This window comes from Salvia splendens, chromosome 12, assembly GCF_004379255.2.
Source record: "Salvia splendens isolate huo1 chromosome 12, SspV2, whole genome shotgun sequence".
Lineage (NCBI taxonomy): Eukaryota > Viridiplantae > Streptophyta > Magnoliopsida > Lamiales > Lamiaceae > Salvia > Salvia splendens.
Genome location: NC_056043.1, coordinates 28,506,220 through 28,610,926, shown reverse-complemented (window position 1 = coordinate 28,610,926; position 104,707 = coordinate 28,506,220). Strand labels below are relative to the sequence as shown.

At 36.9% G+C, this 104,707-nt stretch overlaps 10 protein-coding genes, 2 non-coding genes and 1 pseudogene across 18 annotated transcripts; 4 read left to right on the top strand and 9 right to left on the bottom strand.

Moving 5' to 3' along the window:
- Positions 1–2,868: 2,868 nt before the first annotated feature.
- On the bottom strand, positions 2,869–3,883 carry LOC121758836. The gene has a single exon (XM_042154248.1). It carries the CDS (start codon positions 3,773–3,775, stop codon positions 3,101–3,103), a length of 675 nt encoding a protein of 224 aa, XP_042010182.1. The 5' UTR covers positions 3,776–3,883; the 3' UTR covers positions 2,869–3,100.
- Positions 3,884–7,261: 3,378 nt separating this feature from the next.
- On the top strand, positions 7,262–9,759 carry LOC121758830 (DAR GTPase 2, mitochondrial). Its single transcript, XM_042154242.1, has 8 exons — positions 7,262–7,525; positions 7,667–7,768; positions 7,932–8,009; positions 8,248–8,398; positions 8,496–8,566; positions 8,866–8,962; positions 9,167–9,357; positions 9,457–9,759. The coding sequence occupies exons 1-8, from the start codon at positions 7,358–7,360 to the stop codon at positions 9,700–9,702; spliced, it is 1,104 nt and encodes a 367-aa protein (XP_042010176.1). The 5' UTR covers positions 7,262–7,357; the 3' UTR covers positions 9,703–9,759.
- A 693-nt stretch (positions 9,760–10,452) lies between these two features.
- Positions 10,453–16,461, bottom strand: LOC121758820 (auxilin-like protein 1). Of its 3 annotated transcripts, none has more exons than XM_042154229.1 (7): positions 15,970–16,453; positions 11,694–15,342; positions 11,524–11,613; positions 11,366–11,431; positions 11,176–11,265; positions 10,852–11,028; positions 10,453–10,680 (listed from the first exon to the last, which is right to left on the bottom strand). In XM_042154229.1, exons 1-7 carry the CDS (start codon positions 16,272–16,274, stop codon positions 10,645–10,647), a joined length of 4,413 nt encoding a protein of 1,470 aa, XP_042010163.1. In that variant the 5' UTR covers positions 16,275–16,453; the 3' UTR covers positions 10,453–10,644. The 3 variants fall into 3 exon arrangements, 2 of the variants coding, with proteins under 2 accessions (XP_042010163.1, XP_042010164.1); XM_042154230.1 differs by having other exon boundaries at positions 11,694–15,289; positions 15,970–16,142; XR_006041563.1 differs by lacking the exons at positions 10,453–10,680; positions 10,852–11,028 and having other exon boundaries at positions 11,190–11,265; positions 11,746–15,342; positions 15,970–16,461.
- A 12,135-nt stretch (positions 16,462–28,596) lies between these two features.
- Positions 28,597–29,683, bottom strand: LOC121758842. The gene is made up of 4 exons (XM_042154252.1): positions 29,560–29,683; positions 29,317–29,435; positions 29,033–29,121; positions 28,597–28,916 (listed from the first exon to the last, which is right to left on the bottom strand). Exons 1-4 carry the CDS (start codon positions 29,609–29,611, stop codon positions 28,778–28,780), a joined length of 399 nt encoding a protein of 132 aa, XP_042010186.1. The 5' UTR covers positions 29,612–29,683; the 3' UTR covers positions 28,597–28,777.
- Positions 29,684–36,040: 6,357 nt separating this feature from the next.
- LOC121758845 (protein RADIALIS-like 3) lies at positions 36,041–37,046 on the top strand. The gene is made up of 2 exons (XM_042154255.1): positions 36,041–36,287; positions 36,852–37,046. The coding sequence occupies exons 1-2, from the start codon at positions 36,070–36,072 to the stop codon at positions 36,877–36,879; spliced, it is 246 nt and encodes an 81-aa protein (XP_042010189.1). The 5' UTR covers positions 36,041–36,069; the 3' UTR covers positions 36,880–37,046.
- Positions 37,047–52,273: 15,227 nt separating this feature from the next.
- LOC121758844 (protein RADIALIS-like 3) lies at positions 52,274–53,225 on the top strand. Its single transcript, XM_042154254.1, has 2 exons — positions 52,274–52,637; positions 53,009–53,225. The coding sequence occupies exons 1-2, from the start codon at positions 52,378–52,380 to the stop codon at positions 53,037–53,039; spliced, it is 291 nt and encodes a 96-aa protein (XP_042010188.1). The 5' UTR covers positions 52,274–52,377; the 3' UTR covers positions 53,040–53,225.
- A 202-nt stretch (positions 53,226–53,427) lies between these two features.
- LOC121757830 lies at positions 53,428–54,508 on the bottom strand. The gene is made up of 3 exons (XM_042153301.1): positions 54,265–54,508; positions 53,870–54,019; positions 53,428–53,712 (listed from the first exon to the last, which is right to left on the bottom strand). Exons 1-3 carry the CDS (start codon positions 54,499–54,501, stop codon positions 53,428–53,430), a joined length of 672 nt encoding a protein of 223 aa, XP_042009235.1. The 5' UTR covers positions 54,502–54,508.
- Positions 54,509–56,557: 2,049 nt separating this feature from the next.
- On the bottom strand, positions 56,558–56,630 carry TRNAA-AGC. The gene has a single exon. It is a non-coding gene; the product is annotated as a tRNA-Ala (tRNA).
- Positions 56,631–57,627: 997 nt separating this feature from the next.
- On the bottom strand, positions 57,628–57,700 carry TRNAA-AGC. Its single transcript has one exon. It is a non-coding gene; the product is annotated as a tRNA-Ala (tRNA).
- A 2,426-nt stretch (positions 57,701–60,126) lies between these two features.
- Positions 60,127–61,096, bottom strand: LOC121758837 (zinc-finger homeodomain protein 5-like). Its single transcript, XM_042154249.1, has one exon. It carries the CDS (start codon positions 60,865–60,867, stop codon positions 60,196–60,198), a length of 672 nt encoding a protein of 223 aa, XP_042010183.1. The 5' UTR covers positions 60,868–61,096; the 3' UTR covers positions 60,127–60,195.
- A 3,337-nt stretch (positions 61,097–64,433) lies between these two features.
- Positions 64,434–73,140, bottom strand: LOC121757829 (annotated as a pseudogene).
- Positions 73,141–79,841: 6,701 nt separating this feature from the next.
- Positions 79,842–84,298, top strand: LOC121757014 (7-methyl-GTP pyrophosphatase-like). 3 transcript variants are annotated; one of them, XR_006041152.1, is made up of 10 exons: positions 79,842–80,003; positions 80,091–80,162; positions 80,232–80,306; positions 80,529–80,612; positions 80,820–80,891; positions 81,638–81,707; positions 81,798–81,889; positions 83,752–83,793; positions 83,873–83,949; positions 84,029–84,298. XR_006041152.1 is itself a non-coding variant. In XM_042152472.1 (10 exons), the coding sequence occupies exons 1-10, from the start codon at positions 79,971–79,973 to the stop codon at positions 84,098–84,100; spliced, it is 693 nt and encodes a 230-aa protein (XP_042008406.1). In that variant the 5' UTR covers positions 79,846–79,970; the 3' UTR covers positions 84,101–84,298. The 3 variants fall into 3 exon arrangements, 2 of the variants coding, with proteins under 2 accessions (XP_042008407.1, XP_042008406.1); XM_042152472.1 differs by having other exon boundaries at positions 79,846–80,003; positions 83,869–83,949; XM_042152473.1 differs by lacking the exon at positions 80,820–80,891 and having other exon boundaries at positions 79,844–80,003; positions 83,869–83,949.
- A 5,087-nt stretch (positions 84,299–89,385) lies between these two features.
- On the bottom strand, positions 89,386–96,643 carry LOC121758523 (PH, RCC1 and FYVE domains-containing protein 1-like). Of its 3 annotated transcripts, XM_042153908.1 has the most exons (8): positions 96,319–96,643; positions 95,533–95,589; positions 95,273–95,357; positions 92,668–94,671; positions 92,436–92,582; positions 91,479–91,840; positions 89,790–89,967; positions 89,386–89,663 (listed from the first exon to the last, which is right to left on the bottom strand). In XM_042153908.1, the coding sequence occupies exons 4-7, from the start codon at positions 94,534–94,536 to the stop codon at positions 89,793–89,795; spliced, it is 2,553 nt and encodes an 850-aa protein (XP_042009842.1). In that variant the 5' UTR covers positions 94,537–94,671; positions 95,273–95,357; positions 95,533–95,589; positions 96,319–96,643; the 3' UTR covers positions 89,386–89,663; positions 89,790–89,792. The 3 variants fall into 3 exon arrangements, 2 of the variants coding, with proteins under 2 accessions (XP_042009842.1, XP_042009841.1); XM_042153907.1 differs by lacking the exon at positions 95,273–95,357; XR_006041498.1 differs by lacking the exons at positions 89,386–89,663; positions 95,273–95,357 and having other exon boundaries at positions 89,835–89,967; positions 91,479–91,634; positions 91,726–91,840.
- Positions 96,644–104,707: the final 8,064 nt, after the last annotated feature.

Below are 104,707 nucleotides of genomic sequence, written 5' to 3'. Positions count from 1 at the left end.
CTAAAATAGAACCTTTTGACTGTATAAAAAATAGACTGTTTTTTACAGTATTACTAACATTTAATCTCTATACAGATAATAATATATACGCACCTATTTTAAAGTAAACATAACATATCGTATTCAGTTAATATTCTTAAAATCCAATATAGTATAAGATAAATTAATAGGTGAACTAAATTTAGTAAACAAAACTGATTTATAGTACAACTTTAAAGTAACCATATAACACTCAATATAACGTTAAATGGAAATTCCAATTTGGAAGCCCTTAGGCCACCCGCAGCGCGTTACGCGGGTGGCCCGTGTTTCGTTCCGCAGTGACGGAACCGGGACGGGACGCGTTGCAGCGTCTCGTCCCGTCCCCAGCACGTCCCGCAGTGACCAATTTCGTGACGTCTCGCCACGCGCCGGCCCACGAGTGTGATTCGTCACCCTGATGCAATAATTCATTTTTTTTTAAAATCGAAAAAAAAATAAATTGTGAAAACGGTAATGTTACCGTTTTTTATAACCGTTTCCATTTTTTTTACTCTATAAATACTCATAATTCATCATCATTTCACACACAACTACACATCCATTCTTCCCAAATCATCTCCATTTCCTCTCCAATTTTCATCTCAAATCATCTCTCTTTTATGCTTCCCCCAAATTTAATCGATCTCATGGATCCATATGAGCAAATGAATCAAATAATGGAAGAATCACTTGAAGAAGATCGACGCCAGGAAGCGGAGGAAGCCGCGCCGCCCCAAAGACCCTCCCGGACTTACATTCATCGTAACCGGGAGGAAGCCGCCGCAAGGTTAGTCCGCGACTACTTTTGCGATAATCCGGTGTGGGGAGATACCTACTTCCGTCGCCGTTTCCGCATGCGGCGACCGCTATTTCTCCACATCGCAAATACATTGGCGGGCCGGGAAGAGTTCTTCCACGAAAGGTTCGACGCTGCAGAAATGTACTGCAGTAATCCGTCAGCTTGCGACTGGACAAACGACGGATGTGTTCGACGAATACCTCCACATTGGAGACAACACTGGGAGAATGTACTTGCTCCAATTCTGCAAAGGTGTCCGGGCAGCCTTCACCTACGAATTTCTCCGGAATCCAAGCACGACAGATTGCCAGTTCCTGCTCCGTTTTCACGAACAAGTGCATGGCTTCCCCGAGATGCTTGGCAGCGTCGACTGCATGCACTGGCAATGGAAGAATTACCCGGTGGCGTGGATGGGGTCGTACACGAGTGGCCACAAAGGCACCCACCCCACCGTTATACTCGAGGTCGTCGCCGACTTCCGGCTATGGATCTGGCATGCGTACTTCGGGGTCCCCGGCTCGAACAACGACATAAACGTGCTCAGCAATCCGACCTCTTCGCTGAAGTTTTGGATGGTAAAGCGCCGGCCATCAACTTCACCGCTAACAACCGGCGTTATAGAATGAGGTACTATCTTGCCGACGGCATCTACCCGAAGTGGCCAACCTTCGTGAAGACGTGCGCTAGGCCTGTGAACGCAAAGCAGACGCTTTTTGCGCAGAAGCAGGAGGCTGCTCGGAAGGATGTGGAGCGGGCGTTCGGGGTTCTCTAAGCGCGCTTCAACATTATCAAAGCCCCGGCTCGTTCGTGGTTCATGGAGAACATGGTTGACATCATGTATAGGTGCATAATCTTGCATAACATGATTGTCCAAGACGAAGGACCTAAGGCGGGAAATTGGTTCGACCCCGAAGCCCCCGGAAGCTCAACCGCCAGTAGTCCGCCTCGAAGTGGAGTGCATCCGTCTATACAAGAACGGTTGTCTATTCGGGCAAGGACACGTGACTCTTCCGCCCACGCCCAACTCCAAGATGATCTCATGGAGAACATTTGGGCAAACTTTGGTGGAGGAAATTAAATTATGTATTGTTAATTTTTTAAGGATTTTTAATTATGTTTTTTTTAATTTTTTTACATTTTTATGTTGTAATGTTATTTTATTTTTAATGAAGTGTGTTTTTATTAATTGAATTTGGTGAAAAAAAAAATGAAATTGAATGAATAGTAATTTAAGGGACGGTTAAGGGACGAAGGGTTGCAGGTTCCGTCCCTTAGTTAAGGGATGAAGTAAAAAAGTACAGTGGGGCCTGCAAATAGTGTTTTAAGGGACGGTATAGTGACAGCGTTGTGGATGGCCTTAGAGCATCCACAATGGCGCCCGTCCTGGCGGACGTCCGGCCGGCGTGCCAGAGATCCGCGACCCCTCGAGACGTCTGCCATTGCACAGCGGTGACGCGGATACAGACGTCCGCTGCGGACACCGGAGTTCCGCGGCGTTCCCGGGACGTCCGTTGCGACGTCCGCCATTGCGTTGACCCCACGGACGTTCAAGCGGACGTCCTGATTATTTTATATTTTTTTTCGAAAATTCTATAAATACGGGTCGTTGAACTTCATTTCATTCGCACCACTTGTATTAGTTTTTTTTGTTGAAATATACCTTTCTTTTTTTATTTAATGAAAATTTTATTCCTTAATCGTGGCGAAATTTTAATTCCATAAATTATTTAATTTGGTAAATTTGTGAATTTTTATTATTGTGAGAAGTCCGTCGAGATGTCTTTGGGGATGTCCGCCACTGTGCAGTTGGAAATCCTTATGAGTTGGCAGTGCAGTGGAAAGTCCTTATAACGTGGCAGGAGGTTTTTTTAGATGTCTGCGAAAATGTTCGCCGGGACATCGGCACACCACCGTCAGATGCTCTTATATTCTTGGGAATAAGTCTAACTATCACATCATCTACTAGTAATTTTTTTCATAAATGCCCAACACAAAAAAAGAGCTACTCCATAAGAATCAAGATTTAAATAAGATTATCCACTCAAAAATATATTTTCACAATCCACACGCATCATGTAATTCCATAATTGCCCTCAAACAACGACTTAGAGAGGCATAAAATTCCGGAAAATAACTCATCAGGAATTGACAACTGCAAAAGTAGGAGTTTAATAAATTTGGTTGTAGATTAATATTGCACTAATTCCATTTCGAAAAAAAAAACAATAGAATTGTTAATCCTGTACTTAAACAAAAAGACAAATTTAACCCTCGAAATCCTTATGCCATACTGCGTCTTTCCAATTTAGGTGTCGTTTTGATCCAATGCTTATCGATGAATGCATCAACTCTCCGCTGGAATTCTTCGCTGCTCAGATTCTCAATCTCCGCCGCCTCCGTATTCACCGTATTCCGGCGATTCTCCGTCTCCGATCTCCGGAGCTCCGGCCGTACCACAACCTCGCACCTCAGCGTCATCTCCGATCGATTCCTCTGGAACTTCTTCATCTGCCTCGCCGCTTTCTCAATCACCTTCGTCACGTCATCACATTCATCCACAACAATCTGCTTTTGACAGTCGCCGTCGCCGATTTCCGCCTCCGCCACTTCCTCGCTCTGCTCCGGCGGGGGCGGAGCGCGAGCGGCCTCGCTGTACCTGACAAAATCGTCGTAGAGATCTGCGGCGGAAGCGCCGCCGTCGCTGTGGCGGCAGAGCACGAACAGCAGCACTACGATCGCGTTTCCGACGAGAAACGCGATAACGTGGTGGTTGAAGAGGCGCGTGGCGAAGTCGAGCGCCGGCGCGCGCGCCGAGCACCACGAGACGGCGACGAAGACGGAGGCGACTTCGACGATCTGGCGCAGCCTCGTCATTCTACGGAGGCGATTGAAGCGCGCAACAGCCTTTTCCTTCTCGAACTTGACGTCGTCGAACATTTCGGTGGAGGATTCCATGATTATAACGAAATAAGTGGATGCGGTTAGGTTTTGGTTGAATGGGAAGGAAGCAAAGGCGAAAAGGGGAGAAAAATCAGAGAGAAAGAAAGGGAACTTTTAGGGAGAGTGAAGTGAGAGATAGATAGGGAGAGTCGAGGTCGAGGCGGTTTTATTTTATACTCACACAGAAACCCACCACGAGGTGGGTGACTCTCTAATTCTAATCTAAAAATCATTTGCTTTTACTTTTACACAACTCCATTTATTTTATTATAAAATCAATTGCTTTTACCACAAAAATTCATACCAAAACAAAAGTGAATCAAGCAAGTAAAAAAACATGAGAGACAGTTAGTTAGCCTCTGCTATTGCAACATTTTGTACTGCTTTTCTGATCTGGTAACACTGCACACAATTAGGGCAGCTCAAATAGTTTTAATTTCCACAACTATTCTTGCCTTGAAATGGTCTTCTCTTCTCATTTGAATATTTCTTATTTAAAAATTAAACAGAATTGAAGCTTGAAATTCTATAAGACTTCATCTATGCAATTTTAATAACCAAAAGAGGCAACCTACATCGATTTTTTTAACTTCCATAACGAGTAATACAAAAGGAAAGAAAATTAGACCTGTGGTAAAGCAAAAAAGGGACAAAACAATTACTGGGTTTTGTAGGTTCAGTTAAAAAAGTGGCATGCATGTCAAAAATCTTCCCCAAAAAGACAAGCAAATCACACATCGTATAATAGTAGTATCAATTTACAGTTGAGAGGCAATATGAACATATATAGATACATAGTTTGGAAATTCTACTTTAAATCAAATAAAGTGATAAGTATTACTCATATAAATATTCAACAATTTTCATGTAATAATACTCCCTCCGTCCCGTGTTACTCGCACTTTTCATTTTAGGCCGTAAATTTGGGATTGATTTTTTAGTGTAATTAAATTAGAATTTTGAGGGTAATGAAATATCACTTAATAAAGGAGCTTTTAACTTAATCTAACATATTAATTAAATACATTATGATTTTTAAAATATTAAAATTCTAAAAAAATTACATCATGAAGAGCAAGTATTAAAATAAAAAATTATAAAATATCAATATATATATCGGGTATTTTCGGGACTATCGGGATTACCCGGTCGGGTATCGGGATACCCGATACCAGCAAAACCCAAAATTATTATACCCGACCCCGCCTCGTTTCCCGATTCCGTCGGGTAACGGGTCGGGTTCGGGATTACCCGTTACCCGCTACCCATTTCGACACCCCTACGTCTCACATTCCACTAACTTTATTTCACTCACATTTCCATATAAAACTAATATATAAAAGTATGACTCACCTTCCATTAACATTTTCCACTCGGGTTCGGGATTACCCATTACCCGCTATCCGTTTCGACACCCCTACGTCTCACATTCCACTAACTTTATTTCACTCACATTTCAATATAAAATTAATATATAAAAGTATGACTCACATTCCATTAACATTTTCCACTCATATTCTATTACATTTCTTAATTTCTTAAAACCCGAGTCCGGTCAAAATTGGTCCTGTATTGGTGGACAAAGGAGGTAATAAATAGGGCTAGTAGCTAAAAAATACATTAACTTTTGATCAATTCAAATCTTTACCACAAAATTTAAATATGGTGAAAAGTACACAACTTGGAGTATTATTGCAAAAAGCACAAAATGCCTTATATCACAATTATGAAATAACCCTAGATTTTCACATGATATTCCCATCAATTATCAGTATAGAAAGGTTAAGAAAAGCAACAAGAAAGAGAATTAGTTAGGAGATTGATATAATTGACCATACTACGTAGCTACATTAGGAAAATTAAAAGGGACAAATAATTTGGCTCCAGATTGGATATTAAGTTTTAATCGATTCTCTTAAATGTTTGGTGCATAAAATTGAGGTGTAGAACCATTTCTTTAGTTACATAGTTGGCTCCAAATAGTACAAGAAATAGGATTTGTGGTTTCTTCTATCGAAGACATTGACTTAGATATTTAAATTTTATGGGAGTTGGCCTCTCTAGCGTCTGAATCAGTGACTTATTTATAGTAAATATAAATATATTTTTGTACTTATATGCTCATTTTATTATTTATTTATATTACATCACATAAGATACAAGTTTATTTAATTAATTAATTAATCGTAATCTCAGTTTATAAATGTTGTATACACGAGAGATTATGGATAGTAAAACTAAGACAAAAACCTCGAATAAGTACAAGTTCATAGTTTGCGAGGATTGAGTCCGATCTGACCTCGCCCAAATCCCACTTCATACCTTATCCAAATCCGACCACAACTCATTCCATGATCTAAACACACAGTAACTCATTTTATAAAAATAATAGTACTAGTAGTATATCTTTTTTTAATATAATACTTGTAATAAATATAAATGACTGTTGTATGGTTAAAGGATATTATGAATAAAAATGATTTTTTAGACGTAAAATTTATTATACTTGCATATAAAAGTGACTATTCTTGTAGATTATGATTTATTTTCGTAAAAGAGTGAAAGGAATGAGAAATCATCTTTTTTTATGATGACTTGGTTAAGAACACTCTATCTGAATTATTGCATACACAATCTAATATAGATCTCTTGCTTTTACTATTTTCATTATTTTAAATCAGTTGTTTAATCATTATAGTACTTCAGATAGAAGTATACTTTATTTTATCTATTAATGCTGTTATTAAGCGTTATGTATAAATCTTTTTTGTGTACAATAATATCCTTTCGCTACTAAGAAGCCACGCCCACATTTTACTTTCGTGTGGTTTGGTTTCAAATAAAAAGTCTTACTACAAATATTCTACTACTATTTGTTGTTACTGAAATGAATTTAATGTTATGCTTCCAATTTTTCTGCTGGTGTCACATCTTAAGTCCCAAAATCAACTACGTGTATTAGACACGGTCATGGAAAATGATTACTTTGATAAGAGCAAGTTTTTAACAGAGGAAAAGTTGCACAAAATGTGTTTTTTTTAGACCTTTAGGTACTATATTTAATTTGTATAGAAATTAACATATAAAATTAGTTGTAGCAAATGACGCTTGTTTATGGATTGTTTAGTGATGCAGTAAATATTTCCGATGCCACATTTATTGTGTTTGAATTTCATCAAAGCGATATAGTAATTAATTACACCTAAATGTTTATTAAGTGCGAACAAAAAGTAGTTATAAAATAAATGTGACGTTTAAACACACATACGCATCGTTGTAAATTCCCCCAAATTCGAATATTTGTCGCAATTGAATTTGACACAATAGTTGTGTATTTGGTACCGTATATATGTGAAATGAATACACATCTCATTTAAATTAGAAAAAATGAACACACTACAAAAAAAAAACTTACTAAGGATACGTGTATATTAAATTACTAAATATCCTTCAAAATTTTTTAAACAAATATAAGCAAGTAAGAGAATGCATAATAATAAAAAGAGTAAATAAATGTCGATTTCACACCATCTGAAATTAAAGACATTTGCTAGTATAAAGATATTTAAATTTGAAATATAAAAAAAGCAGGCAAACATGGCGGCAAGAGAGAGTGTGATTCGAGCCATCGGAAAAGCAGTGAAGGCGGTGGCAAAGAGCCGAGGCTCCGAGTGGTGGTACACTCCTCACATGGCTGCCGCTTCCCGCGCCATAGACGAGCGCCTACCACTCGTCGATCTTGTTCTCGAAGTCAGAGACGCCCGGGTACATTTCATGCCTGTCACTTGTTTGTCCAAATGCCTCAACCATCCTTTCTTATTCATCAAAATTCTTTTACTGCTGATTATGCCGGAGACGTCTCTGTATATTTAATTTTGCTTATATCTCCTTTTTTTCTTCTTTTAGATTCCGTTATCATCGGAATGTTTGCAATTGAGGAACACTCCTTCCGTTTCCCGGATTATTGTACTGAATAAGGCGGACCTTGCTGATCGCTCCCAAACAAAGGTTTTATTTATTTATTTTATCTCCTTTTTGGCTTTGCTCTGGGAAAATAACATGTTTTCCATGGTTTATGAAGTAGTATGTTGTTTTAGTATGGGGAAGAAGTTAAATTTATGCTATCCGTAAATTATGTTCTTTTTTTTTTGTTTTGGAATCACTTTTGCAGGAATGGTTGAGCTTTTTTGAGAAACAAAAATGTATGGCTTTTGGAGTAAATTCACATAACAGGGACAATATCAGGGAGGTAAATATACAATATTTATGCACTGGAGATTTGCTTACTTGCGATGTTTCTATTAGATTACATGGAGTTTTTGTAGGTTTGGATCATACTATGTTTGAATAGGACTTTCATTAGCCTATATTTCTATTAGTTGATGACATAATCTCCATCGATTTTTTTTATTGATGGTTAATGTTCAATGTTCAAAAGACAACTTTCGGTGATCTGGTTTCATAAATATAATTTTGATAAACTGCAGTTTCTGACCTTCCTCCAAGCTAAAGTCAGAGAATTAAAGAAGAAGGACGATCGTGCGCATGCAATAACCTTCATGCTAGTTGGTATTCCCAATGTGGGAAAATCTGCATTAGCCAACTCTTTGCATCAGGTCGGAAGGATTTCTGCAGCAGGTGCTTATTTCTTGGTTACACTTGCTACTGAATTGAATTTCGACTTTGCTTTATCAAAGAGGTCTCGTAAAGATATGTGATTTTCATTTATTTGAAGAGAAAGGGAGGCTAAAACACTCTTCAGTGACTCCACAGCCTGGGGAGACAAAAAGTATAACCAGTTTAAAGGTGCACCTCCTATCCCGTTACATTTTTATGCTGTTTCCATTAACTTATTCCACCCAATTTACTTCACATTTCTTAAAGCCTTCACCAAGTTAAAAATGGAACATTATATTGTGGACGGAGGAAGTATTTGCCTAATCTGACCTGTTGATAGGAACCATATAGTCAGATATCTAGTAGGAGTAGACGAGTAGTTTTCTTCCATCCTGTACAATCCTTTTTGCCTGCAATGTCATGTGTAGGTCAAATATGCACGTTACCATTATCTTTTGAGATTTGATGATCCAAATTCTCCATTGCAGATCGCTAGCCATCCTAATATATTTGTTCTCGACACCCCAAGTGTATTGATTCCTCACTTGATTGATGATGAGATCTGTTCTAAGCTTGCTCTGACAGGTATGATCTGATTCTTTTCGAAGTTAGAGAAGAAGCTTAAAAATGCAATTGTTTGCTCATTCCTAGATAGAGACTGAGAGAGGCATACGAACTGCCTGCTTGAACGCAAAAGAAAAAATATGTTCATAAACTATGGAAAGAAATATAATGAAGCTCATTACCGTTCCTCGGAGAATTTTGCTCATTTTGATTACCAAACTACAGGAGCAATCAAAGACAGTGTGGCTGGTGAAATAAACATCGCAGAGTATTTTCTTTCCATCCTTAACCTCGGTGAGGAGTACAAGAAATGGGCAAAGCTATCAAGCTCTGAAACTGGAGCAGTATCGACTAGTGAAGGCAGCTCGAGTCTGGGGAAAAAGCAGAAGAGGCAGTATCCTACTGATCACACTCAGGTACACATTAATATACATACCAAAACAAGGGCAACACTGCACGTTGGCTGCTCTCTTGGTGATGAAGTTTTGATGAAATTCTTTACCATTTCAACACAGGATTTCATTGTCAACAACGTACGGCGCACACTCTTTGACATGGTTTCATCCTTTTCTGGTTGTACGGGCAATGGAGAAGACCTAGCACGTCTAATTCAAGAAGAGTTTGAAGTTCTGCAGAATGTATTTCATCTGCCTTTAGAAGCAAAAGAATGTAATTTTGATCGAGTAGCTATGAAGTTACTTAATCTGTACCGAACCGGAAGGCTGGGTCATTATACATTAGATCATGTTCCATGTGATTAATGGTCAAGTCATTTCAACACATATCATGTCAATTTACTTGAGATGGCTTCTTGTACTTATATTTGAGTTATCCAGTTAGACTATTTGATACGAAGGGTAAGGTTGCAAATCGCTTTTGAAACAAAAATTAAGTACTATAACTCATTTTGAAATAAAAATTACTCCACGAGTCATGTATTCTTGGGGAACATGTACGAATTAATTCTTTTGAATTTTAGTCAGTCAGAAGATTGTAGCTCTAAAACATTGTGTATGGCGGTTTTGTCGTGGATGAATTATTCTATAGTAGTATTTGATATTTGTGATTAGATCAATTGTGTCAGTTTAGACTTTTTATTTTGTTTTTTTTGGTCGCTCTGGTCATATTTATTGTTGGGTTACAAGAAGCATCGCATGGACTTGTTTCTAGAGTCAATCCACTCTCTTTCAATGTCGTTGTATGTGCCTCAAAACACATTCTCCCTCCACAAATTCTCATGCCATTTTTTCCGGCCCTATTTCTCTCCAGCATACTTCCATCCACTCGCTATTGAGCCATACCCGTTCGTGACACGCAACAATGGCACGTTGAAGCTTGTTGGAGGGAGGAAGAAGAAAAAGCTGAGTTAAACTGGGGGCTGAATTGGTTTCTCTTTTGTACAGAAGTGTACTCTCCAAATCTTATTTGCATTCAAAATCCAGCTACCTTAGCAGCTTCAGTATTTTTTTGGGGGGGAGGAATTTATTACTATGTAAAGTGGCTAGTTCATCTTTATATGTAAAACCTGAGGATATTACTATCAAATATACATACATTCGTGCTCATCAGCAGTCAAAGGTCATTCAACTACATCAAGCTATCAAAAGATGGAAGTCATTGTCACCAACCTATTTCTAGGAAAAAAATAATGAAATCAAAGGTAAAGGTGCACCTTTTAAAATAATAGTCGCTCCTTTTCCTGGTTAATTTTCCTCTGAATTGAACTTGTTCCATGCAACCTGTGGTTGATAGAGCAGCAGTACATTACCAGACAAGAAACATAGACTGTTTGATTAAGAATCAGTGAAAGTAGAAACGAATGATCATGCAAGAAAATCAGTAGTTTTCCAAGCACCAACATATTCCATTCATCACGTGTTATTGTTTCCGAAAGATATCTGGCAACATACCTTCAGAAGATCAAAAATCTTTTCACATATGTATTTTTGTTGAATGCTAGCTCCTCGTTGCTGTAATTTGTCCGGATGTACGCAAAGAGTTGCTTTCCTGTATGTTTTCTTTACAGCAGCAGCAGTAACAATGTCTGTCAGTGAGACAGGATGCCAGGCACTATCAGGTCCAAGAATCTGCAGGTGAAGGTAAATCAACATCAATAGAGGTTCGTTCAGTAGATAGGAATGAGTTTTCTCTGTTGATGCAAATAATGGAACTTAATGGAATGCAAACTATTGTGATAGTTTATTCAGTTCTGGATGTGGAGACCTAGCACATACATATTGTAGAGTCGAGAGTAGTGCACGCAAATTCCCCTCTTTTCCTGTGGCCCATCTCTTTATATCAGCATCAAGAGATTTAGCTAATCTCTGCAATAAGAAGAAACATTTTAGTACGATATATTCGAAAGTCAATAAGCAATAAACTGAACTTCTGCTTTGTTGTAAACTTATCGAATTAGAACATTACACTTCTCTCATCCTGCTCTTTCTGGGCAAGAAGATCATATGTATTCTTCTCAGCAAGGGCCTTTGCCTGGCAAGACAATTCACAGACATTAAGCTATTTTTTCGGGGGGGAGGGGGTGTTAGCTTTTAGTTACAAGAATCAAAGGAAGATGTCTTTACCGCTCGCTCCATTATCCTCTGGTGTCTCTCTAAACTAGCTTTACATCTCTTTGCTGATTCACTGGTAGTTCCATCAGATTTCTCCAAATCCTACAAGACAATAACTAGTTAGTCTTCCGTATTTAATCAAAGTATTTGTCACAAGCAAAACACACAAAACTGATACTCACATAGAATGAGAAACTATGCTTCAATCCATTATTGCTGGAAGAACTTGAAGACCTTTCTGCATTATATTTTGTAGCCTGTCCTCTAGAGCCCATGGAATTTTTTTGAGACATTGCTTTCTCTAGAGCACGTTCACGTGCTTCTGCGGTTGCTCTTTCTACAGCAGCACGTTCGACTCTGATCTTGGCTTCAGTGGATGCCTTATCAACTGATGGCCTAGTCCCTACGGATGCCTTCACAGTCTTTTCCCGCACCTCCCCATTAACTCTCCGATGAGCTTCAGCTGCTGCAGCTCGTTCTGCCCTTTCTCGAGCTTCAGCAAAAGCTCTCTCACGTGCTTCTCGGATCGCTCTCTCAACAGCTATTCTATCCTTTTCCCGTTCTCTCTCAGCAGCCATTCTACCTTTTTCCCGTTCTCTTCCCCTCCTAATGGCTTCAATCCTTTGCCAAGAATCCATCTCATCCTGCTCATTTCCTTTGGCATCTTTATTTTCTGAGAGTGAGGTTCTGCCACGATTCTGGATATTTTCTTCCATGTGTTGACCTGTTTTTATTTCTCTTTCAGCTTCCGAAGATTTGTCCATCTCTTTAGGTTCAGAATTTGTTTGAGAGAGGTGAGTTTGGTCTTTGGAGTTCAGACATCCACTTTGTTTTGCAGCATTTACTCTTTCATCAGACTTCATATCAAGATCAACTTTTTCTTCTTCCATGTATGAGGATATGTCTTTTGCATTATCTCTACAAGCTGGAGACTCATCAGCTGATACCTCATCTACACTTTCAACATCTGAGGTTGATTGAGATTCCTCACTGTTCTCTGAGTTTTGCTGCATATCTGGCATTACATTTGTGGTATCAATTCTTTCCAACTGGTTATCAGTAGAAACATGTTGCTCAGAAAAATTTTGCATATTGGTGTTCGCAGCATTATGAATCTCAGTAGCTGTCTTGAACATATCTGAGGTTGATTGAGATTCCTCACTGTTCTCTGAGTTTTGCTGCATATCTGGCATTACATTTGTGGTATCAATTCTTTCCAACTGGTTATCAGTAGAAACATGTTGCTCAGAAAAATTTTGCATATTGGTGTTCGCAGCATTATGAATCTCAGTGGCTGTCTTGAACATATCCTCATTGTTTGGCAGTGTTTTCTCTTGATCCACATTAGTTAAAACAAAACTGGTAGACTTGCTATCGGAAGAGAACCCGTCATAAGTATTGTCCACTTGGCTTTCTGTTAACTTCTCTGCAGACGAACATCCACACAAGCTATCTGTTCCAGGCATTATATTTACCTCCACCTCAAACTGTTTATCTGCCTCATTTTCCTCTTCAGTTTCTAGAGGCAAGCTATAGTTCTCTTCACGGCCTCTAAGAACTGCTCGATATTGTTCTGCCTCGTTGTCAGCACTACAAGGTTCTGGAGTCCTACTGAAGAAGGTTGAAGTATTAACACCATGACTATCGCTGAAAATGGTGCCATGATCATTTGAATGGACAGCAAAGGCTTCACTATTATCCTTTTGAGAAGCAGAATCATTTAATTTCCGACCAATGTCTGGAAGATTTTTCCTTGTATCTGCTGCTCCATCAGTATGATTTAATTCCTCAACATCTAAAGGAGTTCTACCATTCTGAACCTCCTTATCACCACCATTTGTTCCTATCTGTATGGTCTCAATTTGCTCAAATTCTGATGCATCCATACATCTCATTGCTATCTCATTCTCCCCAATTATTCCAGGCACGGTTTGACTAACTTCATCAAGTTCAAATTTTAATTTCTCATCAATTTCTGACTTGAAAACCATGTCCACCTTGGTCACAGCTTCTTCAACTACTGGAACGATTCCAGGCTCCCTCTCATTTACATTTTCCTCCACAGATTCCTCCAGCTGCAGTTCACTGTCATACCATATAATCTCCTCATTCAACACCATTGCATTTTCTCCTTCATCACTGAATTGTGCATCTTGGTCATCTTCTTTCCACTCAGCGACATTTTCGGGCTGCTCATCGATGTGTGCTTGATCGATCATATTTTCCTCAGCCTGAGTTAGTAAATCATTATGCAAAGTATTGAAATTAGACCTGCGCATTGTCGAGTGTTCAGCCAAATACAATTCTTCATGCTCCACAAATTTCTTCTCATACATTTCCTTATCAGCAATGCAGCCAGTATCCTCGGGTGGTTCGTTTTCCTGGCTGATCCTCAAATGTCCATTTCCATGCATAATCTTCTCCTGCTCTTGTGTGCTTCCAGAAACACTTAAAACTCTTTCCAACTGTTCCAGAAGTTTTGCAGGGCCTTTTACAGTACTAGCAGTTGCCTGACACTGATCCGCAGCTTCTTCATTAGAACTCTGTTCCAGCTCTTGCTGACTCTTAGAAGTGTTCTCCGCACTTTCTATCCTTCTAGAAATATCTCCAGGACGTTCTGCTTGATGCATTGGGGAGCTAGCATTGCAGTCTACCTTCCCAGATTCCAGAACTGAAGTTTCTGCTAATCCGGTAAAATCAGTTGTCTCTCCATGTAGTTCAGATATCCCAACATTTTGCCTGATATTTTTCATTTCATCCTTTTTGTCGGTGTTAGTTGACCCACTCTGACTGCAAGATGGAGTAGAATTCTTATCTACCTCAACAAATACATCTCCATGATCATTGGCTGGTTCGAAAATCTCCATGACTGATTCCACATTAGCCTTCCTAGCATTTAGAAGATTGTCACTATGACTCAGGATTGGATCAGATTTTCCATCAACCTCAGCGAGCACATGGTATGTAGGACCTAATCGCTGATTTTTCCCTTCCAAATTGTTCTCCTTCGAACCACCAGATGCATGCTCAGTTTTAGTTGGTTTAAAAATCTCCACGACTGATTCCACATTAGCCTTCCGAGCATTTAGAAGGCTGTCACTATGACTCAGGGCTGGATTAGATCTTCCACCAACCTTACCGGGCACATGGACTGTAGGATCTAATCGCTGATTTTTCCCTTTCAAATTGTTCTCCTTCGAACCACCAGACGCATGCTCAGTCCTAGTTTCCTTCTCATCCTCAAGGACCTCAACCTTTGACCGACCCTTAGACCTCCAGGCTCTTGAACCATCTTTAGTACCTTCTCTTTTCTTTTGCATAATCATTTTAGCAAGTCTCATACTTTCCTGAGCCTGCTCTATGGCTTTCTTCAAAGCAGCAATGGATTTTGCGGCATCTGAATTTTCATCCAACTCCTCATCAGAGAGAGGTGGTGGATTTTCACCACCAATCTCTACAGAAGCATCTTTAGAAGCAAAAATTGGTAAACATGATTTATCCGGTGTGTGTGACTTTTCAGAACTTAATCCACGTTTAACCTTTGTCGCATCAGAGCCAGTACTGAAACTCCAGGTCCGGCTAACTTCACGTTTCACTAAAGGAACAGGGGTATCATCACCTTCTTTCTTCTGCGGTTGAGGAGTTCCATCATCAACAAAGTGAGTAAAACCAGGAACGGCCTGGAGTTGTGCTATATGTGTTTTCCCATTCGATTCATTGCTACTCCTTTGACTGGTCTTGTTAAATGACAAGTTAAATTGCTGCTGAAGGCCATTACCTGGATTGAGAGAACCATATTCTTGAAATGGAGATTCTGAATCAGCCGCAATCCTATTACAGTAATGTAAAGAATTCAAGAAAATGTCACCAAACAACTCTTTTCCTTCAATTATCAAATAAAAGGACACAACTAAAGATGATCTAATCATAGCACACCTAATTTTAACTCCTATATTTACACATACACCCCTTTATACCAAATGAATGAAAAAAAACGATAACTTTCTCCAAGTGTTAGGCCTAACACAAGCAAGGAAGACATATAAAGAAGAAGGAAGCACATATATTCATACTTCAAATGTTGAATTGCTCAACAATATTTTCCCATGTGAACAAGAAGTACAGCTAAACATTAGTCCACTTCATCACAGCAACATAACGTTTCTCGTTTCTAGATGAAAATGCAAACACAGAATCATTCACTGCCAAAAAGTTAAAGAAAAACTTGGAGAAAATGCAAACATAGAATCATTTACTGCCAAAAACCAAAATATAGTAGTATATTTTATGCAAACTCTGACTGGAAAAATTAAATGAACCGACCAACAAATCATACAAACTCAAAACAAACAATCCAAAAATCAAAATACATAAACGCAACATTAAAAAAATTAAACCGTTTGGCATTATTAAATTTTTTGAAAAAAACGCGCATAAAAAAAACAGAGACTCACTCACCGCGTTTTGGTTTTCTTATTGAACAGCTGCTCATGAGACAAGGCCACGTCACCAGCCTTGGCACCGAAAATGTTGGAGTAATCGAGCTCGGAGCTCCGACAGCCGCCCGGTTGGCTGAAACCAGAAAGATCGAGAACCGGAATGGAAGATGAACCGGAGAAAATCTCAGCGTACTCGAGAGGCTGAAACTTGGCTTTATCGCCTCCGGAGAGCACAACGTGAGCGTAGGGATTTCTGCGCGAGAATGAAGAGGAGGAGACCGCGGAGTGCTTTCTCCTGTGCAGCGGTCGTGACAGCGACTCCATGGAAATCGATAGGTTCGATCTTCTTCCGTTAGGGTTTTGCGTTCAGTTTGATTTTCTTCTTCTGTTCTTCGTGGTGAAGTAATTTGTCTGTTGAGAAAAAAGACGAAGAGAGAAGAAGGGAGAAAATGAGAGAAGAGAGAGAAAGAGGAAACTGTTTAAAATTGGCTTTATTTTGTGAATATATGAAATTGGGTCAACATGTTCTGATTGGGTGAGAAAAAGAATTAAAAAATACGTTAAATAAAAAGAATGCAAATGTTGTTAATTGAGATACTTTGAAATGTAAATGGTGGGGATTATTAAAGTAAAGGTTTTGGCTTTGCATGCTTTCATTAATATCAAAATTGTATAAAGATTTGCCATCTGGTTTCTCCCAAAACCGTAACATTCAATGCTTGCTTTATATGGCACGTGGATATATTTGCAATGGATCACGATATTTCATCTATTCCTACTTTTTCCAGGCATTAAATAATGTTTGTAACTGTGGCTTGTTCTGATAATTAAGAGTAAGGTCAATATATATATTTTTAATTTAATAAATCTTATTTATTACTCTAAATCTAATAATATAAAAGTGATATTTATTATTCAAATGTCATACAAGATTAATGTAATGTTATTTATATGTCTCTCATGAATGATTGCAGGTTATTAAATATGCGATTGCTTTCATTTATGAAGTATAAAATAATAATAATAATAATAAAACAAATACTAACACGCACTAGTATCAGTAAAAAAATGATAAAGTATATTGCGAATATATGAGGTGAATATTCTATGAAAAGTCGTGGGGGAATCAAGAAAATAATTGCAAATTTATTAATCAATAAATTAGACTAATCTCATTTCTAACAAGAAAACTTGGCAAAAAGTTAAAGACGCTAAGCGAGTAGTGGTATTTGTGGACTGGCAAGGCGGTGATTAATAAATGTTATTCTTTATTTAATTGAATCGAATTACTCCATATGAATTATAATTTTCGAGAAGAATTTATTGATGAGTTGTAGCTGTATATTAATGGCTTTAACATTAGACAGGACCAGTCCCAGAGACAAAGATCAAACGTGATAATTTGTACTACAACTAATTAATGCAATTTTCATAATTTAGTGGGTCCTAAACTTAGTCACCAAACAGAGAGAAATTCAAATTTGTTTCACATGGAAATTCCTTTGAGTTCGAGGAAAGGTCTCTATTTCTGCTTACTTGATAATATCAATAACGTTTGTATTTGTCTCCGACTAAGTGAAGTGATAGGTAAATACCATTTTCTAGACAAAAGCTTATATGTATGATTTGCATTCAAGAATGTTGATATTTATGTTCAAAACAAGTTCTTTTGCCCTTTGTTGGGCATGAAATTGTCTTCACGAACGCTCCACCATTTTCTATAGACGTGGTCGGTGAGATAATAGCTCATGTTGGTTAGTGCCCTACCACCTAATTAACAAGTCATTGAAGCCAATGAAGTAGGATGTTGATGGCATTGCTGAAGCCAGTGATATCGAATAACACATTTTTTTATTTAGACATTGAGATATAATGTGTCAATTGAAATCTTATTAATATCAAAAGTATATTTGATATCTCTATTTTTTGTTCGCATTAGTGAGAACTTTATGTCATTACATATGCTTGAATTAATTGAATTAGAACACTTACATCGAGTTTGTTCGAGCATAGTAAGAGAGAACAAATAAATTGAAATGGGGTTGAGAGAATCGTAGTCGTATAAACTCCATTATTTCAGAAATTATTTGTACAAAATTTGTGGCCCTACCGCTCACATGAACGTTGTAATCCAGGTAATAGCCAGCCGATGGTATTCAAGTTCTTTTTTCTTTTTCAATTTTCTTTTTTTCAAATAAAATTATAAGCATTAGATTAGTTATTCCAACCATTAGTTTATGAAGTAGATATACATATGGAACAAAAATGAATTAATTAAATTAGTTGAGTATATTGGAAGTGGAATAGAAGTCTTATTTCTGTCGTAATTTCCAATAATACTCCCTCTGTCCCCCCAATAATTGTCCAATTTGGTTCCGACACATATTTTAAAAAATGTAAAGAAAAGCAGTTTGAAATAGCTAGTGGAATATGAATTTCACTTTTATATATTAGTTTTATAATAAAATGTGAAGAAATGAGTTAGTGAAATGTGAAGTCTGCTTAGCATTTACGGTAAAATGTGAAAGTGAACAATTAATGAGGGATAAATAAAAATGACAAAAGTGGACAATTAATGAGAGACGGAGGAAGTATTTGTTATTCTTGACTTGTCTACTTTATTTATTGACGTTTTGTTTTTGGTGAAGGAAATTGATGTATCTTCATTTCATCAAAATATAAAAGAAAATTAAATAATAGTACCTAATTAATCTCAATTCTAACACGCATAAAACAAGTGATCCTCCATAAATATACTCAACAAACATGAGTGCATCGACATCCATAGAAATCCTAAAATCATATACTACTATATTTTACTAATATAATGACGAAAAAGCTCGATCTAAATGCAGATTGTGAGATGATGAAAATAAAAGTTAGATAGTAGTTATGATTAAAGCAAAGAATCTAAAGTAAAGCAATTATTATTACTTGAAAGAATTAAGGAGATCTAAAGCGTGAAGGCATAAAAAGCAGATATAGATATTAGATTGTGTTAACGTCCACTTAAAAGTTGATTGAACATTTAATCTATAAATTGTATGACTGAGTATCTTCACTTTTATTGCTGGTGATGTTTTAACTATAATAATAAACATCAGATACTATTTTTTGATAGGGTGAATCTTATACTGCAATTTTATTCATTGACTAGTAGCACGGAACACTCCGCACGACCCATTTTATTTTTCTCAAAGTATGAAATATTTATTTGATATAAGAACCCATATCATTATATGGATCTAAAGCTATAAGTATAATATCTCCTCTTTTATTATTTATAAGACTGTAATCCAAAACTAACACTAAATCTACACGCTTAAATTTTAAAATAAGTAGATGAGATTAAAGCTCACAAATTTCAATAAATAGTAGATAAAATATCAACAAAAGGGTAATATCATCATTATGTTATGATATGATAATTTTGTGGGTATTTTTTTATATCAACATAGTGTATTACAAATATCAAGAATATGATTATGAGAATATCAACACAGTTTTATTGATATTTTACGTACATTATATTGAGATTTTGCATACACTATATTGAGATTTTTTTTGCATTTGTTGATAAAATCTGCTTATCAACATGTATGAAAATTGAAATATAATTTATCAAATTTCATCACCCGAACATCGTCGGAACATATTCAATTGAGATCTCGTTGGAATCCTTATAAAATTATCTTTAATTTGATATATTTTTCGCGAAAAAATAATTTAAATAGAGAGAGTTACGTAAATTTAAATTTTAAGATGATTTTGATAAGAGAGAATTGACATTAATACCATTTAAGTTTATATAATAATTTTTTTAATTTAAAATATAATTCATGTGATATTACTAGATATCCGAATCTAATGGTTAAGATTTGGTCTTAATTTGTTATTGTTAATTAGTTAGCAATTGATCACTCCCCTACATCTCCAATAATACATTCGATTAAAATACTCCCTCTGTCGCATTAAACATGAAATGTTTTTCTATTTGGGTTGTCCAATTAAAAATGAAACGTTTTCAAAAATAGAAATATCACTCTCAATACTTTTTTCTCGTTCTTACTTTACTCTCTCTTCATTAACTCACAAAATAAAACTACATCTCTCTTACTTTACCATCTCTTTATTAATCCACAAAACAACACTACATAAAGTCTCGTGCTGAAAACAAAATATTTCATTTTAAATAGGACGGAGGGAGTAGTAAATTTTATTAGTGTATAAACATTACTTATTCTTAAGAAATCTATTTTATAAAAAATTGTTGTTTAGTTTACAGGTTTTAAATTCTAGCCGTCTTTTATTTAATTATTAAACGGAAGAGAAGTCCAACGTTTCAATTCTGCGAACTTTTTTTTCATTAATAAAAATCAAAATGCAACACACACAATCCTTTAATATAAGAGTGAACTACAAAACTAGTACCCAGAAAATAGGGTTTGCACCTTTTTAGTACCCAACATTTACAAAATCACATTTTCAGTCAAAAAGTTTCATAAATCCCAAATTCAGTTTCAACTTTTACTATTATACCCTTCATCCTTTGAGGGGTATATTTGTGATATCCCTGACCCGAAACATGCATCATTTTGCATTATTGCATATTTTATTCCGTATTTCGAAATAATGAAGATATTATGTATAATATAAATTTGTTTAGCATATTAAATCATTGAATTAAAGTAGTAGTGTGTGCATGGGACTTAAAGTAGTAGTATATTATATATGTGTACAATATCAATGTGTGTATGTTTAATAGTATATGTAATATTATGGGAATGGTTGTGTAATGGGACACGTAGGTGTTGTGCATGGGACACAACACATATATATGCATGGAAGATAGGTACTACACGTAAATAGGAAGGGAATTGCATGACTTTTTTAGAACTTATCTTCACTTAATGAAAAATTTGTGAACTTTTATTTATTATTTGTTTGAGTCGGCTAAGTAGCCGACGTACATGTTTATGTACATATATATATATATATATATACTATATAGTTTATCTTACAAAGAAAAGGGGGTTTGAGAAAGTTTAGAGGAAAAACAAAAGTAAAGAGAAAGGATTCGAATCGATGGTTATAAATTAAGAGTTGGAATCAGGAACTTAATAAGTTTACCTATTGTGATAAGGTATGTATAAATCACACTTTTAATTTTACATGTTTTATTTGCTTTCTTGTTAGTTGTTAAACAAAATGAATGATTTGATTATATGATGTGATCCAATATGAATATGTGTTATTTGATATAGATGGTGGAATATGATATGGATATGTGATTGGTGCAATGAATATGATGTTGTAAATGAATTATATGATAGAAATATGTAATTGATGTTTTACATATGGTATTGAAAGTACATGAATCATGTGATTAAAGAGGATCTGTGACAGCCTTGTACTGGATCTGAAATATAGAGGGACCTATGAGTCCAGATACAGAGAGGCCTTCGGGTCAAATACAGAGGGACCTATGAGTCCAATTACAGAGAGACCTTCGGGTCATAGAGGAATCCCGGGCAGATACCAGGCTTGACTGTTACAGAATAATAAACTGAACAAAGTGGCATGTGCATATGTATATGAATTTGTATGGAATATTTGTTGGTGATTGCTATATATTTTGGTTTAAGAATATGGCTGACTATTGAACTGTGGAATTAAAGGTAAGATTTATATACACTGAGTTGTGGCTCATTTAAACCACTAAATTTTTTCAGGAATAAGATAGCAATAAAGTTTTGACTGACGTGGGTCATAGGAACTCCACGTGTTATCAGGTTCGGCGGCTGACGCATTTTGGCAACCTTCTCCTCCTCATCATTTTGCATATAGATGAATGTATAGTATATACGGTAGTGACAGGGTTCCACTACTGTGTAGAATGTTTTGAAATATGTACTTGTTATATGTTGAATTTTAGAATTATATAATATGTGTGTTCTATGTACTAGACACGTGTATTGATTGTTTTTATGATAAGGAATTTATTTATTATAAGAGTATACGTTAGAGGGGTTGAGGTGTCACAATATTTGTCCATTTACCTATTTGAGGAGGGCACCAAACTTGGGATTTTTGAATGTTTTTGTTCTTCATTTGTGATTTTTTAAGGACAAAAACTCTTTTTGGTATTAATAAATTTTTGTATATTATCTCAAAACAAATTATTTAAATCTTTGTAGTTTTATCTAAACATGATATATTTAAATCTTTGTATTTTTATTTAAATTATTATATTATAATCTGGAAATAATATCTATTTGTAGTATTATTTTTAAAATATTGAATGCTTTATTTTTAAAGTATAATTTTTAGTTTAATGCTTGATTGCAACAATAATTTATAATTTATTAGTTAACGATTTTTCTACAAAAATTAAGTTGTAATTTATTTTTATTTAAAATGAACTGAGTTCTAGTTTATTTTATAAAAATAATTTTATTTAAATTATTGTTGCAATCAAGCATTAAACTAAAAATAAATGCTTCAAAAATAAACTGTTCTATATTGATTTCACGAATGCAATAATTTAAATAATACTACAAGGATTTAAATATTTCATGTTTAGATAACACAACAAAGATTTAAATAATTTATTTTTTAAAAATATACAAAGATTTAATAATACCACAAAAATTTTTTATCCTTAAAAAATCATAACAAAAGTATATAAACATTCAAAATCCCAACAGAAGTACATAAACATTCAAAAATCACAACAGAAGCACATAAACATTCAAAAATCACAAATTTGGTGCCCTTTGCAAATTGATTAATGGACAAATACACCCCTCAAGGCTAAAGGGTAAAATAGTAAAAATCGTGACTGAGTTTGGGATTTATGAAACTTTTTGACTGAAAATGTGATTTTATAAATGTTGGGTACTAAAAAGGTGCAAACCCTATTTTCTGGGTACTAGTTTTGTAGTTCACTCTTAATATAATTCATATATGTAACTGTCAACCCTTTCCTTTCCTCCATATATATAACTGCCGTAAATCTAGACATTCATTAACAAAAGCATTCTTTAATTAAATTATAAATTATTAACTAAAATGGCATTATCGTAAATATCCCTAAAATTCCCATTTTATATATGTATAGATAGATACAAGTTAAATTTGATAAATTTCTAAATAGTTTTTTAATATGTTTTCAATAACGTCTCAAGTTCAATATTAAGCGATATGTGATGTTAAAATAAGAACAGGTCATATTTTTTAATTTTATTTTTTTATGAAAATTAGTCTGTACTTTTTGTATAGGGTGAATCTCATACTACAATATTATTCACTGATATCATACATGTTAAATTTGATAAATTTATACACAATCTTTTAATGCGTTGTCAATAACGTCTCAAGATAAATATTAAGCGGCATTAAAATAAAGAGCTGGTCATATTTTTATTTTTATTTATTTTTATGAAAATTAGTCTCTATCTATTCATAGTAAATTTTCTGCTCAAATGGAGTAGGTCATATTTTCTACTCCCTCCGTTCCATAGTAGGGGAGACATTTCTTTTCAGTACGGAGATTAAGAAAAAGGTGTTTAATATATTAAATAAAAAGATAATAAAATAAAAGAGAGAAAAAAGTAGAGAGAATAAAGTAAGAGAGTGTGAAAAGTAAGTGAGAAGAAAAGTGTTGACTTTTACTAAAAAAGAAAATGACTTCACTAGTATGGAACGTACCAAAGTGGCAAAATGACTATACAACTATGGAACGGAGGGAGTATTAACACTTCAACATTACAAACTATTATTTTATTTTGGATGGAATATGGTATATTAATAAAAGATGTGTGAATTTTCTAAACGAAGAACGTTTAACACAAAATTAAAATAACGAGTATGCACTGTATATTTGAACTGATTCTGAAGCTGTCCCCAACCAACATTTGGTGCAAAAACTTAATCTATTTTTATGTTGGCCAATTATTTCCTATTTTCAACCTTAGCTCGTTATGTGAAGTGTACGTAATTTTTTATACTTATTCACTTTGTCAGTCTTATCTATACATATATAAAAGATGAATTTAGATGAATTTTGGAAGTAAAGCATACATGTCATTGAGATTTTGAAAATATATTTCTAAAATATAATATAAATTATAAGCATTAAATAATGTAACGAAATATTAATATGGCTCTTCATTTCTTGATTAACTGTCTACTAAAAAAATAACACAAAGTAATATTAATAACATTCATGACCACTTTTATACTTATTCAGCCAACTAAGTTGAGAAGGTAGAAGGTTTTAGGTTTTGGACTATAAATATATGGCCTTTGATCTTTTTGTTGTTGATGATGCTTTTGAGCTTTTTGGTATATTTTAATATATATTTATAGATTCTTTCGACATGTATATGTGGTTGATATTTTTGTGGTAGAGATTGAAAAGTGTTATAATTGATCGAGTCTCATTATTCACAAATCCACCTCTTGTTGCCGAACTAGAGACCAAATTAGAGCCCTTAGATCTAGTTTTTAACGAATGAGATGAGATGAGATGATGTAGTGAAAATTTTCGCTCTTCGTTAGGTAGCCGAATTACTTCAACCGAGGGTATTTTTGTCAAATTACATTTATATTTTATTACTTCATCCGGTAGATTTATTACTTCATTCCAATAGTTATTTACTTCATTCTAGGTTGAATAAGTAATAATCTAGGTGAATGAAGTAATAATGTAACTGATTGAAGTAATAGTCTAGTTGACTGAAGTAATATAGAAATCTAAATAACGATGATTTTTATACTTTTTCTTCTCCAAATTCATAGCTAATAACAATACAAGTTGAATAAAATAAAAGTAGGCACGTTGTGATTCCACCACGTATTTCCCCACTTGTTGATTTAACTACTCACACTTTCAGCAATTCACCTAATAAACGCACACTCAAAATTGCTCTTCCTCTGCTCCAACACATGTCCAATTCTCGTTTTCATTGCTTCCCTTGTTTGAATTGCAGCTGTCAAGGTTTCCGCCATGGATGTGGCTGCACAACTAACCCACTGTGTAACCAATCATCTCCATCGAGCCTGGTCGTATTCTTCCGTTGCCGGCTGAAATTACAGTCCAGGAATCACCATTTTTCCCCGAGGATTAGGCAGAATAACGTGGTGAGAGCAGTCGCCACCGAGCCTAAGCCGTCGGATACCAGCCTCCCACTATAGTTAATCGGAGAGCTTCTCCATCTCCACCAGATCGAAGATCCACTCTGCATAGTGCTGCTTCTTCCTCGACTCCGATGCGGTGGGACGGGGGAGGCCGCGCGCCGGAGGTAGTTGGCGTGGGGGATGAGTGAGAATTGTAGAGAGAGAGAGAAGTGGGTTGAGTTTGGGAAGATAAGAGATGCTATACAGTAACTGCATAATAATAGATATTCCAAAATTACCCTTTTGTTAATAAAAAAAATCATATAATTTGTAATTATTAATATGCATAATATTAGATATTCCAAAATTACCCTTTTGTTAATAAAAAAATCAGATAATTTGTAATTATTAATATCCATTAGATGTGATTAATGGGTGGATAAGATTTGGTCTCTAGTTCGGTCTTTAAAATTGGTTCGACATTGATCACAACTCATAATTGACGTATGCAATTTTTATATTTGAAACTTATTTGATTAAATGAGTTTATATTGGTATACTAATTTGTTATTGAATACATTTGAGATTTTAGAATTTGCTATAATGTTTAGGGTTATTGAATATATTGGTATACTAAACCCTAAACCCTATACTGGTATACTAATGTTGTTGTTTTTCATTTCATAAATGTGAATTTACAATTTCGATTTAGTGCGAATAACAAAATTAGTTCGGTCTTGCATCGCACGGGCGTGAGTGATACTAGTTTATTTAAAAGTACTACTCCCTCCGTCCCACTTTGGGAGTCCCACCCATTTGAGTTTGGCACGGGTTTCAAAAAATGTGAAGGAAAGTTGGCGGAAAAAGATAGTGGAATGCGAGTCATACTTTTATATATTACTCCATTCGTCCCGCTTTAGCAGTCCCAGTTACTTTTGTGCACTCGTTTTGTAAAAATGATACTCCCTCCGTCCCATGTTACTCACACTTTTCATTTTAGGCCGTAAATTTGGGATTGATTTTTTAGTGTAATTAAATTAGAATTTTAAGTGTAATGAGACATCACTTAATAAATGAGCCCTTAACTTAATCTAACATATTAATTAAATACATTAATTCTAACTTAAACTATAAACAATGTAAGTAGTTTGTGACGAGCCGAAATGAAAGAGTGTAAATAACATGGAACGGAGTGAGTAATAAATAGTTAAAGTGGAGAAATGGTAAAGTAAGAGAGAGAATAATGTAGAGAATACCCTCACTACATTATTCTCTCTCTTACTTTATCATTTCTCCATTTTAACTATTTAGAGTGTCCACAATAGAGAGCCGCGGCTCCCTATAGGGGTGGAAACCGAGGGCCGTGGCGGAGGGTAGGGCAGCGGCTTTGCCCGCGGCTCCCTATTGCACGGCGCCAGCGGCGCCGCAAAAGCTTTTATTTTTTTTACTTTTTTTATTTTTTCGATTTTTTTCTATAAATACACTACATTTTATACATTTTCACCTCACACACATTTTACACCCTAATTTTCACTATCTATAATTTTGTTGTCTCAATATGCAAGGTGTAGACAGTGATGAAGCTAGAGACGAAGCGGCAGATTCTGATGACACCATCGAGTAAGCGGTGGTGGTGTTTTTTTAGTGTTTTTATAAAATTTTTGTTGTATAGTTTTCCCCTATCTATAATACAACGAAGATTTGATTTTAATTTTTTTATTAAATTTTGTATTTTTTTTCTAATTATTATAGTCTGATAATATTTATTCTAATTGAATTAAAATATACCAATAATTGATAAAATAATATTATTTGTGACTGTGGCTTGTCCACTATTGAGGTGGACAAGTTTTTTGTGATTGTGGACAAAAATTTGTGGCTTGGCCTTGGAGTTGGCCAAACTATTGTGGATACTCTTATTACTCTCTGCGTCCCAACTAAGTTAAGTCATATTCCTTTTTTTGGATGTCCCAATAAAGTTGAGTCATTTCTTTTTTTTGACAAAAAACAAAAATATTTCCAATCACTCTTAATTTATTCCATCACATACTTTACTCTCCTTTATCTTTCCTACTTTATTCATCTCTCATTTTAACACAATTTCTTAACCTCCATGCCTAAAAGTTTTGTATCAACTTAGTTGGGACAGAGGGAGTATTATTTTCATAAAATAAGTGCACAAAAGTAACTGTGACTACTAAATCAGGATGGAGGGAGTAATAATTAGTAATGTGAGTGAAAAAAGGTTAGTGAATTGTGGTACCTATTACCTTTTATAGAATATTTCAACCGAAACTCCTAAAGTGAGACATCCAAAAATGGTAAATCAAAACTCTTAAAGTGGGACGAAGGAAGTATTTTATAATTATAAAACTTTAAAAACTAGTTATACACTATGGTGCACCTGTAAATTTATGCAGAAATGTAATCTACATTAATATGTTCATAAATATTCATATACAATAATAGAACATTGATACATTAAAACCTTATATCAAGCTTATTATGAGAACCCTAAACGTTATAATGGGAGGCAATAAATACGAATCTATAGCGTATGTAACAATCGGTTTCAAGAAGATTAGTTGAGATCCTTGAATTGAAGACGGAAATCCTGCAAATTTCGAAGAGATTTTTGCATAACATTATCATTGTTTTAGTTGATGTGAGACAAATTTGTAGATTTACTAAGTTTTAATTGGTCTATTGTTGGGTTGATTCTGAATTTTCTTTAACCAGCAACTTGGGCCTTTGGGCCATAGTACAACGACTTCAAATAATTGTTAGTTTGAATCTTGAGTGGAGTGTATTTTTTACTATCATTTTAGTTTGTAATTAAAATTATATACTCCTCCCGTCCCAACTAAGTTAAGTCAAAACTTTTGGGAATGAAAATTAAGAAATTATGTTAAAAAGTAGGAGAAAGAAATAAAAGAAAGATAAGGAGAGCGTAAAGTAGGTGATGGAATAAAGTAATAGTCATTGAATGTTTTAATTTTTTTTTATTAAAAAAGGAAATGACTCAACTTAGTTGGTACATTATTATTATAGTGTCGTTATTGTGACTTGTGTCGTGTCATATATGTGTTGTTATCGTGTCGTGTCGTGTTGACCCGAAGTGGTTCGTGTCGTTAATGGGTTCGTATCTGAGGGTAGCGGGTCGTGTTCGTGTTTGGAGTTTTCTTAACGGGTTGTATTCGTGTTTATTGTTATCATGTCGTGTCGTTATCGTGTCGACACGATAACGATACAGCACGCATGATTTGCCACCCCCGATAAGTAGGATAAAGATCATCAAAACACCAAACCATAAAAGAAGAAGGCACACATTCCGACGCATTGCATCTCTCAAAGCTTGTCTATAACTTATCATGCACCACTTACAATCTTCATGAAAATTATCTGTTTTATTCTTGTAATTCCGTCAAATTAGTCAATTTATTTGAGGTGTAAATAAGAAGGAAGTCATTTTATCTTTAAAAATAATATATTAATCCGAAAACATTTATTAAGGCACAATTTGTCGTATGAAAAAAAAAATCTTTAATTTGACATAACATTTGAGGCATAATTTATCTTACATAATGAAAGACAGTCCATTTGTGAAGGCATAAATAATCTTACAAGTCTCATAATATAATCTCACACCTCTCTAAACATTAGACCTGGATATTAAATATTTACAAGTTACAACCACATCAACCCGGTCAGTTCGAACTGATGCCGGTCCGGCTGGTCGAACCGGCCACATCAGCTACATGGAACTGTGACACATACTTTTGGCCAATGCCTTCTTGTCGAATAACCGGCGGTTCATTTAGAAATGCCCAATTACTGCTTATCCACCTACAATTAGAGTAAAATAAATACTCCCATCAGTATAATAGTGAGCCAAATTTATTGACATAAAAAATTCAGACAAAGTTGATTGTAAAAGTTAAAATATTAGTATTGAGATATACCAGCCATTCTTTTGTAATAAGAGATTCTTTTCCGCTTCTTCACCATTTGCACCCTCACATCTATCAACAGCTTCTTCAAATATCATTTTCTGCACATATACATTTAAAAAAAACTATGCACAATAAGTAATAATACACGGTGATGCAAGATTTCTGAAAGAAGAAAATATAATCTACATATAAAGTTGTTTTATAGTAAGAAAAATACATTATCTAATAATATTTGAAGAATCAAAAGACTCTTAAATTCTTTGTAGTATAATTTATTTAAGGAGAAAATTAACCTGGGTTCGAGGTGAGAGAAGAGAGATATCTCTGAGGTGTTCCTCCTCTTTGAGTTTCTTGGATTTCCAAAAGGCATCAATTTCATCCTTGGTCAGTGATTTATTCCTTGTTAAACTAACTATATAGGGAGGAAAAAAAATGAATTAGTGATTTAAAATATGCAGGGCACAACATCTATAACTAATCAAGCAAGCATAACTAATCATCAATTTAACTAATATAGAGACAAAAATAGTGCTAACCAGCTTTAGGGTCTTTGACATTGGAGCCCCAACCTGCCATAAGAGAACCCATAATTGAATGAAATCTACGAACTTTGTAAGTGAACTTAGTTTTATTACAACCTTATTAAGAGTGATATTATTGTAGGCTTTATATATAGTTAAGAGATAGAATTGGTTTTGTAATGGTTGGTGGGCCATGGTTTGGTGTTGAGTGAAATGGTTGGTGGGCCATTTTTGGTTTGATCTTATCTTCATGTGACAGATAAATAATTTAATTTCATTTAGTGCGACTAACAATAGTTTTTTTATTCATAGGAGATAAAACTTTGGACTTTGGCAGCCGGTTTATTCTGCAAGGACATGTTAGAATTTTGTTTTTGCCCCTAGATTTGCTAAACCACAACTTTATTAGATTGGATATTTTTATTTGTATGTATATCTATTAGAAAACTGCATGCGTAGTTGGTGGATGTCACTGCACATTGATAAGTTTTGGACTATCAAACAACAACTTTTTTTTAATGTGTAAATTTAATGTTGTTGATTGACAATAATTAGAGTTACTTTATTAGTTTATAGTTCATCATAATTTACAACTGCTACTTAATTGAAGATGAGATATTTAGAAGATGGACACTAAGATAATTTGAATCAATCAATTGACAACTAATAACGTGTGGGATAAGTGACGGTGGACTTCAATTTTTTATGTAGGAAACATTAATTCAACATGATGGAAGAGAAATTAAAATACCCACTTTCCGTTATATACATATAAAATCTATCAATTCGAAAATAAGATTTTATAATGATCGAAATTACCTAAACGACTTCCATTGTCACAGTTGTCTTAACACATCTCTAACACAAAATTGGATAATGTGTAGTACAATTTTCACAAGTTCTCTTGCATGTTACATAAAAAAGTTAAGGTTATTTTCTAAATTAAATAGCCCGAATCCACCTACGAATATCCTATTTATTGCACTATACCAAAAAATTAATATCCTAACAAATCCAGTGAGATTACCCAATTAATTAATTATTGAAGCCACCGTCAACAACAAGACTAAACTCTAAACTACATTTAGATGGAGGTATGCCAAAATTCAAGTCTAATCATTGTAACCCTTGCTTTGAATGATCACTAGTATAATAATATCACCAAGACAATTGCAATAACTATTTTGCAATTCCTAATTTATTAATCCAATCAATACGCGTCCATATTTTGGCTAAATGAAGGTATGCCAAAATTCAAGTCTAATCATTGTAACCCTTACTTTGAATGATCACTAGTATAATAATACCACCAAGACAATTGCAATAACTATTTTGCAATTCTTAATTTATTAATCCAATCAATAAGCGTCCATATTTTGGTCACTTTGACGTCCATACACTTAGAGCATCCACAATGGGACGCCCGATGGCAGGCCCGATGCGTGCCATCGTCCGCGCCATACGCCCACGCCCGATGCATCGTCCGCGGTTGAAGCGCGGACGATGGCCTATCGTCCCCGCCATTGTGGGCTCGGCGGACGATGGGCTATCGTCCGCGCCATCGGGGGCCCCATGGCGGGATCGGCGGACGATGGTCGCGAACGATGCCACACGTTTTTTAATTTTTGTATAAATACCCCTACCCCACCTTCATTTGTAACGTTTAATTTTCATGATTTCACTCTCGAAACTCATATTTTTATTATTTCGACGAAATGGATGCAAGTCCCAACAGTCCGATGGTTGGGTAGGCGCGTTGGCCGGGTACAGAACCCGACGAATATCGGCCGTTCGACGCCAACACACAATACGATCCCTAATTCAGTACAGAATCGTACGGTTTGGATGACATGGAGCCGTCTCCAAACCGACCCGTCGCCCCCTCCCGCCGGGCCGCCGTCGAGGCCGCCCCATCCGCCACCGACGCGACTTCCACTCCCGCCAAAAAGAAGCAGAACCGGCAACGCGTGTACAAGTTGCCACCTCCGGGAACTTGTGAAGAGTACGCCCCCGGCCGTACGAACTACCAGCCGGATGAAACCTTCGTATTGGCAAGGTGTTGGGTGGATATATCGGAGGACCTGATATTCGCGAACAACCAGAGGCAGTAGGCGTACTGGGAGCGCATCGTCGAGCGCTACAATGCGGCGAAGCCGCCTAGCGCGTACAAGCGCCAACGAGAGCAGCTCCGCAAGCACTGAGACCAGGTGAAGAGGCAAATCAACCTGTTCTCGTCTGAGTACGAGAAGTGCGCGAGGGCGCAGGGGAGCGGCGAGAACTTGTGCGACGTGCGCGCTAAAGCGTTGTTGTCGTACCAGTCCCTGTACGGCGAATTCAAGCACGAGGCCATCTGGGCGCTCTTGAGGGACAAGCAAAAGTTCCAAGGCGGGATTCTGCACACCGGGGCGACAAAGAGGACGAAGACCACCGAAGCTGGTGGTTACACGAGCAGCGAAAGCGGAACTCGTCCGGTGGACCTCAACCGGACGTACGAGGACATTGAGAGTTCCGGCACACCGATGTCCTCCCTGCGTCCCATAGGCGTCAAGGCTGCGAAGGCCAAGGGGAAGGCGGCGGCGACATCATCCTCGACCGACGCCGCGCCATCGCCGATCCCGGTCCCAATCCCGGCCCCGAGCGCGACGGCCGCCGTGTATGAGTCGTTGGCAGTAGCCTCGATGGCGAAGACGTTGTTGCAGACGCACAAGGCCCTCAAGAAGTGTACGGACCCCGCCGAAGCCGAAATTCTTCGGGGGGTTGATCGATGAGTTGCGCCGGAAGTTGGGAATTGCGTAGATTAGCCAACTTGAATTGTGTAACTTTTGTGTAATTATTAATGCAATATTCGCTGGTTTTTGGTTACTCGTTGTATTTTTAAATTAGTTTGCATTATATATTTGAAAACATTTAAATTAATTAACAGAACAATATTAAAACATATAGGGCGCGTCTTAGAGCGCCTCATTGCAGGTGGGAGGGTAGAAGGATAAAACTGCTGACGTGGCGCGCCTTAGGGCACCCCATTGTGGATGCTCTAATATGAACTAGGCCTTGTGGATTATAGTAAATGCATTGACGCAGAACTCTTGAAAGAAAAAGCAGGTGCATTGAGCAATTATGATGGACATCATGTTTTTTTTTCAAAAGCAAGACTTATAAAATTATGATGATAATGGGTAAATTTAATAATCAATATTATATTTCAAACAATTATTGAGCACCACCTACCTAGATATAAAATACCGACCACATATATTGTGCGCCGCCTACAAATCAAAGCGGTGTCTGTAACTAGTATATTTAAATAAATAAACATAAATCTAATTATATACTTATCACATTGAAAAAATAATTATTTTTCATAGATAAAATCAAATTCTATCCTCTAATTAAATATGGATAGTAGTAATATATTAATAAATTAAATTAATTCATTTATATTCATGAATTTAATTAATTTCATTTAAATCAATTTGTAAATCAATTAATTTTAATCAGAATTTCGTAATATATTAATAAAATATTTAATGTAATAGGGAATTTATTTTTTAAAATTAATTTCAAAATGAATTATATACATATTCATTATTTGTATTTATAAAGCACTTGGTTAAAATTCGAACCCAATAGAGAAGAAAATGGCCCAATCTTTGAGTTTAACACTCCAACTGCTCCTTTATATTCGTGGGCTTTTAAAAACATAAAGCAGCCCAGCTGCTTTCTTCAATGCTAGGTCTATTAAAATCAATTTGAAGAATCTTCGTAATTTGATTTTGATTTTTCAAAATTTCGAAAAAAATTTAAGACGCAATCAAATTAGATTCTTGAAACTCATTGTCGAAAATTTCTTTGTAATCTATTTTGAATTTCTTTTCCAAAATTGTTTCTAAATTCTAAAATCAATCCATAATTAATTACAAAATTAATTATAAATAGAGTTTGGCAATTTGCATCACTATTGGGAATTCAAGCGTTATCATAATATACAACGGAAATCACGCACATAAAATAGAATTAGGTTCACAATTAATGTGCAATTGCACATTGAAAACTTAAACACAACATATAGAAATAGTTGGTTTCTTTAATTCGAACATTTGATCAGAGTCTACAGTTCTACACTCTACAGTGGCTTTCACAACTATTAATACCCACTCTATTCTGATGCAGATTCTATAATAGTTTTACATAAAAAAAGCCACTATAATATGATGCAGATTCTATAATAATTTTATATAGAAAAAGCTAGAAATCTATGCAAAACTTTTACATATTTAGTATCAAGAGATTTGAGTTGTCTATCTTTGTGATTTTCGACAATAAAGTAGTATATATATAGTCAACTGCTACATGCATGAGACTTAACTAATAAACCTATTTTTTTCCCCTGTAGTATAATTTAATTACTTAGAAGTGGAGATAGGTTAAAATTGAAGCTTGGAAATGGAATCCCAAGACTGGCATACACATTGTTATGTTTAGTCCCAAAATCATGATCTAAGTAGGGTACTTAGATTCACAATTTTTTCCAGTAATTAAGAAGTGGAATAATTTAAAGCAATGCTGACGAAGAGAAGATTTTGTACGATAGGGTATCAATATATTCTAACAAAATGGAATTACTGTATGTGAAATTATTGCCCAATTGGACAAATGAAACAAGACTTATCCAGCCGTAATCAATTATAGGAAATTAATAGTTGACATTTTTCATTTTGGGTGAAAGTTGTCAAATTCGTTGTAGTATACTACATTAATTTGACAATCGTGTCATGCCAATTAGTCGGAGTACCGTGTCGTGTCAAAAATCGTCAAAATCGTCAGGCCTAGATTTGACCATCGTTGTCCAATATTGCTTGTTAAATATTTTTTCACAACGCTGTTCATAAATTTATCAATTTTCAACACAAGTTAATTATTCTACCAATTAACCACACTGTATAAATACTCTCTAAACCTTGCATTATTGTATGTTTGTGGTCTCTAAAAAGTGTAGTACCTACTAAGTATTATGAGAAGTTGATGGACTGTGTGTGAGTTGGCCAATCGGTAGAGAGGTTAATAATGTCTGGCGTGTTTAACCATAAAAAACAAAAAAAAAGTTGATGGACTTAAATGTAGTTACATTTGAGACGTTTTTTTTATATTGTTCACATTCCTAATAAATCACAATCACATAATGGGGATACAAAGATATAATAGTACTACTACTAAATAATGTGTATGCATTTTTGGTATGTTTATATTGGTTTAATTTGAATATTTTGTTCTTTAATTTAATTTAATTTTATCTTATTGCTAGTAAGCATATTTTATCTTTATAAACAACAATGAGTGAATAAGTTGACAATACATACGTGCATATTTGATCTTCAACTGATTTGTTCTATGCCACCAACTAATATATTTTGAGGTATCAACTGATAAATTCTCAAATTATCATTTTATGATACGTTTATGTATCGAATACTAACTAGTAACTACTACTACTATACTATTTAGATTAATCCTCCGAAATCACTCTTCCTCATTCTACACGTCTATGAACTCGAATTCTCAAAACCTCTTCTAATAAGTAGAAATGGAAAGCTGCATGATGAGATATCAATCATATACTACTCCTGCTACTGAAGAAGAATCAACCGAAAAATTGAATAATATTACACAGAAATTTGAAGAATATATTTTAGTTAATGACTAATGAGAGATGATATTTTGGCGCATCTAAGTAGCAAGTAGGGGTCTGAGATTCGAGGATCTAATCCTACACCACCACCTTTAAATTAATTTGGTTAGAAATCCCAACTTGCTCAATCACCATTTCATAAAACACAAGAAAATGACTTTTCAAGAATTCATCCATAATAATGATCGCTTCACCACTTTCACTAACCCTTGGAGCATGGAAATTGCATATGCTACAACCATGGCACTAAAGTGATTAATTAATTGCAGATAATTTTGGATCAGAAATTATGAATAAATTTATTGAGATATATATGTTCAAAGTAGAGTGTATATCTTCATAATTGAAGTGTTGATTTAGTAGTGTTTGTATAATCATGGCCTTGATTAAATATTTTACTACAAAAATTTCAATAATTGTAGCATCAATGATCAATGTTGAGTTATTGCAATTGATAATAATTTACCCTCCAAAATATTCTAATCGTTTGGCATTGCATGATTAAAAACGTTTTTGGCTTCCCCAAATGAAGTAAGACTAATTCTAAAAAGTTAAGTGCCTAGAAATGGTGAAACATACAAGTATTCGAACAAAAGCACAAGCAATCTTTAGGGTCTTGCCATATGCCTAATTTGGTACGTACCCAAAGATGTTTTGCCTTCCACACACACACACACACACACACACATGGTAGCTAATAATAATACTAATAATAATAAATCCACTTGCTTATCGTCATCACCTTTTGTTGTGTATATAAAGACGTGGTGGTGTAACCAAATATTTCACAAACAAAAACACACACACAAACACATATCTCTTTGTCATAAACTGCAAGGATGGCATCTTCGTCTTCGTGGACACGGAAGCAGAACGAGCAATTCGAGAACGCTCTGGCCAAGTACACTAAGGACACACCCGACCGCTGGCACAACATTGCCAGAGCCGTCACCGGAAAATCAACCGATGAAGTCAGGCGCCACTACGAAGCCCTTGAGAAGGACATCAACAAAATCGAAAACGATCAAGTCCCCATCCCTAACTACAACGACCACAGGTACCTACATTTTCCTTTTCAATTTACATCATAACTTCAACTTTTAATTTAATTCCTTAAAATGTTACTATAGTCATTCAAAACAAAATTAAGAAGACTAAAGTTGAGGTCATGAATTACTATATTTATTCAATACGTCATAAAGATTTAAACATTATTCTGAAATAGTACAATAATGCATGAGAGGTCATAAACATTGTTGCAATATTCTATATTGCTTTGATATAATCAATCCGTATTATTAGGGAGCAAGGATATGTTTATATAATATAACTTGGTTTAATTTAGATCTTGGCACATGCTTTGCAGCTATAATTAATTAAATTCGGTCATAATCGAAAATCGGTATTAATTGTGTTAACCATGCCAATTAAGGAAAGCCACGTGATGCCACATTACCCTAAGCACCGAAGCCTAGGCATAATTCATCTTACAAAAAGGGAAAATTAATCATGATTATTGCATGTAAATCAGGTTTTATTTAATCCATTCAAATCATACAATACATCATTTTTTTTCAGCTTTCGTTTTTATTAAACTAATTATGTCTTAACGTATATACAGGTTTCTCAAGAATCTCAAATTGCAGTGATGTTATCAATTATCTTCAGAGTACATTATGAAAATGAAACAACATTTGAAGTTGCTGAGGCATATGTGATATATAGATATATCTCCATTGCCTCATGGCAAAACTATTGTTGTATTATCGTGCATGCATGTCAACTGTTCAATATTATTAATGGAAGTCTATTATAGAATTTAGATGATTGAGCCTTTTTTAATTATTATTATTACAAAGGGAGTACATTTTATTTCAAGTTAGGGATTCCTTTTCCGCTAACATATCATTGGCCTGCATTGCAATATATAATACGGAGTATAGTCGTACTTTATTCGCCCTCTAAAATAGTGCACATTAGAACGTGACACGGTTTTAATTGAATACTAGTACTATTAATTAAGTAACACTATAACAAATTTATCTTTCAAGAATACAAAAACTGAGACACAAATTAACAAACTTATCTTTCAAGAATACAAAATATTGAGACGCAATAATTTGCGTTAGAATATTTTAAAAATAACAACAATTTAGAATGCAAAAGAAAGCATTCATAAATTAAAGACAAATTAACTTAATCTTTTCCTTTTTTAGGAGTACACTTCCGTTTGCATTTTCTAATTTTAGTTGGGATACCAATAACAAGGCCGTTTTTCAAAGCGTTGATGCCATATTTAGAAATACAAATTAGCTTACTTAATTTTGTTAAAAAATATCCTTAATGGTTTTTCTTTTAGTGTAAATTGTATTATGAGTGGAGACTAGAGATTTTATTAGATAGGGTATACTATAAATGAAGAAATTATCGATCGTGTGTATTAATATTGTAATAAATGGATAAAGTATAAATAAAAGATTAATAAAATTTTGACAAAAATAACAAAGAAATAAGTATATATGCCCTAATTTGTGGGACATACCAAAATACGGAATAGTAAATTAATTGTGCACTATTTTATTGGAGAAATTGCGTTACATAATTCAAACCTATAACTTTCTTCTAAGGGCAGTATTGAAGAGGGAAATTACTCGTGTATGGATTACACACGCAAATTTGATGATATCTCGATCTTAGACATCACTTAATAAATTTCCAAAGTCATCTTTGCTTTCCAACTCATAAGTACCGCCGACTGGCAAAGCATAAGACACTTTTAAATTTTAGTAAAGCGCTTAATGGTGTAGTTTAGGGTTTCGCTTTGTTATATTTAACTTTGTATTTTTTTCTTCTTATTTTTTTTATGCTTATTTTTATCAATATCCGTTTATGTTTGAATAGGTGACGTCCAATACGTTTATGTTTGGATACGTGACGTCCACTATATATGTCTATGTTAGGGGTGAGTCAATACGGTATACCATATACAATATCGAAAACTGCATTATGACAAAATATCATACCGAATTTTCAGTATACCGGTATACCGAAAATTCGTATGATTAGTTATTGATACCGTTATTGCGGTATACTACACTTTTATGGTATACCGAAGTACGGTACCGTATACCGTAATATTGTTATGCAAAAAAAAAACTACTATACGCAAAATATTTAAAAGTAGGATTTTTGGAGATTTTTTCTTTTTAATTCTGTTTTATATATAAATATATTGATATCATATACTATTTATATAACAATTCAACATATACTGATTTTTCGGTATGCGCCAATATAAGAAAATTGATACTGTTACCGTAATGAAATCTCATACCGTACCGAAAATAGTGGTATACCGAAAAATCGGTATTTTCGGTATTTTTTCGGTACAGTAAGTGCAGTATATTTTTCCGCCCATATAGTCTATGTTACTATGTTTGATGTGGTCCATATTATTCTCATGGGCAGGAGGCACTAAGAGGTGTTTCGAGTTTAGTACCTAAACTTCTCATTTTCTTAAAGTTGGAATGAGACCACAAATCTTTGGTGAATTACGAATGATGGATAATGCTCTCTATGTATGCTATGCTGTTTGTTTGTTTGTTTTTGTTTTTTTTTTCTATATTGGATTAAGAGAAAGCTAGATTTGTCATTTTTTATGTAAATTATATTTTTAAATGTGATGGGCAAACTAAAATGAAAAGGTGAAAATCTTGAATGAGACACATGGAGTAATATCTAAGAAAATACGGGAAAGATACTATAAATTAATAATAGAGATACGAGAGATATGCTCGTATCAGCCATGTATTTTTAATATAAAATTAATAAAGTAAAAGAGAGAAATAAATATTCAGAAGAGGACTAAATATGAGAGAGAAAAAGTAGTGGACCATGTTATTAAAAATGTAAGACAGATTTGTTCGTATAGACGACTATTGATTATGAACAAATGGAGTATCATAATATGTGAATGACCGGCAATTAGCCAACAAATAATTATATGCCCAGAATTTGTGACAGACAACCAACCCATGGAATGATATGATGCAAAGCTAATGTCAAATCTGGTGAGCATATTTTTGTCTGAATAAAATTTGTGCATACACATCAGAGTCTATCTCCTTATCTTTTGGAACATTTCATCTCCAACTTCCCCCCTAAAAGGGCCCAACACTTTTCATTGGTGATTCACATATTTTTTGAAAAGTCTTTCTCGAATACAACTATTATTAATCCAAGATTCTTACCTCAAGCTTTTGATGATTGGACCGATATATTATTAGTGGTTACGAATTTCCATAAGTCTTCGACGTCATTGTCTCTCTACTCCCTCTTTTTTGAAAAAAAAAGAGATTCAATTTCTTCATTTTTATTTTAATTTGTAATTTGTAGGATCTTATATGTTGGAGTGGGTTTTATTCAGAGATTTGCATCGTCACAAACAAGAAATAAAAGGTTTACTAAAAAGCTACATCGATCGAGAATCCCCCTCTCATTTTCTCAAAAACTTTAATTTACGTTGATTTATCCATTTTTGTCTTGCGCTTGGGTTATAATTATATAGTAGTAGTTCTATAGATCTCTTTTCCGCCATTCTATGCATATATCAATCTATTGAATTCATGCACTACAAAATATATATATATATATATAGGGGAGCGTTATTCTCCTATTCATCCCTTAGATCCTTTATTCTTCTTAATATGGGCCGTTAGATCTCATTCATCAACGGTCTAGATGATCTGCATTATTACACTATAATGGTGCATTATTAGTCGGTGTGCATTATTCAACTGAAAATCTGCATTATTACACTATAATGATGCATTATTAGTCGGTGTGCATTATTTAACTGAAAATCTGCATTATTAAAAGACACGTGGCACCAATCTAACCGTCGGATGACAAAATCGTGGGGCTGAGATTTAGAAGGAAATAGGAGAAAAGACACAAAAAGGAAATGAATACATCCATATATATATATATATATATATATATATATATATATATATATATATATATATATATATATAGGTTTGTGATCAAATACTAACTTCTTATAGTAATAACTAATACCTAAATATCAATATTGTATGTTAAAAATATCAACACAAAGATATAAATTTGTCAATCTTTCTTGTGTTTTAAATTATGTCTTTGTATTGATATTTAAATTTACATGTTGTATTGATATAATTATGTCTTTGTGTTGATAATTTTATATATATATATATATATAGAGTGATGTATTCATTTCCTTTTTAATTTTTTTTAAAAAAATAACAACAATTTAAGACGCAAAAGAAAGCATCCCTAAATTAAGGACAAATTAAACTTAAGCTTTTGTTTTTTTAGATGCTTCCATTTGCGTCCTCTAATTTTAGTTTGGACACCAACAATAAGGACGTTTTTTGAAGCGTTGGTGGTATATTTAAAAATATAAATTAAGGTCCTTAATTGTATTAAAAATGTCCTTTACTAATTTTTTGTTGTTGTAGTGATGCAACTATAGATAAGTATGCTAAATTAGCAAGATATTACATACATATACCTAAAGAGAACTTTGCTTTTGCACAAACAATATAAAAAACCTTTTAGTGATACATTCGCTCAGAGACGATATGGAAGAAAAAAATGATAAGGATTCTAAGATATCAAATGGCTGCACGATTTTGATTCAGATTCCTGCAGCATTATGAATATTAATTATCCAATAAAACGGGCCCCTACTCCCTAGTCAACTGACATAAGCACTTTTTTTATACATTTTGTGTAAACAATCTAGATATTCTGTCTAAATTGTTATTGATATTATTAATTTCATTTCATAAAATAATTCAAATTATATAAATTCACTGTTATAGATTTTTTTTTCCTTTTATTATTCGAAGTTGAGGGAAAAATAAATTGAGCTTTAAATTTTATACATACTATATAAATATAAATAATACCAATAATAATTATGTGATATTAAAATCAAAGTAAATGTTTAAAACATAAAATACAACGACAAAACGTGAATAAACTCTGAAAGCTGTTCACAATTATCGCTCATCTATCTCTATATATCCCTATATTGAAATGGATTGGTAAAAACAACTTAATTATTATACTCCATTAATTATTAACTTCACGTTATTATTAAACTAAAAATAATGATAAAGAATACATTATTCTGTGCATGATGCATAATCTAGTAAGAAAATCAATCTTTGATCGTCCATCAAATAAGATATGTGAACCTAATTGATTTATATATAAGAGCATTTCGGTTTGCAACATTGTATCCCATATATTTTTTGTTAATGAAATTGAATCTCACAATTCAATCCTAGATGGATAATTATATAATATTTAGTCATAGTCAACCCCTCTAATTAAAATAGTCTCATAACTCAATTGTAGATTATACCATCTTAGTAGTACTATTTTATCTAAGAAACTAAATACTAATATAGTTTATATAATCAGAACGATTTTATCTGAATATAAAATAGGTATACGATTCAATTTCAATCCTTTTTCACCTGTTTCGGTTGGCATTTCATTAATTTAAACCCATTCAAGTTTTTATTTGTTAATGAGAAGGATTAATAAATTTGTCAACAAATAACAGATTTTTTAAAAAGAAATTAAAATTAAGAAAATAAATAATTTTTTCTTAACAAACTAATACTCCAGCTATTATTCATTTGTAGTTGGAAGCTAATAATATCTTACACACATGCACAATCATATCAAAAACTTTTTGGACATAATATTAGATTCCAGCCCACTTCTAAAACCTTAAATATTAATTCTAGAACACTACATTCTCTATAATTCTCAACCATAAATTTCACGCCCGTTATTGGGTATTTCATCAACCTTGCAAAAAAAAGCAAAATCATATGATAACTAACACATCGCATGATTTTAAACACTCGGAATTTATTGACGATTTAGAATATTTTTATAACATGAATAAAACTACCTCCCTCCACGGAATTGTACGTTTTTGCCCAAGAAATTGTTATTCAAACAAATGAATAAAAACCAAATTGATTTTAAAAAAAATATTTTTTAACGCTACCATAATTATTTAGATGATACTGATCTCTAAAATCACGAACTTTGAGCCGATTAGCTATAAGGATAGTACTTATATGCCCATGATTTTAAGATGATGGGGTGGATTTGGTCAAATTTCTTTCGAAAAGAAGTGGGAATATATAATTGCATGTGATCATGTACCATTCCCATTCCATCGTGTTTTAAAAAGCAATATTGTTGGTCGAAAAGATTTAGTACGATTACGAATTGATTCTTTTAAAATAGAGTGATTGCGAAATAAAGATCTAGCTGGAAAATTGATTCCAATTCAGTGGTGAACTATAATTTGGAATTTATATTCAAACTAAAATCAATAGAAGTCTTCCATTTACATTATTATTTTTGTTTCTAATATTGTCTTTAGTTAGAATTGAACTCTAAGACTTTTATAGTTTTATCTAATTATAAACTATATCTCAATGGGTTTTAGGCACATACCTGAGATTTGTTTGGACTTAAATATATTTCTCTATACATGGAGAGATTAATTAAATAGAAGTGCAACTTGTCGGACATTATGAATCTAATAAACGTTGAAACATTGAAATATTATTGTGCCTAGCCAAAGCATCATAACCCCACAAATTAAAGTAAATTAAGAATATCCGTGCATTTAAATTTAACATGTAGGGGCTTCATATTCGAGGGATCTAATCCCACTAGCTGGTTAGAATTCCGAATTAATATCCACTTGCACATGATGATGATGATGATGATATATTGTGAAAAAAGACAGAAAAACAACTTTTCAAGAATTCCCCCCGTATAATTTAAGCCAATATTTGTTAGAAATTACTATCAAAATTTAACCATTATGTAGTAGCATAAGTTGAGGAATACGAAGAATGCAATGATGATATAATTGGTTAATATTTACTTTTGAAATTTTAATTTTCGATAAGCCGCAATAATGTTGTTTTTACATTTGATTATGTCAAATACAAAGAATTTAATTCTCAATTTGACAATTTCCAATATTTTCAATGTCGCGCGATTTCAGTTAAGTCCGCCTCATTTTTTAACCGCCACACATTCAAAACTACATGATGTCGAAACAGAGTATAAAATTGGAATTTTGCATATTGTTAGAAGAATATAAATAGCATACTTATATTAGTCTAATTAAATCTGTGTTTTAAAATTGGGTCGTGCTCGTGCATGTTGGTTTCATCAGTTCCGCCCCCAATTGGCGTGTTGTCTGGTCCATATTTGGAATTCTAAATTAAAAATCTAAGACTTCCAATTTGGAATTGAAGGCTCAATTTTAAATTCCATGCTCTCAATTTTTATAGAACAAAATCTACTAATATTTTTTGAAAAAATTATCGTACTCCTTACATGAATTGCTGCATTGAAAAGAGTCTTTATTTAATAAAATTTCTTCATGTACTACATATTTCTACAAGCATATCGGAGAAAAAAGGTTGAATCTCCAACCCCAAGGTTGACACACCCTAGTCTGACAAGGCATCTGGGAGGATGTAAATCAGGTACTGAGCGGCCTGCTAAGGGGGAAATTAGCTGCTCACGAATCTACAAGGAGCCCACCCTCAATGCCCATATTGGGTATGAGAAATGTTACTCCAAAATTGCAAGTTACGGGACTCGAAGTCTCGAACCATACCTCTTCGAAATCAATTGAGCTACGCCATGCGGGCATTTTTCTACAAGCGTATTAAATGCTCATGTTGTAGTTGTTGACAATTGAAAATAAAAATATAACATATAACTGTCCCACATCGGTGTCAAGAAAAAACTGAAACTAGTATATAAGTCTCATGGGTCCCTCCTCCTATCACCAATTGGTTTTAGGATGGAATCCATAAATTTCTATCAGTAGTCTTGGAATTAGGGGACGAAATGGTCCGTGATATTTCCCCCAAAAATTCATCACTTGGTCACATCCCTTTGTGGTCTCTAATTAGTTGGTGTTTCCGACCTTTGAGCATGCGAATCACATATTCCCCAAACCATTTCAACTGATAGAGAAATAATAAAGAAGAAAATCAAAGATAATGAAAATATATTCCTCAACTTGTTCCAAAGAATCACCTTTTTTGGGTATTTAAACTCGCCCCTTACAAAATCTCTCACATCACACACAAACACATTTGTTAATTTCTCTCAAATGGCATCAAGCTCAATGACATCCTCATCATGGAGTAGCAAGCAAAACAAGCAATTCGAAGCGGCCCTAGCCAAGTACGACAGGGACACCCCCGACCGGTGGCACAACATCGCCCGAGCAGTCGGAGGCGGGAAATCCGCCGAGGAAGTGCAGCGCCACTACGAGGCCCTAGAGAGGGACATCAACAACATCGAGACCGATCAAGTGCCCATCCCCAACTACAGGGCTGCCCGCAACGGCCGATAATAAGGTACCCTCACACCAAAATTGACACGAATTTTAACGTAAAATTGATATACTACAAAAACACAATGACTATGGTTTTAACTCTGCATCATTTTTATTTGTGTTTAACAGGATTTATCAAGAATTTCGAGCTGCAGAAAATTGTGATAAACATATTGGCGCAGATGCATAAGGTTTATTTAGTGTATATATGTGATTGGTGGTTGTATGAGTTTTGATGGAAGATGTAGATTAGTAGTTCATGTTGTGGAGGAAATGAAAAGGGTATATGGGAAGTTCAAATGTGATCATTAAAGCGATTTTATTCTCCGACATAACAGTGTAGTGGATGTACGAAAATATGCATCTTGTTGTTTCACTTAAAAATGACTTCATCTTTGTCTACTTAATTATTCCTTAAAGTTGCCAAATTTGGAGAAAACATAAATTTAAATATGTTCCTTAAATTAGATTGATTTTCTCGCTTAATACTTTTAGTCTTTTAGTAAGTATGACAGGAATAGCAATAAACGACACAAAACATGATATATAATTATTCATCTCCGACACTTGTTCTATAACCTTGGATTTGGAAATTCAACATAAAGATATTGATTTTGCTGCAGAAGCAGACGCCACTTGGCAAAGTGTGAACAAGATAATTGTTGTCAAGATTTATTCACAGAAAATGTTATGGACTGATATTGGATTTATGTCAAGGCCAATTTCACAATTGTAGAAAATAATGCAGTATGGTTCACGGTGACCTTCAAATTAGATTGTTGAACATAACCAATAATGGTTATCACTTATCATATTTGTATTAATCAAATTAAGTTCTAGATTAATCGAGTAGGAGTATATTTAATAAATTCGGACAATTAGTTGTTATATTTATAAGTGATACTACATTTAATTCGATTTCATCAATTTAACATTATCCTGAATTGTTCTCGAGAATGACCAAGCATACCAAGGAAAACACAAATTTAAATATGAACCTTAACTATTGGATTAATTTAATTAAATTTAGAGCGAACTATAAAAATGGTCCCAAGAATTTGTTGTCTGTGTAAGATTCTCTGAACTTTAAAAATATCATTTGAGATCCCGGATTTTGTTGTTTGTAGGTTTTTTGTCATTTTATAGTTTATTCATTTTTTCAAACTAAAATGCCCCCAAGCCATGCTGGACATTTTTATACTTTTCTTTAACAACTCATTTATGTTGGCTCACATTAATTTCTCAGTCTCTCTCTCACTCTTCTCTATTTTGCATTTATATAGTTTTATTTTCTACACTTCTAGTAGGAGTAATATTTTAGCAAATATTTTTATTTAGCATTAAAAATTGAGTTATTAAGTATTATCTTGATTCATTTATGTATAATAATACTATTGTAAATATGTTGGTATGTGCTTAAAAAAAATTTAGATTTGCGTGCTAGAAATAATTATTTATTTTTTAAAAATATTAACTTGTAAACCTTCCTCTAAAAGAGGGGAAAGTGAGTTGATAAATAAGTTGTTAAAAAGAAGAGTTGTTAAAAAGAAGAGTATGAAAATGCCCTTCGTGGCTTGGGTTAAAACAGTGCATAAATATTAAGAGAGAACATTTTATTTGGTCCGGGAACTTTGCCAAGGTATTAATTTTGGTCCGTAATATTTAAAAATATCTTCCGGGGTCCTTTAACTTCGATGTAATATTGTTTGAGCTACTTTTTTTTTACTATTACAAACTTTTTTGGATGAAAATACTCTTAAAGCCGTGAAGAGCATTTCAGTCTATTTATTCTCTCTTCTTTATTAAAATATTTAATTTATCTCTCTAAATTTTTTTGACCATTTATTAAATGAGAGAAGGGAAAATGACAAAGAAAAGAGAAAAAGAGAAGGAAGAAAGGGCTTGGGAGTATTTTCATCCAAAAAAATTTGAAACAGTGAAAAAGTAGCTCAAACGCTATTACATCGAAAATAATAGACCTTAAAAGATATTTTTAAATGTTACGGACCAAAAGTGGTACCTTGACAAAGTTCATGGACTAAAAAAAATATTTCCTCAATATTAAAAACATACAAACATCAGAGTCCAGTAACTGCAATAAGTTTTTAAGTCCAAGGATCACATACGTGCAAACGGAAAGTCTTGGGACCATTTTTGTAATTCACTCTTAAATATAAGCCCATATATAATTTTAACCCAATAGGAAATTATTTTGTCTCACTATTGAAAATAATAAGACCAAAATTATGACCAAAATTGTGAGTAATCCGAGCTTACTTTTTCATTTAATTATTTCTCGTGTACACCTTAGTTGTGTATCCCTTATCTTTTGGAACATTTAATATCTTCCCTATGCTTATTCACTTATTTGAATTTATTCTCAAAAACTTTATTCAAGTATCCTTTCCAAACTTATGGCACCTCACTGCGATTCGACCACAGATTAAGATGACAATATCACTCCACCAATATCGTATCCTTGTCTTCAACTCTCTTTTTTACTAGGGTTTGTACTTAAGTTAATTACATGGGTTTATATTAACTTCTTTCTCATGTGTCGACGCTTGGCATGATAATATTTAATAGTTTTTTTTGTCTAATTAAGTGGGAATAATTTGGATCATGTAAAAAGCAATGCAGATTAAGATCTTGGAGGAATCAATTCTGTTATCTTGGGAAATTGCAGAATTACAGTGCAATAATAGTTATCGAATTGACCCAGAGGAATAATTGGACAAATCAATCGTTTTTCTAACATCTTTTTATCTTTTCCAAAAGAAAATGAAGAATTAATCTTATCCAGAAAGTAGAAGCAAATTCGAGACGTTTTAAATTAGAGTGATGCTAAATGGCCATAATGTGGCCGGCCATAAAGAGTTAATTTAGTCCATTTACATGTATAAAAAAATTAGAATTACCGATATAAACTTATATGTGTGTGAATGGACTTTTGAGTTGATACTTATCTTTGAATTTCATTACGTAAAACACATTAATATCACGAATTACTGTATACGTTGAGTAACAATCAAGAAATGACAGTAGTAATAAGTTGAGCAAAAACTACAAAAGAGCAACACTAACATGTTGAACAACATATAATGAAGATGATATAAAAGTAAAATCAAGTAGTATTAAACCAAAAATTTGAAAAAAAATCAATTTTTTTGTTATTTAATTAATTTATGGCTGGCCATAATGTGGCCGCATAGCATTATTCTTTAAATTAACAACTGCAAAATTTTGAACCCTAAAAATTAGGGGTCATTGAGAAATGCTGAGATGCTACAAGTGTTGAAATTTGAAAGTAATTAATGGCACAATTTAACTAAGACGTCTTAATTGAAAGAACAACGTAATTAACATGCAAAAGGAGAAAAGACAGTTTATAATTTGTGTGCTATCAAATTGTCGAGGTTGTAGGATCATGATCATACAAGGATACAAGGATGTACTTAAAAAATAACTCAAATTAGAATCACAATATCATTCCAATCATATGTTGTTGATAAACTCGGATTTTAACTGTTTTATTGGACATTAAACATGATCATTTGTGTGCTTTCGTTGCATTATCTTAGAGTTTATGTCCATATTTCACTATAAAGGTGCTTTGATGAGTTTATCTAGTGTTTGAAGTTAAAATAGGTAAAAAGGGTCAAAATGAACCAAGCCGTGACTGGGGTCTGATTCAAACGTTAATCTGTCTATTAAGATGGGGTCCAATTCCTATTTTGATAGTACCATTGTCTTCATCATCGAAAGAGCTTCGCGTGGGTACCTCACACGCCCCAATCGGAGTTCGGATGAAAGAGATATGGCCGATCTACGAAAGCCGCGCGGCCTGCTGGGAGCTACCCGGCCGGGTGAATTTTATGTGCAATAATTCCACCCGGCCGGGTGGCCAATTTTGTTCACAAAGAGTCCAGAGACTTCTACCCGACCGGGTGGATTTTATGTGCAATAATTCCACCCGGCCGGGTCCGTCTGACTGACGATTTTTAGCCCAGACGCGATTTTTCTGAAGGAAAAATAAGAGAGAGAAGCTAGGGCAACGAAAATTCATTCTCTCCAAGCCGCAAAAACACACACTCTCTCTCTAGGAAGCACTCTTGGAAGAAGATTGGAGATTCAAGCTTCAATTCCTCCGCCAATTGTAATCCGTATCATGGTTTCCCTTGTTTTTCTTAGTTTCTTTTTGTTATCTACCTTGAGCATGAGTAACTAAACCTTTTATGTAGAATTCTTGGTGAAGATGCATTGATTCATAGTTTTAATCCAATTAATTTCGTTTTTATCTTGCTCTTGTAATTGTTTGAATTATTCTTGTGCTTTTTCCTATCAATTGCTTGATCACCAATTGGGAGTGTTAGGATTTCTTAGAGTAATCGGGAGATGAAATATTTAATCTTGAAAGAAGAATAATTCACACCTTAATTCAATAAAACTCGGGAGAGTTGAGATTATGAGTGGGATCTTTAATCTAATCAAACCTTTGGGAGTTAGGTCTAAGATTTAGAAGGGGACTTCACTTATTACACCTAATCTACAGATTTCTCACATCGGGGGGGGGGGGGGGGGTTTAATCTACAATTGTGATTGATTCAACAATTCTAGAGACTTTAAATGGTAAATTGGTTTTAATTGGGTTAAGCTATGAGTTGTGCATCGGATCCTTGAATTCTGCATATTTCTCCATCATCTACACAACTTGCTTTATCACTCTCTTGTTTATTTGTTCTATTTTATTCTCTGAATTTACATGCTTTTAGTAGTTGTTAGTTTCAAAACCAAATTTCCTGATTGTCTGGATAGTAGTTGAAATTTGTTCGTGGTACTTAGGTTTACACTTAATTGTCTCTGTGGGATACGATATACTCTTGCTTGCTATTTGCTACGATAACCCCGTACACTTGCGGGTATTATTTGGGTAAAATAAAGTTGAGTCAGTTGTCACGTGGCACTTATAAGCAACAAAACAATGTTATTAAGCAACAAAATTAGTGGATGACATTAATGAATTTTCGTGGATTGCATAAAAGACTTTTATGTTGCATTAAATACACTTTAGGTTGCACTATAGACTAAAATGCAAACTAAACTACATTTAATGCAATATAAATAGTCTTTTATGCAATTCGCGGAAATCCATCAATGTCATTCATTAATTTTGTTGCTTAATAAAGTTGTTTTGTTGCTTATAAGTGCCACGTGGCAACATATGATTGGAAGGATGTAGTGATTCTATGGGTGAAAGAACACCAGTGCTCCCCTGATCATACATCCTTATTGGTTGGATTGAGTTCGATCGCGATTACTTCGGATTTGATCAAGTTATATAGAAGATAACCGACCGAATGGATCAGTTAGCAAATGTCGTTGCCACTTGATCAAGGCGTTCTCGCTCTCGCTCACCACCAATGTAATTTGTAACTCCCAAACTCGCACAACTTTAACAGTAAAGCGGCAAGAACGGGGTCGATCCCACAGAGAAACCGGTGTATCGAGTGTGTGAATAGTGAACAGGGTTCGGCTGCTGCCACGCTTTAGTTTGGGAGTTTCTAAGCTACTGGAATTACGCTAGGCAAAATGTAAACTATCTACTTGATCAAGCTACTCATCATGCTGACACAATTTAATGGATCAAGTAAGCGACAGACGGTAATAGGGACTTAACTACCTAGGCATGCTATGCAAAACACAATCACTTTGCCATTCAACATAATAAAGATTCGGACAATTAATCGAAGACTTAAAAGCGAAACTGAACTGGAATAGTAAACAAGATGACGAAAACAAAACAACTTCGACTTTTATAGCTCAGAACAGTGCGGTGAACATGCGGAATACAAAAAGATCGATTCTTTAACTACGGATTTAAACTAAGCTATCAACTTCGGAAAATAAGAAAGCGAGTAAAGCCGAGGATTTCTCGGTTGGAAACTTGGGACGGCGCCAAACAGATATTGAGTGTTCTGTCGCGCTCCCTTGGGTCGCTCTCTCTCTAACTGAACCTTTCTCTAACTAAGCTAACTAAACTAAAAGTAGAAGGAAAAAGCTAAAAAGGTAGATACTAAAAAAACGATCTAAAGAGAAGAAGCTCATCAATTATGGCGATACATCCTCTATTTATAAGCTCGTTGTGACGACCTCCAGCTGGATAACGATCTCGGAAGAGGATATTCGCTCACGCTGTGATCGAGCGTCTCATCGATTGATACGTGCCTTCCTTCTAGAACGGCATCGCTCCTTAATAACATAATGATGACTCAGCTCCGTCCTTGCGTCTTGCGTATCAGCACGTGTCCCCTTCTAGAACGTTGTCCTTGATAACAGAATGATGCTCGCCATCCAGCTCATTAGTCTCACGTGTCCTCCTTCTAGAAACCAGTGGTCCCCGCCCAACTGCTTGATCACCCCCTTTGATCAGTTCACTCGATTTTTGGTCTTTTTTGCCCTTTGTACCAGCTTGATCAGTTTGACCTTGTTGCCTTGGTCAAGCGACATTCCTGCATATTTAACACTTGCTTTGCGCGATAAACTGATCAAGTAGCATACATTTTTACCCCTAAACCGATGCATGAAATAGACCATATCACTTATTCAATTAGTTTGACCAAACATTGAAATTAGAGTCGAAAGATATTTATATAATTGAATTATTGCAATGACTATGATTTGTTTACTAGTACTATACAATATATTTACATTAGTGACAATACCTTATATAGGACGTTTTGCTATATTCGATTTAAAATAGGTACATTCTTGAATAATATTAACTTCAGATTGCATACTATGATCAATAGACATGACTAGAAGAGTCTAATTTTTTCTTAGGATCCACAAATGTTATGGCCACCAACCCCAATCTATATATATAATATCTGGAGGAAAGCGAGAAGACGCCTAGCAATGTTGTTCTGAAAATTTATACTAAAACTTGAGCCTTGAAATTCTAATATCCTTTATTAAAGTAAAAAAGGAAAAGCCTCATTCATCCCTCATTCGTTCGCATCTATTAATTCTTTTTTTTTTGGGTGATTACCAATGGTAAACACCGGCGAACCCAATGACTATTCTCTGCACTAATTTGTAGGCACCTACACCCTACAAATTAAATTGTGTCTCGGATCCGGCGCCAATGAGTGTCAACTCGTGTATTAGATGACAATATTAACTAATAACGTGATGAAATAAGTAAAAAAGTGTATGACTGATGATGCATACACAATAAATGACTATATTTATATATTTGGCCATCCAATCATTTTTAGTAAACGCGTACGTATGGTATCCCATGAAAAGTTAAAGAATATGAATATTTATGTTATTGGCGCATCTCTATCTTGACAACGAGTAGAAGATCAGATTGAGGGGGATCTAATCCTACTTGGTTTTCCACTCCATTTTCTAAAAGACAAGAAAGTGACTTTTCAAGAATTCACCCAAAAGCTTCTCTCCTTTATATTTCTTCTCTTTTTTCTATCTTTCACATATTCTCTATTCCTCACCCAAAAAAAGAAACAACCTTCCATAAATATTTGTCAACTTGCTTCACAGCATCTCCTTTTCTCTCTATTTAAGGACCTTGTGCCTTGAAATATTGACACCAACACAACACAACACAACACAACACAACACAACACAACACAACACAACACACACTCTTCTATATCTACCTATCTAGATTTTGATGGCATCGAGCTCGATGGCAAGAGGGTCGTCGTGGACGGCCAAGCAGAACAAGCAATTTGAGGAGGCTTTGGTGATGTACGAGAAGGATACAACCCACCGATGGCATAACATTGCAAGAGCATGTGGCAAAACGGTTGATGAAGTTAGGAGGCATTATGAGGCCTTAGAGAAAGACATCAACAACATTGAAACGGATCGAGTTCCTATACCCGACTACACACCCATCTCCACCAATAGAGGATACACCAACGACCACCGGTACTCTAATTTAACTTTGCAATTATATAGGAGTATTTAATTAGGGTTTATAATTGTTTTTTAGTGTTTAATTTCCATTTCTTAGTTACTAATTGGTTGTTTTAATTACTATATACGTATGCATGCATATAGAAGAACACATGCATTAGTACTATTGGAACGTGAGGCTAAGATTCCAAAGAATCACCTTATCTCATGCAACTTGAAGCATGTCAACAATATTAACTTCATTGTCAAAAGTTGATGTAATGTATATTCATTACCAACAACTTTTTAACAATAATACATTCAAAGAGTGCATATGCATAGCAAAACTTTCTTGTGAGTGTTTTTCGTCATTCTAAACTGACTAGATTTCATGATTTGAACAGGCTTATGATGAAGAATCTAAAACTGAAGTGATCAAATCGGTTCGGTGTTATAGAAGTATATAACGCCTGTGATCTCATGAATCATGTTCCATACATACATAATTGTATTTTTCCCTTTACTTTTTTTTTTGGTTACTTTTTTTAGTTGTCATGGGGAACTGGCGTAACTATCCTTTGTACACCTTATTTTTATAAGACAAGCATAGTTGTTTGCAAATGTGTTTATATAGTCATATAGTGGATATTCGAAGAACAAAATTCAACTGATCATAGTGAAAAGGTGGCTAACATTATGTACGCTAGAGTCACAATCCTAGCCCAAACAATTAGACAAAATCGGGGACTTGGAGAGACGAATGCAGTTCGGTTTCTCTGTAACATTTTACTATTATTCATCAGCCCTTCAAGGTTGAAGAATGTTAATGGAAACTAATTAGAAGTAGGATAAAGAATGAATCCTCCATAGAATTAACAGGAAGTGGTTTAAACCTCCACTGTTCAAGTTCTAAAGAGTCATCAAAACATTCATGCACCATTGCCTGAATAGTCTTGATGGTTGCATCACCTTCAACCTCTGAATCTGACTCAAAATCAGCACAAGCATTCCTCATGACTTCTTCCTTTGCACTAAAAGTCAGAAGCTTCGTCCACGTCGATGTCAACACCACTCTTTCTACTTCCACAAGCTCGTAACATTTGTCCGTCTGCATACCTCGTAATTTTAGATATAACCAAATCTACTTATTAACCACATTTAGTCTACCTCAACTTTTTTTTCATGTTTATTTAAACGTTGAGGTGGATTAAATGTTGCTGGTGCTCATCGAAGGTGCTCACAAATAACGAGCTACATATACGTACCATCTCAGCATTGATCTCGCGGATTGCAAAGTGTGCTGCTTTGATCACTTCTTTATAAAATGCCTCATCGTTCTGCTTTGCAGCAGCCAGATCTATTGGCCGGAAAGGAACGTGGAACCAACTAGGCGGGCAACAATCCAAATCGTAACCCTATAACGATATATGAACGAACATTCCATCGATCACAACACGAACACTTATGACAATAATATTTTCTAAGAAAATGCATGTCTCTATAATCTATATTTAAGGCCGGCTAATCAAATTTTGGATTCAACACGATTTTAAATTTTTAATATTTTTTTTTCAATTTTTGCATGACTTATTTAGGGTTTTTTAAATGTAGATAGAATGTATATATGATAAGATGATAGCATATGAATAAAATGACGGACCCCGCTGTCGCGGACTTGTTGGAGGAATCTCTTGATGGTGCCATGAACGTCGGTGATTTGGAGATCGACGTCGTCTTCCTCGTCGGAATCGTACCAGCCCTTATAATCAAATGTTTCCTTGTCCTCAAACACGAACTTTCTCCGGTAGGGAGAAAGCAAACCGTATTTGTCTTCCACCAATTCTTTGTACCGGCTCAGCCGCCGCGGTCTGCGTTCTGTCGCCGTTGGGCTTTCCATCACCCACGGCGCAACCACAAACCGATTGGTTTCTCCTTAATTTCTCTATTTTCTTTTTTCTTCTTTTCATAACATGTGTGTAACTACTATATTTGTCTTATTATATATATGTAAATATTGTTGAAATGATAACAAAAAAACTTATGAGTTCTATATTTGGCAAGTTTGCTTTTCAACGTATAAGTTGTATACATGGATAGGAGTAGTTATTACTCCACTTATTAACAAAACAATAAATTCATGCGGGTAAAAATTCCATGATTATTCCATACCAAAGTGACGTGATGATTTAGTGCACCTCACCAATAACTCATTGACTGATGAAATAAAAAAAGGCCCACATGCCACATAAATTTTACGTCAATTTACTAACCTAACGGCCACATTCATCAATTTAGGGAAAGTCAAATAGTCACAAATATAACACTCAAATTAGGTAATGTCAAATACTATTGTGTTAAATGTATTTTGGTACATTATTATTTGTACATGCACCTCACTGAAGTATTTATCTTTTTTATCTCGAGGAACATTTTCATCTCAAAGGATCCTGTTTTATACGGCTGATTCAACTATTTGGGCATCTCTTATCAAACATTATTATAAAACATTATTATTCAAAGATTCTTCCAAACTTAATTACAGTTCTCAAACTTTAGTGAGATGCAGATTTGGACTCTACCAATTGTTGGTAAGTCAGCGATATTAACGCGATACAATTTAATAAGATATTCAATATTTGTTCTTGTCAATCATTATTTCTTTCTTCTCTATTTAAGAAAAAACTGGAGAATGATTTGAAGACTGAATACCAACCATTCAATTGTTAAATGATAAGAAAATTAAGATTTCTTTGTCTTGTATCTCGTGATGACTTGAATACTTAAAGAGAAACGTCTTACCAACTGAGTTACACTTCACTGTTTGATTTTAGTTTAACGTAATAAAATGTGAATATACCTTTTGAGATGAAATGGTGCATCTGAAGTTGAGACTCTTGGGATGAATAGATTTAATTATTCAAATTAATTAGAAGTGGGAATAATTGCTGATGACGAAGGGAAGATTAAGCATATTTAGGAATATATTATATGATTCTGATTTTCCAGTCAAGTGGAATAATATATAATGGCTTGCCATTTGCTAAAGTAAAACATCATTCCAGTCCCTTGGTGAAGCGGTTGAACTGTACTAGTAAAGAAAAAGAAAAGTAAATATATTATATGGACAACCAATTAAAAGGCATCCATCCCTACTAGAAAAAATTAAGCAGTATTGAGAAGAATATCTGCTGCATTTACCATAATTTTTGTAGGTGTTGGCACATCTATCTTTAAGGGATCTAATCCCACCATACCATCTCTATGGTTATATATATTCCACGAATTTATCTTCTTGTTATTCATGACGATGATATTGCAAAAGAAGAGCAATTAATACAATCCTTCCACACACAAAAATGGAGGGGGAAAGAAAAGATAAACAAAAATATTCACCAACTTGGTCCCCAGCTTCACCTCTCCTTGTGAAATTATACACTTTGGTATGAGATCTCTTACCAAAACAAACACCACCAATTAGGATCCAACCTAGTTCAGAAATCGCATCCAACTCTATGATATCATGTGAATCGTCCTCGTCATGGAAGACTAATCAGAACAAATGATTCCGGCAATGACAAACCCTAAGTATAATAGTAGTAAAAAATTATTTTTATATAGTATAATGTTTTTATTAAAGTTGAAATGAAGAAGCATTTTCTCATGCGAAACTATATCCCAAAGTAAATGATAGGACACTTGTGGATATGAGACTGAAAACAACGATATTTTAACCTATATATATTAAGACAATCCAAACATTTACTACTACAAAATATATCATCATCTCCTACAAATAAGTATACTTTTTTTCTACTTGCCTTTTTCCGATTTGGGTGGAATAAACTTTGAAAATTTTAAAAGTGAATGAAAACAAATGTGTTAAATATAATATTCTGAAATTTTAAAAAGGAATGAAAAAAATTGTATTAAATAAAATATTCTAAAAACAAAAATGGAGATGCGGGGTATCGATCCCCGTACCTCTCGCATGCTAAGCGAGCGCTCTACCATCTGAGCTACATCCCCTTTTTTGCTTTGTATCAATTTATATAAACACAAGGCATTCTTATAATTCGCATCACCAATTGTCCAGCAAAAGGAAAATGTATAATACGAAAATTAAATGAAGTGACAGTGAAAGAAACTCTAGGACAAATTATAAATTAATAAAATATGCTCTGAAATAATTTTTAGATTTCTTTTGTACAAACTAATTCGCTATTGGAAATGTAAATTACAAAAGAATCTAATATAGATAAGGAAGGTCATGAACGACCAAATATAGCAGGAAAAAGTAATGTACTCCCTAAAAAAACACTTTTACGTTTGTTATAAATCCCTCAAAAAATGCTAATAAGACTTAAACAATATGACATACAAAATATAGCTGTGATAAAAACATTCTTCAATGTGCATGTTGTGAAATATTGCAGCTTTTATATAGTTTCATCATTGATGTACGTGCATAAATATGATCAATTGTAAGTATCTTATATCTTTCTCTTTTGAGAAAATCAGCTTTATTGTCTCCCACTTCAACCTCAATGGTGCAATCCAGACACAAAAAAACAAACAAAAAGAATCGATCTAAAATTAAAACAAGACATACATAAATAACACGGAAAATGGGCTCCTCACTCATATCTTTTGTTATTTTTAGTGAAACCACTGTTTTGTTCCTTATTTAATGCAGATTCGACCTGCAATATGACACAACGCACTCAGCGTAAAATTTAAATTTTAGTTTTGCTTTATATCCTTGTGTAATTTATTGCTTATGATGTAAAACTTTTTTCAGTTTTATTAAGTTCAAATTTGTCTTTTAGTCGTATAATTGTTCTGTTTGGTGAAAAGTATTCAAAAACGTTGGGATGGAGTAAATGTAGATGCATATATCAATGTGTATTAAGATATAGTGTAGTACTTAAATTAGTTGAAGGTTAAATAAGTATACCTCATTTAATTCGTCGATACCCCAATTTTATTTATGTTACAGAGATATAAAAATAAAAAAATTATATATTGGAGATGCGGGGTATCGATCCCCGTACCTCTCGCATGCTAAGCGAGCGCTCTACCATCTGAGCTACATCCCCGTTGTTATTAACTCTCTATTAGTATTTTTATATCTTATGTTAAAGTTGGCATTCTTTTGTTATGTTGAAGTTGGATTGGCCTTTAACCGTATAGAGTTTATTTTATGATGATGTATAAGGATTAAGGAACTTCAATATCTAACTAATGTCTGTCATAGTTATTGTGTGTATCTCTTTTAGCTTGCTCTAAAATAAATGTTGAGCAGTATTTCACTATAGTATATTAATATTTATATATTATTCCTTACTAATGGTGTTTATTTCTATTTTGACATGCGATGTGTGGTTATTTTAACATGTTCCATTTATAAAACAACAAAAATGAGCTTGCATTTGCCTATATGATCTTACTAGTATAGCTACAATGAAGTACTCATCAACAAACTTGGCAAATGACAAGTTAAATCATACCACCACGTTTCTATGCTTTGACAATTTGTGGTTTTATTTCGCCATGTGTCTTTATTTGTTTAGTTTAATTGTAAAAGATGTTGAGTTAAGGCTTAAAAAAAAGACTCATGTGGAATTGGCTCATTAGTCCACATTGAGAGAAGAGAGACAAAAAAACCTGTCAAAGGAGAAATTGTAAATACCTACCGTTAGTGTAGGAGGCGCCCACAATGAGAGAAGAGAGAAAAAAACGTGTGGAAAGAAAGAGGAGAGAAATAGTACTCTCCAAGTTTCTGCACTGTGTAGTCATGATTTTTGTCACGATCAGAGGATCAAACATTGTTTAATCGGAAGACTCGTCATGCTTCATTCTGATCGAATGAAATAGAATTTGAACGGTAAGATCGTCAAGCTTCATTCTGATCGAATGAAATAGAATTTGAACGGTAAGATCTTGAGTTATGAATTTTTGAATGTGACTTCAGTTTCTTGATATGTTTATTTCATTTGTTTTGAAGTTGTGTTGAGTTTCTAGTGCATTCGATGAGTGGTTAAGAATTATATATTATTGTAAACTTTTTGATTGTATTCTCTCTTTTGTGGTAGTGAATTTGGTAGACCGATGGGTCTCATGGTTTTTATCTCTTCGCACTAAAAAGAGTTTTCCACGTAAAATTTTGGTGTTGATATTTTCTATTATCACTTCTCATTATCAAATTATTGATTCTCCTACACTAGGTGTTATTATATTTTTGCAAATTGGGAGGTTTGTGTGTTTTAGAATGAGGCCACTCCTCCCCACAAAAACGAATGTTCATAATTTTATCTTACTATAGATTTAAATCACGAAATGTATAATACTAATTAAACACAATGGTAAAAATACGCCAATAATATACGGCACAAAAATACGCTGAGAGATGTTGTGATCGCTAATTAACAAAAATACGAATGTGAGATATTGTCACATTCATTTTAGGTTTGAATTGCAAACATTAACTATTCAAACAATATTTTAGAAAAATGTATACAAATTAATTAAAGTATATACATATGGAACTATTGACGAATATATTGGTGATTGATTTATTGATTGATGGGTCCATGATTAGGCAGAAATTGAAGTGTTGCTCGTGATTCGACTGACGTGTTTGTATTGATTCAAAATTAAAACATCCTATTTTAGCTGACATCACTGCTGTACTTATTATTCATAATTCAAGTGTTCACGGACTTGCATCCGGTTCGAACCCAACCCAAATCATCACGAAGATAAGTGGTTGCGATTCTGATTTTCCGTATTTTATTTTAATTTCACAAATAGCATATTAATTTTAAAACCTATTGATCCTTAAAAAATTATATGCACTATTAATATAAATGTCAGTTTATTTTCTTAAAAATGCTACGTTTACATAAAATGTGTGTTTATTGGTAAGGTAATATCACTTCATATCTCTGTTTAATAAGTATGTTCAAGGTTTTAGTGATTTTGAATGCTTTTTTATGTACGAAAGTGTACCTTAACAGCTCATAAAAAGTTTCAAGTTTTGCTATATCAAATCTAAAGATTAATTGTATCTAAATTCTACAAAAATATTTGCATATTCAAAATTTGATATAACAATCTCTTGATAATAAAATTAAATTTAAAACTAAACAAAAAAATATGAATAACAATAATACTACTACTACTACATTGAGGGGGAAAAAAGTGGACCAATAGAATCATTCGTACATCAATTGCTTTTTCAACTAAATCAAAGAGAAACCAATAAAGTGACAGAAGAGATAATAATTAATGAAAATTTCGTGAAACAAATTATGAATAATGGGTGCTCCCTCAACTCACAGCATGCCCATGTTCCTCCTCTGAACTTATAATAATTCAACCTCCACGTCGCATAGATAGAAATCTACAACCACTATCATTTTATGCTTTGAAATTTAGTACTTGGACAATATACTTAATTGTTAATTCACCCTAAAAATCTGAGTAGGAAAATACAAAAGGATAGCAATAACTAGCATGCATATATGAAAATTGAAATCCATAATTAAATGAAATAGTGAACAGTAACATAAATAGGAAATCTGGAAAAAGCCTAATTTACATTTGGAAAGATGGTGGTAGTTTTATTGGAAGAAGAAGAAATAGTCTTATTGTTATGCATCCAAACCTTGAAAACCTGCCTCTTCACTCCCGTCTCCGCGCAAAACCTCTGCATCTCCGCGTCGTCTTCTCGAGGAATCCTCCACCCCACCTTCTCCGCGAACTCCAGCATCTTCTCCTTCTGCGCCGCCGTGAACTTCGTCCTGAACCGCTTCTGCGGCGGGGCCGGCGCCACCGCGTTCAGATGGAACGCGCTGAAGTTCAGCTCCTCGCTCGACGAATCTCCGCCTCCGCCGCCGCCGAAGGCCATCCTGACCGGCTGCATCGCCGCGGCGCCGGACCAGTTGGCGGCGGCGCGGTGGGGCAATGGCGGAGTGAGCTGGAGCGGGTGGACCATCGCCGACCCGGAGGGCTGCTGGTGGAGGTCCTTGCGGTGGAAGTTGCGGTGGCAGGAGCAGGCGGCGCAGTTGAGGGCTTCGAGGGAGCCCTCATCGCCGCCGGGCATGAACTCGCCGCAGCCGTCGGTGACGTTGCCGCCGATGTTAGCGGCGTGGTTCTTCAAGCACTCGCGGTAGCTGAATCTCGGGTTGGCGGGCTTCGGTCTGGAGGCGCCTCCGCTAGTCGGGTTCATGATTTCCTTGTCTTCACCACCACTTAATGACATGACGAATTGTGGGAGAAGGAAGGATCTATATGTTCATGGTTTGGAATAAGAAAATGATGGGGAATTGTAATAAAATGGTGGTGTTGCTGGGGTTCCAACAAGAGACAGCTTGGTTGCTTGTAATGAAGCTGAGAGAGAGAAAGGGAAGAGTGAGAAGAAAACAAGAATCGTCGCAGAAGAGAAAGAAAGAAGGCCGACAGAGTCATGTTCGTTCTGCCACATGGTCCCATCCCACCCATTCATTACTGCCCCCCTATTTCTTATCTTCATTTCCCATATACTTGTTTTTTTACCTTCATAACAATATGATGTAACCATCACACATTAACACTATAACGGATACATTTGTGCTACTCCAAATTATAATCTTATTATGGACTATGAAATCAAAATTGGTGAATCCAAAAATTATAACGTATTTTTATTTATTTAATTGGAAATTGGAAAATGAGTAAGTATGTGATTACTTATGCAACTACTAGCTAGTTGTTGTGCCCGCACGGGGCACCACAACATTTTTAGGTTAAATGATAACTCTATAAAATTACAATACAAATACTTTTATAAAAATATAAATTTGAATATAATTTGGGCCAAATTAAGATTCTCTTAAGTCTCTAGGCCCATACCAACCCAAATGAAAAAGAACGGAATGAAAAACAATTGTTGGTATGGGCTTTACCACACACCCTCGCCCATCGCATTCCTATGAATAACACTTACTACAAACTAATTACTACTTGGCAAACATATTACAGTACTATTGTATTTTATTACCGTAGTCCAAAATTAACACTTAACAATGGGAGCTTTATAAATTAATATAAACAAAAAAAAAATCCTAGAGCATTTATATAGTCAAATTTAGTACTTTCTCCGTCTCAAGGTAGTTGGGATATTTCTTTTGAGCACGAGATTTAAGATATTGATGTATTAAAGTAGAGAAAGTAAAGTAAGAGAAACAATAAAAATAAGATAGATGAACAGAGAATAAAGTATGAGAGCGGATAAAGTTTTTACCTTAAATGTGATTCAATTATCTTGACACAGCCCCAAAAAGAAATACAACTCAACTACATTGGGACGTAAGGAGTATCATTTTCATTTAACTACAATATTATTTTTGGCAGAATACCAATATCATTTTCTATTTTCAATCATTATAATACTCCCTCCGTCCCGGCTAAGATGACACATTGTTTAGCCGGCACGGAATTATAGGAGTTATTGGTTAAAGTGTTTAATTGGAGAGAGAAAAAGTGAGTATAAGTATTAAAGTAGAGAGGTAAAGAAAGATGGATATTTTAATAGGAGTGAAAAAAACGGTTGAGTGTATTAATTAGAGAGAGAAAGTTTCCAAAAATAGGAAATGTGTCATCTTAATAGGAACAAACTAAAAAGTAAAACGTGTCATTTTAAGCGGGACGGGGGAGTAGTTAGTTATCATGGAAGACGTGAGTTACCATTTGATTAATTCGTCATTGTATTGGATTAATTAATTAATAATTAAATTAAACCTGGTGTGAACAGTGAACTGCACAAGAATTTACTACTCTTATGAAAAATAAATAAATAAATTGTCCTTTATAATGGCTTAGAGTCAACTTAAGTACAAATACACGTGTTTAACAAGACATTCATTCCTCACACACTTCTTCAACTACTAAGTGACTAACCATCCATAACACACCGAATAAGATACAAATGGTCCAAGTATTGATTAAAATCTTCACTAATTTTTCAAATGAATAGGACCACCATCTAACAAGATGCTGGAATATTAATTCTATCTATTCCCCATAATTTTTTTATTTATTAACGTATAAATATTGCAATATCTAGGAGGAGTAGTTAATTATTCGAGCACATACGAAATTTTTTATACTGTATTAATTAAATCATTTTTTTATGGTTTGGGATTATGTGTTGTGCTGTTTGTACGGCTCAATGCATTCAGGGATGCAAATGTTTTAGTAGTACTATTTATTTTCTAAACAAAGAACTTTTTGTTTTCAATTGTGTTGATTCACAAGTAATTTCACCACCAAATCCATTATTTATATTTATCGTGGGAAATGACAGCCTAATAAAGCTAAAAGCTCCGGTTAATGGAGTATTGTGGGGATGGGAGAAATTAATTTTTGACTTTAATGAATAAAAAGTTGAAATTCATGGCAACTTTTTGTCTAGAATAAATGTATACTTATTCGGAAAATTGAGTACGTTGAGTACAAATGCAATTATAATCGCCTTTATGAAAAAATCAGCCAGCAAGTTGAAATAAATTACATTAGTTTCTCTGATAAGTTTAAGGTTTAATAGATCTTCCGATTGGTACGTATTGTATATTTTACATCACTTTTATAAATTCACTTAATCTATAAAAATAGAATGACTCACCACGAAAAGCATTCGTTTCTATTAAAATTAAAATAGAATGACTTTAACATTGTTGTCATTTAATTAGTTTACGTTTTATGATATTTTTTGAAAATCATCATTGACATAATTAATTAAAAAATATAATAATATAAATTTTGATTCAGTCTTTTATTTATTTTTAAAGTTAATAAACAAAAATGGACAGATTGAATTTAATTTTTTATGCAACTTGTAAAATTAATGATATCTGTAAAGATTTTAAGGTATTAAAATTGGATAATTTGAAAAAAAAACTAACTTGGACTAGATGAGAATGATAATCATAAATAATATAGTACTAGTATTCACGTAAAGTATAGTATAAAATAACATTTCTCTTTTTGTATCATATCCATTTTATATAAAGCTCTAATCCGACAAGTTTTGAATATAGAATCTGGTCATAATATATTGTTGTCGAAAAACATCATTAACTAAGGTTTTAAGGTATCCTAACTGACTAAGTCTATCACTAAGTCGTGGCTCCATGTACTGTAGAGTTGAGTATTTCTAGTTTTGAAAAACACTAAATCTTTCCATCGGCAAATTTAACGGTAACGACAACCGTCGGAAACTCTTAGTTATTTAGTCCTAATTAATTGCACACATTATTTGTGAACATATAATACTCATTATATATGAGCAATAAAATATCTATGTTACAGGATAAAATTGGTCAAAGAGATCACATCGCATCGCTTCTTGGTATATGCTTGTCGTTTTAGCATACAGTACATAATATATGAATAAATTATAATTTAAATCAGTATATTCTTTTCGCTCCATTTAAAATAAGACGCACGCTCACTCTACAGTCACTCCTCTCACATCACATGTAGTATCTTCAAATTCAAAAAAAGAGACAAAAAGTAGCCTTGCCTGCCTCCTCCCCTTCTCTCTCATTCCCCTGTTTGTGGATCAATTTATTTGTATTTCTTGCAATGCTCTTTAAGCTTTTTCATTAGTACTACTCAATCTGTTGCAAAAACACAAGAATTTCATAACATTGCAAAAGCACAAGAAAGAAAGGTGTAATTAAGTAAACATAATGAAAATCAAATACAGTAGTAGGAGTAGGAGTAGGAGTAGTTAGTAATGAAGCAAACACAATGAATCATGATGCATGGATCGATGAATCAATTGAGTTAGACTGGATAGTCATGTATGCAATCCTCCCACGGCCCATTTTTGGGTGGCTGAACGTTCTTAAGCGCAACCCACACAGCACTATTGCATTTGAATCCACTCCCAAATGCAATCTGCCACACTCTGTTCCCCTTCCTCATCCGCCCCTTCGCCTCCACGTACGCCAGCTCGTACCAAATCGAGCTGGACGACGTGTTCCCGAACCTGTGGAGCGTCATCCTCGACGCCTCCACATCCACGGGCAACAGCTGGAGGTTGGCCTCCAGCTCATCGATCACCGCCCTCCCTCCCTCCCGCGTGGATGCAGAAGTGTTCGAACGCCATCTTGAAATCGGGTATGTAAGGCTTCACCTTCTTCCTCCCAAACACCTTCTTCATCACCAGCGTCGTGAAGAACAGAAGCTGCTCGCTCACCGGCAGCACCAGCGGCCCCAGCGTCGTGATGTTCGTCTTCAGCGCCCCTCCCGCGATCGCCATCTGATGAATCCGCGAATTTCTGATGTTAGTGAATGCAGGAAAATACAGATCACGACACAGAGAATTTACGTGGTTCGATTTACTGAAGTAAATCTACGTCCACGGGAAGAAAAGAGGGCAGAGTTGTATTGCTTGATCTGTTTTCTACAGCTTACAAATACAAACTTGCTATATGGTGTTTTATCTCTAGAGAGCTTAACCTTTTTCTACCAGATCTAAGTTCTATTTATACATCGAACTAAGATCGTGGCTTGCATCACCACTAATGATGGTTGTGGATGTCGTGGAGGTCATGCAATCCTGCATGGGTCCACTATCCTGCCTGAATTAATGACTGCTTGACACCACTAAATAGATCGTGGGTGTAGTGGAGATCGTGGAGGTTCTGACATGAGTTGACTATCTCCCAGTTCGGTCAAATACTGAGACCGAACTGCTGAACTATTGCCGAGCAGCTTTTGCCGATCTGAGAGTAGAGCTTGAATGGTCGGCTTTTACCGAGCTGTAGGCTGGGGCCGAACTCTTTGGTAATGCCGAACTGATTGGTCGGCTTGTACCGAGCTGTAGGCTGGGGCCGAACTCTTTGGTAATGCCGAACTGATACTCTTCCTTGGGCTTTGGGCTGATGGGCCGTCATTGCTGTTGGGCTTGTTTAGTACGCACCCCATCACTACCCCCCCCGAAGGGCGAAGTGAATCACTTCGGCGAAGTGAGTCACTTCGGCATTCTGGATAAAGGCAAGGGGGAGGCTGATGTCAGGGGACGTGCCTTGCACGTGACTGCATTAAATGCGACAGTAAAATCCGGCCGTTGAATCCTGAAAAGGTGGGATTCGAAACGGTGCGACGATTTTGAAATCTTCGCCGAACCTGATAAATACCTCCTTTCTTCATCATTGAAGCACTTTTGCGACTGCTTCTTCTGCACTCTATCTCCTTTGCGTAAAAATTTCCTTCCGCTTTCAAGAATTTCTTCAGAATTTCTTCAGATTTTGCAAAGAGTAAGAAAGGGGGCAAGGGGTCTTCTGGCCGGAAAGAGTCCGGAGAGAAGACTGTAGAATACTTTCACAGCGTCTTGAGTAAGGACACCGTGATATCTCTACACGAAAAATATCTTCTTCCCGGGGGGAAGGCGGTGGTTCCCGACGATGATCATAGGGCTAACGACCCGCCGGAGGGTTATGCCACCGTTTACGAAGCCTGCTTAGAATGCGGGCTTCGTTTCCCTCTTCCCCCACCTTTTGTAGAGCTTCTTGATTTTTTTCAACTCCCTTTAGGTCAGGTGACTCCGAATTCTTGGAGGCACTTGTCGGCTTTTGCTGCCGAACTCCGTAGGCTAGATAAGGATCTGTCTCTGCGGGCAATCCTTAATTTTTTCCAATTTAAAAGGAAAGGATCTTGGTTTTACTTGATCCCCTTACAGCCTTTTAGGGCGTTCTGCAAAACCAAGTGGCCGAAATGGCAAAACCGCTTCTTTTTTTATAATAGGACAGCGGCTCCGGGCTTTCCCTGGAGAGGGCCGAAGTCCGTGATTCCTCATCCTCGGTTAGAACCGTTGGCCGAGCTCGAGGGCGAGCTCAATAAGATTCCTATGATTAGGAAACAATACTCGGAAACTGAGCTCGTCAAGGGCGACCTCGTGTTCAATATCTCGTCTTCGGACGAAGAAACTGAGGGTGAGGATTTTTTTTTTATGCTTTACTGCTTTAGCAGCGAAAACTAACCTTGTTTCCTTGCTTTTTGGCAGTGTACATGCTGAATAAGGCTAGCCGCAAATCTTCGGAGTCCAAGGAGCCGGAGAGGCCGAAAACCACCAGCTCGGCGTCTGATGCCGAGAGGACTCCGAAAAGGCAAAAAACCTCTTCGGATCCGAAGAAGCCGGAGTCGACTTCGGCAAAGGGGAAGGGGAATGCCCAGAAGCCCCCGAGAGCGCCAGAGAAAGACGTGGTCTTGGCGCCTCCTTCGGAACATATCTGTGAGCCGTTTTTATGGCCCACGGACTTCGCCGAGGTGAATTCTCTTCTTGATTTTCTGGCCTTGCTTTTTTTTCCTGTATTTTTTGTGGCCCCTTTGTTGACTTTTTTCTTTATTCATTTTCAGAGGAACGATATGCTCTCCAAGCTCGTCGCCGTCGAACTCTCCAAAGCGTCCAATGACTATGCTGAGATGCAGAGGAAGTTGGCGGCTGCTTGTCATCGGGCCGAACAGGCTGAGGCTAACTTTGAGAAGGCCAGAGCTGCTAGGATTTCGGCCCAGGATGAAGGTCAGTTTGCCAAAAACCAGCTCGTCATCCAGCGAGAGCAGACGAAACGGAGGGATGCTGCTGCCGTGGTTGCCCAAGGGGAGGCTCTCCGTGTTTACACGGAGAAACTCTTTTTGAGCAGCCAGTTCTCGGCCTTTGTCGGTAGTCTGGTAAGGCTAATTGCCGATAAGGGCGAGCAGGGGGCCGACGTCGTGCTGCCTCTGTACAGCCGAGAGATAGCAGCTCGGCTTCAGAATCTGCCGCTCCTTGAGGAGCTCGCTTCATCCTCGGTCCTGCTTTCTGCAGACCGAGTCCGGAGTTGTCGAGCTGATCGGGACGAGAACCTGGAGGCTATCTTTGCCTCCGTGGGACCCGTTTCACCCGCTTCGACTTACAACGGAGAGGGTGAGGCCGAGCCGCTGGAGCGGGAGGCCGAAGTCGAGCGGGCCGGGCATCCGGAGAAGGAAGCCGATCAGGAGGCGGAGGCGAGGCAAGCAGGATGCGAGGCCGAGGCTGAGGTAGCTCAGGAGAAAGAAGCTGAACCAGACCAAGGAGCCGGAGACGAAGCTGGCGGAGTATGATTTCGTCTCCCTTCTCTTAGTCTAGTTTCTTCCTTGTACGGTGGCCTTGAAGCCCTCTTAGTGTAAAAAATTTTCCTTGTGAATGAAAAATTCTCTACACTTGTCTTCGTATAGCTTTTCGTACTCGCCTTTATTCCTGTTGTATTTTACTATCTGCTCGGTACAGCTGCCGAACTAATATAGCTGCTTTGTACTCAAGGAGATGGAGATACTTCACTGGAAACGGCTGTACTCTTCGGCTTTAGACGAAGCTGAGAAAAGAGCTATAGCCGATCAGACGAAGAATGACGAGCTTCTGGCTCGTTTAGTGAAGCTGGATGCCGATAATAAGGACTTAGAGTCCGATAAGAATGATCTGGAGGCCGAGCTGAATACGACCATTGCTGAGAGGACTGCGTACAAGGATTACATCCGTGTGCGCGGGGGAATGACCATATCAGATGTTCAGAGTCGAGTTGACGAACTGTGGGAGGAATACAATGTACTCCGGAGGAACAATGCGCTGGAGAGCTCGGCTTGCCAACAAGTCGTGACATCACTGCGGCGTTGGGCTTCTCGGTACAACATTGTTCTTTCTCGGCGCCCCTCCATAGAAAGATTCCTTCGGCATATCGTGCCAACAGATGCTCGCACTCCAGATCAAACCTCTGGTTCCCTTGTTCAAAATCCTACTCCAAGTCAACAACGAACTCCGGATCAGCCGGAAACGTCAAGACGAGAACGGGCTCAGGAGCAACCGGAATCGTCAAGACAGGGACGGACTGAAAGTCGCCGAGGAGTTGTGACTATGAGCGAGCAAGATCGGCAAATGCTTCGTGAAGAGACTCTTCGCCGCCGAGGTGCTAGGACTTCCCGGGCTCAGAGAAGAGGTGGCAGGTCGATTAGAGCATCTCGTCAACCTGCTTATTCTGCGGCTGCCTGGAGCGCCCGAACTCAGCTTCACGAGGATTTTGTGAATAGATGGCTCAACTTTAGCAACCCTGGACAGTAGAATAGTCCTTTGTAATAGCGTAACGCCATCTCGTAGGGTAGCGGAGTTGTGTGCCGAACAAGATTTGAAAAATGAAATTTTGTTTTCGCTTCTAACACTCTGTATTTACAGCTTAGCGAAAAAATTTCATCGTACTTGTCCTCGGTCTTATGAAGTAAACTTCTTTGACCGGACTTGGTCCTTGGTCTTATGAAGTAAACTTCTTTGACCGGACTTGGTCCTTGGTCTGATGAAATAAACATCTTTGACCGGACTCGTCTTTGGTCTGATGAAATAAACATCTTTGACCGGACTCGTCTTTGGTCTGATGAAATAAACATCTTTGACCGGACTCGTCTTTGGTCTGATGAAATAAACATCTTTGACCGGACTCGTCTTTGGTCTGATGAAATAAACATCTTTGACCGGACTCGTCTTTGGTCTGATGAAATAAACATCTTTGACCGGACTCGTCTTTGGTCTGATGAAATAAACATCTGGTCTGATGAAATAAACATCTTTGACCGGACTCGTCTTTGGTCTGATGAAATAAACATCTTTGACCGGACTCGTCTTTGGTCTGATGAAATAAACATCTCTGACCGGACTTGGTTTGGGTTCTAATTTGGCGATTTTTGTCGCCGGGATCGAACTTTCCCTTGTCCTAATTCGGCGAGTTTTATCGCGTGGATCGGACTTTCCCAGTTAACCGAAGTGGTCTTATGCAGTAAACCTCTTTGACTAGACATGGTCGTCCTCGGTCTTATGAGGTAAACTTCTTTGACCGAACTTGGTCGTCCTAATTCGGCGAGGTTTATCGCGTGGATCGGACTTTCCCTTATTGCAGTTCGTTTCAGACGAAGTGCTTATTTCTTAAGCCGAATTGTGGTCTTGTATCTTCCTGAGAAGCTTGGACTCACAATCGTTGGCTTATTGCAGTTCGTTTCAGACGAAGTGCTTGTTAAGCTGAATTGTGGTCTTGTATCCTCCTTGGAAGCTTGGACTCACAGTCGTTGGCTTGTTGCAGTTCGTTTCAGACGGACTGCTTGTTAAGCTGAATTGTGGTCTTGTATCCTCTTTAGAAGCTTTGACTCACAATCGTTGGCTTGTATATGTTCTAAGAAGGGGATCAGCCTTCGAAGAACAAGATACCTCAGTAACATTTGTAAGAGACGACACGCACATAGACAGACAAAACGCACATAGACAAAAAGACCAAGCAAACCAAAGAAAGCACATTGACCGAACAGGACTCAAGACTGACTGACTGACCGGACTGTCTCTTACAAATGGAACTTTTTGAGGTTGGAAACGTACCATGTTCAGGGTACTTGTGCTCCTGACACGCGAGTCAATTTGTAAGACCCTTTGCCGAGGACTTCTGACACCCGATATGGACCTTCCCATGTGGGTTCGAGTTCGCCCAGCTTTTCTGCTCGGCTTACTTCGTTGTTTCTCAAGACGAGATCTCCCACTTGAAATTGCAGCTTTTTCACCCTTTGGTTAAAATACCGGGCTACTTGCTCCTTGTACTTGGCTGCTTTTATGCAGGCCAATTCTCTTCTTTCTTCGGCAAGATCTAGTCCGGCTCTCAGTCCGTCACCATTCATTTCTGAGGAGAAATTGAGTTCGGGGACTGGGTATGCCGATCTCAACCGGAATCACGGCTTCAGTGCCGTACACCATCGAGTTCGGCTCCGGTGTGACTTCGGTCATTTCGCCTGCCTCTGACTCCGGCTGCTGTGATTGCTATGCTTGATGGTGCCAAACTGATTGCTCGGCACTTTTAAGCGCAATCTGCGAACACACTTGCTCTTTTTCGATCACCTCGGATGACCGCTATCCCTCCTTTGGTGGGGAAGGTGTTCGGCGAGGAAGCCTCTGATCGCTATGATCGGGCTTCTTTTTGTCTTCTCTAGATGAGCTGTCTAAAGACCGTTTTCGACGGTCTGCCTCATCGGCACGAGAAAACTTGTCCGCAATGTCCCACATCTCTTGAGCTGTTTGCGGACTGCATTCCACGAGCTTTCTGTAGAGAGCTCCGAGCAGGATTTCATTTTGGAATGCCGAAATGACAAGTAGATCATTGAGATTATCTACTTGTAGGCATTCCTCATGGAATCTCGTCAGGAAGTCGCTGATCTTTTCGTCGCGACCTTGACGTATAGAAAGCAGCTGAGCCGAAGTAATCCGGGCTTCCGCTTTCTGAAAAAACCTCCTGCTGGCGTTCCCGATGAGCAGCTCGGGGAACAGCTTGCACATATGGACCTCATTGAGACCCTGGTTCGCCATATTATACTGATAGCGTCCCAGGAAGTCATGAGGATCCACCAACCCGTCATAAGTCATTGACGGAGTTCGGTAGTTCTGTGGCAAGGAAGTTCGGGTGATATCGGCCGAGAACGGAGTCTTCAATGCTCCGTACATGGCGAACCCGACACCTCTTCGGTATGGAGGAGATGGAGTTCTCCTGTGATTCCGGTACCGAGGAGGAACAGGAACATGTCGGGGTTGAGGATTCTTCTTCCTGGAAGACACGGCACTACTGCGGTAGCGACTTTCATGTCTGGATGAGGAAGGAGAGTCCACCGTTTTCGTCTTCGGCTCTTGGCTCTTTTGCAGGAAGGCTAAGAACTCATCCTGCTTCTCAGCCAAGAACAGCTTGACAGCCTCATTCAAATCAGGCTGCTGGGAAGACTCGGTGTGTGGACCTTTTGAGCGGCTTGTTTTTGAAAACTGTAAGTAGCTGTATCCCGAGGCTGTTCTCCGGACCTGCGGGCTGGACTAGCTTCCTCATGGTTTTCACGAACGGTATTACGGGTAGTGTGTGATCTGGTATGCATTTTTTTGGGGTGGAAAAAGGGTCAAAAATTCGCTTATCACAAATTTGGTTCTCTGCTTCCCACAGACGGCGCCAGTGATGAATCCGCGAATTTCTGATGTTAGTGAATGCAGGAAAATACAGATCACGACACAGAGAATTTACGTGGTTCGATTTACTGAAGTAAATCTACGTCCACGGGAAGAAAAGAGGGCAGAGTTGTATTGCTTGATCTGTTTTCTACAGCTTACAAATACAAACTTGCTATATGGTGTTTTATCTCTAGAGAGCTTAACCTTTTTCTACCAGATCTAAGTTCTATTTATACATCGAACTAAGATCGTGGCTTGCATCACCACTAATGATGGTTGTGGATGTCGTGGAGGTCATGCAATCCTGCATGGGTCCACTATCCTGCCTGAATTAATGACTGCTTGACACCACTAAATAGATCGTGGGTGTAGTGGAGATCGTGGAGGTTCTGACATGAGTTGACTATCTCCCAGTTCGGTCAAATACTGAGACCGAACTGCTGAACTATTGCCGAGCAGCTTTTGCCGATCTGAGAGTAGAGCTTGAATGGTCGGCTTTTACCGAGCTGTAGGCTGGGGCCGAACTCTTTGGTAATGCCGAACTGATTGGTCGGCTTGTACCGAGCTGTAGGCTGGGGCCGAACTCTTTGGTAATGCCGAACTGATACTCTTCCTTGGGCTTTGGGCTGATGGGCCGTCATTGCTGTTGGGCTTGTTTAGTACGCACCCCATCACCATCAGATCTTTCGACAGCGAAATCCCCGTCTTCCCCTCCTCGTCCTCCTCCTGGTATTCGAGAGGAGGATCGCCGCACCGCCGACTCTGAACAGGCAGTTGGCAATCAGCATCGATTTCTTCACCCCGTGGTAGGAATTCTGCGTGATGTTCTCCGTGCTGACGACGACGGCGTACGTGCTGCGGTGGAGCTGGAGCATGTCCTTAGCGAGATCGACCAAGATGACACCGGCGCTGCAGCCCATCCCGCCTAAATTGAAGGTCTTAATGTTGCCTCTAAGCTTGTATTTGTTGACGATGACAGCGGACAACGACGGAGTGGGGTTGAAGAGGCTGGAGTTCACGACGAGGATGCCGATGTCCTTGGGGTTGATCTTGGTGATGGCTAACAAGGAATCGAAGGCGGCGAAGATGGCTTGCTCTGTTTCTTCTCTGGCGGCCTTCATGGTGGGGGAGGGAGGGATCATGAGGATGGCCTCGGGGAGATGCGTGCGGTCGCCGAGGCCGGACTTGTCTAGGATTTTCTTTTGGAAGTGGACGGAGGAGTCGTCGTAGGAGCCGGCGAGGCGGAGGCGGTCGACGAAGGAGAGGAGGGGGAGGCTGTGGTCGTCGCGGGGGCGGTAGCAGGAGTAGTCGAGGAGGAAGACGGGGCGGGGGCGGGTGAGGAGGTAGAAGGAGGAGGCGAAGATGAGGTGGGTCGAGGGTGAGCTGCATGGCGATGCAGAGGGTGAGGAGGTGGGATGTGAGGTAGTGGTAGCCGAGCTTGACGTGTTTGAGGTTCACGCTTTGGAGGAAATCGGGGAGGCGGTAGGTGTGTTCGCGTTCAAGTTTCACCTTCACTCCCTCCATTTGGGGGAGAGATTTTAGGGAAGTGAGGACTGGACTGGACTGGACTGGACTGGACTGGACTACTAATGTTGTTATTAACGACAAGCTTTGTGGCCTTTGGGAAGAGTTTTTTAATGTAATTTTCTAATGCACTGCACAAAGCATATGCTTTTGCACGTGATCCCTCGTCATTAATTATTATCTTATTACTCACTAATTTGTATATACTTCATTTTTGTATTCGTGGGCTGTATAGTACTTTAATAATTACTCCTTCCTTCCTACATTTCATAATCAAATTTCTCATTTATTTCCATTTTTCTTTATCCCACAAAATTTATCACTCCACGTTCTCCTAACTTATTCTGAAAATTTTCTTTTTTTTGTTAATGGGTGTTAATAGAATTTCAATTTAATGAAGAGCATTAGATATATTCCGGCTCAGTGAGTGACGCATAAGAGTTGTGCGTCGTTATTAATGAAACGCACAACAGTTATGCGTCTTTAGGGAACGACGCACAAAGGTTATGCGTCTTTAAAGAATGACGCACAAAGATTATGTGTCTTTAAATGACGCACAAAGGTTATGCGTCGTTAATGAATGACCCATAAGGGATATGCGTCGTTTAAGAATGACGCATAAGAGTTATACGTCTATAAATCGGGCTTAAGAGGGCAGAAAGCTCCCAATTCACAGACAGAAGCAGCGGAGCATCGCGAAGAGGCAATTTTCTCGATGATTTTCGGCGATTGGAGACGTTTTTCGACAGATTTCAACCAAACTTCAAACATATTTCGGTAATTGTCCTTCCATTTGGCTACATTAATCAATTATTGCTTAATCTGTGGAGCTTTTCCCTAATTTAGCAAAGTTAGGGTTTATAATGAAATTGAAGAATTTATGGTCGATTTTTGTTATTGTGTTGCTTATTTGTGTTGTTTTGTTGCGTATTTGTGTGTTTCACATGTATGTACGGTCAATTGTAGAAGTTAGTGGTTCAATTTGACATTGTATACACTAAGTGTAGAAACTAGATATATTCTCGTGCAAAAATGCAAACATTGTAGTTATCTAATGCTAGTATATATTGGGCAAAATTGTAACATTGAAGTTATATAATGCTAGTATCTCTTGGGTGAATGTTTTGAAGTAGATGGCATCTGCAAGTTCCGAACAACAGTTATGTTATGGACCTGAGGATCCATCACTACTGTTTCATCAGAACGAACACATTTCAGCCTCCTTGTTGGCGAATGGCACATCAAATGTGTTGAGAGTTCGTAGGACGGAGAGTAAGGTTTGGGCATTGCCAATATATGAAAATGTGATGTATTGGCTTGATATATGGGGGTTCAGAGGCGTGGTGCAATGTGGAAGGCCGATGAGGATGGACAATGAGCTAATAACTGCCTTGATCAAGCGCTGGAGGCCTGAGACACACTGTTTCCACCTTCCAGTTGGTGAGGTTACTGTAACCTTACAGGATGTGCAAAGCCTGTGGGGTTTGAGAGCAGACAGGCATGTTTTCACTGGCCGTGACTACCCTGTTGGATTTGAAGATTGGCCAAGCAAGTGTAGAGATTTGTTGGGATGGATAACTGACGCAGAAACAGAAACGAAGCACGGTGGTTTGTTGATGACGTCTCTGATCCACCAAGCGACGATGCCGTTGGGTGATGGGCTGCCTGAGTATGCTTACATCCAAAGAGCACGTATACATGCTCTGATCTTGTTAGGGGGGCTTATTTTACCGGACACCACAGGGTGCAAGGTCCCCTTTATGTGGTTAAATGCCTTAGACGATCCGGAAGATGTGGCTAATATCAGTTGGGGTAGTGCTGCTTTAGCATACCTGTATCATTATTTGTGCGAGGCTTCTGTAGGCAGACAGAGAAGAGATGTGGGTGGACCTATGGTTCTCTTGCAGCTGTGGGCGTGGGAAAGAATGCCTACATTGAGGCCAGCCTTCTTGATATCGCCTATGCACACGCCGTATACCCCGTGTGGAGCCAAGTAATGTTTTTGTTTAAATTAACTCACATAATTATGTATTTTGTTGATAACTTTTGACATTAATATTATGTATAGGTGGCACGGAGTTACTGAAATTGGAAATGCTCCCCGACATTCAGTAGCTCATTATCGTGATCAGTTATCACTGATTCGTCCTGGCCAGGTGAAATTTATTTGTGTTGTCTTAGTTAATGAATTTACTTACTATAGTATGAAATTAATCGTGGTTTTTATTTTATTTGTTTGTAGTTTGTGTGGACACCCTATGCAGACTGTATCCTCCCTGAGCACTGCATTGATTCGACTGCATCGTACTTGTGCGATACTTATTTGGTGTGCTGGTCATTTGTCGAGGCACACGAGGCTGTACGCGTTTGCCGACAATTTAACCGCTAAGCATTATGCGTCTTCCGGCAGGTTTTAAAAGTTCAAAATCTCGAACATAGCCTAAAATGGCCTAAGCTAATCAAATAAAATACATAATAACTGTCATAATACATATCATAATAATGTCGACAACATCTCACAAATGTTGATACATACATATAGTAGCTATCACACCTGCCCCAAACACAAATACATAAACATAGTAGTTGATACATAAACATAACATTCTTTTATATTCATCCTCGACGCCGTGCCCTCTCTTGTTAGCAGTTCCTGCAATTCAACAAAAAATGTCAATACAAAACATAACAGATCTCCAATACACAACGCAAATGCAAATATCTACCTCGACTATACTGAACGGCACCGACTGAGCAATTTCTTCGGTCATGCCCCTCTATCCCGCAATTTCTGCAACGACGGGGAGCTCTCGGTTCATCTTCCTCCTGGACATCCATTTGATTAAGTATCCTCTTCTTCTAACTCGGCCACGCGTTCTAGGAATCAACTGCTGAGGGGTGATGCACAATTTTCATGACGGTGCAACCCAATACTCTTCATGTCTTGGTGCATCAAATGAAACTTGAGTATAGTATTGTGATCTCCATGTACCTAGGTAGTACTTCTCATCTATGAGGTCAATCATAACATGACCTCTGTCTCTAGCAACCGCACAAGCATGCGGACAAGGGATTCTCCACATCTGCCACTTACCACAACTACAACTTGATTCCAAATACCTGACTATTTGAACATTGTTGCCCTTTGACACTCCTTTTTCTATTCTTCCTCGAGTTCGGACATGGTACTTCCCTGTATCTCGGTCAATGACAGTGATGTAATGTTTTCGCCCCTTTGAGTCATTCTTAGCAAGCCTGTCCCTCGCCCATGGGGTTAATTCACCTTCGGTGTGTTCTATTATTGTCTTCTTCTCCACCCACCATTTTACCGTCCTCCAAAATGTCAAATCAACCAACGCTCTAATCGGCAACTCTCGCACACCCCTCAAGACGTTATTGTAGCACTCCGACATGTTTGTTGTGGCCACCCCCCACCTAAGTCCACTATCATAGCACAGTGACCAACACTCTTTTGTAATCCTATTCAGCATTCGAACCGCACCACTGTTGACATCATGTAGTGCTCGACGTCTTCTTGCAAATTTACGCTCCTGAGAACTGACCCCCAACTTCCATATAATGGCCTTCACATTGGGGCCCTTGTGCTTCTTCAACACATTTGTCCTCACATGAAGCAAATAAAATTTGTCGTGTATCTGCGGGGCCCTTGTCATGATTTCAGACTCCATTGCATTCAAGAGTCCTTTATGTCTATCTGATATAATGCACACCTCCCTCTCGTATTTCACGACATGAGTTCTGAGATGATCCAAAAACCACGACCAACTGTCATTGGTTTCTTCATCCACCACAACATATGCAATAGGCAAGCATGTCTTGTTAGCATCAAAACCACAAGCAACAAGCAACTTACCTTTAAATCTTCCTCGGAGGTGAGTCCCGTCCACTGTTAACACCGGTGCGGCCTTCTGGAACGCATGTATTGCAGGCCCAAATGCCCAGAAAATATAGTTGAACACCATTGTACACCTCTGACTCAACAGATCGTTATGCTTCCACTCAACAATTGTGTCCATATTCTGTGACTGGAGTTCAAACATGTAGCTTGGCAACTGCCTAAATGATTCCTCTCATCCACCGTATACAAACTCTATAGCCTTTCTCTTTGCATACCACGCCTTCTTATAACTGATTAACACACCAAATCTGTCTTGAACATCAGCTATTATTGAGAAGACCTTGAAATCGGCACATTGTCGCACATGATGTCGAATCAACAGAGCTATCATTGGGGATGAAAAGTTAGCATGATCTCTATTAGCACGATGGCCTATACAAGTATGTCGATACTTCCACTTCCTAACTTCCCACATATCGTCATGCGACCTTTGTGTAACTGAAACCTCCCACTTACATTCCCTCGCCTTTTCAGCGTCGGTGGTGCTGATGATGCCTGCCCCTGTTACTGTCGTTCCTGCTGGAAATTTGCATACAGCATGTCACCTTCTTAATTTGCTCTCGGCAACCTTAAACTGTTTTTCATTCCAAAAACTCCACATAGTTATAGCAGTCTTCACGTGTAGCTTGGAATCAAATTTTGTTCCCAACACAATCCGATGCGGCTCATTCTCATTCCAATACAAAAGGCTGTGTTCATTGCCATCAACATCATCCGATACTCCAGACGGACGACTTTGTAATTCACGAAAGAATCTAAACCCACTAGGATTGTATTCCGGAAGTGGTTGTTCACCTTGCAAAACAGGTTTACATGGTACTATCTCATCATCAGAACTACCACCGACATCATCAGCACCATCACCATCACTGAGATCGGGGTCTGGCTCTGTCTCAGATAGTGGCCTTGGCTCATCAAGATCATCTGCAACTTCTACCTCGTCATTCAATCCAACACCAACATCAGCAACATCTACAACATCTATATGCTCATTCATACTTCGATCAAAGCTCATTTGGTCCACTCTCGCAGATGATCCAATACCACAGTCAAAACTCATTTGTTCAAACCTCGCAGATGATTCAATACCATAATCAACAACTGGTGGGATTTCTGAACTCCTCACAGGTGAATACTCAACAAATAATTCAATACACCCACTTGAATTTTGAGCATTGTCTCCATAATAATTCAATTGTGTGTTGGTTCATATCTATTCTCATCGCATCACATATCATTGCTACCAATTCAGCATACGAAACACATGAATTTAATATGATGGAGCTCCTCGCACGAGGTGGTTCATAACTAATACCCATATGTGGTAGTTGAACTACTCTACCATCCCAATACAAACTCACAAATACTTGCATGATTTCTGCATCAAAAACATTTAAAACAACAACAATTATGGACATTTTTCCAACAAGCCCCAATTTAATAAATTGGGTAAAACTAACAAATGAAAGCAAAATAAACATGAATAATGAAGCATGTAGCTAAATTGATGAACAAATTACCGTATCTTATGGAGAACACGTTGAAATCACCGGAAATCATCGGAACTCGAGAGAGAAATTGAAAGTGTAAGTCTGTGTTGTGCTACTGTCTTCGTGGTGTTAAAAGCTGAATTAACGACGCACAATCATTATGCGTCATTAAGGAGTGACGCATAATGGTTATGCGTCTCTTAACGACGCATAATGGTTGTGCGTCTTACTTTAACGACGCATAACAGTTGTGTGTTTCATTAATAACGACGCACAACCGTTATGCGTCACTCCCCCATTCAGGATAAATCTAATCTCCTTCGTTAAAATGGAATTCCATTAATCGGCTGGAACAAAAGAAGAAAGACCTCAACTTATTCTCCTTATGTTTTGTTATACAAAACTAATAGTATATAAAAATAAGATTTATATTCACTAATTTTTCACCACACTTTATATAGACATTTTTTGAAACTTGTATCGGGTTAAAACATGATAAATTTTGTGGAATGAATAGAGCAATTATTAGTGTCAATTTTGTATATAATCTTTAAAAACATCAAATTTAATAGTACATGATATTGATTAGGATTTATTCTGTACTACCCTCTTTGTCTTGTAAAAGATGATATGCGTGTTGAATGACACAATATTTTAAGAAGATGTTTATAAGGTGTTAAATAGAAAGAATAAAAATAAATAAATGTAGAGGAATAAAAGAGTTATAAAGAGAAAAAGATAACTGATTTGTATAAATGAGGATCTATTTTCAAAAAATAAATGCGCATTTGTGGGATAATAAAGTGTAATGTTTTTTGTCGGTGGATTGGACTATTTTTTTAATTAAAGCTTATTAAAATAGAAAAGGATATAAGTATAGTGGCACACAAAAGAAAAACTGTAGGACATAGATCATCATGATAAACTAAAACATTTTGGTTGATGCAATGGCCGGTCAAAACATCTATTTTCCTGCTTGAATTTATGAATTAGTACAACATAACAATAGATATGATAATTTGGTCACTACTATTGTAGAATTAGTGATATAATTTATTCACATTGCATTTATTCATTTTCTTTGTATTACTAGTAAAACATAGTAGCAGTAGCACAATTGGCTACTTTTTTATATTATTCTTTTTCTTATTTTACAATTTCTCACTTTAATTATTTATTATTGTTTTTATAAAATAAGTGCAGAAAATTCAACATTATTTTGAAATCCTAATACTATGGGGCAGAATATTTGGCGCCGTAAAGGCCATACACGATTTGTTTTGGGCTTTTGTAGGATTAATTTTTAAACCTGAAAATAACAAAAAAAAAAAAAAGAATACCGTTTGTTCATTGTGTTTTGTGTTCCATTTTCAAAACCAGAACTGAAATTGGTAATTTGGTACGTACCAAAAAAGCGAAAAATGGATTCTACTGCTCACAATCAAGAATTCAAGGTGATCTTTTAACTGATATTTCTGTGTTCCTCATTTGAATGAAACTGGAAAAATGCAAATTTGTGAATATTTGATGTTGTGTCGCAGATAATCTTGGGCTCATCTTCTGTTGCCCGCAAAAAGATTATGGCTGATATGGGTTTCAAATTCACTACTATGGTATATTAGAATTTTTTGAGCTTTACCTTCAATTTAGTTTCATTTAGTTTTTTTAATTGGTGTGTGTAGTCTGCAGACATAGATGAAAAGGCGATTCGCAAAGAAAAGGCCAAAGATTTGGTTATGACTCTTGCAGAGGCAAAGGTGCTCTCTGTTTCCATTCATTTTGTTAATTAATTATAGCTAGGCAAAAGAAGAATGGCTAATCGTGTTAAACTATATTAATTGTTTTGTAATTTTAGCTTGTGGAGAAATAGTATAATTTGTGTGTTTGCTTTAGTAGGGCTTTATTTATGACCTTTTTCATCTTTTAGATTGTGATGAGTGGTTTCAGATGAAAATTGTGTCCATAATTTTGTGCCTCAGGCAGATGCTATAATAGGTAAACTGGAGAATCTTGGGAATGAAGAGAAGGATGCTAAGCCTACAGTTGTAGTATCTGCTGATACTGTATGTCTTTCATTTCCCCTGTCTATGCCCTCCATTTTATCGTATTTTTTCCGTGTCTAAGTATTAACCCGAACCCTCTGATTAAAATATTCTAAACCCTCTCTAAGTTAGTACATAATCTGGCAAGTGCCAGAAATCTTCTGAGGGGCTGTTTGTTTTAGGACGTTTCATTTTGAGTTTATGTGCTTAACTATAATTTTTCAATAGGTAGAAAATGCCCAACCAAAGCTTCATGGGAAAGACGAGGCAGAACCTACATTGCTAATCACCTGTGACCAAGTATAAGCCATTTCCTTGATTGATTCGACTTATCTGAGTTTTTGAACATGTTTATCAACTATCAAATGATCTCATTATACATTCTCTGATTTTAGTAGTACTATTAGTTTTAGAAGACTTTCCACTGGCTTAAAAATTAACCATTTTTGGTTGTGCTGCTAAACCTCTGTTGTTGTGTGATTTGAGCTTATAGGTGGAAGCACATTTTTCAGTTATAGGCATTCGACTGAACTTACTTGGAAAGTGGTTTGAAATTTTGATCCTACAAACATTTAGGTGTTAAAATCATTTAACCACACATGTGTACAGCCAATTTAGTGCTGAGTTTTTTCAGTTGTCCATTTAATTGTCTTTTACTGAAAAGTAGCTGTCTATCTTCAACCTGTTGAGTAAAACTCTCCCTCACACCTGTAGATTCTAACTCCTTGTAACTCAATATGGAATCCCATGATATTGAATATCCCAGTTTTCATCACTAAGTTAATTAATCCTATGTGCTGGTTATGTGGTGTGCTAGGCCGCCTAGGCTACAGAAAAATCTCTGACTCTATCTTACAATAACTTATAGATAATTTTTTCCAAAAGGTGAAAATTAGCACCCAATCACTCATGTAAGTTGAGTATGGTTATTTGGCATAAGATATCTACCAGTATCTTCTGAGCGGTTAATTCAATGTTTTAGATACATAGATTGCTATTATTACATGTTTTCTTTTGTCTCACTCTATTTCTATAACGATATGGAGGTTGTGGTGTATGAAGGCGTGATAAGGGAGAAACCCTCTAGCAAAGAGGAGGCACGTCAATTCATAAAAGGTTTAATGATACTATATACTCATCCTTGAATCCTTCCTCTGTAAAAATAGTAGTTTGTCACTCACATTGCCTTGCATATGTGTGTTGTAGGTTATTCTGGTGGGCATGCTGCCACAGTGAGTTCTGTTCTAGTAACAAACCTTAGCAATGGATCAAGGAAAGGGGGATGGGACAAAGTTGAGGTAATTTTGACTTAGGCTTCTTTATTTCATAGTATTTATGTAGTTTGTGGCCTACGGATATGCATGATGAATTACATTCTAAGCTGATAACGTAACTTTGTGGGTCACATAACATGCTGTTACATGTGGAAGAAATCACACTTTAGAACGCCGTATTTATTATGAAGCTCTAATAATATGGAGACATATAGGAGAAAACAATAAACTGTATATTCACAGCAAAGAGTCTCCCATATATAGGAAATGGAAAGCCAGGATTCCTACCAGAGAACCAGGTTAAATAGAGTCCTAAAATAACAATAGATAGATAAGTAAAACCTAGATACAAATATGATCGACAACATTTATAATGTTTAGCGGGTATAAAACTTGACGCGCTCTTGACTAAGCATCAATTCAAACTTAGTCCAATACCTGCTTTTTTAATGTTTGTAGTCTCTTCTTGTTAACATATATTTAGTAGTCACCTTTCTTTATGCTCAATACGAAATGATCTGTCAAGGTGATCTGAATCGTCATACGGAAGTGTGTTAGTCACTTGGGAAACTATTATGGCGTCATTAAGCATAGTGAGTAGTGAGTACATTTCTTCTGAAAAGTATATGGATGTATAAATAGGATTTTTGGTGGTACCACTTTGTTCATTTAACATAAGTGATGTACGTGACCATATACCAGCAACATGCAAAAAAGCAGCGAAACTGGGAAAACAGTCTGAAATGCTAACAGGGAAGGAGGACATGAAAAAGGAATTGCAAGGTAATAATCCAGATGGGCCTAGCGGACAACTCTTAATATCCTCCATGTTCTGCACCGACCTATCATCAAACGTGCAAATGAATATATCCAGATTCATTGAAGTCAAATGCATAAACGAAAATGATTTGATAACCTCTATTAGTTAAAAAAACTTTTATCCGCGTGGCAAGCTCTTTGTAGTTTTTGTAAGAACCCACTCTCAAAATGACACCTGTAAGAGGTTCTCCCCCCTCCCCAAGAGGGATTCTAAGCATCTAATAGGCATCAATGTGCAATACAACTACTCGCATATATTGATCTTTGGACTCTGCTTTTGTCCATGATATGCATTAAGCTGACACCTTGCAAATAGTATGCCACCACAGCATTCTTTTTATTTTCTCCTTAATGGATGAGGGAAGACTGCAGCCACTCTGCTAAAGCTTGCGTTTTGGGTAAATGTGCACCTATCCTATAGTCTGCAAACCACATGGGACTAAAATCCTCACAACCAGTTTGCTCTCAAAAAGATGCTATGGAGTTCGTAATGGACGTCGGAATGATGCATTATGAATTTATGATGCGCGTGTCTTAAGTTTTAAATATACATAGTATTTGTTACCTTGAATTTCATGAACCTGACATAAATTTTTATGTAAAGGAAAAGGACAGTTCTTGGAGATTATGTTTGCCCAATTTCCATAGTCTGCACTACATACCAAGTTTTTGCTGAGAAACTGCGTGTCTCCTTTTTGTTATTAGCTGGTCAATATGTCAAGTGCGAGCTTCATTTTGTGGATCAAAATGCTACTCCCTCTTTCAGTTTGAAGATAACTCTGGTTTTAACTACTCCAGAAAGTGTACTCATGATGTATGAATATTAGAAACTTTTGTCTAATTGCTGATTGATTTACTAAATGACTAATTTAGAGAATCACAGTTCAGAAAAATTTCCTGTAACCTTCAATTTATCTACAAACTATTATGTGGGATGAATGAAGTACTCCTTGTTACTGTCTGGGATGTACTTTCGAGTTTCAACATGAACTTCTGCTTTCCCTTTGTTTTGTTTGGTATCACTCTTTAATAGGTTCCACCATGATGAGTAATTTGGACTTGTGCAGATTCATTTCCATGATATACCGGAAGAAGTTATAGAAAAACTGGTATGTAGTTTGAACTTATACCATTGTAGCTTGTCTAATTGATATGGTTACCAATGTCTTCTGTTCTGTTGGTAGATAGAAGAAGCGCCTGTGCTTAACGTAGCAGGAGGGCTGATTATCGAACATCCTCTGGTTGTGCCATACGTTAAAGAAGTGGTCAGTATCTCCTGACTTTAGTATTTCTTCCCCAAGCTAGTTCAAAATAAATTATACGGTGTAAATTTTTATTTGACAGGTGGGTGGAACGGATAGTGTAATGGGACTCCCAAAAGATCTTACAAGAAGATTAATGAAGGAGGTTCTGTAAATCAACTTCATTGCAATGACGAAGCATTTAGTGATATTACTGAGCTATAAACATGAGCTTTCCTAGATTGTAAGGAATCTAATCTTATACTCCACTATTGTATTGGCAATTTAATGTTGTGACTGAATATGTTTCATGAAAATGTTCACTTTAAGTTGGTGGAAGTGCTAATTAACCACTTTCATGCTCTGTTTCATATTTCATCGACTCTATATTAGTTAAAGATTATAAAATTCACTTACTTTTTTGAGAATCTTTTCTTGCTTGTGAAATAAAGACTAGGTTAGGTTACTGACAGAAAGATTTTCCGATGAACTTTTTTCTAAAAAAATACAATTTCGTTGTTTATGGTTTTTTTTTATCAATTTTATTTATTAATATTATTTCTGTACCAAACCTTTTCTAAATAAAAAACAAAATGATGTGCTTTGGTTTGGATTCTCTTTAACAGCATGTTAATTACTTATTAGGATAAATTAAGTAATTTCATTGGTTATAATGATATTAAACTTTTTCTGCATAGAATACTCACATGATGAATTGGAATTTGCTAAAACAACTCACATAAGAAATGGCAGTTCTGTATGAAACGATTTTGCATAAACATAGAGATTTATTAATCTCTAAAACGAGTGTATGAAAAGCTAAAAAGAAGCACGTAGATTACTATGCATACAATGATACAAAGTAGAGTAAAAAATAGGAAGTTACACAATAGAGATGAATCAAGATTTGGTGGTGGTGTTGTAATTAGGAAGAGGGACCTTGCCGGTTTCAATGCGGTTGATATCTTGAACGAGCTTCTGGTAATGGCGCTTCACCTCTTCGACGCTCTTCCCGCCCACCGCCTCAGCTACATTCTGCCACCACTCGGCCGTGCCCTTGCCCTTGCCGTAGCTTGCCAATGCATCCTCAAACACCTTGTTTTCCCACGCCGTCCACTTCGAGTTTGAGCTCATTTTTTTTCTCTCTCTTTCTTCAATACCACAATATATTATGCATATGATCACTCACTACCCACCTCTCTACTGATTTTTCTCAACTTGGGCTTTGCTTTTTCGGTAAATGCAACCTTGTTTCTATTGATAGAGTCGAGAGGGAGTTTTGTGATATATGGCGATCGGGTTCTCTCTATTCTTAAATAATGGAGACATTTCTTAATTTTCGATACTAAGATTAAGAATAATATGTGTAATGTGTTATTAAATAAAAAGATAATAAAGTAAGAGCGAGGAAAAAGTAGAGATAATAAAGTAAGAGTAAGAGTTTCTTTTACTAAAAAAAAAGAAATGACTGGAACGCCCCAAATGGGATAAATGACTAAAATACTATGGAACGGAGTGAGTACTATACTAGTAGTAGTATAATTTATGTTAGCATTGGAATGTTTAAATAAGTCACGCGGGTAACATAATTTATGTTAACATTCATATAAATTATGTTAGTATTGAAATGATGTGTAGGAGTAATGTGTTATTTAACTATTCCAAAATTAGAAAGTTCATACTTTTTAGAGACAGATTAATAAGAAAATATTTCATACGGATGGATGGAGTATTATTTAGGGGCCCCACCATACACTATATAATTTCTAACTATTTTTTCTCCTTCTGACTTTACCAATTACGCTTTAAAATCTGTGACAACCCTAAATGACTTATTTATATGGAGCGATAAATATACTCCATATAGGCTTTTGCATTAGAGAAATTGTTTATTTCGTACACATGGAAAGTAGCAGTCGGGAAAGAAAAACTAGTCAGTACGCTAAAATCTAAGTTCGAATTTGTTTAACTTATGAATTATGATTAATGAATAACACGTGTTTCTTCGAGTTTAGCACTTACTAAAGCTTCATGTGTCCGTACCATGCAAGTACAAGCATTATCTTGTAAAGCGAGATCAATGTCTCCATCTTTATATATTTATAGTAGTACTTAGTTTTATTGCTTTTCTTTAGTAGGGAGTTTAGAGAGTTTTGTTGCATACTAAACATTTTATTTATTCAGGGGATAGAGGTTATTTAAATGAGATTTCATTTTGTTACGACACAAAGAGGTCTGATTAATTGACTTTAAAAAATCTTTTCAAATTGTTGACATCACATTTCACTTTTTAAATTTTATGTTTCTTTTAAGTTTAACTTTATGATCTACTCCATCTCAAGATAATCAAAAAATGAAATTAACAAATGAAAAGTCACATTTTAGTGGACCCTTGCATTTGAAGTTTTTGCCGAAAGTAAAAATTTATCATCTCTCTCTAGATCCATATATAGTTGATTTTAGTTTCTAATTAATCAGGTGTATAATCAATGATGTTTTTACTTGATAAACACAAAACAATTTATTTTGCATGGAGCCCTGAGCTTAATCTTGAACACTCACAAACATAGCTATATTTATAATCACCATTACTTTTACCAAAGAAGTTTGTACCGACACATGTTTAAATCATGTTGTTCAACATTTCAAGTGCGTGTATCTGTGTGTTTGTGACATATATTCTCTTGGATTGCACTGCCTAACATCGATAGATGTGTTGGCAATTGAAACTAAAAATATAACATATAACTGTCCCACATCGGTGTCAAGAGAAAACTGAAACTAGTATATAAGTCTCATGGGCCCCTCCTCCTATCACCAATTGGTTTTAGGATGGAACCCATGGATTTCTATCATGGTATCAGAGCGGGTCGCCGACTGTGGGTCATATTTAACTGACCCAGCAGTATATCTGGGCTGAAACCGAAAAAAATGACTGACCCAGCAGTATAACTGGACTGAAAATTTGGGCCAAGTGGTCCCAACCGATCGAAAAAAATTGGACCGATTGTCCAATCGATTAAAAAAAAGTCCAACCCCTCCAAGGTGAACCTTGAAGGGTTTGAGGGAGGGTGTTGGCAATTGAAACTAAAAATATAACATATAACTGTCCCACATCGGTGTCAAGAGAAAACTGAAACTAGTATATAAGTCTCATGGGCCCCTCCTCCTATCACCAATTGGTTTTAGGATGGAACCCAGGGTTTGAGGGAGGGTGTTGGCAATTGAAACTAAAAATATACTCCCTCCGTTCCATTGTAGTGGGGGGCATTTCTTTTCGGCACGGAGATTAAGAAAGTAGAGAGATGAAGAGAGAATAAAGTAAGAGAGAGTAAAGTAAGTGAGAAGAAATGTGTTAACTTTTACTAAAAAGGGAAATGACTCCACTACTATGGAACGTACCAAAATGGCAAAATGACTCCACTACTATGGAACGGAGGGAGTAACATATAACTGTCCCACATCGGTGTCAAGAGAAAACTGAAACTAGTATATAAGTCTCATGGGCCCCTCCTCCTATCACCAATTGGTTTTAGGATGGAACCCATGAATTTCTATCAAGATGAAATAATGATGATTAATAATCTCACACTATTCTTATTGGTTAAAGGGATATCGGTCTCTAATTCAAGAAACTTTCCCAAAATTTATTTTTTTATTCCCATAAACTTTAAACTTAGACAAATGATATTATAAACTTAAATAATTGTTGAATTTTCTGACTTACGTTAAAATAAAATGAATAACCATCTCTGTCTTTTAGAGACTTTGGAATCACATCACTATCATTTTTCGGTAGTACTCATATCTTATGTGATGTGATGTGATGTGATGTGATGACAAATGAGATATAGCCAGATTATATCGACGACTGAAAAATTCAAAAACTATTTAATTTCATGATATTATATGCCAAGTTTCAATTAAGTTCATGAAAAAAATTGGAAAATTTCAGTGATATTAGGAGCCAATTCTCCTTATTTAAAATATGAAGTATCTATCCGTAGGAAAATGAAATAAAGTATGAATAAAATATACGATTCTATATGGTAAAAGATGACCCAGATATCTATGGAATCCTTATCATCCACATTGGCATCCAGTAAAAATCAATCTTGATGGATTTTTTGGAAGTTCACTTTCATAACCTTTAGACCAACTTTGTGAAAGAGATGTAATTTAGAGATAGAATCCCCATTGATTATTCATCCACAGATTCAATCTTGATAAGAATAGGTAGTACCAAAATATACGACCAGATTTTTGAATGTAACAGCCAGTATATATATTGATGCAAAAATGCCTGTTTAGGAGGTTACATAATAAAGCATTAGACATCCTCGCTATTGCATTAATTTCCGCAATTATAATTGGCTAGACACAGCACATGACAATGTTGTGGACCACCAAATTTTATTCCAGTCACATTGTTGGCGGGCAATAATTCAGGTTGCAATTACTATAATAGAGACTTTGAATGAAGTAACTCTTGTTAGATGTGCAAATCTATCAGGTTTGAAGATCATCATAATAGTATTCAAATTAATTAAAAAATTTAAACTAAACTGAGAAAATAATTGTGATTTTTCTCTAATTTTTCAATTGCCTTTACAACACTGCTTGATGTGATACCAACTTTGGTTGGAATCTTTCTGAAAAATGTGTAATATGCTTCGAGATACAGAATTCTACTGATCATGCATAGATCCCTTATATTTCTATTTCTCCGTATCTTTAATTTATTTATTATAACTCTATCCTAAGTTAATTTTAACTTTTAACAAGTGAAAGAAAATAATTTTTAAAATAATTTTAGTCATGAGTATAAACAGGGCAAGAATAGATATGCATCATGGATTGGACAATCTTCATTTGTTGGATTATGTATTCAATCCTATATACTAGTAGTACTACTAATATAATCTACTGTTCTATTCGAAACAAATTTCCCAGATTGTTAAATTTGATCATATCTAAGTGAAAGGAAAGATTCACTTTGTTGGAAGTCATAATTGCAAACAAATTAGAAGCATCTAGATTTCAGGCTTCCTATTAGTATTATGAAAGCAAATAGTATTAAGATGAGACTTGGACATTGAACAGATTGATTCTTCCATGCAATAATTTTGGAAGAATTCTATAGCTATCAATTTGTTTTGACGGAATATGAATGAGATAAAGAATAGATACATGTTGTCACAACCAACTTGACATAAATTCCATTTCATCTCATTAGAATTGTATGGCTGTAGTCTTTTCACATGAGGTTATACTACAATAAGTTGGAGTTGGGAGATATGAATTCTTACAAGAATATTACAGTCTGTTGATGTTACATGTATATATGCTCCCACTTTCGAACCCAGCAAATTTTCGAGGACGCCCAATCAAAATTAAGGGCATCTTTGTGTCATTTTCCCATGAATGACCAAGCTTGTTATATTGGCAATGGCGTCTGATTCTTCTTTATTTATTAATGTTTTCGATCCGTTTAGTTGCAAATAAACTCACACGATTTGCTATATGTAATTGCGACATGATGTTGTAACTAAGGTCAAAATTGCATTGGTGATTTGAGCATGTATTCATTGTATTGATCATTTCTCCAATCATAATCGAGTCAAAATAAATGCAGGCTATGTAGGTAACCATATCTAGTTGCATAAATATCACCTGGATTATCACAAATGTTGTGAACAACTCCAATAGTCTTAAATATTCTGTAATTTCAGACTAACCTACAATAACCACCAAAGCAAAAGACCATTTTAGGGTTTGCATGAGATCGAAAAGAGTCTTAATCGATTGTAGATACACAAATATGAAAATAAAAGATTGGCCTTGCTGAGTATTGCATATCTTACCAGTCACTCCTGTACAACATTAACGTCGTCAAAAGTGGGTGCAGTCTCGTGGAAGACCTCAGGTGGAATTCCGTCACCTGTCATGCTATTTGTATTGCTTTGATTGTACTTTCTGAGCAATCTATCTTTGTTTTCTGTCCACCATTCTTCTGCCTGTTGCCCGGAGAATTTTCGCTTACTGTGATAAATTTACAAACTTTAGTGATGCTTCTACACACATATTGAGATTACTTACACATTAGTGTTCATAATGACATAACAACCTACCTTACCCAGCAGATTATTCAGTTTAATTATTTGTTTGCATCAAACATACAGAAGATGCTGGAGCAAAGAATGGAATGTAAATGAATGAGAATGACAAAGTTCAGCTTGTTGAAAAGGAAAAAAAATGCATTTAGGTAGTATAACAATACTAAAAATGCTACTTAAAATTCTTTCAGCAGGAATTGCAATATTTAGAATCCTCGACAAATAAAATCATATGAATCAAAGTTTTCCTAGTTGGGAGACGATTGATTTAGTAAATGTGTTATAATATGTTAAGATCATCATAGCTCAAGACCATCAAGGCTTACATCGAAGTTAAATTAAAGGGATCCATGCATCCTTCTTCTCCCACCACTGTTGCCACCACCCACAATTAAAGTGGATTCTCGCGTCTTGAACCAAATAGTCAGAAGGGGAATCAGAGGGAACTCAATTGCCTTATCTGATGATGAACCAAACAAACCATTCTTTTTATTTCCCTTTGTTAATTTCCTTATTACTGAGTCCTTTTCCTCTCCTCAGGTTGACTTGGAACCCTTGTTCAATTATTTCATAGATATCTTAATTTGCTTGACAATCTTTTATATTCAATCTGAATTTCTTGCATGAAGTTAATCATATTTAGGTATAACTATCGATGATTATGGTAAAAGTTAAAAGTGGATTCAGTCTCTTTTTCCAGATTACATTTCATTATCTATTAAAAACAGATATGCTCCAAATTCCTTAATAAAAAAGGCAGATCATTTTATACATTAAATTAATATAGCTTTTGGATGTATATTTCTTTAAATGCTTGCTTAATAGATAATTTACCGTTGTCCACAAGCAAGACATAACGAATTTATGAAATGAAACAAATTCTCTTAATGTTTTGTCTTTTTGCATAAAGTATTCCTTGAAATACACACACAAACAGATTACGCATCTTTGGCAGGATATTTGATGGGGCTGTAGTATAACTAAGTTAGAGATGCGCACACATGAACAAATGAATGTAATAGTATATTTTAATTTTATATTAACCATAGGCAATATCATGATATTTTTCTTGATTTTGATTAACGAACACAATCAACTAACTATTGTTCATGTAAAGTATTGGCACACATTCACAAGCTACCAGTGACTTAGCATTCATTTATGAAAGCAATTCCTTTTGTTGTAAAATTGGATTATACACACATTGCATTAAAAGTTCATCTAAACAGAGAAGATCACAATATAGCAAAAAAATGCTGCCACATAATGCTTCTGTACTTATATGACTGCTCTAAGTCGCCAAAAATTCAGGAAAATGAGGTTACTGAAATATTCGTTCATGTTGGGGAGTTTGGGCAAATGGATGCAGTTATGATATGATTTTCAAAGTTTTAAAATAATAATAACTGAAGAAGCTTGAGATAGTCTGATGTATACCTGAATCTAATCCTTTTAAAGAACTTGGTTCCATTTGGTAGCTGATGGAGTGTCACGTAAACACCTGGTTCAAACTGCTCGATTACTTCTCTTTGTGCGTTAGCTCTTGCAGTTTCGGGCGTACCAGGGACGCCTTCGACTCTTGATTGAGTATTTCTAATAGATGAGCCACTATTATCAACTGAAGCTTCATAAATATTCTGGGTATTCAATTCGCGTGTTGGTTCAGGTGGCCTCAGAGAACTACCTTCAGATGCTAGAGCCCCGCTTATATGCAGAAGAGATTCAACTTGAGCTTGCACTAATTTGAAGGAATCACTCTCAGATATCTCAGGAGGTATTTTCTCCTTAATTTCATTCACCTAGAAAGCAGGAACAAGTACGACAGATCCTATTAGCTTCTGTACTAAAATAACATGTTTATGTTATTATATCTACTTCACTTAAAATTTTCATGTTTCTTGGGAGCATCAATTGGAATAAATTAAAAAAAAACTAGTGCTCTAGGAAAATATATACGCACAAAGAAAGAAACAACCCATGTAATACTTTTAGTGGGAATTATTTATCCAACTGATAAAACAACGTTTAAAGTGTTAAATGTTAATGTTCAAGTCATCTCTAAATATATGAACTACATGTCATGCATAATTAAAGTTCAATTCACGCCCTTATAGGTTCTCAACAAGATACAGATTACCGAGATCATCCAGCACAGCTGCCAGAAAGTTGAAGAAGCAGAACCACAAAAATTCTTGCACACTGATAAATGATAAAACTGATCTCTTTGATTGTAAGATGCATGTGAGAGAGTAAGGACAAAGGCATGCATATATAATGTTTTAGAGACTTAATAAGGAACCATTAGCATGATGTTTAACCTTTTGAATAAGCATTTCAACAATTTAAATTAACCACTGAACAAATATGGCTGAAGATGTGAGAAAATAGGATTACTTTTTGTGAGATGGTCTTAACATTTTGCAATGCTTGATAACATTTGGAAGACCCAGCAGCAGCCAGAGAAGTAGTTTCTTGGGCAGCTTTCTTCAACTTCTGAATTCCTGCATCTTGGGATTCATTTTTCTGTTTTAAACTCTTAACCTAACTTCGAAAATTAATAATTAGCAATCTGTTGCAACAAATGAGTTTAAGGATAAGATTAAGCTTATTGACCAGAGATGCGTACTTGGTTATGCAGTTTGGAAACTTGTTGGGTCAGTATTTCATTTGCGACCTGTAAACTATCTAAGGCAGCCATTGACATTGCAGAATTAGCTTGTGACGGTGGAGAAACAGGTTTTGAGTAGGGCTGAGGTTGCGGTGAGGCTTGCTGAGGATATGGAGCTGTTGTGGTAACAGGTTTTAGAGCACGTTGCAGAACAGTAAAGGAGCTTGGGAAAGAAACATCCCTTAGCTGCAAACGTGATGGCACTTGGGAAGAACTTGTTCCACGTATTCCGGGCTTAAACTCAAGGTACCTTACTGGGTCCACTCTGCTGCCGAGAAGTACTTGTGAAGTTTTGCCTACTCCCCTATCTATCGGCTGAGAAGTTCCTGGTGCTCTCTTTGTTAAACTGGCTCCATTTTTAGTATCAGCACCCTTTTTAAGTTTAAGATAGCAGGACTCACATACTCGATGTGGTTTACCTGGAGTTGGAGCAAGTGCTGCTCTCAACGACTTTTTCGAAAGGCAACCATGACAGTGCACCAGGCCACAGTTAAAACAGTCATGCCGCTTTCGAGTAAAACCAAACGGCTGCTTACAAGCAGTACACAATGATTGATCTGGACCGGAGACCCACTTATGGATGCATATGCTTGCTGTGTAGTTTGAACCACACACAATGCTCTTCACATGTGTATCTTTGAGAGTTTCAACCATTGTTGGAACATTGCGATCTTCCAGATCCCCATGTCCCAGCCTACCATTGGCTCCTTTTCCCCACGTGAATACTTCATTTCTTCCAGTAACAACAGCAACATGATGTGTACCACATGATATTTGTTCAACAAACTGTCCCACTAATGCATCTTGTACCAGTCTAGGCCGCTTTCCATCTGATTGTGGATCACCGAGCTGACCATATTCAGTACTTCCCATAGTGAAAACATGGCCTGATGTAGTAAGGGCAACTGTTATGTTATGTCCGCAAGCTAGCTGCTGGATGTTGTAATCAATAACAGCAGAAACACAAGTTGGAACAAGATAAGTGTCCTTGTTCCCATGACCCAGTCGATTTTTATCACCATCACCCCAGGTGAACAACTTTCTTGAGGAAGTGATGCCTCCAGGATGGCTTGAAACTTCTACAATAGCAGCAGTGTGCCACGCTCCACACGAAATGGAAACCGTTTTCAAACCTCTCAGTGCTTGGACCTCTTTTGGATATGCAACACTTTCATGATCACCATGACCCAAAGCTCCAAATGTACCATCCCCAAAAGTGAACAAATTTCCAATGGAAGTCACCACTGCTGAATGCCAGGTTCCACAAGCAACTGATGTAACATGGAGGCTCTCCAGAGATCCAGAAACTCTTTTTGGTATCCAGTGGCTACAATTTTTTCCATTGCCCAGAAGACCCACATTATGGGTACCATCACCCCATGTGTATAAGTCACCTGACGTAGATAGTGCAGATGTATGAAACTCACCACAGGCAACAAACTCAATATTTGTAAAAGCCAGAAATTCCACTAGTCGAGGAGCACTGAAGTCTTTCTCAATTCCATGACCCAGTCTGCCCCCAGATTCCTCTCCCCACGTGAAAACCTCACCCTGCCTTGTAACAAGTGCAATGTGCTGAACGCCACAAGCAATTTTCTGCACATCAAGAACTACATTTGATTGCACTACTTTTGGAGTCAATACATCATTTTTTACTGGATTTGGATTCCTAGCTCCGTTAATTATTTCATCATGCAAAATCTCCCCCCATACATAAATATCACCAGGCGAGTCTGTGTCATCTGTTCCAGAAACCTGATTTGAACAACTAGGAGTACTTGAGATACTAATACGGAAAGCATCTACATTACTCGTTCTCATTTGCATACTGGTATATTCAGATCCCACATGTGAGTAGAACTGTTCAAATAATAATCAATATAACTGGAATATTTGAATATTTTGCCTTCTACTCTCCTTAAATGAGCAACTATTGTGAAAGTTATTGCCAGCACCATCCACCTGAAAACTCATAGATGTTAGTAATACACGTGACTAACTAAAATGTTTAAGCAAGCAAGTTAAAATACACAATTGTGCACTGAAAGTCCACACTTTTTAAATTTAGTTTATCCAGTACAACCTAGACTATAATTAAAGTGCAATAGTAAGGGATTAACTCGACGATACCAATCACCATATAAAGGCATATGCAGTCCTGGGGATCTTTGACTAGTGCGACAAAAGAATTGATTTCAGTAAAATTGGTGTCAGGTTTTATATTCCTCTGTATTTAATTTAGTGCTGAAGTGTGCGCGTGGATTTCCAACATTCCCTGCTTTTCATTACTTTGGTCAATGTAATTAAAAAATAACCTCAACTTATTTGCTTGTATAGTAATGCACAGGATCCGGGGGCTCCCAAGCCCCAAAGCCTTTTGATTTTGTATTGCCGAGTTATTTGGATACAGCACTCTAGGACAACACTCAAGTGGATACGCTGGGGAAACTCCCCTCCTTTGTCCCTCCACGAGACAGGGAAAGAAAAACAAAAGATAAAAGAGAGCTACTCTACCTTTTGGAAGATACTCATCTATTACCACATGATATGAAAGTCTATTTACCTCTCTTCAAAAGAAGATCGCTCTTCAACTGCACCAATATAAAACCTTAAGCTACAGAAGTTTATATTGGCTTCTCTTCTACATCCTAAAGTTTTCAACAAATGCGTGAATGGCATCAGATATATAGGAATAGTGATGGAAGATATAGGTAATTCCAGAAGTTGGATTTCTATTCCTATACTTGCTCAAAAAACTTGCAAGACACATTATTCTGGAAAATTAATCTCACATATAGGCCCTTATTCAAAGAAATTGCTTACTGTCAAAAAGTCTGAATACTTGATCAACTGTGTTCCTTTCTTCAAAGCAACTAGTGCCTTCAAAAGAACAAGCATATTGTTATAAGGAATGAATGCACTGATAAAAAAAATAACCAATGACAAACAATACCTATGTTCATAGTAGTAAATAAAGATGCTAAACTTTCACACTAATAACCTTGAATTGAAAACTTGAAAGCATTTCCGTGGCATCTCATGGCTGTAAGGGAAAAGCCCTATCGAAAACTTTGGGCATTTCTTGTTTTATAACCCTTTTAATTTCAACAACAATTCTCTACTTTTCAAATATCAGTAGGGTCTTTTTTATTCCTCCGGTGACAAATGGAGAAGTATTCATAAGACATTCTTCTATTAACTTTTGTTCATTTGCAACCATGCCTAAAAGCAAAGGTGTCTCAATTACCAGTTCTGGATATTGAATGTGAAGGAGCCTTTTGAGTAGGTAACCGTAGGAGGATAGTATGAACGAGACAGAGTCAAACACAAATTAATTTCAAACAGAAGTTCTACATTTACCAAGGTAACTCAAACATGAAATCTATTGGAACAAAAAAGAAACGTGGTTTAGACTTTTTTTAGCTTAAAGAAGTATGGCATAGAATTTTTGGTGTCAATGCCGAAATAGGTGTACGAGTTCATCATACTACGAGGCAGTGTAGGTATTACATGCGCAGATCTGAAGCCTGGCCCTGTTAATGTGGAGCCTAATACTGTAACTTCACAAGCATTCTTAGACAACAGCGGGAAACGAGAGAGAAAGGATACCTGCTGAATGCGACAATCAGAGCATCAATAATCCACCATTCCATCTTTGAAGGTCTTCAGATGTAACATCAATCCTCGCTCTTGTGGCCAATCATCCACAGACTCATTTTGATCCTGGGATTTTCTGTCGAGCCCTTGATAAAATTGCAGGATTAGGTGTGGTGATCGGAGCGAAATTAGTAACTGATGCAGTTAAGATTCACCAATAATTACAAGAATTTGATCGAATTCTGATAAATGCGCAGGAGAGTGGATCGATTTGCGATCATCAGAGGGAGAAATGAGCGAGAAAAGATGAAGAGAATGTTAGAGGAATTGGGTGCGAATTTGGCGCGCATTTTATCTGCCCCGTCAACAAACTAGCCACTGCTTAGAGTGTTCACAATGGTGGCCATTGAAGGCCACCAAATGTGGCCCGGCCACCATTTGTGGCTCTCTTGTGGTCTTTACAATGGTAAAATGAATAAAAATAATAGGGCCACGAAATGTGGCCCTCTCCAAAAAACAAAATTAATTTGTTTTCTTTTTTAATAATATTTTTTAATTTATATCTAATAAATTTTATTAGTCTTTAAATTTATGATATTTATAAATTTAATTAAAATAAAATAATTTGTATTGTAAACAAAAAAAATTCACAACCTAAAAAAATGTAACAATAATTTCGTTGTATTATATTAAAGTAGGAAAATTATACAACGAAAGTGACCTAGTTTAAAAACAACAACCCGGAAACCCAAAACCCAAATCACTCTGCGTCGCTCCTTCTACGGTTCCAGACCTCTTCAACCATATCAGCCTGCAGTGATGAATGCGATATTTGGCTCCGCATATCGGTGTACCGCTGGATCAAGTATTCATTACTACGCGGTACACCCATCTGCAGGGGCTCCATGGCAGTACCCGAGCTCGAACTAGCACCATCTTCCGGTGTCCATCGCTCTGCAGCAAATCCTTCGTCATCTATTATCATATTGTGCAATATGATACACGCAGTCATGATGTCTGCGACATCATTTTCGTGCCATTGTCGAGCCGGGCACCGTATAATTGTCCATCGCGCTTGGAGTACACCAAAAGCTCGCTCAACATCCTTCCTAGCACCCTCTTATTTTTTCGCGAAGTAGGTTTGCTTCGGCCCAACGGGTTGTCGGATCGTTTTCACAAACATGGGCCAGCGAGGGTATATCCCATCGGCCAAATAGTACCCCATGTTGTACTGAGTGCCGTTGGCCATGAATCTAACTTGCGGACCCTCACCCCGGCTCTCGTCATTGAACAGGTGGGACGATCGTAGAACATTGATGTCGTTGTTCGATCCAGCGACCCCAAAATACGCTTGCCAGATTCTCAAGCGGTAATCAGCAATTGCTTCAAGAATCATCGTGGGATGTCGGCCTTTGAAACCAGAAGTGAATTGCCCCTTCCAAGCCACCGGGCAGTTCCTCCACTTTCGTCTATTCTAAAATCTGTCACACATTCTCGCACCTGTAATCCAATATACTACTACCACATTTCTGAACTTGTACTACCACACTCACCAGCCACCACCATCATCATGGGTACTCTCTCTCCTTCCTCTATCTATTAGGATTTAGGAGTAAATCCAAGTGACAGTAAAGTAACATAATTTGTGCAGGAAAAATATTGCAGTTGACATTAGTTTGAGGCCGTGGGGGTACGAAACGGGCAAGAAATGGACGTTTAAATCAAAACAAGGAGGCATCAAACAGATCATCGTTAGATTTCCCTTCCGAATATCTAACTCTTTCAAAAACAACGTCACCTCTCTCGCCTTCCTCACCAACAAAACCCAACACCGCCCTTTCGGTTCCGTCAACGCAAACGGTGGTGTCGTAACGGCCGATACCTCGAAGCCATCGGGCTCTACAGCAAGCCCGCTGATGATTTAGCGAATTTTTGATGGGAATAAATGCAAGTAATAAATGAAGATCACAACACTGAAAGTTACGTGGTTCGATTTACTGAGGTAAATCTACGTCCACGGGAAGAATAGAGGGCAAATTTGTATTGCTTGATCTAGCTTACAGATTACAATGCTGATTTGCTATATGAGATTCAGAATCTAGAGAACTTAACCCTGGTCTATCTGATCTAAGTTCTATTTATACATTCGAACTAAGATCGTGGTTTGCAGCCCTGGTAGGGGGGTTGATAACTGCTTAATACCACTAAATAGATCGTGGGTGTAATGGAGGTCGTGGAGATCCTGCATGGGTCCACTATCTCCTTGTTCGGTCGAATACTGAGACCGAACTGCTGAACTTTGCCGATCAGCTTTTGCCGATCTGAGAGTTGAGCTCGATTGGTCGGCTTTTACCGAGCTATAGGCTGTGACCGAACTCTTTGGTTGTGCCGAACTGATACTCTTTCTTGGGTTTTGGGCTGATGGGCCGTCACTGCTATTGGGCTCGCAATTATTGTTTAGTTGTTTAGTTCGTATCCCATCACCACCCCCCCGAAAAGCGAAGTGAATCACTTCGGCATTTCGGATAAGTGTAAGGGGGAGGCTGACGTCAGGGGACGTGCTCTGCACGTGTCTGCATTAAATGTGACAGCAAATCCGGCCAGAGAATCCAGAAAAAGTGGGATTTGAAACGGTGCGACGAATTTGAAATGCCTCTGCGAATCTGATAAATATTTCCTTTCTTCATCATTGGAACACTTTTGCGATTATTTCTTCTGCATTCTCTCTCTTTTTCGTAAAATTTTCTTCCGCTTCTTCAAGAATTTCTTCAGAGACTTTCGACCATCAAAGAGTAAGAATCATGTCTTCTTCTTCTGAAACTGTTTCTGAATCAGGTAGTGGTAGGAAGGGGGGTAAGGGATCTTCTGGCCGGAAAAAGTCCGGGGAGAAGACGGTAGAATATTTTCACAGCATTTTGAGTAAGGATACTGTGATATCCTTACACAGAAAATATTTTCTTCCTGGGGGGTTAGTGGTGATTCCCGACGACACTCATAGGGCTAACTCGCCGCCGGAGGGTTATGCCACCGTTTACGAAGCCTGCTTAGAATGCGGGCTTCGTTTCCCTCTTCCCCCCGCCTTTGTAGAGCTTCTTGATTTTTTCCAACTTCCTTTAGGTCAGGTGACTCCAAATTCTTGGAGGCACTTATCGGCCTTTGCTGCCGAGCTGCGTAGACTAGAAAAGGATCTGTCTCTGAGGGCAATCCTTAATTTCTTTCAGTTTAAGAGAAAGGGATCCTGGTTTTACTTGATCCCTTTACAGCCCTTTAGAGCCTTCTGTAAAACCAAATGGCCGATGTGGAAAAATCGCTTCTTTTTTTACAATAGGACAGCGGCTCCGGACTTTTCCTGGAGAGGGCCGAAGTCCGTAATTCCTCATCCTCGGGTAGAACCGTTGGACGAGCTCGAGGGCGGGCTCAATAAGATTCCCATGATTAGGAAACAGTATTTGGAATCTGAGCTCGTCAAGGGTGACTTCGTGTTCGACTCCTCGTCTTCGGACGAAGAGACTGAGGGTGAGGATTTCTTTTTTATGCTTTACTGCTTTAGCGGCGAAAACTAACTTTGTTTTCTTGCTTTTTGGCAGTGAACATGCTAAGCAGGCTTGGTCGCAAATCCTCCGAATCAAAGGAGCCGGAGAAACAGAAAACCACCAGCTCGGCGTCTGATGCCGAGAAGAATCCGAAGAGGCAGAAGACCTCTTCGAGTCAGTCTTCGGATCCAAAAAAGCCGGGATCGACCTCGGCAAAGGGGAAGGCGAAGACTCAGAAACCCCCAAAAGTGCCAGAGAGAGACATTGTCCAGGGGGGTTATGGATCCGGAGTGGTTACGGCCACTTCGGAACATATCTCTGAGCCCTTTTTATGGCCAAAGGACTTTGTAGAGGTGAATTTTCTTCTTGATTTTCTGGCTTTGCTTCTTTCCTATATTTTTTTTGTGGCCCCTCTGTTGACTTTTTCCTTTTTCCATTTTCAGAGGAACAATATGCTCTGCAAACTCGTCACAGTTGAACTCTCTAAAGCGTCCAGCGATTATGATGAGATGCAGAGGAATTTGAATGCTGCTCGTCACCAGGCCGAACAGGCTCGGGCAGACTTTGAGAGGGCAAGGGCCGCTATGATCTCGGCTCAGGATGAAGCCCAGCGTGCCAAAGACCAGCTCATCATCCAGAGAGAGCGGTCGAAACAGAGGGAGGCGGCTGCCGTGGTTGCTCAGGGGGAGGCTCTCCGTGTTTACACGGAGAAACTCTTTTTGAGCAATCAATTTTCGGCCCTTATCGGTGATCTGCTGAAATTGATGACCGATAATGCTGAGCAGGAACCCGAAGTCGTCTTGCCGCTGTATGGCCGAGAGATTGCAGCGCGTCTCCAGAGTCTGCCGCTCCTTGAGGAGCTTGCGTCTTCATCGGTCCTGCTTTCTACTGAACGAGTCCGTAATTGCCGTGCTGACCGTGACGAGAACATGGAGGCCATCTTTGCCTCCTTGGGGCCTGTTTCACCCGCTTCAATTTTCAAAGAAGAGGGTGAGCAGGAAAATGAGGCCGGCAAGGAGACCGAGCAGAAGGATCAGCAGACCGGCGACGGGCACGCCGAGCAAGAGGTGCAGCAGATCGGCGATGGGGGCGCCGAGCAGGAGGGAGGGAGGAGGGAGGCCGAGGCTGAGACCGAGGTCGACAAGGAGAAAGAAGCTGAAACCCACAGGGAAGCCGGAGACGAAACTGGCGAAGTATGATTTCGTCTCCCTTCTCTTAGTTTAGTTTCTTTCTTTCTATTTGTAAAATGGCCTTGAAGCCCTCCTTGTGTAAATTTTTTCTTGTGAATGAAAAAAATTCTTCTTTCTACACTCGTGTCTTCCTTATAGCTCTTCTTAATCTCTTTTACTCCTATTGTGGTTTACTGCCTGCTCGGTAAACTGAAATGCCGAACTGACATAGCTGCTTCGTATTCTTAACTCTAAGGAGCTGGAGGTACTTCACTGGAAGCGGCTATACTCTTTGGCTTTAAATGAAGCTGAGAAAAAAGCTATAGATGACCAGATGAAGTATGATGAACTCTTGGCTCGTTTAGTGGAGCTGGAGTCCAACAATAAGGACTTAGAGTCCATAAAGAAAGATCTGGAGGCCGAGCTGAATACTGTCATCGCTGAGAGGACTGCATATGAAGATTTCATCTGCGGGCGCGGGGGAATGACTATATCTGAAGTTCAGAATCAAGTTGATGAACAGTGGGAGAAGCTTCATGTACTCCGGAAGAACAATGTGCTGGAGAGCTCGGCTTGCCAACAAGTTGTGAAATCATTGCGGCGCTTGGCTTCTCTGTACGACATCATTCTTTCCCGGCGTCCCTCAATCGAGAGATTCCTTAGCCGTTTCCCGCTAACAGATGCTCACACTCCAACTCAAACCTCTAATCCACTTACTCAAATTTCTACTCCAAATCAGCAACGGACTCAGGAGCAACCGGAAACGTCAAGACAAGAACGCCCTGAAGTTCGTAGAGGAGTTGTGAATATGAGTGAGCAAGATCAGCGAATGCTTCGTGAAGAGACTCTTCGCCGCCGAGGTGCTAGAACTTCCCGGACTCAGGGAAGAGGCGGTAGGTCGATCAGAGCATCTCGTCCACCTACTTATTCTTCAACTGCTCGGAACGCCCGAACTCAGCATCATGAGGATTTTTCGGATAGGTGGCTCAACTTTAGCAATCGTAGACAGTAGAATAGTCCTTTGTAATGGTGTAACGCATTCTCGTAGGGCAGCGGAATTGTATGCCCAACAAGACTTAGTAAATGAAATTTTTTCATTTCGCTTCTATCACTGCGTATTTACAGTTCAGCGATTTTTTATTTCATTTATTGTACTCGTCCTCGGTCTTATGAAGTAAACTCTTCTTTGACCGGACTTAGTTAGTGTCCTTATTTGGTGAGTTTTATCGCTTGGATTGGACTTTCCCTAGTTAACCGGAGTGGTTTTCGGCTTATTGCAGTTCGTTTCAGACGAATTGCTTGTTTCTTAAGCTGAATTGTGGAATCTTGTATCTTCCTTAGAAGCTTGGACTCACAATTGTCTTTAATACATGCTCTAAAAAAAGGGGATCAGCCTTTAAGGAGCAATATACCTCAGTAACATTTATAAGAGACAAAACGCACATAGAGAGACAAATAAAAAGGACGAAAAAGATTTTAACCTTTTAAAAAACGACAAGTATAAAGAACAATAAAAATATGAAAGCACATAACCCTAGGACCGAACTAGACACAAGACTGACCGGACCTTGTCTCTTACAAATAGAACTTCTTGAGGTTGGAAATATGCCATGTTCGGGGTACTTGTTCTCCTGACATGTGAGTTAATTTATAAGACCCTTTTCCCAGGACTTCTGACACCCGATACGGACCTTCCCATGTGGGTTCAAGTTTGCCCAGCTTTTCTGCTCGGCTTACTTCATTGTTTCTCAATACGAGATCTCCCACTTGAAACTGCAGCTTTTTCACCCTTTGGTTATAATACCGGGTTACTTGCTCCTTGTACTTGGCTTCTTTTATGAAGGCCAATTCTCTTCTTTCTTCGGCAAGATCTAGTTCGGCTCTCAGTCCGTCGTCATTCAGTTCTGTTGAGAAATTAAGGGTTCGGGGGCTGGGTATGCCGATCTCAACCGGAATTACGGCTTCAGTGTCGTACACTAGACTGTACGGAGTTTCACCGTTGGAGGTTTTTGGTGTAGTTCGGTAAGACCATAGGACTTGAGGAATATTTTCTACCCATTGTCCTTTGGCTTGTTCTAACCGAGTTTTTAATCCTTTCACCAAAGTACGGTTTGTTACTTCCGTTTGTCCGTTTGCTTGTGGGTGAGAGACTGAAGTGAACCGCTGTTGAATATTCAACTCTTGGCACCAATTCTTGAATGTTTTGTCAGTAAACTGAGTCCCATTATCTGAAATGAGGATATGGGGTATGCCAAATCGGCAAACTATGTTCTTCCAGACAAAATCTAATGCCTTTGAGCTTGTTATCGTAGCTAATGGTTCAGCCTCCACCCACTTTGTGAAGTAATCCACGGCAACGATCAAGAATTTCATTTGCCGGGGAGCTTGTGGTAGTGGTCCTACTATGTCTATGCCCCATTGCATAAAAGGCCAAGGGCTTTGCATAGCACATAGATCAGTCTGCGGCGTCCTTGGGATATTTGCATGGATTTGGCATTTCGTACATTTCTTAACTAGCTGTACTGCTTCTTGTACCAAAGTTGGCCAATAATATCCCCATCTCAGAACTTTTTTAGCTAATGCTCTAGCTCCGATGTGGCTACCGCAAGATCCTTCATGAACTTCTCTAAGGATGTAATCCGTCTCTTCTGGTCCTACACATCGCAATAACGGTTGAAGGTAGGACTTTCTATATAGGACTCCTTCATGAAGTTCATACCGACGTGCTCGGCATGTGATTTTCCTTGCTTCTCTCTTATCCTCGGGCAGTTGTCCTTGATCTAGATACTTTAATATTGGCGTCATCCAGTTTGGTGAACTGGTTACTGAGTGTACTTCAGCTTCATCAATGCTTCTGTGCGGTAATTCCTCCACCTTTGAGCTCGGATATGAGGCCAACTTACTTAAAGTATCTGCTCGGCTATTTCCCGCTCTGGGAATGTGGATTATCCGAAAATAAGAGAAATTTCGGCTAATACTTTGCGCTTTGTCCAAGTATTTTTTCATCCTTTCACCACGGGCTTCACTTGTACCCAGCATGTGATTCACTATGACTTGTGAATCACAATGAATTTTGAGAGATTTGACAAGTAGATGTTGCGCTAACTGAAGTCCGGCAAGAAGGGCTTCGTATTTGGCTTCGTTATTAGTGGTTGGGAATAAGAACCGAAGTGAATAAGTTACTTCGTGTCCGTCGGGAGCGATAAGTAGAATACCAGCTCCACTTCCTGTCTTATTCGAAGCTCCATCTACGAATCCAATCCAACAGTCCGGCGGCTCTACTTCGGGTTTCTGGGGCTGTGTTAGTTCATCATTGGTAGGATTTTTCTGTTCGGCAATAATAGGGATTGCCTGATCGAACTTTGCCTCTACAAGAAAATCTGCCAAGGCTTGTCCCTTGATGGCTTTCCGAGGTAGATATTCTATTGAATGTTCTCCCAACTCTATGGCCCACTTGGCAATTCTGCCTGATGCTTCTGGCTTAGTCAAAACTTGCCGAAGTGGAAGATCGGTTAAGACGCATACTTTGTGAGCATAGAAATATGGCCGCAGTCTCCTTGCTGCATTTACTAATGCCAGAGCAATTTTTTCCAGAGGTTGATACCTTGTTTCGGGACCTCTTAATGCTCGGCTTGTAAAGTAGATAGGACGCTGTTTTAGGCCTTCTTCTCGCACAAGCACCGCGCTAATGGTTTGATC

Bases quoted from the DNA above. Each gene is read 5' to 3' on its own strand.
- LOC121758820 (XM_042154229.1), bottom strand. From the start codon at position 16,274: ATGGAGTCGCTGTCACGACCGCTGCACAGGAGAAAGCACTCCGCGGTC. The intron at 11,432-11,523 runs GTAAAGACATCT...TTGTCTTGCCAG, and splicing joins AGAGGATAATGGAGCGAGCG to GCAAAGGCCCTTGCTGAGAA. The intron at 11,029-11,175 runs GTATGTGCTAGG...CTTCACCTGCAG, and splicing joins TACTCTCGACTCTACAATAT to ATTCTTGGACCTGATAGTGC.
- LOC121758837 (XM_042154249.1), bottom strand. From the start codon at position 60,867: ATGTCATTAAGTGGTGGTGAAGACAAGGAAATCATGAACCCGACTAGC.
- LOC121758845 (XM_042154255.1), top strand. From the start codon at position 36,070: ATGGCATCTTCGTCTTCGTGGACACGGAAGCAGAACGAGCAATTCGAG. The intron at 36,288-36,851 runs GTACCTACATTT...ACGTATATACAG, and splicing joins CCTAACTACAACGACCACAG to GTTTCTCAAGAATCTCAAAT.
- LOC121758842 (XM_042154252.1), bottom strand. From the start codon at position 29,611: ATGGGTTCTCTTATGGCAGGTTGGGGCTCCAATGTCAAAGACCCTAAA. The intron at 29,436-29,559 runs GTTAGCACTATT...CTCCCTATATAG, and splicing joins TGTCAAAGACCCTAAAGCTG to TTAGTTTAACAAGGAATAAA. The intron at 29,122-29,316 runs GTTAATTTTCTC...GTATATGTGCAG, and splicing joins TTCTCTCACCTCGAACCCAG to AAAATGATATTTGAAGAAGC.
- LOC121758830 (XM_042154242.1), top strand. From the start codon at position 7,358: ATGGCGGCAAGAGAGAGTGTGATTCGAGCCATCGGAAAAGCAGTGAAG. The intron at 7,526-7,666 runs GTACATTTCATG...TTCTTCTTTTAG, and splicing joins TCGAAGTCAGAGACGCCCGG to ATTCCGTTATCATCGGAATG. The intron at 8,399-8,495 runs GTGCTTATTTCT...ATTTATTTGAAG, and splicing joins CGGAAGGATTTCTGCAGCAG to AGAAAGGGAGGCTAAAACAC.
- LOC121758523 (XM_042153908.1), bottom strand. From the start codon at position 94,536: ATGCAAATGAGAACGAGTAATGTAGATGCTTTCCGTATTAGTATCTCA. The intron at 92,583-92,667 runs GTACGCATCTCT...TTTCGAAGTTAG, and splicing joins TTTCCAAACTGCATAACCAA to GTTAAGAGTTTAAAACAGAA. The intron at 89,968-91,478 runs GTATACATCAGA...AATTTATCACAG, and splicing joins TTTAAAAGGATTAGATTCAG to TAAGCGAAAATTCTCCGGGC.
- LOC121757830 (XM_042153301.1), bottom strand. From the start codon at position 54,501: ATGGAAAGCCCAACGGCGACAGAACGCAGACCGCGGCGGCTGAGCCGG. The intron at 54,020-54,264 runs GTCCGTCATTTT...ATATCGTTATAG, and splicing joins AACAAGTCCGCGACAGCGGG to GGTTACGATTTGGATTGTTG. The intron at 53,713-53,869 runs GTACGTATATGT...CGAGGTATGCAG, and splicing joins GCGAGATCAATGCTGAGATG to ACGGACAAATGTTACGAGCT.
- LOC121758844 (XM_042154254.1), top strand. From the start codon at position 52,378: ATGGCATCGAGCTCGATGGCAAGAGGGTCGTCGTGGACGGCCAAGCAG. The intron at 52,638-53,008 runs GTACTCTAATTT...TGATTTGAACAG, and splicing joins GGATACACCAACGACCACCG to GCTTATGATGAAGAATCTAA.
- LOC121757014 (XM_042152472.1), top strand. From the start codon at position 79,971: ATGGATTCTACTGCTCACAATCAAGAATTCAAG. The intron at 80,163-80,231 runs GTATATTAGAAT...TGGTGTGTGTAG, and splicing joins GTTTCAAATTCACTACTATG to TCTGCAGACATAGATGAAAA. The intron at 83,950-84,028 runs GTCAGTATCTCC...TTTATTTGACAG, and splicing joins TGCCATACGTTAAAGAAGTG to GTGGGTGGAACGGATAGTGT.
- LOC121758836 (XM_042154248.1), bottom strand. From the start codon at position 3,775: ATGGAATCCTCCACCGAAATGTTCGACGACGTCAAGTTCGAGAAGGAA.